At 41.9% G+C, this 118,242-nt stretch overlaps 2 protein-coding genes across 5 annotated transcripts in view; one reads left to right on the top strand and one right to left on the bottom strand.

The window, feature by feature from the left end:
- PTPRS (protein tyrosine phosphatase, receptor type S) overlaps window positions 1-1,928 on the top strand; it is a 100,664-nt gene extending 98,736 nt beyond the window's left edge. For both annotated transcript variants that reach the window (XM_009284045.2, XM_009284046.2), the window contains 2 exons: window positions 711-846; window positions 1,363-1,928. In XM_009284045.2, coding sequence (XP_009282320.1) covers window positions 711-846; window positions 1,363-1,431 — 205 coding nt within the window. In that variant the 3' untranslated portion in view covers window positions 1,432-1,928. The remainder of the gene's footprint in view (window positions 1-710; window positions 847-1,362) is intronic.
- Window positions 1,929-24,530: 22,602 nt separating this feature from the next.
- KDM4B (lysine demethylase 4B) lies at window positions 24,531-105,674 on the bottom strand. Of its 3 annotated transcripts, none has more exons than XM_009284048.2 (22): window positions 105,514-105,674; window positions 103,161-103,336; window positions 102,165-102,279; window positions 99,935-100,128; window positions 82,561-82,610; window positions 79,291-79,394; window positions 74,764-74,901; window positions 60,432-60,628; window positions 59,911-59,943; window positions 55,601-55,773; window positions 49,065-49,567; window positions 47,418-47,538; window positions 43,947-44,125; window positions 42,560-42,782; window positions 39,798-39,874; window positions 39,553-39,608; window positions 38,960-39,068; window positions 33,032-33,217; window positions 32,692-32,856; window positions 31,803-31,922; window positions 28,710-28,802; window positions 24,531-26,820 (listed from the first exon to the last, which is right to left on the bottom strand). In XM_009284048.2, the coding sequence occupies exons 1-22, from the start codon at window positions 105,652-105,654 to the stop codon at window positions 26,635-26,637; spliced, it is 3,339 nt and encodes a 1,112-aa protein (XP_009282323.1). In that variant the 5' UTR covers window positions 105,655-105,674; the 3' UTR covers window positions 24,531-26,634. The 3 variants fall into 3 exon arrangements, with proteins under 3 accessions (XP_009282323.1, XP_009282322.1, XP_019328879.1); XM_009284047.2 differs by having other exon boundaries at window positions 49,050-49,567; XM_019473334.1 differs by lacking the exons at window positions 24,531-26,820; window positions 28,710-28,802; window positions 31,803-31,922; ... (13 more) ...; window positions 79,291-79,394; window positions 82,561-82,610 and adding an exon at window positions 83,988-84,252.
- Window positions 105,675-118,242: the final 12,568 nt, after the last annotated feature.

Raw genomic sequence — 118,242 nt, forward strand, 5'->3', positions numbered from 1 at the left:
GTGTTATTGTGGTGGGGGGGGGGGGGGGGGGGGGGGGGGTGTCCCAAACACTGTTGCTTCTACCAACCAAACTCATCCCCCCTGGGCACTGCCCATAAAGCCTTTGACCCTTTATATCTACGGGAGAGCTGAGAGCTGCTGATACTCTGAAGGAAATGGGAACCACAGTGGTAATCAATATTTGACTTGCAGAATTAGCAGACCTGGGCACTGCCCATAAAGCCTTTGACCCTTTATATCTACGGGAGAGCTATGAAATGCTGATACTCTGAAGGAAATGGGAACCACAGTGGTAATCAATATTTGACTTGCAGAATTAGAAGTGGTTTTATACCAGTTCTGCACGTCTAACGCTGCTGGCTTGTGTCTGCTGAGAGCAAGAATTGTACCTTCCTACCCCTGGGCAGCAGAGGATAATGCAAGCCTAATGTTACATATTAGTAATAATTTTCACACTGAATGCTGTTTACCACTACCCAAAACTTTTGATTTTTTTTTTTTATGTCAGTCTCTCAAACATTTGCTTGGGTCACACGCTGGCACTTGTACCGTTTCCTGCCTACCGAGGACCGACTGAGGCTCTCCGGTTCTAACACGTTCATGTTCATAAGACAGGGCTGTTAGCTCAACCATACCATAACCTCAGCGTTTAGGAAAGCATTTGAAGGTTGTAACATGCAGTTTCCTTTTTTCCCCTCCCATTCCTGCAGTGCTGGCGTGGGCAGGACTGGAGTGTTTATCACATTGAGTATCGTCCTGGAAAGAATGCGTTATGAGGGTGTTGTAGATATTTTCCAGACAGTAAAGATGCTGCGAACACAACGACCTGCTATGGTGCAAACAGAGGTAAGGGCGGGTGGGGATCCCATCCTCTGTCACAGTTTAGAGGACTGAGTAGCAAAGCCCCACGGCTGCAGACCGATCCCTCGGGCTTTTTGCCTTTCTAACCGCTAGCAAAACCTTACCTGAAGAGTAAGCGAGCCCAGGCTGCACTGCTGATTTTACTTAACTAATTAAAAAAAAAATTCCTATTGTTCTAAGGTCTCTTAAAGATTTCATCCCAGTCTGCCAGCCCTGATTCTTACCTCATCCCTGCCTCTGAGGGTACAGGGGATTCACCTGCCTCTAGACACAGCCCACGCTGGCTGCAGAGCCAGAAGGGTTGGTGGTGGGATGATGGGCATCGATGAGATGCACGAACAATAAAGGGAAGGGGTTTCCTTTCCCAGTAGTTCGCAGCTCTTTGAGAATAAAAGATTCTGCGCGTGGTTCCTGCCCAAGTATGTGCTAGCTGGAAAGCAGGGCAGGGATCCTGAAGAGCTGTTTCAAACCTCTGAAGCCGTTTCTCTTTACTGTTTGCAGGATGAATACCAGTTCTGTTACCAGGCAGCTCTGGAGTATCTGGGAAGTTTTGATCACTATGCAACATAAAAAGCCATCCGTTGTGCAGACTCTACCAACCACTTAAGTCCTGGAAAGCCTCTTTTGACCCAGGAGGAGCGCTTGAACTTACAAAACTGAATCAGAAGAAGTACCTTTTCATCTGGACAATGCATTGGGGAGCAGGGGGAAGGATTGAAAGGAACACCCCTTCAGGAACTCCATGTTGTAACCTGGACCGTGAAGAGGCAGCTCAGGAGATTGCTGAAGGACTGCTTTAAGTGGTGAACTGCTCTTGTTACCTCAAGTGGTGTTCGCTGTGGAGGACGTATGGACATCATGAAACAGATCCAAAAGCTAAAACACACCTTGCGAAACGTTACCGCTGGAGAAGGGAAGGAAACCGACTTTGGTTACATCATTAGAGTTCAGTTTATTTACTAATATAGTTGGCAGTCTTTAAAGGAAGTCACTTGCAGAATCGAAGGTGTTCTGTAAAAGATAAGGAACTAAGTCTCAACACGTAGGCAAACTTAGGGTCAGGAGTTCTTCTAAAAGGAACTAAGTCTCAACATGTAGGCAAACTTAGGGTCAGGAGTTCTTCTAGCTGGAGTCTTAATAACCTCAGTATCAATATTGGGATGATTCTGGGCTTGCAGGCACCTTGCAAACAGCATTCACTGAATGCCCCTGCCACGCGAGAGGTTTTATAGCTCACATTTTGAATACTTGGAACATTCCTCATTTCTTCTAATTCCAAAATTTTATTTTTTAGGATATTTAAAATTATAGAGAAAGAGAGAGAGAGAGATATAAAACTCAGACCTGGCTGTGTGGTGTGGCCCCCTCCCCTTGCACACCGGTGGGACAGGCGGAGATGGCAGCTCCCCCGGGCTGGGTTCGCTGACTGCTGGTTCTGTTCCCCCTCGTCAGCACATCCAGCTAACACAAAGGCATTAATTTGAGCAGTGGTGGGACACCCCGTAAAGAAAGGCAGCCCCTTTCCCATTCTCTTTGCACATTCACACAACCCCACTTCTGCTGCAAGCAGCTGTGCCGCCCCTGCCAGTTCCTGCCGCAGAAGGCCAGGAGCAGCTCTCTGAAAGGAGCCCGAGAAGCACCCTTAAGAAATTTATATCCGACCGATAGCCAGCTGCTTCTTGCTGCCAACCCCTCACCTCTGAACACAGCGGCTCTCCGGGAGCCATGCAGAGATACTCTCAGGACTGTCCCGGTACCACGTCACACCAAGCCCACGGGCACAGCTACGAACATGCCCTAGCTGTATAAGTAACTGGGAAAGATCAAGTAAGATGCATTCAGTGGCATATACTGTGAGTGGCTTTCTTTAAAGTATCGATGTAACTGTAACAAGTGACATTACCTTTTTTTTAAATAGTGTATTTTTTTCCTTTTTTTTAAAAAAAAAAGAAGACAAAGAATATCAGTCAATGAATTTAAAAGAAAAATTTGCTTATTTGTTCATATTATGTTCAAAGACAGTCTATTTTTTCACTGTAGAAATGTTACGTGTAATGGCTGTGATATATAAAAATGCAGTGCAAATTGCTACTTCTACATATTGCTTTTCTACCATTTAAAAGGTTTAACTTGCTCATGTAAGAACAAAATGTCCTTTCTGGATTTTTTGGGGGGGTTCTTTTGTTTTAAATCGCAGACATATCACGTGTCTCTGGAAGGGTGTGAGATTAGCAGGCAGGCCTAGCCGCGGCAGCGGTACCAGCCCGCTCCCCTTCAGCCGTGGCCGTGTTGCCCGGACTTAACAGGGCCAGGGGTGAACTGGGAGATTAAACAATACCAGTGTCTTAACGATGGCTGAAGACAGAAAGACAGCGATTTCGGAGCCATGGCACACATCAGAGCGCACACAGGTTTTTGGTTTTGTTTTTTTTTTTTAACATCAAAGGTGTATTGTAGGTAACCGACCAAGTCTGTCCGTGCACTGGGTTGTAGATATAATGCTCTTGCAAGTGTACGTGACAAGGAGTTTTCTTGCAGAAGTGCACAGAGGACAGCGTGTCTTGGAAAAGACGCGCTGCCCTGAACGCTGCTTGCCTGTGACTTTTCCTTTTTTTATTTTTCTAGAGGGGGTAATCATGGCCATCAAGCGCTACCCAGAAGACCCCACAACAATCTATTTCCTGTCTTTAACTGAAAAAAAAAAACCCCAAACAAACCACAACCCAGAAACGAACGAAAGGCTTCTTCAAGATTTTACTTCTTATTTGTGTGAAAGTTGCCCAAATTTCTAAGTATGTTGCAGCAAAATCTTACTGGACGAGTTGGGGGGAGGGGGGAGGTTTTTTTCTTTGTATGAGAGCAAAGTGCTGTTGCTTTCACACTGTTATTTCAAACTGAAACAGTAAGTGGTTTTCATACCACTGTGTATGTAGATATATTGACTTTGTATTAAAGGAAGATTGTCTGAAAGGCCTGACTGCAAACCTGTTTGTTGGTAGGAGCGGGCAGTGAGTGAAGCAGTTGCTCTGTGTAACGCAGCGACTGCAAAAAACCTTTTCGCTGGCGCCCAGGGCCAGGTAGCAGCTTGCTCTCCCTCTGCTGTGCTTATGCTCCTTCTAAAAATAGGCCATCTTTACAAGCCAAACGTGGTTGCAAAGAAACAAGCTCTTTTGGAGAGCTTTTGGCCAAACAGCCGCAGTGACACAGGCAGATGCTTGCTGCTAGTTTAGGTAGAGCAGTGTGGACTTTGGCACGAGCGTACCCGGGACCGTGGCTCAACCGAGAAGCCACGGGTGCACGGGTTATGCCTACCTTGAGGTTTAAAGCCTTTGGTGATCTCCATTTCTGCTGACTTGTCTGCGTTTCCCTTACGTGGGACGGTGGCTTCAGAAGGAGCAGATCCCGTCCCCTTGCCTGCTCAGTCTGGAGTCCAGGTGGGAAGTGGTTGCCAACACCCCTCAGTTAGTCCAGGTGCCGTCCTGGCTACGGGGACGGCTCCGAGCCTGCAGGCAAGTAGTAAAAATCTCAGTGAAGAAACACACTTACCCAGAGCAGAAGGCAGCGAAAGCCAAAGGTCCCATCTGAAGCTCACGGCCACGGCAGACGGAGATCTCCCTTGTCGGCTGCTGGAGGTTCCCACGTCTGCGTTGAGGGGAACAGGCCGGGAAGAGAAAGCAGCTCACAGCTCCTCCGCTGCCTGGAAAAGCCCGCGCCTCACGCTGCCGTAACCTACAACGCAATGGGGCGGCAACGCTGAGCAGAAAGCTTAGCTGCCTTCTCAATGTCAACACGAGCTGCTTAAAAACCTTTGTCCAGCTGAGCCAGAGCCTAATAAGCTAAACCAGAGCCTTTAGTAGGGTGCGGTAACACTGGATGCTACTCACAGGTAGGCTCAGGCCGGACAGAGTCCCACTTCATCCACGTTAAGACAGAAAGGCGCTAAGCAGGGAAAGGCTGGTGAGGACACAGGCTTTCGGAAGCAGCGGCAGGAGGATGATGGGAATATTCTGTATCAGGTATTTTTCCCCTCCCCTTTGCAGATGGGCTGTGCCAGCACAAACCATCTCTCCTTCCACGAATGACACCACCACCAGCATTTTGGCTCAAGCTTAAAGGGGGAGAAAAAAAAAAAAAAAAAGAAAAAAATTAGCAAGTTTTAGCACAGAACAGTGATCAAACATCAGGCGAGCTGTGAACCCGGGGAATTACATCACCTTCAAAATGTTGTTACTCCACCTGATAGATGGAGCAGGCGGGGAGCCAAACAAACATCAAACAGCAACAACCCGATGGCACAGGAAAAAAGGAGAAAGAAAGAAAAGAAAAAAATCTCCTGGTTTATAATTATGTCTCGTGTGCGTGAGTACCTCCAGGCAGTTATATGAACAGTAATGATTTTTGACTCTTCATAATCTCCTGGATTCATAAAGACAGTTTGTAGTACTGAACTGTACAGATCAGCAGTACAACACAGGACAGACACCTTCCGTCAGCCTTGCACCAGTCAATGTGTTGATTTTGACGATCCCTTTATTTCATCGTTGAAGAACAGAAAGGAAAAACTGCTCTTTCTTCTAAGCTCTGTTCATCAGCCTCCCTTACCTCCATCCTCTGCCTACCTGGTCTCCTGCACTCTCAGCAATACTATTCCTGTCTCTCAGTGACGCTAATCGCTCTCATCACCGCTCCAGTCTCTTATTTTTGTTCTATCCTTTTTTGAGCTGGCGTGACCATCCCCCGTGTTGAGATGCAAAACCCTTACGGAACAGAAATAAATATCACATGGAGTACAGGAAGGTGAGTGACAAAGAGAATTGGAACAACAGCTGGGAACTAAGTAAATCTTTCAAAAAAAACCCCAACCAATACAGTAGGAAGCCAGTTAGAGAAGCAAATACAAAACGAAATCTTCTCGGTGCAAGAGTAAGGCTTACAAAAGCTGCGAAGACTTACAACGACACTGAGTCCGCCCTGACGCTAGAGCAGCGGTGATGGTCCTACAACAGCTCCCTTGGGAGGTCAGGAAACACAAGCATCGCTGCTAGGAAAATCCCATTACCATCTTTGCCTTCTGATTTCCATTGCATCACTCCATGCAAAACTTAAAATACACGAGAAGACATTAAAGCAGAGTCTGTAGCAACAAAAACAAACTCGGTTCCCTCCTGCTCCTCACGCCACCAGATCAGGAAGAGCACGTGGGAGGAAAGAGGCAGCAGAGCCCTCCGTCCTTAGCCAACGGACACACCGGGATGCTCCGGAGAACGATTCTGGCACAGAAAAAACCATCTGAGGTGTCCCAATTTGGCCAGAAAAAAAACAGAGAAACCCCCCAGTGGCAAGGAAGGGATCCGAGACGCCCCTCGCCAATAAATACCTCTGTGAGAACAGGCGGGGACATCTGGTTTGGATGTGCCACAGGTAAGAGAAACCCCCAATGACAAGGAAGGGATCCGAGATGCCCCTCGCCAATAAATACCTCTGTGAGGTACAGGCGGGGACATCTGGTTTGGATGTGCCACAGGTAACCAAAACAAAGTGCTCAGTGGTCTGGGGGGAAAAAAGGTCCCATCGCTCAGGGCCAGGCAGGGGCTGACTCGGACCATCAGAGCCGAACCGCGCTGGTCTTTGCGCTTTTAGATACCTAAAGATACCTGCTCACAGCAGACAAGCCAGAAGGACCGTAAGCAAAGAGCAGATACCACGTACAAGCTCCTAAGGGCAAAGAGGGACAACGGAGGACCTGCAGAGACCTGATCTCGGCTCCACAAAAAGCTCCTGGCTGGCACGCTTGCTACTTTGACTTAGGCTCAGTGTAATTCATACTGCAAAGCTTTTCACAGATTTGTTTTATCACAGAAGATACCCAGCAGGTTTTATGCTCCCTGTCTCTGCTTTAGACCAGGACATCCTCAGCCTGAGCAGAGGGACCACAAAGACACTGAAAAAATCTGCACGTAACAGTCCCACTGACGCAGCCTTTTACTGGTGCTCATAAGCTGCTGAAATCGCATTCTAACTTGTGGTTTCCGAACGCGATAGACCGATGTGCTCGTGGTGTGATTAAGCATAAATGATTCCGGGCTCCAGGATGCGCGTGGTACACCCTGGCTGCACCGTGGCACTGGTCCTCGCCGCAAAGAAATCGGAGCAAATGAAAGAGCAAATGAAACCAGAGTGCTTGCTACAAGCTCAGTCTTTCAGGGCCTGCTCTGCCAGACAGCACCAGCCTGAAACCTGGCAGAGAGCTGACTTGCCTTTTATTTTAATTAAACACTAAGTGACAGCCCATTAATGCCCATTTTCAGCAGGGCAGTAGGGAGGACTCTTGCTTCTTATTGATCCAAGAGTCTTTTTTTAATCTCTCCGTCTCACTCTTAATATGAGCTCCAACAGACAGCTTTGACAGCAAGTTTATTAGCGATGCTAGCACACGGTGGAAGGAGTAAATCATTGCAGGTAATATTTTTACGGAAAAGGACCGTCGCCAGGGCTCTAGATCAACACTGATACGATTCCTTACGGAGGATCAGGGTTGAAGCGCAGACAGCGGTTTTACAAGGGAATCTCAGCTGCAGAGCCCTCTTTTATTAAAGGTGAGAGAGACATCGAGAACGGAGCCCAATCCATCCCTCCAGAACAGCCTACAGCGCAGGTTTTCTTTATGGAGAGAGCATCCAGGGCATATTTCAGCGTTTGCTCCGAGGAGCAGTATCCCACAGCAGTGGATTCACCCAGCAGCAGCCCCGGCAGGATTCAGAGCTGACCCCGGCCCTGGCCAACGCTGGTCCCATCGCCAGGGACCCCCAGGGTGAGCACCCGCGCTGCCTTAGACAGTGCTCACTCCCCCCGGCCCCTCGCTGCAGCCTTGCAGCCAGCGCCCGCCCCTGCACAGCCCTCTCCCGCAGCAGGGGGATCTCAAGGCATTTTTGACATCATTTATATGCAAATCCTGAACCGATTCTTTTCACAGTTTAATAAATGTCTCTAAGCCCTCCTTCTCACCCCTCCCTTTAACATAACTCTCTATTTATGCTACGTCCAAAGGTCAATTCTGAATTACTCTTTCTCTGCTCGAGCACAGCTGCTGGAAGGCCACCGAGCCCCCCTTGCCAGGGCCACCCGCAGACCCCAGACCAAGTCCTGGCACGTTGGCAACCCCAACCCACCCAGTCCAGCCCGACCACCTCATCCCCAGCCCCAGGCAGCAGAGACGCTGCATGTCCATCGCTCCGTCTGCCGTGGGACGTCCTGCCAGGGCCGTGAGGGCAGAGGGGGCACCGGGACACCCACAGCCAACCTGGTGCTGCCGCACAAAGCTGCAGCTCCCCGCAGCGATGGGCCAGGGGGGTCAGCTCAGAGCAGCAGAGAGGGCGTTCGGCTGAAGAGAGCCCTTCTCGGGGCTTGGAGGGAGGCAGGCTTGTCCCAGTTCTCATTTACACCACGCTGGGCAAAACCAGCTTGTGCATCAGACAATTTGCAACAGCCGGGATGCCAAATCACCAAGGGATTGATTTGCAAAAGCCCCTACGCCTCTGCACAAACCTAAACCAAGAGCCCCTTCAGTCCCCTGCAGCAGAACAGACTTTAAAGTAGATGTAACTATAATTTACATTCCAGAGGAAAAGGAAAAACCTTTCTTGGTTTACAGAATTACCCAAGTGGCAAACCAGTTCCCAGGCCAGAAGAAATTCTTCATGTTGCAATACGCTTTAATTATACCACAAGAAGCAGTAACAGAATGAGAAATCAATTCCTTCTCCTAAATAAGATAGTTGCAAATTCCAAGTCAGTAACTGAACAGATGTAGAACTGAAATGGAAAAAGTAAATACCCTCGCAGGCGCTGAGAAAATTGTCTTACTATCTCCACAAGTTCATCCGTTGGGAAAGGGATACGGGAGACTGCTCCCAAACTTCCTAAGAAGGAAACCAGAACAAGTTCAATCACTTTTCTGCAGTAGCACAACAGGCACCTGAACAGACACGCCACCGCCCCTTCTCTGCGCCCAAGGCTGCGCAGAAACCCTCTCTCCCCTTTCAGGAGCAAACCCCGTGCTGGAGCATGACGGAAGCTGCAGCCCAAGAACCGTCACAGCTTTCCCTCTTCGCATCCGAGCTTCGATCACTTCTGCAGGGTCTGAAGGAAAAGCCCACCCCTGGCCACCACTTTCTTGCCACCAGCTGCTCACATCCCTCCCGCTCTTGGCACCACCTTCAGCTCATCCAACACCAACTCCCGGCACAACCGGAGCCATCCCAGATCCATGTGGCAGCTGTTGCTCTTCCTATAAAGCCAAACACCCTGTCAGCCTGGAGAGGAGCCTTCCTCACCAGTGAAGCCCTACTTACATTGGTATGCTGAAAGCATGACCCCAACACCTTTGACTCCAAGGACGGTCCTCGGACCCTGGCTTGCCACCCCAAGCGTGCAGAAGTGAGATGCCCTGGACGTTCCCCTCGGGCTGCCAGGCACCGATGGTGCTGTGCTGGCTGCATCGGGCTGGGTTCAGTAGGGATGGAATCCACTGCACGTCCCCATGTCCCGATCACCAAATCCATCTATACCAGGGAAGCGGAGACGATAACATTTGGCTCGCTCTGCACACACTGACCTCTCAGCTAACAGCAGGATTGGGACTCAGCTCTGCCAGCGGTGGAGATCCAAAAGACAAATCTAAGTTTGAATCCCAAGTGTTGCTTTTGCTTGACCTGTAATTTCTTGTTAGAGATGATACAGGAGGTATTAAACAGCCTTGGAAAGGAGACAGCTTCACCTCCCGGTCAGCACGTGAGGAAGGCCAGGGAGGAGGGGTAAGGCGCAGCCCCTCTGCTTTTACTGTTGTTTAAAACATCTCTGGAGTGGAAGATGGGGCATACAGTTTAACGTCACATTTAGGATACAGCAGAAAAAGAATACAGAATTATGAAGAAGTTGAAGAAAAGTCCTGGTGACTAACCAGGGCATAACCGTGCAGCCACGAGGAGTTACAACAAGAAAGCGATTGCTTTAAACTTCACCCATGCATACAGCTGCGTCTGCCGCTTGCACTATTCACAATAAAATCGAGTTACTAGATTTTTTCAAACCTAGGAAGATGGCTGAAGCCTGAACAGCAGCGCTACATTTCTGTTTATTAACAGTGCGCCCTCTCCAGCCATTTACCGTATCCATCCCAGTCCATCTTTAATCTGCCTATTCTTCCATTGTCTACTTATCTATCCATCCATCTATACGCTAGAGCGGTAACTCTAGACTCCTTTGCAATTTGTACAGAGATCAAACACCGCTGTTGCTATCTCATCGCGCCTTTATCTCTCAAAAGACCGACACGCACAATTCCCTTCCAGTCATTAAAGAGAGATTCCTGATTAAGAGAGTTTGGGGCTCCATCCATCTGTGTATGTATATGGCGATGCATACGTACAAGCACGCACACGCATGCAGATGGCAATCCCAGATTAATAGGTTACACAAGGGTTTTATCCCAGGCTTACTGAGGATAACAAACCCCTCTAAAAAAAAAAAAATTGTGTCCAAATGATTAAAAAAAACCCCCAAAACTCTTTTCTTTAAATACATAACATTCTGCCTGAGCTGCACGTAAGGTGTTGTTCAGGAAATTGCTAAACGTTACTAATTCAGGTCCCCCTGCCACTGGACCCTCCTCCCATCTCTCTCTGGCTGGGAAAGCCAAGCACTTCCCAGCAGAATAACCAACGCCCCACGGCACGGACGGGGAGGGCGCACCGATATTTCTGTGAACAAAGAACACCAACACCCACGGCACGGATGGGGACGGTGCACCGATATTTCTGTGAACAAAGAACGAGCCAGACTCATTCAATATATATATTATTTTCTTTCAGGGCAATAAACGCCCTCTTTAAGGCTCAGGAGGTGTCTATCTGTGTGTTAAGCCTCAGGAGAAGGAAGGTGGGGTGGTTCTGGTGCCTTCCTGTGGGCCGTGGAGATGGCAGCTGCGAGGGCACGAACGCTGACGGCTCCCAGTCGCACGGCCCGGGGACCGCAGAGCCCCCAGGCTCCACTTGAGTTCCTGCATTTCCAGGATTCACCATTAAAATAAGTGGATGTCCCGCTTTTAAAAGACAGGGGGTGGGTAAAGGGGAGGTGCGAGACCTTTACTGTGCAGTTTATTTAACCTATCCCAAATGCTTCGGATCTGGTTTTGCTATCGAGCTCCTGGTTTGGATTCAGCTGTTCCTCACCCTCACGGCAACACCAGGACTAGACCAGAGCAATCTCCTTCACTTCCCTTGGCCAAACCTAGACAACAACAAGGGACGGACAAAGCAATCCGGTGGAAACGTGCGTTTGTGGTTCCTATTTTTAATTCAGTCCCTTACAGCAACCCAATTCATTTCTGCCAGACACTGAAGGGACTTTTCTTAATAAAACTCGACCACGGCTTTCTAACACGACTCATCGTGGCACAATCGTATCAAGACACCTCAACAAGGCCAGATTTTTTTGAAGGCATCTCCGCTACGTTCCAAACCCCACCAAGCTGTTATTCCGAACGGGACGGCACTGGCACCTCCAGCGTTACCATCAACGTCTGGGGAAGCAGAAACACAAGCGAGTGCTTGCCAGTGACCTGCAGCCACGAGTCTTCCAAAAGGACGCAGTGACACCAAGTTAAACAGCAGCAGAGACCTTCTGCTTGGTTTGTTAATCCATACAATCCCTTTCAAAATAGATAAAACTGAAATAACACTTTCCATGCTGCTACATTTAACAGACAGAAGAGGACACAGCAGAGATTTATACATATTCTCCTAAAACGTGGGGGAGGAAGAGATGGTGAAATTTCAGTATAATATGCATCCATCCCCACTTCCTCCAAAACACTACAACGAAATGAAGCTCGCGGAGCATTTGCCTTGGGGGTGAGGTGCAAATCCTTCCTACAGACTGGCCTGGAGATGACAGTCGAGGCATACGGCACCTCGCTGAATCACACAGCCATAAATACAATGCAAATGACAAAAAAATGCAAATTATTAAAAAAGATGCCCTGGGCCCTGCAGATATTACCCACGGGATATTTTTAGGGGTTGGGGAGGAGATGCTGAAGAGCTACCTGCAGAGAAGCGATGCCAGCTTTCAGCGAGGCGCAAGAAGCAGGCAGGGCAAGCGGTGCCGTGCCTCTCCTTCTCCTGGCAGCTCCATCTGACTTGAGTTTGACATGGGAGGTGCTGGGGGGGCCTCCCTGGATTCCATGTGGTCACCACCACCTCCAGGACAGAGCTGGATCTACACGAGCTTTTCCACACCACCACCAAAACCCCCTTACAGCCTCCTGCAGCAGCTGGTGCCCAGGCACTTCATACCAGCAAACAACATTGATTTGGGGGGGGAAGACACAGACATTTCGATCCCCAGCCCTCCCGCGCCAGTGGGACAAACAGCGGGAAGGCAAAAATGTCTTGGGAGAAGATGGAGGAGGAACAAGGGACTAACAGCAAAGCAGACCAAGTTGGGAGGACTACTGCTAAAGAAACCGATAGTACCTGTAGCTGCGGATCCATCACACGTTGCCACACAAACACGACTAACCTTCACCCGTACCAGCTAACCTCCATCCACGGGGAAAGCGAAGCCTCTCGGAGACGCTGAGCCCCTGCCCACGGACCTGCCTGGCCGCCCCTGACCCAGCAAGTGCAGGATGAAGCAGGGAGCTGGAGCGAAGCAGGACCTGAAAGTGGCATCAGGTGTGTGATTTGGGCAGCAAAGCAGCTGGGTGGCACTAACGGCCCCTTCCTGGCCACAAACAAAAGAATTAGCATGCTCCTCTGCCGCTTTATCTGAAAGAGATGCAAAGAGAAAATCTGCTACAGCTGTCACACGAAGGAAAGGGTCTTAAAAATGTTTAGGAATACAATTCCCAGAAAACTGCACTTCCAAAACTGAAAGAAAACTGGTTGTTGACCCTCACGTTCCCAGCTTTGGAGGCTGTTATATTCAGAAGATGCTGCCGAGACTCCCAGATACTTTAACAACACTTACAAAACTGTTTGTCTGGCAGGTGGAGATGTTCTGCTGTTTATGAGGAAAGGAGGGACGTCCCTTCTGCCCCTGTTCCCCCTGAAGAACAGGACTCAAAGGTGACCAGGCGATTACTGCAAACAGTATTCATAGCCAAGCTAAGAAAGCGCCAGAAGCGACCGAAGAAATCCCACGGCTGCGGCACGGCAGTGAATAAGGTGCTGGGAAGAGGGAGGGGAGATCTCTGTGTCGGCACGGTCTGGCCAGCCAGGTTAAGCTGGAAAGGGCACGATATAAACCATTTGTGCCACTGCCAAGGAGAGTGGGATGTGGGACCTCGTGACTCATCAGATGATGCAATATATGAGAAACTCCTTCTTTAAAATAGTCTTATACCAGCAACAGGCCTTTGACCAAATCCCACTCTCTTCGCTTCCACGATGAACACCTCTGCCCCGATCCTTGTCCTTTCAAGCTAAATCTCTAAGAAGCCGTGCAAAGCATAGTGTCTGGAGATTTGGGCTTAGTTATTTTATTTTGTTTTTACTAAGGCCAATTTAGCATTGCTCCGATGAAGCAGCAAGATCTAGAAATCATGTTCCTCTGACCTGGACATTTGTTCCACAGGTGAGACCTCAAGCTCTTCTCACTGTTTTCCACGCAGATTCTCCCTTCAGGCACCAATCTGATCTTAAACCACCGTGCCCTTTTTTCCTGTGCCAGCGAGATGGTTTTTCCACCTTGGTTGGTATGCACGGCCTATACCGCAGCGAAATGGGATTAGGTGAATTTGGGACAAAAAGATGAGCTCCGGGGCAATGCTTGGCCGAGAGAGCAGAGCTTCAAAAGCAAACTCAAGCAGGCGTTTAAACAAAGAAATCGTAAACAACTTGCTCACCTTTGGCACGCTCTCCTGCAGAGCAGAATGCCAGTTAATGTACAGCTATAGGCATGGTTTTAATATTCACGTAGCTCCACTGAGGTAGATGTGTTCAAACTCCCCGGCGATGATTTGCAAAAGCTCACCGAGGGCTCGCTCCGTCTCTTCACAGAAGACGAGAGAGGCAGAAACAAACCGTCTACGGATCCAATTAGTACGGCAGATCGGCATCAGAGGGGGAAGCGTTCCACAGGTGCCACCTGGAAACACAAATTCCACCTTTTTACGCAGGAAGAAATGCTTTCACGTCATCTTGGCCTCAGACATCTCACTCCCCATCTCACGCTGCCATCCCATCGCATCCAGCAACCCGCCTCCCTCTCCTCAGGGCTCTCAGACACGCAGGGTGGGGGGGGTCTTGTATTTTAGAATATCACCTCTTAGCTATGGAGGAATTTTTTAGGTTGAAACCTAAAGATAAATCAAAACAAATTACTATTCCACCAGGAAAAGCAGATTCAAATTGCTGCGCAATTTTTTATCTAGATAATGTTTAAATTTTAAAAAGGGGGGGAAAAAAACTAATTACATCTTTGTGTGGAAGATCATAAATCCCATAATTACAATGGGAACCTCTGCATCTTTCCAACAGACTAAAAGCAGACTACACCTAGATAATGTTTTTAAATTTTAAAGGGGGGGAAAAAAACTAATTACATCTTTGTGTGGAAGATCATAAATCCCATAATTAGAGAGGGAACCTCTCTCATCTTTGTGTGGAAGATCATAAATCCCATAATTAGAATGGGAACCTCTGCATCTTTCCAACAGACTAAAAGCAGACTACACAAGTTCTTATCTCATTACTGTTTAATTAAGAATTATGTTTGAGCATCTTCCTTTTAATTATCACGGAGCCCCGATGACTTCTAATCTCTTTTTTACCCAAAATGAGGGAGGGTGCGGTCCAAAATGGGCACTAATGAATTTACAATTTGCACTTTGGGGAACTTTAATAAAATTACTCCACATGGAAGATTAACACTGATAAAGTGAACTTCCAAAGAGAGCATTTGGTTCCTCTCAATTAGCATCACACAACTGTCAGGAGCTTCTAAGGGGGATGTTACTTTTGGGGGCAGGGATGGGAGTTTCGAGGTAGGAGAGAACGTGGTGCGCAGCTCGTCTGTGGCTGTACCTACACCTCAAAACACAGCCCCACACGGGACAGCAGCGACGGAGGGGAAACGGCGGGCGGCAGAAACCAACACCCGTGCCTGCAAACGGTCCCAGCCCTTGTAAGACTTAAAAGACTTGCAAACGGCTTCTCGGCCATCAGATGAAAAAAAGATCAGATCCTAACACAACGCTTCATCCCGCACCGACCGCAAAAATCTTAATCAACATCCGAAGAGAAAATCTCAGGACAGCTGTAGTTTATTTTTTTGCTGTCTCTGGATAAAATCCATTTATTAAGGCCGCAGGTGCTTTGTGTCCATCTACACCAGAACAGTTACTCAGCAACAACCGAGTTAGAGGCAGCGGGATTCCTCCGGCTCCCGAGATGCTCCGGTTCACTCCTCTTAACATCAGGGGAAGGTTTTCCCCATCAAAACATTTCGCCACCGAGAGCCTCTGTACTCTGTGCCACGCCAAGCCCTGCTGACGAACGTCACCCGAGGTAACTAGTTGCAAAGAGCACGCATCTATATTTTTAAACCGAGCACCCAGCAAACACCTTTTAATTCAATTGCTTGAGTCGACACAGAGAGATTATTAGTTTTCAGTAAGATTTGATTCAATTAATTAGCCTGAAAATATCAGCACAGCCAGGCAAGCAAAGAAAAACAGAGATAAATCCCTGCCATAGCACTGCTTCATCTTTTAAAGGCAATTAACTCTTAGTTATTAGCTTTTAATTAGGGAATAATAATGACACCATTAATACAGTTTATTATACTTGTCAGTAGACAGCTGTTCCAAACAGATTTTATTATCAGATCCTGGCGGCTTTTGTCTGCTCCCGTGTTTACAGGGGGAAGGCAGGGACTCCCCCAGGCCCTGGCTGGGGGGTCCGCGGGTGAAGCTCCCAGGCGCACGGCTCCTGCCACGCAGAAATCGCCGAGGACACTGCTGCGGGTCTGGGGCCTCGTCCTCTCGCTGCCGTCGGCGGGAGCTGGCTCTCACCCATGGCCCCTTTCCAAGGAGGGGTGCAGAATGAATGTCAGCTTCCTCCAAGACTTCAAAGCAGCCTTACATAATTCGCAGGGATTTTACTTTTTACTTTTTTTTTTTTTTAAAACCATCTAAAATAGTTTCTCTCTCGGAGAATTCTAGTGGCAGCAGGATCCAGGCTTGACTGTGCATTTGGTGTCTCTCTCACGGGTAATTCTCATGCCTTTCCTAGGGGGGGGATGCTGGATATGCGCCAAAGCTGGTTTTACACCTCGGCTCATAACATCTGAGACGGCATCCGACTTGCGAAACATTTAAGATGCCAAAAAAATTCACTGTTGTATTTTGTTTTCTTCTGAGCTTATGCACCTCTTTGGAAGCGCAGCTACGTTCAGAGCACAGCAGAGATGATTTGGAAACAAATAATCACGGTAAAGAAATTAAGCATTCCCAATAACTTTATCCATTCGTAATCTCATTCCGCGCTACTGCTGGGTCCACGTCACTACGAGAAGGCAGCTGCAAAGGGTGGCAGAAATACCATGTAATACTCTTTCTTCTTGCCCCAAATTTACCCTGAAACTGTAAACTTCAAATCCTTCTGTAAGAGTAACCGCTACCACATTAGCAGTGGCAAACTGCCTCAAGTTTTCATTGATGCTTTATTATTTCTTTGTCTACTGTGTCACTAAAATAAAATATCCAGAAGGCTCGTGATTACACACTCTGTCGTACGTACAGCAAACCACGTGTTCCCATTATTTTCACTGTCATCCTTTTTCCCTCTGTCCTAGACAGAGTTGTGGTATCTCCCCAACAGAGACTGCAAACCGTTTCCAGGGCACAAGCCTGCCTTAACTGTGTTTTATTATTCCTGTATCATACAGTCTTAATCCCAATCGTGTATGCAGGATGCTACTGTAATACAAAAATGCAACGCAATAAGTTTCCCTGATTTACTCTGGAGTCAATAAATCACGAAAAAACTGAAATAAAAAACAAGTGTAAATTATTGTGCTGGGTTCCACTACCTTGATTTTAACATTTTTTTCCTTGCTCTGGACCGGAGGAAGCCCTAAGGGAAATACCAGGAGCTTGGAGGAGCTCCTCAGCACCGAAAGCCTGCTCCTGGCAGGCATCTTCCTCCTCCTCACCCAACACGGTACAGTCGAATCCCAAGGAAAGAAATTAACCTGGTGTAGGAATAAAGCAGCTGGAAGAACCTATTTGCAATTTTCTACAGGAAAGCAGAGAGTTGTTAAATTGAAAGCAAGGCTGTTCAAAAGAAGAAACTTCCCCTACTGAGAACCGACATAAAAATAAGAAGGAAAAGGATGGCAGGATTATAACCATCACCATACAGATTTAGGAACTGAGGCACAGAAGAGCGAGATGCTGTACCTAAGGCAGAAGGCAACGGCAGGATGAACACCGGCATCAGGAAACTACATCGGGACACGGCAGCTCTCGGGGCAGACAGCCCAGCTTGCTCCGGAGCTCGTCTGGGCCTCCCAGGAGCTAATTTTATTCTCGTTTTCACCCCTGCGCTGACAGGGTCTTCGGGTCCCAGGTGCGATGCTGGAGGCGTTTTGCGCATTTGTGTCGGCACGCAGCTCCCAAACCGTAGAAGTTCGCTATTCCTTCACACTGGTGACTAAGCCTGAATATTTTAGGAGAAACTGATTTAGAGATCTTGGTGCAACTATAAAAACTTCTCAGCCGAGGGGTTTTTTGTGCTCAGCTGTATCCAGGCAGAAGTTGGGAGAGGAAAACCAACAGACAAATTGATTTTTCATCAAACTTTGTCTCCAAAATACATCTGATGCCCGAGATCGCGAGACACTTCAATGCTACTTTCCTCGTGTAGCAATAAACAGCTTGAAAAGAGGGTTGTAAGGGAACTACAGTTACTGTTCTGGTAGCACTAGCACTACTGAGAGCTTGTGGCAATTCGCCTTTCATTTAAGCGCCATCATTTGAGGTTGTACAGCCGTGCTGGGAGGGAAGAGCCTCAGCCCAAGCCCCTGGAGGACGGGTTCCTCCCGTTCTTCAGCGAGGAATGTCCATCAGACGCGACCAAAAGGGATCCCCCAAGAGCTCGGTGGCAGGGGAGAATTAACTTACCTGCGACCGGAGCCGTGCAAGCCCGTGTTCTCTGTGGGTCCAACTCACCTTCCCGGCGGTCCCAGGCTCAGCCTAGAAGTCGTCCCTGCCCTGCGCAGAGCCGGGGGGTCCACGCACACGTGGGTGTCCCCCACGGGAACACAACACATCCAAGGTGGGCAAATCTGCAGAGAGGAGTAAACGACGGAACTGTTAACGCTTTGCCTTTCTCAATTCAAACAGGGGATAAGGAAAGAAAACTTGCCTGCAGCCCGGGGACTTCAGGGAACGGCCGTGGCTCCACAGACCCCAGCTGAAGGTGAGGGGAGCGCAGCCCCCGCCCGCAGCCATCGGTGCCGACCCCCCGATCCCCGTGTCAGTCTTGCGCCAGGGGATTAATTTCCAATTTCACTGCTGCTCTTTATCAGAGAGACAGCTCTGAAAGGCACAAATATTCTCCCCCATGATGGACCTGTCACAATGACAATTATACTTAATAGCGGCAGTTCAGCCTTGCCTTTCGGGGGTGCCGATTACAGCAGTAAATAGAAGCACATTAGAGAGGTGACAAGACACTGACAGGCTGTATTCACATTACACTGGGGGACTGCCAAGGCCCAAGCACGCCGTGGTCTTGGCAAAAGAAACCCAAGGGATGTTCCCTTTTATTGGGCTTTTGGTGAGGGGGAGAGGTAGAAGCGTGAGGTTAAAAATACTCTGGTCTAGGACCAGGAGCAGCCAAGAGAGCCCTGGCTGCAATGGAAACCGCGTAAGGAAAAACCCAGTGTGCCAAGGAAATAGGTTAGCGTTTTGTTTCCCCTCTTTGGAGTCAACCACCTGCTGAGAGTGAAATATTGATTCGAGCAGTGCTATAACTAGACATGAAGTTTGGTCTTAGTGCTTCGAGAGTGAATCTTTTAAAAACATAAAATGATGTCCAAAGTCAAGGGAAGCACCCACAAGCGTAAACGGCGGCGGGGTTGGGAGGCTCGATGTCGGGGTTCCCTTCCCAGCTTTATCACACGGTTGTTGGGAAATCCCTGGGCAATTTCCAAAAAAGGGAGGTTCAGCGTGGCCACTGCAGTAAGTCAGTGCGCTGCTGCTCACCGCAGAGCTCCGCGAAGACCGTGTCATCGGCAGGTACTTAGCCACTCAGGTCTGAGCATGAACATCTCAATCCCAGCTAGAAAAAAACCCGAGGACGTCTCTTACTACTGAGAAAAACTGCAGAGAAATTAATTTGGACAAAAAGGACCAGGTCCTTGATTTGAGAACATCACAGAAGTGAGAGAAATCACAGCGTTTAATAAGCAGCCAATTGTCTATGCTCTGAAGTAGTAAAAAATGTTATGATAAATTGTTCCTGTAAAACAGAAACATCCCTAAGCAGTGGGATCTCACAGAAACAGTTGCAATCGGGCATTTTTTTCACTATATGCTGACAAAAATCTCAGGCTAATCACCCAACGCAGGACACAGAGCTACTGGATTGCAGTGTTAATTCCATGTTCTATCTGAATCCCAGATTAATCAAATGCACCGCTTCTTCAGTCTAGATATTCTCTAGTGGCTCCAAGCTATTAAGCTAACAAAAAGGAGATAAACCTCAGCTCTAAGTGGAGACACAAGGAAATCGGACTTGCCCTTCTCCCCATCTCATTGCTTCTCCACATAGAAAATTGTGCAGTGACCCTTCCGTACCTACAATCAACTCAGAGCTGATCTTTTTAGTCAGGCAGATGAATCCCTGCTATTCTAAATGGCAGCAGCATCTTGGCTCGTATCATGGGTAACTGACCATTCATTCCTAATCAAAGAAAATTTGCTCTGTTTTCGAGAGATGGCTCCGTTAAATGAAGCAGATGAGCAGTGGATCTGTCCATTTATTTATTTTTAAACCACGATCTGGGGCACAGGGGAGGGTATCGCTCCTGTTTCAGAGGCAGCTTGGCTACGAGCTCATTTGCTGGGGGATATTAGCAGCTGGCATCTGAAATGGCAAGGGTAGGGTATAGAGGTAAGCCAAAGTCAACTGTGCTGAAACACAGCCAAATTCTTATTTATTCCACAGGAAAAGTGGCTAAGCTGTGGTCGCTATGTAATTCCAAACAATATTTGCACAGTGACCTTTACGTTTCCCCTCTTGGAAACAAAAAATTTTATTGTTTTGCTCCTCTAATGCCAAATAAATAACTCCCAGTAATTTTCTATTGGTGTGCAAGCAAACCAAGTAGTTATCTTTTTCTGCTATCAAAGCTGCCAAGTAATTCTAGCCCAACATCTCCAACTCATTCGAGTCTTGGTATTTTGCCAAAGTTGATTTGCCTTTTTTCTTTTTCCCCGTGTGTGCCAGTGCAGTCGTTCATGGGACCAGAAGCAAGAGAGATGGCGTGAACGTGGGGCTGGAAATCAGGAACCCAGAGGAACTCGTTCGGAGTGTTTCTGCTGGGACCTCAAGCAATTTCTTCAACCTTTATTCCTGTTGGCAAGCTCAAGGAGCACTGGCAGGTATCACCTGTATTAGGTACTCTGAAGCAGACAGTGTTTGAATTTCACAGGGTTAAACTCATTTGCAGGGTCCCTCATTAACCTGTAATGAGATAAAGGGACGAATTGTCCTTCTAACCCAGGAAACATGAAACTAATGTCAGGGGAAATAACAAGGGTCACGAGAGGTACTTGTCACGTGGCTCCTCCACGCATCCCGCAGACAGTCACGCAGGCGAGCGCCCCGGGAAGCAGCAGCAACGTGTCAGACAACGGCAGAGTGTGGAAATAGCTGTACGTAGCTGTTATCACACCTACCTGGTGAGAGGGACAGCTCTGGCACTTGGCAGGTTCCATGCAGACAGCGTTGCTCCTTGCTGTAATCCGTCAAAGTACAATCGCATGCCTGAAAAAGCTCTTCTACAAACCTACACTCTTTCCAACTTGGCCTATTTGCAGGTCAGGACTTCGCAATCATTTAATTATTTCAAAGAGGGTGTAAAAAGTTTATTAGACCACATTTAGATATACACAGGGCAGGGAAAAGAAGCCCAAACAAGAAAACTAACAAGGACTTGCCTACTGCAGCACTAGCAAAGGAACCTACTGCAGGAAAGGCTTCACCTTATGCTGTGAAGAAATTCAAGCCAGAGAAAGAATTGACATAAGCAAGGTGCTGATCTATCACCGTCTTCCTCTGAGCCCTCAGGTGAATGATGCCCGCCACCACAGAAGACATGCCCTCCTGAGAAATTCCACTAGTTCAACTCAAACTGCTATTAAACTAAAATAGCACGCCCAGATTCAAAGCAAAGTTTAGTTTAAAACGGCTCCTGATTACCTTAAGCTAAAACTCCCTGAGTAAACCACTCCAAGCAAAACAAGGGCATTCTTCCAGAAGGGAATTGCACCTGTTTAACGAGTAGTTTTATTAAACTGGTGCAATTTGTTCAAGCTGAAGGAGAACTACTGATGAAGAACTAATACAAACAGCGAGGGAAGAGGAACAGAGAAAAATCCCCACAGAATAACCTCAAAAAGTAGAAGTTCTGCAAAACTGGCCAAAGCACAGAAGTCTACAGCACGTGACAAGGTTTTTTTCCATCATCTGCTCTTTCCCTAAACTGAACAGTCACAAAAGTAAAGCAAAAAAGGAAAGGAGCAGGTACACCATAGAGGGAATGCCTGAAAGCCCATGATGTCCTCCCATGTACAAGCAGCGAAGCTGGAAGCCAGAAGGAGAGGCCGTGAACGGGAAAGCCACAAAATACCGTGTGGGAACATGCTCACATAGGTCTGCACGCTGGAGATTTGCACCAACGCATTTGCAAGAAGAATTGTTTCAGTAGGACTAGAAGTGACCACAAGAAGTCGTCCAGAGTGAGAGAACCATGACACAGCAAAGGACAAAGTGGTAGACATCTAATCAAGCTTTATAGAAGCTGGGGCTGTCCATTCAGTCCCAGCACTAAATAGCCTCATCCCAATAAACACTGCAATTTTTAGTTTTCTAAATAATCCTGTCCTTTAGAAAGGAAAAAAAAAAAAAAAAGGAATTATCTCCTCTAGTTCTCTCTAAGCTAAAGATCCTTCTCCAACCAGACAAGTAGTTAATGAAGCTCCATCCACTGTTCCACTCTCCAGGCATATGGCAAAAATCTCTGCTGGCCTCAGAGTAGGAATAAGCAGCCTGTTGATCCCCATCTTCTCATGGCTGCCAGCAATTATCACGAAATGACTTTATTGTGCGTGTGACAGTTGGTGACACTAACTCAGGGAGTTTTATCAGCTTCTATGCTACAGGTTTCAAAACATCTGCTTGTGTGAAGGCACCCTGCTGTTCCGCCAGCCCAAGTGAGCTGGACTTTGGCGAAGCAGTAAGAAGAAACCGCAGTCCTTTACGCAAGACAAAGCATCACATATGGGCGTCTCATCCCTACCTTGGCAACCCAGGCCCGTTAAGGGCTAAGTCCTAAGAAAAGCACTCTGCGGGGCAGGACCAGAGGCAAGCGCCAGGCAGGAGGGAGCTGCACAGCAGGTACCGGTGCAGGAACACGCTGTCCGGGGCTGGAGGAGGGCAAACCGGCAGGACCGCCAGAGGACGGAGCTGGCACAAACGGAGAACGTGGAAAAGCAAAAGGAGGAAACTGAAACATGCTTTAGTTAGAGGTGCAGCTCAGCTGCACAGGTTTAAAAGATATACACAAATACACTTTCTCTAGGGATAAGAAAGATGTAGAGGTTAGAAGAGGCGGCTAATGAGCTGTGCTCATCTACGGTCTTTCATCCAGCCCCAAACGGTGCTTAGAGGAAAGCGTAGGAAGCAAAGCTCTTCACTGCAGTAGTTGTTATAGTACTCCCATCGTCTCCCTGAGGACTCGCTGGGCACAGTGTAATTTCCTACAACCCTACGTCATCTAGATTTTAGTGTAGCAATCTCAGTGAGTAAAGTGACTTAGGGGGGTTTGTGTGGAAATGTCTATTCCACCCCGCGAGGCTCTGACAGAATGACGGAAAGGTTTGATCCTTGCCTTTTGACCACTGATCCAGACAGTTACTTGGAAGTATGTACTGCTTCTTAAGACATCTTTAAAACTATGTTAGCTCTTATTACAGCAATATAGCAGACCTTAAATTCAAAAGTAAGCTTTGCGTGGGTGTAAATTCCAACAGACTTTGTATCAGCAGCTTCTTCCCACTGGTATGATTCCTCAGATTATCTCAAGAAAAACTGTTAAGCTGCAAAAGACTGCAAAGTTGGAGATTTCTTTTCTTTCACATAATCTACAGCATTAGCCTCGTACCGCAACAATTGGAGAGGAATTTGTAGAAAAGCATCAGGGCTCAGGATAGGAAATGGTGTTTAAATGAAGGTTCAGGAAGATGCTATTTTAAGAGGTTCAACGTCAGCACGACCTCCAAGGGCTAGAAAGAAAGGCTACTGGAAGGCTATGAAGCAGACTCCCAAGCGGAAGTAGCAAACTGGCGATTTAAAAGATAAAGGATTTTAGAACCACCTCTGGCTATTTAGCAACCACGGTTCTCATGAACGAGCCAGCTAGAGCAAATCCTGGACCTTGGACAAAAATGCATTGCAAGCTTGGTTCTTAATTTTGGGAAGAGGTGCAACGACACACCTCTTCTCCTGCGCGCTTAACAGAGAGGAAGGAAAAGGCCACGTTCTTCTTCATCAGTCTCAGCTCCTCTTGGCTCAGTTTTATCAGCTTTAACCAACCAGATCTGGGAGCCACCTTCTGCAGTACAAAAGACTTTAAACTTAGAAATGAAGAGACTTCAACCCCCCAAAAAGCGTAATTCTGAAGTGCTCAACAGCCTTTAATTCATTATGAACCTAGAGGCAGAGAAAAAAATATGCAAAAAATACATCACATCCTTAATCTAGGGGGAGGAAAAAAAAAAAATCATTAATTTTATAGCACATAGTCAGACACTTACAAATATATTTCACTGGAGGAAGGGGAGGGGAGGAATGTGCATTTCCTATTTCCTTTTCAATAGTCTGATGCACAGAGGCCGTCAATATGGTCATTATAATCTGCACAAGTCATTCCTAAACCAAAAAGAGGGATCTAAAAATAAACAAAAAGGGAGAACCCCTGCAACAAGGAAGGGCATTCTACAGTTCCAGGTTCACGTTTAAACATAACTCATCATCTGAATATGGGGTGAGGAAACACACTTTGTTTTTACAATATAAATAGTATTTTAAAAAGGTACTACATATGAATACAGTAATGGTGCTATTTCAGTCAGGACTTTAACATGCAGAGGAAATTCCCATTGCTCACAACCACTCATCCCACCCCACCCTTCCCCTCCCACCTCCAAAAAAAATCCTCTGCTGTTTAAATTCTCTTTCAATTGCTTTAAATATTTCTCTTGTGGCCTGGCAACATTCTTATTCTTTTATACAAGCAAGTTTCTACTAGATTGTGTCTTAACCGACAGGAGACAGCTATGTAGGAGTAACAACCGAGGCTTTTAAGAACCTTGCCAATTTTTAAAACTTTTATTAGTCTGTTTTTATTCTTGGAGACATCTATTGAAAACATCAAAAACTCAGAAATAAAAAAAAAAAACGGTTTCAAACGTCTTACAAACACGCACGCGTGCACACGCGCACAGACACACACACAGAAAGAAAATAACCCGTAGCAGAGGCAGTAAGAAACAAAGGGAACTCCAGTTCTCCCAAGGGAGAACAAAAATCAAAATTAAAAAAAAAAAAAAAAATTGCTTTATTCTATCTCCACTCTTTCACTAGGACAGTTTAATACCCATCGAGTCTCTTAAGATGCTAATCTACCATCTGCTAGCCCACAAATCCTTCCCACTTATTCCCTTAAAGATCCAGCTATAGCGTTGCTTAAAAACCTCTCCACAGAACAAAGACCACCTTGCAAAGGGGCTTAAAAAAAAAAAAAAGAATATTTTCTCTTTCTGTCCAGTAATTTCAGGGAATTAAGTGGCAAAGATTGCTGTGCAGCGTTCTGGATAGCTCTGCTATCTCACAGTGGCTTCTGTCAGGCCAAGGCATTGAGGTGAGTGGTACGATGCGCCCTTGCCCCCCTTCACCCAGACATCGTGGAAGCCACGTCCCCTTCCCAACTCTGTACTAGGGCTGCCTTTTTCTTTCCCTCTGAATTGATAGAGGTCCTCCAAAGAGAGTGGAAGACTTTCCAGTGACTTCAGCAGGGTTTGGGATCAGGCTTTTTTACAAAACACTGCTCCACAACAGCTCTTCGACCGGAGGTGATTTTCAAGTGTTCAAGTGGGAGCTGCCCACTCAATACTTTAGGATTTGTTTTTGCCTTTAATGCTCGTTCAATTCTCAGTGAACTGAGTCCAATCAAATGAAGGGTTTGCATTCCTCTTCCCCAGGAGTATCTCAAAGGCTCAGTCTTAAGTAAAGGATGTCACAACAATCAGAGATGTTTGGGGAATTTCTTCTTTAATAGGATAAAAGAAAAACATACAAACACCTCCCAGGCTTCTGTCATGGAATGATTCTCACAACTGTAAGGAGCACAACTCAAAAAAAAAAAAAAAAAAAAAAAAAAGGAGGAAAGAAAAGAAAAAGGTTCCTATGGGAACATGCCTACCAGAGAGCTAGAGCAATCCCCGATGCTCTAGTCTGCAGTGGGGAAGGGGGATGGCTCATAAAGGAACTAACACAAGAAGCAGCAACAGAACGCTTGCCAAAACGGAGTGGCATACTGGAACTGAAAGCCATGCTGATTTTTAACTAGAAAGCAACTGTGATGGCAAAGATGGGGAAGGAAGATGACAAGAATGACCAAAACCTGGCCATTTCTTCCCTAAGTCCCTTCCTGGTGACATGGCAGAACTGCACATATCTATCACATGTCTTTAAGAGAACTACTGGTAAGAAACATCCCAGCTATGAAACATTTCTTTCCCCATCTTCCCCAGCTTACAAAGAAGATAGTGTTTCTTTACAAAAAAAGAACCCAGAACTTTCCAGGACATCTGCTCTTGCTCTCTCTCTCCCCGCTGTAGTATTAGTCACATTTCATTTGGGGGTGAGGGGGGAGGATCTTGTTTATTTTCTGTTTTAAAGCCATAATCTAGAAAAATGTTTTGTGGAAACTTTTGTTTTCCTATTTTTGTTTGCTTTTTTTTTTTAATAATGCTCATTTATAGAAAACTTCACAAAGGTGACGTCTATGTACAGAAAACACAATTCCAAAGGCTGCTTCAGTAGTCAATGTAATAGCACCTTTAAAGACAAAAGAGTTTGACATATTTTAAAAAGTCATTTTGTCAAATTTTAACCCTTTCCAAGCCTCATAAAAAGGAGCCAGTCACAAAGATCCGTTAGTACAAACTCTTCCAAAGTCTCCGTGCAAAATGCTGTCTGAAGGTTTTTCAAGCTCCCTACTCTATTGGTCAGCAACGTCTGGCAAAGTAGAGGTAGCGTGCAGCCAGACAGGATTTTCTTGCCGTCCAAACCAAGAGCAGAAGAAAGGAATTCACAGCAGGCTATTGCACAAGGATGATCTTCTAATTCCAGAGTTTCCTGGTTATTTTTCCACAGGCTTGAAAAGGGTTAATTTAATATTTTTAATTAATCCTGGTTAAAACATGTTGCTCTGAGTTCCAGGCTGGTACTGTGTCTGCAACAGGCTCTCCATAAAGGCCAAGTAATCTGGGTTTTGTCCATATTCTTCGGGATTTCTTGAATTCCCCAGCCGGGGGCGCTTGGCTGCTCTCACTTCATCTCCCGAAAATACATCTTCCTGAGGGGCCCCAGTGCTGAGGGACTGCAGGAGACACGAAAGTACAATCATTAGAGGCACAGCAGGAAAACAGGGAGAGACACGGGTGCAAACCGTGGAGCACACCTGCGTAACAAGACAGCAGGGATAGCAAGTGAACAACTTGGCTCAGAGTATTTCTGTAGAAAAAATGAACTCCGAAACATGCAAAGCACACGGCTGAAATTAAAAATTCTGGGCTTCTGAAACCAAACTGGAAGGAGAAACCCTCGAGTTGCTTTCCTTCTGTTTCAGAATATCTTTCACTTCAGCTCCTGCCTTGCCAATTCTCTGGTTACTCCTATCCTCCCCTGCCTCTTCAGGATATTCATTCCTAGTAGAACGCACAGAGGAAACTGGGGCTTCCCTAATGTCTTTAAAACACAAAAGACCCAAAGAAAGCATTTGGGGATCACTGTACAAACAATTGCTCCTGTTCGTCCTGCTCTTACGCTCTCAAATGAGATGCATTTCTTGGTAGAAATTATCATCTCCTATCGCTTTGTTCCTTTGTTCTGCGTTAAAGCACTGTGAGCATCACTTCCGCAGAGCATAGTCTAACACCTCTGGCAGCAGAAAGTGCATGAGAAAAGCCTGAGCTTTCAGCCAGACTCGAAACTTTCTATTCACTTTCCAGCTTGCATTCCTTTCTCTGGAACTGTTACAAAGCCTGACGTCTCCACTGCAGAGAATATGTTTCTTTCCAAATCCTGTACTTCAGGGCTCCAATATATTGTCTTTATTATTAGACAAGCTTAAATAAACTGGAATGTTGTGCACATCCTAGAAATTAATTCTAGGGTGCTTCTTTGCCACCAAAAGTCTTTCAAGGATAACAAAGTAAATTATTATTCACTTCTAAAATTTATGCCATCAGGTCTTATTAAGATAAACAACCTCAAACAAGATGGAGAAGCCATCCAGAGCTACGTTTCAGAAAGCATTTTACAAGTGTTTTTTGGGTAAAACCCTTGAAGATTTCACGCATAAGCAAACAAAAGTTTCCTCCAAATCGCCGTCAGTTCTTCCACAGAACTGCCTGTCACCAGGCCATTTTTGAGGATGTGCATCTCACACTTCTGCTAGGGGCCACAGATTCACAGGGTCAGCGAATCACTGGTTTAACTTGGCACAGCAATTCATGTGTTCTTAAGGGAAGGTTTTTGTCTTGTAAAAGAGACAGAAGCCCACAACCTTATCGCAGGTTAACTTTGTGGATCCGTCCCTGTCCTGCTGACGTAACAAACATTTAGAATGATGAAGAAAACTGTGTATTCTCCATTTGCATAGAAACCAGTCTCATCATTTGTTTAAATGAGATGGCTTTAAAGGTTAAAGCACCAGGTTTGAAAACGCCCAGCAAGTCCAGAACCAAAAAAGCTATGAAATAAATCCCTCATATTTTCTAGGCTCAATAATTCCATTGTATGCAGTTAAAGACAGCCTGATCTTTTAGATTAAGAACTTTATAGGTAAGAGCTATGTTCTAAATCTCCTATTTGGTGAGAAACGGGGGTTTGGTCCCATGTCGCTAATCAGTTCTCCAGAAACCACTTAGCTGTAGACCAGTTCACCTCCCTTCTGATGAAAGGCAGCATTCAGACAGAATGGCAGTCCATATAACTAAATTCATATTGTGTAAAATGATATGAACATAATCTTTTAACCAGAGAAAACAAAAATCAGATCTGAACATGTGAAAGGGAAAATCATTCAAATTCTTCTCAAGCGTTTGCATCAAGGATTTCTTCTACATATTTTGTGAATGACAAGTGGTCTTACAGCCACAGAAATTGGAGGCTGCATTCACCTATGTCTAAACAATACGCTAAGAAAATGTGAGTGAGTACTGCAAGTCACAGCCATACTACTGTTTCTGTTACTTTGATACCCACCAGGCGAGACTTCACTCTCTTGGGAAGCTCTTCCTCCAAGGTATAAATATCACCACGCTTTACCATTAGTTGGGAACCATCTTCAAACTCGACCTGTAGAGTAGGCAGAAGATGAAATAAGAACTTGGCTTCTACATTTACAGTACCTCAACAGTCCACTGCCAGACTATGCTGCATGTGGTCCCTTCATGGGAATACCAAAGAAGCATCAGGGGCCAGCTCCCATGGATGATCCCCTGTTCTTGGCACTGCATGTCTCTAGGATTGCTGTAGAATGAGCAGCCCTAAGCTGTGTTAAGGATGCTGAACCTCGAAAAGTGCTGGTTTCAGTGCTGCTCAGGCACCCCTGTCTTATCTGGCCCAAGTAGCTTCATTCAGTGCTCCTGTGGATCCTAAAATGTCTATGCTACAGCTGGACCAGCACCTCTGCTCCCTCCTCCCAGTCAGAGCATTAGAAATTTCCACTGATTTTTGATTCAAATCCTGGAAAAAAGAAATTTTTCACTTACAATAAAAGGCAGCCCTGTATTCAGGCAATATGGTAATAAGAACTTCTTTCATCTTAAACAAAGCATTTTTACACATCATAAGGAAACAACTCCAGCTACTAAAATACATTTGTATTTAACAAGCAGAAATAGTCAGCCAGGTACGAAAAAACAGTGGTAACTCCTCACGTGAAACCCTTTTTGCTAAGCACTGATTATAGCATGAATTATGCATCAGATGTTACAGGAGTGTTTATTCATGGCAACATGCATATAAAAATGTTAAAACTATTAAAACTTCTTAAGAGATTCTCATTTCCTTTGCTCAAGACTTATTACGCTTTCCTGGATAATGCAGAAGGACATACACCACACCTTAATACGGGATGTCAGGTTCAGACTGGACAAATTCAGAAGGAAGAAAGCATCTGCGCTCTGACCTCCTCCTCCTGCGCTGCCCAGGTCTTGCAGCTCATCGGTTATGCAGGCTCAGCGATGCCTGCTGAGGTCCCTTAACCGAGCAGCATACATCAGCTGGAATAACTATGCAGGTGGGAGAAGAGGCTTTGAAAGATGAGCCCTGCTGAGGTGGTTTAAGATGCTACTGGTCCCATTTACTCTCTGGTTTTACAGAGCACCACTACCATAACAGAGTCAGAAGGGAACACGAATTAACGAGGTTTAACAGCCAAGGCACAAGCAGATTGCTGTCTGCCATTTCCACTACACGAGCTCAACTTCTAGTAGAAAGGCAGGATTTGCAACTGAGGGCAGTGCCATCTTACGCTATCACAGAGTGGTTGGACCTTGTTTATTTAAGTTCCAAATTACTGATATGGGTTAGACCCCTGTTGTGAACACACATTACAGCAAGTTACGAGACAGTCATTTGGGCTCAATTTTTTAAAAAAATATACACATCTAATCTTAGCACACAAAATACAGACTTAGAGATGTGAACTGGGAAGCTACTGCAAAATAAGACAAGTTTAAAATGCAAAAGCATTTTAGGGTGCTTCTTTGCCACCAAAAGTCCTTCAAGTAAATTATTATTCCCTTCTAAAATTTATGCCATCAGGTCTTATTAAGATAAACAACCTCAAACAAGATGGAGAAGCCATCCAGAGCTACGTTTCAGAAAGCATGCTGTCTTCCTATGAATGCACTTCATAACAAAACTGTTTCTGTGCTTTTAAATATAATCCTATTCCAAAACAGATGAAAGAGATGCACCCTAAGTACTGAAAAAGTACCTACATAGGCAACCAATGTGGAAAGCTATCCAGGCTATTTTCCCCACGGAGAACAGCTTTACTTATAGGTAACTGCATGATTTGAAAACCACAGACTCCTCATGCATATTTTTCTGTCATCTGGCACTATCAGTGGAACAGCCTATTTCAAATTATTGTACCTTCGAGAAATCAATGACAATTTCCGATACTGTGATTAAACTGGAAAGCATGCGTAACAGTAGATCTTTATGGAACTATATATTGTACTTATTCATAACCAGGGTCACCTCAGATCACATCTTCTCTGAAGCAGTTAACATCCATTATACACACCAAAAAGACTGTTTTAACTGACAAGGTGGATTATCGTGCTCTTCGCACGCAGATACGAAACACTCTGTGTAGAAAGGATAGAAACCAGAGCCCCATTTCAAACAAATACAAGATACGGGACTTCCTTTGCCTTTTGTCCAGAGGCATTAATCTCTTAAAAATAACAATTATTTGCAAATTTCAGCATATATTTTTCAAAAGGATGTGCACAAAGTATACTTTCCAAATCACTATAATTTTCAACTTCTTGGTACCGTTTAAAAAGGATTTAATCAAATAAATGTACTGCATTTTATAAAACGAATGTACTGCATTTTATAAAACCTTCTGTGCTGAAATACTAACACTGTGTACCAGGTTAAATCTTCCTTTACTGACTATTACAGCCTTCCACAAACAAGAATCCCATTTGTGGAACAGACTCAAAGGAAAAAAAGAAAAACCCTGGCTGCTATTTTTCTCACCTTAAAAACAGAGATGGTGAGAGTGTATGAGACTACAGATTGAAGGTTTCTAATTCCTCACGCAAAAGCGGCAGGACATTATTCCCACACGCTGCTGCTGCTCCACGAAGTACCTTCCCATGACCAGAGGATTATTCCCCCCCTTGAAGTAGTCTCCTGACCCATCGTTTCCCCTACTTCCTCTCAAAGAGTCGAGGAAAGTTGTAATTATGTAGATATTGACTCATAGGGAACTACAGACGACGAGCTCAGCACCAGCCGTAGGATAGCCATCACTGTAGTTCGAGTAGGTCACTTTTGACCTGAGCTATAAGGAAAAGGGCAAATTTATATTTTAAAAGCAGATACAGTCTAGACATATGTCTATCCATACATCCACATTCTGCCACAGAATACCTTTACCCTGACTCTATTTTAATACTAAATTTCTCTTTAGACTACCAGCAGTATTAATTTCAGAAGGCAAATTCTCCCTTCGTGACCAGAGCAAGCATTCAACACTAGTGAGCTATACAATCTCAGCAACAATCAGACACGTTGACATGAAGTACGTGAGTACTCTTCCACACTCACCTGGTAAATCTGACTGATCTGGGCTGCAATGAACTTGGCCTTATAGATGATTCCATCTGTCCACTGCAGTTGAACCAACTCACCCTCTGGAGGGGGTCCCATTTGGATGCAGTCTCTGCTCTGAAGACATAGAGTGAAAGACGTCAGCCAGCCAACACAGACAAAGCTCAAGAACTAGGTAAAGAGGTGTATTAAAAATCACTGCTCAAGGAAGTTACTACACAACACTATAATTAAGTATAAGAAAGTTTCTGCACTTGTGATTAATTTCAGTCATCTCAAACAAAACCATTAACCAGTGCGAGACCAGAAATAAACACTTGCACCTCCTTCTGGTGACAGTACTCAGTTCTAGGAAATTCCTCATTACAAATCCCAAAACATCAGATCTCCTGTATCAACAAAAACAAGCCGGGTGACCTGCTCTATTTCACATGGTGAATCAACGGCACAATCAGGAAGAGAATGCATGAGTTGACAAGTCAGCCTCTTCTAGACATTCCTTCTATTAAGTGAGTTCCCTGTTTTGAACCAGAAGTGCTTACAGACAATCTGCTTCCCCCATGAATCAAACTTGTCAGTTGAAAAATAAGAGATTATTCAACCACAAAACAAATAGGATGCAGCTTATGCTTTCTGTTAAGTCATCTGCATATAGCAAAATCACATCTTTGTAAAGGAACAAAAAAAATGAAATGAGATGTCATAAACAAGAAGAACAGTAATGAAGAGCAGTATGAGTTTTTCTATGCAAGCAGCAACTTTACTTTTTAATTTTTTTTTTAAGTTTTACTTCGTTGTTCCACCCCAAAGCACATAGAAGAGGAACACACGCATTACACTTTGTACTCATCTGTAACAGTAATAGTCTCCACAGAGAGCTGCTTACAATAATGCTTTCTGGGTAAACGTTGTCACTGTATGAACCATCGTCAAAGTTTACTTCGTAGAAAGTCTGTGTGGTCATGCCAATCACTTTACATCTGTAGTAGAGTCCATTCCGGTTCTTTGTGATCACAGTCTGTCCAAGGGTCACCTCCCTTCGAAACTGAATCTGTGTTACAGAGAAAAGGGAATAATTTGCAATCATAAAAGCTGCATCAAAAATATAGGCGCAGCGAAACTGTTGTACAAAAAAAAACCCCAAAAACCCCAAACAAACCCTACCAAAAGAAAACCCACCAAACCAAACCAAACAACCCACCCAAACCAAAACCAGAAAAACATACATTCTGGTTAGCTGCTTTGTGTTTGAAGCAAGTGATGGACACAACATAGGGCCAGTCATCTGGCTCCATGGGCACGCCAGCCGCGTGGGCACAGGTCACGTGGAAGGATGTGGAGCAGTGCTCATACGAGCACTGGATGCAGGCACCAGACACTTTCTTCATCCGTTTCCGACAGTACACACATTTCTGAAAAGAAACACAGGTCAGCGTTATGCAGGCAGTCAACAGCAGCTTTAACGCGACCTGAGGCACCCTGTTACCTGACATGGTGGAAAAGCCTGGACCATTAGTGTCTAGGGCCCAGAAGCCACAGCCAAAAATGGTGATGTTTGCTGCTGAGAGGTCAAGTCCAATGCTTCCAGAATTGCCTATACACACTCGCCTAGAATCACTCGTAAGCCAAGAAACTACAGCAGATACTAACTTATCATTCCCCCGAACATGACGACATCTACCAGTAACTCAGTCCTTCAGACCCATGCCGGACAGTGAAGCAGACTTAAATCCAATTTGAGACTATGCTCACTGGAGGGCTGAGAGAAAGGGAGGGCGTAACGGGCAAACACACATCAGTGTTATTAGAGAACTGCCACAACTCAATACTCATCCTCCTTAGCTATATGAAACGTCCCCATGTTAATTCAAACAGCAGCTGGATCTTCACAGATACACTGCTAGAAAATATTTTTTTCATATTTTGAAAGAACAGAACACAGAATAACCGTGTAATAATTTGTTCTATTATATTTAATGGAACATTATACCTAATAGATCTAATAGAATACAATTTTATATAATGGAACAAAAATATTGCATATTTATTTTACACACATAAACATATCAACTGTAGGTATTTTATTTGTATCTATGTCAGATTAGCTATTGTAGATAATTCATTCACTGGTTTGCAAACAGAAGATATAAAAACATTGTAGCAAACACCAGAATTACAGGGAGGAAAAAGGTATGAAATCTTTTAGTATTTTTTTAAACTCATTTTCTGCAAATCAGATCCAGTTATTAGGCTAATCTAATTAGACAGCACTTGTGGGGGGGACAGGTAGTCAACTTAAGATGTGTGACTACTTTAAAAAGAAATCTAAATTTTTTCAGAGCTAAAATTCCTAAGCCTTATGGCACTGTAGACTTGGCAGCAAGCATTAGGTGTCAGTGGGAAACGAGATACATTTCCTCATTCCCTAACAGTACCAAATTCTTGTTTCCAGCCCCTCAGAAATACAAAAGACCAGATTTTGGGAATCCCAATCTACAGAAAGTTAAGTTGGACACTTGCGTAACATTTCCAGGGAACTACTTGGAAACACCATTCTTAGCTTTCAACATTTTAAGTCTAGGGAATCTGTCACTGATTGATGGCAGCTTCTCTACCTTATCTGAGGCTTGGACAAGGCAAATCAGGGGAAAATTAATATCACACACGTGAGACGAACATGCATTTTACTTGTTAGAATGAACGGCTCATATAAATAAAATCCTGAGAGATATTATATGCCCATGAATCTGACCATACAGCTGTGTAATTTATTTATTACAAAGAAATAATTTCCACATATAAGGAGGAACAGAGGAAAGCAGTCATTTTTAGTGCCCGTTTCCAGATGACTGTCTCCAAAGCACACCACACTGGTTGCTCCAACCACTGCCCCCCAGGTTTGACCCCTTGCCTCCCTCCCCCCAGTCCATCCACTCATCTAAACATAAATGTCCTGTAAACATACTATGACACCATGAATGACAGATTCTTTTTCTCTCTGCAGCATCTGATATTAAACAGAGCCTTTCTTCCCCTCTTTCACTCTTCGTGGCCTCTCGTTTACCTCAGTCCCATTAAAACAGTGCTCAAAGTATGCAACGTTAGAGAACACATGACCTAAATTTTAAGATCCATATGAATTACTACATCCCATGGGATTAGAAATGTAACATAAGCTGCCCGAGGATCACACGATAAGCCAATACAACCCTCAGAAGTACAAATTCACTCTGCTTCTAGATCTGAGCTATCTTAAACGTGTACCCTCAAAAATATGAAGAGTGGTATCATCTTATAAACTATCCAGTAAATGCAAAATAAGAATTGTCAAATTTCAATGTTATATTTTATTTGTGTTATCATAGCTAAGAGCCAGGGTCCCACCGCGCTAGCTACAACACATTGCCAAGACAAATAAAAGACCATTCCTTCTCCAAAGAGTATTTCTCTCTTCCTTGAAAGCAAAACATGCAGAAGAAAGGGAGATGCATTCTTCCCTATTTCTGTGCAACGTCACCCCTCCCCGACTGGGGTCTGCCCCACATGTATATGAAACAAGTCAAATTCACTTCCTGTGAATTAACTGAAGTCAGTGTGTTTACACCAAAGATTAATTTGGCCTTTTTACTTAAACTAACAAAAGCCAGGAAATTCAAAGCCAGAGCCTTCGTGTTGGCAGAATGTGTTTTTTAGTATTTAATAAGCTATGCCTTTATCGCTCTGTAAACCATGTTCAAAAGCTAGATAAGCGCCACAGCAAAGTGCACAGCAGGAACACGGCACTGAAAGCAAGTCAATAGCAATGAGATCTCATTATTAAACTGTCAATACCTAATTCTCCCGCCAGCAGGGACAACTGCTGATATACAGTGTGCTCAATACCACCTCTCAAGGGAGCATTAACCCTCCCTTATCAGGAATCTGCCTTTATTGATGTGAACAGGGTTCTTCCAAGCCAGAAGGATTAGCATGCACCTAATGACAGCCCAGTGGCAAGACAAACTCCTCGTGACAGGCAAAAGAGCCACACCAATGGAATATTCCGAGCAAATATGATCAAAGGATAAAGAAAAATGTGAGCTACAGTGAGACTGAAATGTAGAAGATGGTGGAAGGAGTGAAAATGTAGAAGATCTGGAAGTGTGGGAGATGGGATGGACAGAAGCACCGGCGCCAAGTGCTGTTGTAAAGCAGCACATGTAGATTTAAAGACATTTTCTGTGGGAGGGGAGGTAGCAGGAAGAGAGAAGGTCTAAAGCACGGGAGAAAAATCTTCGGAATAAATGCACACCAGAGAGTCAGGTCATAGCCGAGAGTAAGAAATGGGCTGTCTCCTGCATGATGAACACTGCAATTCATTTACTCCACTGAGGAATGACAGCTAATTATTCCAAATTTCCATGTCATAAATAATTTACGCACACAGGCCCGTAATACACCATTAATCAGGAAGCATGCAAACTGCATTCTTTAAAATGATGCAATACCCACAAATGGACTGAAAAGTCTATGCTTGAAAGGGGAGGCCTGGTGCATGCTAAAAGAACAGGAAATACTCTTTAAACAGATCACTGCAACTGCTTGTTACCTCAGCCCTCTCACAGTAACTTAAAACAATACAAACATAGTAAAAAAAAAAAAAAAAAAAAAAAAAAAAAAAAAAAAAAAAAAAACCAAAAACACACAGATAACCCCTTCCCCCCCTTTCCTTTCCTTCATTACCTTCATCCATTCACTTCAACTGTCCTCAACCTTCACATCATTCCTTCTCTCCTTTTCCATCTTTTTCAGCAACAAAGGCCATCTCTCCAATTTTATCTAGTACTGCATCAACTCCATCATTGCCAAAGTCATCAGATCCAACACCACCACCTTTTAGTCACCTTCACTTTACTTTCCTAAATGCAGCTGCACACCTCCAAAAAACAGACACCCCCCCAACTCCTCCACTGACTCCTCATGTGCTCCATGACTTACCTGCAAATTCCTATGAAGAATCCTAAAACTCTCCACGATGGCTCATAAGTGTTTCTCCAAACAATCTTATCCAATTTAAATTTCCTTTGTACGTCTTCACAGACTACACCAATGCTGCTGCTATAAGCAGCACTGCCTTTACATTCTGCCATCCAAATTAATTTTTTTTTAAATCTTTACCTAGTTCATAACTCTAAAACCCATTTCAATTTTAGCTCAAGATAATTTATTTGCTTTCTTTCCTGTGCAAACGACACTCATAAAGCCACAAGGTATGTGGTGGCAACACCAACTAACTGTTTTCAATCGATGACATCGATGGTGCATGCATACATACTGTAAAGGCGTTCACAAGTATACCAACAGAGCAGAAAGATTTTTATAATCAGTCTAAATACAACAATACTTACCTGATGACATTCTTGAACACAGAGTAATTAGGCTGAAAGTCTACTTCTTACATCCTAACAGCTGGGCTAGCTCTATAGGGGCACCAGACATCTTAGAGGAATCACCCTGGCACGCTGACAGAAACTCAAGACTAAGACCTAAACCTGTGTCCAAAGCTACCTGGACTAGCCAACATGCCCTGCTGGTGGAGTCATGACAGACTGCGGCGGAAATAAAACAGCATTACACCTCTAGAAAAGTTACTCTGATTATGATGAAGCAGTGTGCAGCACCATCCATGCTAACACTTTCCAAGTGAAGTGCTTAAAGCCAGGCTTTGACAAGAACTGAGCTACAAGCCAGGCTCTTGCTAACTTCAACATAAGAAATAGGTGTCTGTAAACCACATCATTAGACTGTGTAAGTCAAGGTACTTCGTATAAAAATTCTCTACCTTTCCTGAGACATGAAGAAAACACGAGGTGTGAATGGAATACAACGCTGAAGTAATCAACAAAACTACGAAGCTTTAATTCAGGAACGAAACAGGAAGATGTGTAGTAGGTCTGTGCTGAGGCTTTGGATGGCATAGCCAACGCTTCGGAGAAGAATGAAGCAACAGAGTTTTGCGTACGTTAATACTGCCCTGGCTCTATAGGATTGTAAGGTAGCCACAGAAGAGTTAAAGAATTAAGTCATGTTTCCTCGTGAGGCTCCATTAAGCAATAAAAGCGAGTCTTGTGTAAAAGGATTTTTAGTTCATCGTTACAAGTGCTGGTAATGAAGAGGATGCATGCTGGAAATGTCAGATGATCCATAAAGAACCGCCGCTGCAAGATTTATCACTCTCACATCACACTGCTCCATCACTCCACCTGAATAATGAATGCTTTTTACATTCACATTTGTGTACAAAACCCATTTGCACAACAGAGAAATAACTCTGGAAGCAGAGATTCTTCCTAATCTCTCATCCAGGCCCTGGCTGGGCTGCCTGCACTAAATAGCTGCACAGTTAACAAACACATCAATGCTAACCAATGTATCACTGCTACATCACCTTCCCCCGTACCACACTCCCAACTGTCGCCCAGCTGACTTCTGTATGAAAAAAGCAGCAAAAGCACAATTTATTTTGCAATAACACGCTATAGTGATGGGGCATTAACTAACATTAAGATTAATTGCTCTGAGCTAATGAATCATCCGTTACTAATCCCTCAGATGAGGCTACGCAACTAAATAACAAGTTGTAGCTGGACTTTTATTAAAATCTTTGCAGAGTCTCGCCTTGCAGTCATGGTCACAAAGAAATGTTTATTAATTTCTACAAGAGATTTCTTGACAGAAAAAGAGAAATATTGTAAAGAAAGACAAATCAAATTACAGATGAACAAGTCAGCAATATGTCAGCTTCTTTTTAGTTACCACGTTCCTTCACACTCCCACTACGCAGTACTTTCAGTAAATGAAGCTTTCAGGTAGTTTAGACCTGACTTAGGTAGGTAAGCGTCCCAGGCTCTGCCCAGGGTAAGAGCACACACCTAGAGAGTAAAGGCAGATCTGGTAATCACAACTTGCTCGTGTGTCAAAGCACTGAGACTGTACCTCAGAAGACATCCAAATGATACAGCTTCCTGGCGCGTTTGTTGGAAATGAGAGCGAGAACATCACCTCCAATCTCAGCTACTTTATGATCCCACACAATGTTTTTCTGTCTAGTTAAAGCCTTTTTCTTTTTTTTGGCTCTTGTTCACAAACACTCTCTACAGGTAAAAGACACCTACCAGTTTCCATCTCTGCTCTGGAATAGCACTGATATCCACAGGATGACGCTCTATTACATTGAGAAAACGGGCCTCGGGGACAGCAATAGCACAGATTATATGGATCCACCTGGAAAAAATAATGAAGAGACAAATCAGAGTCTACCATTCTTTGAATTAAATACTCAAGAGGGCAGTTAACATTTCTCTGACTCCGTCAGTATCAAGGCATATTTATTGTGGTTGGCAGCCTTGGCAACATTACCAACTGATTGTTAATCACGGTCGCACAAGGTAAATGTCTCTGGAACAACAGGGATCAACCTTCTTATGCATCTGATCTTGCATGATACTAAACATTCTCTGAAAAGACTTTTCTCTGAGAAATAACCAAATTCACCAAGTGTTCAGAGCCACATTACCTCTGCTATTGAGAAGCCTGGTGCAGAGTGTAAGACAGCACAGTTACTCAAGCTCATCCTGCCAAGTCAGCGAGTAGCAGTTACCTCCATAATGCCAAAACTAGCTGCTACACTGAGCATCAAGACCGAATTCACAACACTAGACAATTAGATGCAGTATGGAAGGAAAAAATATTAAAAAACATCACTTACCGCCCATCAGTGGTCATCTGAAGAGCTCCTCCCCTGAGATTACACAGGCAACATTCCTGTAGGAACAAAACTCCTTCAGAACTGGACCAAAAAGCTCTGCCAGACTGCCTACCTTTCCCAAAAAATGACTACACCACAACTGGGATGCAAAGGCAAACTGTACCCTCCCACCACCCATCTCTGTTAAAGTATTAATTAATTCCCACAGTAAGTTTTCTTTTGTTTCCAGAAGAGTAGACGCTTACCGCTGCCCATGCGTTGGCTGAGCACCGTGAGCAAGACCAACTTTCATTCACCAAGTCTGGACGTATTCCGTAACAGCCTGAAAGAAACGAAGTTATATCCTTCAGAGTTTTACTAACATATCTGTAGTATTGACTTGCTGACTTTTCAATTCAGAAGCATCTTTGAAATCAGGTGTCACATTTGAATAACTATATTCAATAGTCTAGGCTCAGACAAAAGTCATAAGGAAAGTAATCTTTGGGAAGGGGGGCAGAATTTGGGACCAGCAGGTCTAAAAATGAACAAACAAAAAAACCACACACAGGTAACCCGCGACATTTTTTTTTCTCTTTTGCAAGGACTACAATAGCAGTACTTTGATCCTTCAGGTAAGAACTGGACTCAAAAGTGATGCTACTACTGCTGGAATGCACTCACACATCGAAACAGTTAAGACCACTGAATTGTAGCATGACTGAAGCAGTCATCTTTGCTAAGTGGTATTATGAGGAAGGACAAACCCAGTAATATTGCAAGGAAATTAAACACATGCATTTCACATATTTAACTGTATTTAAACTAATACTAATTTCTGGTTATATGAAGTGTCAGAAACATCTGACTTTATAGAGTGTCAATGACTGTAATATGCAAGCACCAAATCCTCCTACATACTTCTCTGCAGCACCAAAAGCCTAAAGTGGTATTATACTCATTATAAAGACAGGGAAATAAGACCAAAAAAGCCCTTAAAATTCTGTAAAAGGCACTGAGGTTTGCCACTGAAGACAATAAGGACAAGACATACAAATACTTTTGAAAAATTGGCTCTATGTGATTCCCGCAAGCTTGCAAAGAAAGCCTGTAGCAGAAAATTAAACATACCACAAATTGCTGGCCAGCATCCTAGCTAACACAAAGTTCATCTCATGGCCTTTACCTACCCTAACAAAACTGAACATAAAAATTCAGCTGGAGAGTCTCCAATTACTGAATTAAACTGAAAAGAAGTTATTCAGAAAGCACTGAGATTGCCACAATAATCTGATTTATAAAAATTATCCACTTAACCAGATAAACATTATGTGAAAAAAAGTCAATAATATAGATCCACAGCTGTCTTCCACATCTGAAGTCTCTTTTCATCATATGGCAAATCAAGAAAGTAGCTTCAACCGAGCCCTAGAAAATGAGCAGGGGTGTTGAGTCTAAAAAACTGATCTGGAAACTGAGCTGAAAGAGAAACACCCTTAACCGAAATACTGCTGGAGCTCAAAACGGTGTGGAACAGGCTGAAATTTCAGCATTGATTTCTTGCTTTAGGGCCACAGGTAGCTGGACTACGGAATCCGAGGGGAGAAGCAGTCACACTTCTGAACACCAGATTGTCCCATAACGATGATCCTAATGGAACAAGAAAAGTATGCTCTTTTTATGGATTTTGTCAACACCTTAGAAGCCCAGAAACCTTCACAAAAGCTTTCTTCTCTGTACGTCCTTGCTGTTGTCATAACCTGGCGCAGCTGGGTGAGGGCACTTCTCAATAACAAGTAGACTGCCAACTGGGTTTACAGCATGCTGCCAGATTAACCAAAATACACCTCAACACTGCAATCTGATAATAAAAGCAAATGGATTCTCTGCAGCAAAGTCAAAGGCATATCACAGTCTAGAAGCACAAACAGTGACAAGGAGACAACAAGACACTGGAGACCACATCAGACTAGATTTAACTTCTGTCCCATCCTCAAGGGTAGAGCATAGCCAAAAGAGAAAGCTGAATTGCCCTACACCCTGTCTGAGACTGCAGATTAACGTCACTTTGCCCACATCCCTCTGTCCCTAAATAGAATTTGGCCACTGAAACCATTTTGACAGACTAGTCTATTGAAGACATATGGTTGTGCAAGATGCAGCATCTCTGTTCTGATCACTAAAGAGACCACAATTTGTGAAGTAAGAAAGCAGTCTTCATCCTCACGCTCGCTCTGCATCATGTGCTCTTATCAGCCAGAAGTGACCATAATCATGGATGCAGTACAGAAATAGAAGTTGCATTCTAGTTCTCCACAAGAGACAGTCATGCTGAGCTGCACGGTGACCCGCGGACTACAAAATTGGAACAACAAAAGTAATTCCAGCTGATGCAAGTCAAATAAGTTTTCCCATCTGTCAAGATCAAACAGCTGAACAGTAATTCGTCACATCTCCTAGTACGAGTGCAAATGTTAACTGGATGTCGTACAGTCTGCAGTGAAGGTACACTCTACCAGGATTAATCAGATCTTCTTTTAGACATAACTATCAGGGAAACAAACAGACATATGTTTCTTTTTGTAATCAAGTGCCATTCCTACAAACAGTAACACAGACACTAATAAAATATATCTCAGAAGCTACTCCATAATCTCTGATGCACACGAGAACAATACAACCTCACCCAGCAGACCAATATTTGAACAAGCAAAAAGAGTGCGATCAGCTTTGCGATTTCTGCTTTATTACAAAAAAAAAAAAGATAACAAAAGAAGAATCTTTTCCATGAGACAGAGAAGAATCAGCCAACAGAACAAACAATAAAAAGAATATTTGTATGTCTTTTTAAGATCAGTTTTTGCCAAGACGGACTTGAATATACACACATACTATACCAGAAAAGGAAAAAGTGGGAGTGACAGGTACAGCAAGCATGCCAAAAAGGAATTCAAATATAGGCAACACACAAAGAAACTTGTGAGTTTCTCAATACCCAAAACGCTTTGGTGAAGAAGGAAACACTCACTAGCATGAACCTGCAGGCAGCATTTGGCACAGGATATCAAGGGACTGGTTCCATCCTCCCCAATATACGAATTTGAAGGAAGGGGCTCTGTGTTTTCTCCACTTGAGGTAAAGCACATCTCCGGGATCAGAGGCTTGGTCTTTTGTCCGCACTTAGAAAGGTGGATGAAAGAGGTGGTCTCCCCTACAGAGACTGGGACAGCTTCTTTATCCATCTGTAAGGACTTAAAGAGAAAATACCATCATATGGAATCGCCTCTTCCCTGGTCAAAATTTTAACCTTCAAGTCAGAGCACTCCCCTCGCAAAAAAAGTCATCCAACACCTGACACCATGCAGCACAAATCACGAACTTCAAATCCTGTCTTCTCATGCACACCCCCACCCCTGCCTTTTGCTCCTCTCTCTCTTCCTTAGGCCTGTACTGGGATCTGTAATTTATTCTGAAAGCTCAAAGCAGCATTAGAACAATGAGAAGTTTTCCCTGTTTTTATTCTGTAAAACTCTGAATTCCTAAATTGCAGCTGAAAACACCAAGGAAAAACAAAAGGAAAATATTAATAAAAGCAAGACCTTCCCTCCCCCCTCTCCCATCCTTTTGGCATCCTTCCCTACTCTTTCTGCACAAATTTCTCCACAAGGACATTTCAAGGTTTCTGCTAGCAGACCAGAGTTAAAAACAATGGATTAAAACAGCCCAGCTGTACCCGGTCTTCCTTACAACCATTATACAACAACATCCCAGCAATCAGAACAGATATTTTATTTTCAGTCTGTATAATAAATCAAGAGATTTTATTGAAGGGGGAGGTGGGTTCTGCTTTTCTCAGAAAAAGCTTCCAACACATATATATGCATCTAAGGCACGTATTCCTAGTGGACACACAAAGCCAGATTTGGCTCTATAAGCATGCAAGAACAAATCAATACACAACTGGGCAAATAACTAATTCATCTGATAAATTTTGCCTTTCTGCTCATAACATATCCCAAAGCATAGTGGTAGTTTCCAAAAAATGATGTATGTGCTTACTCAGTAAATTTTTATTTTGCTGCTTGTTTGCATATATTCAGAAGTCCGGGCCCATATCTAAACAAGAGCGATCACATGCCCGACATGGCACTGTTTCTCTGCAGGAAATAGTGTTTGCAGTGCAAAGCTCTTTATGTGCAATTTAAAAAACGAAAGCTGAGAAAGCCAGAGAAGCCAGGAAAGAGAACAAAAAAGGCTTCATCCACTGCCTCTGCCAAATCCAAACACACTTCTTTGGTGTGCAAATTTGTATGAGTCTTCTTCCTTTATTGTAAAGGTCTGCATCATAACTTACACCGTAGCCACCACTCAGTACCCACCACTGACACATCCATCTGAGCAGTATCAGGAATTACCTGGTTATACGGGTAAAAGAGGGTACAGACAGCACAGTATGGCTCACTCAGGGCAGCAGCTGCATTGAATTTTCTTTCAGCTGGGAAATTATGTGCTTTATTCTTCCACTGGAGGGAAAGTAAAGATTTCAAAGCCTCTGGGTCACTCATATCTTCCTCCCCAGAAAATGGAAATATTTCTAGAAAGAAAAAAATCCCAAAACAACGGACAGTCAGCAGAGGCAAAACGCAGCAAGGTAGGGTTAAACAGCTAATGTTTCGACAACACAAGAAGTTCAATAAATAAGAACATTCAACTCGTCCATGGTTCCTCATATGTGTATGCCTCAAATACTTCCTTAAATGGATATAATCTCCACTTTATGGGTAGGATAGACAAGATAGAGACACCGATGACCTAATGGAACTGGCCACGAGGAAGAAGAAGGAAGAGACTTATTGCCTTCATAACTCTCTCCACTTTCTAGCTGTGGAAACCCACAACATCCTTCCAATGAAGCCAAGTTCAAAATGCGTGATGCAAGTGCAAGGAAATCCCCCTTTCCTTTCTCCAACTGGCAGCTGCATTCTCTGGAAGACGCGCATGCACTTCGTGCTGGTTTGGATAGGCCAGCTCCCAATTCCCACCAGTCAAGCAGCAAGTCTGTTTTAAGCTTCCCAAAATGCATCCCGTACCTGTTTCTGCAAACACAAATCTTGGCCATAAGGTACCCTGGGTTCAAGTCTTCATTTTACTTTTCTGCAGCTGCTTCACAGCTACTTCCATCAAGCGCACGCCACTAAGCCTTCAATTTGCATTCACCACCACCTCTTCTTCTGCCAGAGCTCTGATAGGTACTGCTTGTGCTAATTAGTTTGCTAATTCTTTGTTTTTACAAAACCTTTTAAAGGCCCTTGGTATTTTATGATTAAACCACCGCAGAATCCATTTGTGTCAGTTTGGGGGTCCAAACTGTCCAGTTTCTTACCATTCCTTATTAAGGAATTTTGAGTCACTGTAACTGTTAAAGAAATTTTCCACGCAAGACTAAGTGTAAATCACTCATTGCATTGTCAATCTGCAAAGCTTCCAAAACAACAGCTTTGGCCAGGGGAACTCAAAAACATCTTAGTGCAACATTATCCCCAGAGCTCAGCACATTAAACCAAATTGTTCACTGCTTCACTGTTAATTACTGGAAATACGCAGTTAATGTTCTGCTCTCAGCAAGTCTAAGCCCCCTCCCCATTTCTACCTCCCTTTTAAGGGTTTCAGACTTTTAGGTTACCAGAAAAAAGGAACTTGTAGTAAAACACTAATGGCTAAGTTTACATCTCAGATTTTAAATGTTCCCCCCAGCTAATCTGATATATATTTGCCAGACAACGTGGGAAATTTTATTGTGTTTAATTAATCAATCCTTTTTTTGAGACGACAAACACTGTCTGTGTATCTCTGTCATGCTTCAAATGAGGGTTACTTCCTAAAAACTGTCTTTGCTTTCTTACTATATTTTTATTTTTATCTTGGACTAAAACTGGTATCCATAGGCTAATAATAATTGCTAATACCATCGCCTTTTCCACAACACTGCATAAGATTCTGCTGGAAAGGGAGACAAATAGGAACAGCCTTGCCAGCGGGCGAGTTAGGCTTTCCTTCCTAGAGGAAGATGCTGCTCATGCCAGGAGCCGACTGCCAGTTCAGCGTGTATCAGACCAGAGCTGACCCTCGTAACAAAACAGATTTACAAGGACGTGTTCTACAGTCTTAACTTCAGCTCAACGTGCTTACGTGTCCACACCTCATGTAAGGCACAGACAAAATTTAAAAAGACCATTGACTTTGAGTATGCAGATTGATACTTTCAAGATGTCTTAACTTCCAAAGCCGAGCTCACCACTCACCTTTTGAAGAAATCAAGCACCTTTAATGACATTTTAAGGCATGAGCCAAAAACCAAACCACATGTTTCTCCAAATTTTAGTCAAAGCACATCAGAAGACGGGCAAGGATTTATGATACCAGTGAAATCAATGAAACCAGCATCATAATCCAGTGACAGACTGAGAGAAAAAAGGAAATGACTGTTGTATGTTACCATCACCTTCACTCATTCCAGGATGGATTCTAGGTGAGACACAGCCTTCAGGATGGCTCCTACGTTTCAAGCAAGTTATATGCAAGTAGAAAAGGCTAACAATTTTGTCTCAACTGAATCTTAGTGTAGCATATGCATTCTTTTAATTTACATGCTCACTCTTCCTCACTGCAGCCTCCAGATCGTCCTTACACATTAGCCCTGAAAAAGCAAGGAGTGCAAAAGAGCTGCTTCTATTCCCTGGCAGGGAAGAGAAGAATCTGTTTGATCAGATCTTGCCCAACAGTGCTGTAAATCAGTCCCCAAGAAATGCCAGCTTTCACAGAAAGTTGCTCCTGAGTCAGCCAGCAAAGTCCCCGTACACCACCCAAAAAGTGAAAACAGCAAAAAGAATCTGTCTAATGAGGATCCTTCAGCACCAAGTTTGTTGCAAGGTCTCACACCAAAACAAGGTAACTAATCTCAACCGCCTTTCAACGCTTCACTCCACGTTACACATATGCAAGACATCAAATGCATCATCCTTGGTAAGGAAATGGAGCTACGTATGTACAAAAGATCCCCTTCCTACACAAAGTTTCTCTAAAATCAGTGGATATACTCTCTGAAGGAAAGTGAACAGGAAAGATGTTGTCCTTTTGAATATAAAGTTGTAGGTACCTTGAAAGCAGGGACTGCCAACTACACCTTCACGTACCTGCCCCAGCATGCAAAAGCTTATTACTGTGGACTTTTCTATATTCTGAGTACTTTATAATGTGGGCAAGACCCAGAAGTGGTAAATTACACCACACAACAGAAGTGAGAGGCAAGAGCCTTTCCCCTCCCCTCCCTTGGCCCAGACTGTTATGCCGTTCACAGTGACTGGAATGTGGGAAAAGAAAAATCAGTGACGTACAGTTAAGGACTGAGAGACTTTCTAATTCTCATTTCTGGATCTGCCAAGAAAAGTTGGATCCCAACATTCACATGAACTAAAAAGCCAACCAAAAAGTTAGAATTAACTTTCCCCATACCCATAACAGCAGACCTGACCTCCACCACCCTCCGAGGTGAACAGATCTCATTTTAATGCAGTATCTAAGAAGGAGCTTTTGCTTTAAGATGTTATTTTCTGTGAACTATTTTTTTTTCCCTTTGCCCAAAATGCTGCCTCATTCTGCAGCCAGCAAAATATTTTTCTTGACAGAAAACAGGGTGGGAGGTGAGAAGGGACACCTCCCACGGATGAATTTTGTTTCCAGCTGGGTTATCAAAATGGGAACATGCTGCATTTTCTATCAGTTAAGTGTAACATAAAAAGTTTCAGGCCATCCAGTTACATTAACGGCTTCAGCAATTTTTCAGATCAGACAAGACATACGAGCATTCTTAATGCTAGTGCACTCACCCTCATCACTTGAGGTCTCCTGTTTAACCACTGACAATGGGGAGCGGGTTGGTGGTTTGCCCAGTGGATGACGACGGCTCTTTTTTATCTCCATCTTCATTTTTGAAAAAGCAGAAGCAGTCTGTAACAAATCAGAACAAGCTAGGTGGGAACCCCAAAATATACAGGTAAGCAAAGGAGAGTACAGGACAACAGAGGCAGAATCCTTGTCATAGAGTTATTGAATTTACACAGCAAACTTTTCACCGCCTTTTGGCTGCAATCAATTAAGCCTCCCAAGCCAGTTACTGTAGTAGATAAAGCCAATGCTATCTCTTAAGAAGTTGGGTAAACTACAGTGTTTTCTTAAAATGAGAACAGCCTCAGAACAGCTTCAAGTCTGCCAATTCCAATAGCTTATGAAAAGTCTGGTCGATCACATAAACAGCTAGGAACTCTAGCACGAAAATTATGTAGAGAGCATGTAGGACCAGAAACATTTTACCAGAACATTACAGTGCATTTTATGACACGTATATTTATATTGTACTGTACCCACTGCCCTCTGTACCATCCAACATTGTACATACTGCATGCATCCCAATCACAGGGGCTCACAGTCCTCTTTGGTGATGGGCACTGAACACATTACAGGCGAGTTACTGTGCACTAGAAATCAACAGTACCACGTGCTTTGGTTCACAAACACGAAGACAAGCAGCAGTGCTACAGCATTAAGAATGAAATCCAAGTACATTCCATGTTACACAGGAGTGAGCAGAGATGAAGGTACTTAGCAGCAGCCCATCATAGCATAGCCTTCTTTAACACTCTAGTCTGCAGTCATTATCTTAGAAAAAATTACATGAAAGGTATGCTAATTGTGCCACGCCGGTATGGCAATGCACGTTTCCCCCCTGTCCCCACAACTTCTAATAGTGCTTTGCCATTCCCTTGGCTCTTTCAGCAGCTTCATGCAGGAAAACAGAGCTATATAACATTGCTCTGACTTGTTTTCCTCCTTCCTCTTTTGGATCAGGAAAGCACTTGCCAAGGAGAAGAGATGCCTGTGACAGGTTACATGCCATGGACTGTATTGTCCATGAAAAAGTTTTATGCCAACTTTTCCAATTCTAAATCTAATGATGAAAAAGATCCCTAGGCAACGCTATATAGCAGGCCAACACCTGGAAGCAAAAAGCTCATGATACCAGCTGGAGAAGTCAGAAACAAGGGGAAAGAATTATCGAAATGTGGGTGTGATCAAAGTTCCCCTTGGGATTGTTTGGTTTCACCACTCTCAGAGTAGTTGCTCTGCAAAGGCCATTTGCTTGTGCGGGGTCTTCCTGCCTAGTGCTTGGGATGATCGTTTCAGTATTATCTGCACTATTAGTAGCAGGAAAAGAGATTCTCTATTTTATCTTTTGAAGACAATAACAAGTTTGATTAATCAGCTAGCATCAATGCAATGATGGACTGAACTGTGAGAAAATGATCAATCTCTTCCTGTAAAAGCACTCTGTGGCTCTCCAACATGGCACTATTCCACTGGAGGCTCAGGCACAATTCAGGACTCCTCTCATTCCAAGTTTAGTCCTCAACTTGTTGCTTACAACTAGCAAATCTTATAGTCACCTCCTTGGTCATGCATACCTGTAAATCACTGACCTCTGTAGTGACCTCTGTATTTTCTGCTTCTGCATTCTCCTCCTCCTTCACAGGGATTTCCATAGGGACCGTCTGTTCCCGCCAACCTGGACTCTTTTGCGTGGCAAACTGCTCAAACGCCTGCTGGCAGGACATGCGCTCCTTGTCAAACACCACCTTTTTGGTCCGTGGAACCACATAAAGCATGGGAATGATCGGCCGAGGCTTAAAGTCATCTTCCTCAACTGGTGCCTCCGAGGGCTGGATAATGTTCAGGGGAGCTGGGGGCGAGCTCTTTCCTGCTGTGGACGATGTGGGTACTGCTGGGGGTACTGGTGGCCGTGCTGCTGGCACCTCATCCCCTGCCAGCTGCTGCTGCGGTGCAGGTGGTGGTGGCAGCGGTGGCTGCTGCTGCTGCAGAGGAGGCTGAGGTGCTTGCAGATGGTGCTGGGGTTGATGGAAAAGATGCTTCTTCTTCCTCTCACCTTTTACTTTTGGAGGACGGGCCTTTACTTTGCAGTCACCTGTTTCAAGATAATAGGCAACATTTAGCTTCATATGCCAAGATCTCTGGGCATTTAATATTTTTCTCCTTTTATCAAAAAGCTCCAATGCTGGGCTACCATATTACATTATGGTATTATTCTTCCTTTCAAACAGGCAGACTGAAAGCTGTAGACATATTCAGCTGTACTTCCCCACTGACTTAGAGAAGCCCACTTTAGAAAGTGACTTGTGTCATTTCTATGGACTATTTAATTCTTGACTGGAACAGAAAATCTGCCAAAACGAATGCTGCCTGGAGGGAAAATATCTAAACCTCTAAGAAACTGGACAGTGTGCCAAAAAACATGTAATATATTACATTAGCCTTGACTCTGTATTTCAAGTTTTCTGTATCAGTAAGTCTCCAAAGTGGGGTGTGCAAAACCATCCAGGGGGTGCAGGAAGAAAATATTTTTGTACCATTAATAAAATACATCTTTAAAATAGTATTTTATCTTTATTTCACCCTTTTAAAATTTCTGGTTTTGTGTATGTTTTATAATGTACGTAATATTTTAGCACAGTAAAACATGTATAGATTTTATAAATAAATATACATATATTGGGACGTGTGCTCAAATTTTTTTTGCTGATAAGGGGGCACAATCAAAGAAGTTTGGAGACCACCGCTGTATATCACTAGTTTGTCCTAACCTCTGGATCACCCCCATTTACTGCTCCCTCTATTCGCAAGCATAGCTCTTGTCTGAGTATTACTGTGTGTCCGTGCATTCAACAGCCCTAGGAAATGAAGAATTGAACGAAGATACCTCAATCATTATTACCAAAAGATTTCTACTGTAAGGGCTTTTAAAAAGATGCCTTTAAAGCATAAATCAAGTACAGCATTGAACTAAGTCTATTACAGACACCATGCCAGCACTGGTTACTGAGACATCCTCTCCTAACACTTGCTCCATTTGTCCTTGTTTCTCCTAGCTTACTGTCATTCGTCATGGTGTTGCAGGTCTCTTAACATGGCTGTGACAACAAAAACACGTCTTGAACAGCTAGACATCTCACTATTTTTACCAGAGGCAGTAACAACCCATAAAAGTCTTCCCCACCTATCTTCCCAATTTAACTCTGTTAAAGGATCCACACAGTCCAATTTTACAGCAGTAATTAAAATTCCTCCTACTGGCCATTCAGCAAGCATCTCTAGGTTAGGACAGGAGATGCCTTCACATCTTGCCTTATTCCATCTAAAATGATATATGTTCCCTTTGCCCAACTCTTCCCCCACTTCATGAACGAAGTTATCCGTTCACTCAAAGGAAAGTAAATAATAGATGCTCCACAGACAGATGCCAGTGCTCAATTTATTTCGTAAGAGGTTGTTTTCCACCTGCAGATGCTATGACTAGATGACTGCTGCAAAAGGTCATTTTCCCACTAACAGGATGGGGAGGAGGGCTGATAACGAAAAGACAGAGAAAGACTATTCACCCTAATAATGACGCTTCACCAATCCCAACCTACTCAGACTCCTTCATTAAGGACTAAATGAAAGCTGACCAGCCAAACCTCATAAACAGAAAGTCAGATAAACCATCACACAATAACAAGGTATCTGCAGGAGGAAGGGTTTGAAAAGACAAGGTGAATAATCCCACAATAAGATAAAGCGCTAAAATTCCTGCTGAAATCTTCTAGGGGATACCTCAACCTCAACATTTCCCAGAAGTCTGGTCTGATAACTTTATTTACACTAATTTATAAAAATGGTAACAAGTCCAGCCCAAATAGTTATTGTTGTACTTGTGTAGGCAGTCCCTCAGATAAACTGGTTTGTTCTATCACAGAGAAAGGAATATTGAATTTCCTTCGAGAAACAAACATATTGAATGAAAGGCAAAATGGATTTTTCCCCAGTTGCACAAAGCCAGATCGTATTTACTCTCTATACACTCGGAGAATTCCCTACCCAACAACAAAACAAATGCCATTCACCAGCTTTATTGACTTCTAAATGGGTAATTTGACAGCAGCTGGCATGTAGAACTTTGTTTAAAGTTTTTGCATTAAGATGAACAAACTAGTTTGCAAGTGAATCTATAAAATCAGAAGCCAGGAGAAAGTGAGGTAAAATTCAAAGGCCCTATCTGGCTATCCTGAATACTTCTGGAAAAGAAAGGGATCTTTATATGCAAGTCAATATGTCAGGTTAACAGAGGAATGTCTATCAGCTGTCCTTCCACTGAAGAAGAAAGGCACAAGTAGCAGAGCTAGTACACACGGAAAACAGCAGCACAACAATGGGTTTTCATGGTGGGAAGACTTGCTTGTCTAGAGATAATTTGAAATACTATACTGAGTTCACTGAAGTTGCAGGTATAAAATACCTTTGAGGGGAAGGGGTGTTGGTGGGAAAATCAAACCACTTACACAGGACCATACAGCATAGCTTTGGGCAATAAAAAGCTGCTACAAGAGTATGGACTTCATCTCCTAGAGCAGTATCTCCTGGTATTGGGCCAAGACAATTAGAAATGGACTTCAGCATCAGTAATTTAGCCACAACTTTAGTTAAATAATTTGTACCATCAACAGCTCAAAAAGCAACTGTAAATTAGACTTATTAATCTAGCAGAAGCACAAGCACAGAGATAAGATGAAACTAAACACGGGAGAAAGCAGGAGAATTCTGCCAGTACATCCCTCTAATAGGGCACTGCATCCTTCAAGATGTCTGTGTTTGTGTAATAGTTGCACTCAAGGGTTTTTCTTCAATCCACGTGGGAAACTGTGCGGTAGATGAAGTAATCACAAAGACTATATCCTGAAGTTCCTCCTAAACACCGAGTTCACGTTTTCACCTAAACAGCATTACTTACTTCTAGGAAGAGAGTATTACCTTAAAGCAATCCCTACACGCTCGGTGTTTATATCCTGTACATCACCTATGCTAACAAAATATGCGAACATGACTGATACAAGAGCAGAAAGCAAAAGTGGTAGGAAAACACCTACTTGCTTCTAGGGGTTGTGTCTGCTCGGTTGTTATCAGAACTTCACACGGCACATACTACAAATATGTAGGTGGCCACAGCGACTGCTAGCAGATTTCTGAAAAGGCTCTATTTTCTCTACATGATGCTAGAAAAGTCCAGAATGTCTCCAGGACAAACTCTTGTGCTATGACATTGTTTCATGATAATCCTTCCATCACATTAAACAGTCTCATCTCTTAATGACTTTACATTGCCAGCTTAAGCAACACTGGAGGAAAATCAGCGAGAGACGAGCCACCTGGCTAATGGCCAATTCTTGAGATCTTGCCCAAAGTAAAATCCTCACGTAGCAAATGGTCATCTAAAAATCAGTTATGCACCAATTTGCTATTCATTTGCTACAGCTAACAGCAGAAAAGTTTTCAGTTCTGGTTTACTGGCATCTTGATCACAGTATTACTTCATGTAATTACATACTTAGTTTACAACTGCAACACTCAAGAGGATATGTGGGAATGCCATTTAATGAAATGTGGTAGAAAATACCACACAACTATTTCACAGTTAGGCATCTCATTGCTTCTTCTCACATTATTAAAAAAAAAAAAAAAAAAAAAAAAAAAAAAAAAAAAAAAAAAAAAAAAAAAAAAAAAAAAAAAAAAAAAAAAAAAAAAAAAAAAAAAAAAAAAAAAAAAAAAAAAATCCTCCTGCAAGATGCATGATTTGTAGCCCAAGTCTGCAGGACTCCTAACAGGCACAGCATCGGAGATAACACCTGCTGACTCACAGGATGTATTTATGCTGCTTAGCACACCCAGAGAAGAGCAGAGCTTAAAGACTCTCCTTTTTCATTTCAAGTCCCAAGACAACCTGCTAAGAATTCTAAACGCATTAATAGCAACATAATAAATTATGAATATAAAGCTGAGTCATAAAAACCAAAAGAAAACACCTTAAGGTATCTGGGTCAGAAATCCTGAAAACCTCAAGTTATTAATACTCGGCTAGTCCAAATAACCAACATGAAGCATAAGACCTACTTTGAAAGTACCAGTGATTACTCTGAAATCTCATTCTTCCTCCTTCTCAAGGTCACCATTTCTGGTGTAAGCAGGAAATCAAGCCAAATTAAAACCAGAGGAAAAGAAAAAGTGAAGGTGGGGGAGGAAGCTAAATTGCCATAAGCAAGGCCATCCAAACAGATGCTATTTTCTTTTCAAAGATGAAACTGTAAGACACTTGTGAGAGGTAATGCAGACAGTAGGATGTAGAAAACCAGAGAATTCAGTGGTATTTAATCGCTATACTGCATTAAGAAACCTGTATATTTGCTAACAGCCACATTGAGCACTAGACCCCTAAGAAACTGCAAAGCAAATAGTCTAGTTCTAGTGACGCTTTCTGCAATGGTGCTGAAAATAAGTTTTTTCCTCCTCTGCTAACAGTTAAAGAGCTTTTAACATGCAGTCTAAGTGTATGATTTGGAACCTATTCGGCCAGAACAGAGTCTTTATTATTCCTCTGCCATTCTAAGGATCTCGGATCTGTCCTTGTCACTTATCTCGTCTCCAAAGGGATATCAGCATTTTCGGGCCATTTATTACAAGCATCAACTGTTAAACTTGTACAAGAGCTAAGAGCATACAATTTAACACACTGCTGACACTTTCAAGCTTAGAGCAATGGGAATTAACTATCTGCACTGTGCTACTCCTGCTCCGTACAACAATGATTTTCAAACTCCTTACTTCCCATGAAAAGAGAAAATACACTGTCTAGCTAAGAAACTCTGCAACTGAACAAAGACCTCAATTCTTTTCCCAGAGCTTCCACAGATTTCCTTTAAGATCATTATCAAGGTTCTCTAAACAGTTTGCAGCATCAGTTTTCTCCAAATGCTAAACAAATAATGGATATATACAATATATGAAAATGAATTCACTAGTGTTTATGAAATGCTCGAGAGCGCATCATAGACATATCAACTCCTTAACCACGCACATTAGGGGGAAAAAAAAGCAGCTTACTCCCAGCAAGAATTGCAACCTTTCCTACGCAGCCAAGAAAAAAAAAAAGTATCACAAAAAAAGCCTCCAGCAAGATGGCTGAGGTCAGGCCTTTGGACTAACCATATGTATTAGGAATATGTCCCACAAAAAACACAAACCAAGACATTCTCTATTTTTGCAGCAGGCCTTCAGTTATATTTTGCCTTAAGTCATGGTGTATTCCAACAAACAGCTTCAAAGAATTTTACAGACACTGTTTCTTACAGGAGGACCATAGTATTAAAAAAAGATTATGGCCACTGTACAGATGCGTCAATGAGCAGAGAAAGGTTAAGTGACATATCACAGGTTGCACATAAATTTAGCCACAGCTTTGTGGAAAACAGCTCTGTTGTTTTATCAGCTCCTATTCCTCTTTGCCTTCTCCTGAACAGTTTGGAACCTGCTTTTATGCAGAAGAAATCATAAAGGACTGGGTGTTGTCATGGACTGGTATTAACTTCAGCCATGCAAAGAAAGCTGAAAAGCTTCCCTCCTACAGCTAGTCTTGAAGAAAACCAAACCTGCAACTTGCATTCACACAGCAGCTGTGGATCCCACACAACCTAAGGCTGACTTTATTCACAGTCTCTGTAAGAAATGGGGAGGAAGGGAGGGAAAGGGGAAAAGATTAATCGCACAAGGGAGTGCACAAATCATTCCTTTTCAGAGTAGTACACAAAATACATTTATTTGTTTCTCTATGAAATATTTAAAAATATTCTTCCCTTAATATATATTTTTACAAACCTGTAATAGTTTTGGCAGAAGTTTCAAGCCCTGCCAAGAAAGCTATTTGGAACGAATCCTTAAAGAGAGGGAAAAATCAATTGCTGCTGTAAATGATGGTGTATTTCAGTGAGCATAGATTTAATATTGGGAAAGACTCCGCTGATATTTCAACAGAAATAAACAGCAGCAGACAAGTGATTTACAAATGTGTTTTAGAGAGATAGCTTGCCCCAGTTCTTCACTGAAGTGATCTGCCATCAGTGAGCAGGGCCCTCACCTTCTCCTCCCTCAATCACTTTGCTTCTCTCCTCTTCCTCTAGATCTGGCCCTCTTTTCAGCTCCTCTTTTACTTTCACATCTTCCAAGGCAGTTTCAATAGCCATGACATCCCCAAGAGACTTCTGATCCTCCGTTTTATGTCTTCTGGGCTGACTTCTTTTTCTGTGAGACCTAGAAGTACAGAAGTGTGATTTGACATAAAAGAACAGCCTTCAATATATAAAACGATCACTGACTTAAAAAGCTGAATACAAAACAAAAGAATCTTCTTTGGAGGGAAAACACAAGGTAGCTAACAATAGCTACAGGGCAAAACAGATATCTGAAAGGAAACAGATGAACCTTGCATAACACAACATTTAAGATCCATTCACAGCAGCCATTAATTGTCCGGGTTTCTTGAGAGCTTTTTCCCACCATTACTAATGTAAGCTCATGAGCTGCAGTGAAAATTCTTTTAATTGTCTTTTAAATCTATTTTGCTTGTATTTCAAAATATAGATGAAAACTTGTTATAACTCTTCTTTTCATCCTCTGCCTCCATTCCATCGTTTCATTCTGTATATGCTTCCCTTTGGCAAACTGCTGGAAGTCTGCAAAGCAACATCTTCCAGCTCTGAAACATTACCCAGCACTGCCAGATTCTAAAAACACAGTATAATGAATGCTTATAGCATAATCAATAGGCAGTCTATGATTTTTCAGTAGTATAATTCACAGGGTCCAAGGCTTATGAAGAAATCTAACTAAAAAAAGTGCATATTAGTATGATCAGACTAATACTAACAAGCCAACAGCAATGCTGTTCTTTCTAAAGAGTCAATGCCACTAAGAGAAAGAGATTAGAGTAGCCACAATGCAAAGACAAATGCAAAGACAAATGCAAATTCAGAAGTCAGGATAACGTACTTTGGTTAGGAAACGTATTAGGAGCCAAGCACCCACACAGCCACTCGCTCACTCCCCACCTCCCCAGTGGGACGGGGAGGGAAAACAGGAAGAACAAGAGCCAAAGAACTTGTAGGTCAAGACAAAGACAGTTTAATAGGTGAAGGAAAGAGGAAAGAATAAAAATAGAAAGAAATAAGCAAAGGAAATCCACTCACCATCTCCCACAGGCAAACGAATGCCCAGCCAGCCTCCAAACAACGGCCGCCTTGGAAGCCAACCCCCCCTTCTTCTTTCTCTACCCCAGTTTTTATTGCTCAGCGTGACGTTACACGATATGGAGTATCCCTTTGGCCACTTCGGGTCAGCTGTCCCAGCGTGTCCCCTCCCAATCTCTCGCCCACCCCCAGCCTAGTCACTGGGCAGGGGGCAGAGCGGGAAAAAGATAAAAGCCTTGACACTGTGCAAGCACCATTCAGCAATAGCCAAAACATCGGTGCCTTATCAGCACTGTTGTAGCCACAAATGCCAAACACAGCCCCGTGGGCTGCTATGAAGAAAGTTAACTCCATCCCAGCCAGACCCAGTACAATTTTTTTTTTTTTTTTTTAACAGGCTCTATCAAATAGCTGCTTGAATGTTGGGTTTAAGTCTAACGAGCTGTCTTTTGAAAAAGAGACTGATTCAGAGACCTGCAATTTTTACACCAATTTTAGCATGTAGAGATTATTTTTGAAAGCAGCATCTTCCATATGGCCTCCCTGTTCCAGGCCCTTGCATCTACCACCATGTAACAACCTGTGAAACGCAATCACACTGCATTCATCGGCCCAAAACTCCAGAAAAGCTGAAATTCAGCTTCCCATCCTCAGAGCCCAGAAACTCAGCTGCTAATTAGATTTGGAGTACAATGAAGTTAAGAGCCCTTAACGATGTAACCAACAAAGGAGGAAGAAAAAAATTCAACACGAGATGAATGATTAATAGAAAAGAAAGTTGATCTATAGCCACAGTAATTTATAATTGCTAGACTCTAACCATATGGTAGTCCTCCAAGTATAGATGTTAACTTCGCACCTGCAAGACATTCATTAGCAGGAACACACAGCTGAACCCAGAAGGATCAACTTTTCTCTTCACCCATATTGTAAGTACACACCACCTTCTCTGTGGGGGAAAAGCAAGGTGGGAGGAGGAGATAAACCTGTAAGACTTTTCCGTTGCAGCTGGAACTTTCCATAGTTGGTGAAGAAAGCACTGGAGTAGGATCAAGTGTTACAAGCTATTTTTAGTGAAGTGTGTGTTTTATTCTCGTGGTGTAGAAATGCCAGGCAACAATTAAATCACAACGCTTTATACTCACAGTAGATAAAAAAAGATCTTTTTGCAGTGCCCTTCTTACTCTGAAGTTGTAGAAAAATGAAGAGACACAGAAAGCACCTCATTTAAAGAAACTGTGCTTCCAGAACTACAGGCTGAAGGCTGTACATTTCCAGAAGTGAAGATGTTCTGTGTCTGACATAATTCACATACCAGAAATGGGCTTTTTGTGCACTAGACTAAAACAGTCTCTCACTGAAGCCATAAAGTAAACAAAGTTGAGTTTTTCAAGGTAACTAAGTATGAATGACCTTAGAGAAGAAATAACACATCTCCCTGCAGAGTTTAAAAGCTACATTTTCCAAGAGAGCTGGCAAAAAAAGCAGCGTTTGTACTCTTTGAAGAACAGACCACAAAGTGACTTAAATTAAGTAGATACAACTGTGAAGAGGTTTGGGCAGAGGTGAATCCCATTCTTCCAGTAAAGTCTATCCTGCTGAGAAAAGTCAGTCCTCAAGTAAAACTATGTCTTACCAAGACATAAGCATAGGAGAGAGACTACTGCTAAGCAGTATTCAACAGCTTCAAAACTGCTTCAGGATAATACTGAAATAATCTAGGAAATAATGAATAGATAAGGGGAAAAAAAAGTACCTGGTTCTTTTGCAATAGCTCAGGTTAAGAGAGAGGCTTCTCTTCTAAGCAATAGGCTCAAAGAGGGAAAATAACCCTTGGTGTTCATATAGTACCTTACAGTATGCAAACATTACAAATACCTAAGTAACCCTTAATAGCCACAGGCAGTAAAGAGATTCCCAATTTCCAGATGTGGAAGAAAAAGATCCAGGGACCCACTGGAGTTCAGACAGTCATTGCCCATAGAGCATAAACCGCAACTTCTGACCCTCAGACTACACTGCTTTTCCTGAAGCTCACTCTAGAAGGAATAGCTGAAAACATTTTAGGAATATAACCTCTGGAGTGGAGCAACAGTGCAGAGGTCAGTTATCTGCCAAAATACGCTATTTATTATGTCTTTTGGAGCATGGATTTAATGGGGAACACACTATCCCATTTCAGCATTTGTAAAATAACGGACTAATCATTTCACGTAGAAAAGGCAAGACACAGGACCACCAGTCCAAAGCAACACCAGGTGACTGCAAGCTCCTAGAAGACAATAAAGACCAGTGCTAGAGAGAGAGACACTCTTACTAGTATGTTATCTTTTTCTTTGCTAGAATGCCTAAATCAATCAGCTATCATCAAATTATTAGGTCAATAGTTTTTAAACTGTTACTCAAAGTCCCTATCAAAGATGGCCCCAGAAACCTAAAGTCTATTTAAAGCTTTTTTCCTGGATTTCAAAGAAGTGATATTGGAACTGAAATTACAAGCAGAGTATTAGATCTGGATGAAGCGGTACAATTTCCAGATACTGCCAACACTCACACCAGAAATCTGACAAATACTAGATGAGAGCAGAAAGAAGCTTTGTGCGCTACACTGCAAGCACTTTGAGTAACAGGCAGAGCAGGAATGAGAATGATGTAAAAAAGAAGGGTAAGGGAGCATATGGAAGGGCACACGCTTTACATCTGAGTACATTAAAGCCCTATGATAATTCGATTTCCTATAATATAGAGTCTCATTCTTCAAGCAAGCTTGATGAGGAAGGAAAGTTCTCCCATCAGCAGCCCATGTCTAAAACACTTGAACTAGTTCAAGTCCACTTTCTGGGACAGCAGCAGCTTTTTATTAGCTATCTGCTTTGGTGACCAGTTAGCTTTATCCACAACCAGTTATCATTACACATCACTACTAATTCAGTAGATTAACTGCACACTCAAGAATGGAAAACCAAAACAGGCATGAGATAGCTGAGCTTCTCTAATGACGCAAGAGGAGATCTCAGAAAACTACACAAAACCAAGATGAAGTCTGAGAAACCTTGATGCCCAAGGATTTTCTGTGCCCTTTCAAGGAAGCAGACATGAAAAAACCTAACTGAAAAAGGAAAACACTTTCAGAGTTACTATTTTAAGAAACTTGACAGGAAAAAGAATGAAGTCATTTAAGTTGATGAGGGAAGTCACATACCGGTGTTTGTTGTCCTCTTCCTCATCTCCTATCCTATAAAGCAAGATGCCAACAGTAAAAGGTTAGCATGCCAAATTTTCAAGTCAAGCATGCTGTAACACACAAAACCCACAAACTTGTAGAAAATTAATACAGAGATCAAAGGAAGCACAGAAAGGCATGCATAAAATCCCTTTTGCAACTGATAGGTTTTTTTCCCTCCTGCTTTCTGATAAGTGAAGCTATAAATGTTTACTATAGATTTTTTGTCTTCCAGGATAAGAGATGAGATGTGAGGGGGCACACAGCGTCCTACTTTCAGAAAACATGTGCTTTTGTAACATTTAAAGGAAACAGAACAATGAGGGAGCACATTACCCAAGAAAAATTACAAGAAGAAGTGGTTAAAAAAAAATAAAAAACAAAGGAAAAAAGAAGAGTTCGAACTATCCCAAAATAAGAATTATAGTGTTTAAAATCTTAGCAATTAAAATCAAACACAGTGCTCAGGCAAAACTTTTTTCTTTTTTTTTCCTCTTTACCTGCGAAGCAATTTAGCCTTCAACTCTGCCTTCGTCTCATTCCAGGCATCTAGTTCTGGGCTAGTCAGAGCTGTGGGTTTCATATGGTCCAGGACAGCAATGTCTTTTCCTTGTTTCCATAAATCGTAACGTTCTGGTTGCAGAACCCTCACAAAGACATCCATGGAAATCTTCACCATGTCTTTGCGGCAAGTACACTGCAAGAGAGATCCAGACACCAACACCACATCAGATCAGAGGAACGTTTGCTTTTCTTGTCAGCTGAGTTTGCCTTTCTCCGGAGGCAAACTAACACTCTACCCATTTTGTCTGCAAGGTCTATGGGGGGTTACTAGAGTGGGTCAATGCTAGCAATCGCATTGACACATACGTGGGTATTTCAGCTTAATGGAAAGCATTGACTCTACCTGCCCTTGGCAAAACCAGAGACAGCACAAGCTGCCACGCTCTCTGAGGGTAGTTGAAGACTCTGTTCCCAAGAATTTTCTTCTCCCTCTAAGCCCACCAACCAAGCTAAAACTTTCTGGTAATTGATACCCAATATACTACTCATCTACTGTCTTACAGTCATTAGACAGTAATAACTTTGGCCGATGCAGACCAGGTCTGAGTCTGATCTCAAGCCTACGTTCCCCCCATTAGCCAGTCTCTTGTTGAGTTTCTCAGGCTGAAAAGAGATTATTAATATCACTTCATAACTGAAAAAAGCCTTAAAGGAACAAAAGACTAACCTAGTGAACAAGGCAGTTAAACTTCATAATTATACATCATGATGTTGCACTTAAGTCCTTCACAAGACTGTAGAGAAATGAAAAAGGCTACAACAATAACTACACTCTGCGTCTAAACCACATATGCCTAAGCCAAAAAAAATGCGCATTATTCATTTAAACTAGCATATGCTTATTAAAATTAACCTCTGGAATTACACCCTTGCCATTGTACATGCCTACGCAAAGACTACTTACCGGCATTTTTACTTGGATATCCATTTGCTCTGATGAAGCACAGAATTAACAGACCTAGCCTAGCAAGGGGATTCTCACCCAGGACACAGATACAGACTGAATGAGCATGTAGTCTTTATCAACTTTTAACTCAAAAGAAGGTAAGGGATTGAAAAGGACACAGCAACACACCAATACCCACTTGCCTCATGGGGGCTGCAACTACAGCTTTGCTGTTGTGTGTGAAAAGTTGAGCCCCCTTTTTAGTTCTGCTTTACGGTGCAAAGCATTGCTTGGTATGCACTCGCACTAAATTGCTTTTCAACTTCAAATTGAGGATGAGGTAATCACAGTCACTTTGCAGGACTTGTTTTTCACCCTCCCTCCACACCTTTTCAAAACTATTCTATCCTTTCTCTTAGCAGAAATGCATGAAATTACTGCTTCTCCCCTTTCTTCTTTCATTTTTCACTACCGTTATTAAAAGATTTACGGCCATAGTTAAGAGAGAGAGAGAAAAGAGTCTTTCCGTACAGTTCTCGGCTATCCCACTTCCCTCCCAGCTCCTGTCTTTCATTTTGCAAAGACCGCTGGCTACCTTCTGCTCTGACTGGGAGAGCAGTAATAACCTGAGTGTGCTGAGTGGGAAGGAATATTTATGGACAGGCATTTTCAGGAAAACTCAATTCATTTAATGAAAAATAGTGTGGGACAGAAAGGCTGGAAATGCAATTTGGCCAAAGAACGGCAGGAACACAGGTGGTACCCACGCTTCAAATTCCTGGCCAGGCAGAAGCTTCTCACCGGCACCTCCATCAATACTGGCTTAAGGGATTTGTATTGAGCAGACTTTCAATCACTTCTCCTAAAGAAATTTTAAAAGCACCTGCGCGCTGCTATGAAGAGGAATACAGAAGAGCACCCCACAGCACATATCATCAATGAGCTACGGAGATTGACCTCCTTTGCCTTTACAAAGTATGAAAAATGGCTTAAAAGGGGAACAGTCCACTTTCTGATCCTAACCTGGAACAAACACGCTGCAGCACACAGATGTCAATTCCTTCAAGTCAAGCGGAGCAAATCCTGAGTCAGATGGATCTAAAGGTCTCAAGTATGGTCTCCAACCACCATCAGCTTGAGTGTCGCACAAAAATGTAAAGTATACACAGATTATCGAGAATCCACATGCTGAGCTATCTGGATGCTATTCAGACTGCTATTCAGAGAAATGACACTGTGGGCTGCAATCTCCAGCGTACTGCAACACCAGAAGCCCACAGTAGCCAAGTTCCTTTCTTTACACAAATCTAACATGATGTACGTTTATATTTCAATTTTAATTTAATTTTATTGCTTTCACACTAGCAAGCATGAATAATTTACAAAGCCTCTTTCCTTTGGGGCTTCTTCCAGACCATACAGTTATATTTCCTCAGCTGCTGCAGTTGTGTCACATTCACGTTCCCGTAACAGCCAGGGTATTTTTCCATACCCTTCCCTCAGACCCAGCAGCAAGATCCTGCTTAATACAGCAGATGCTTCCAATAGAACTGCAAAAGGGATTGTGCATGTGTGTGTGAGAGGTGGGAGAGGGAGGAAAATGGAGGAGATCAAAGGAGACTGCGGGTAGAGAAGGGCAAGAAATTTCCTTTGCAATTAATTACCTGCTCTATTCCGTTAGAGCAGGACAAAAATAGCAAGCTTGTGTTTCCCTGTCAATGATACCCATTTCCATGTATTGCCCCCCTTCCATATACACAGAGTCGTATTTCTTTCGAAGTATTTAACTGTGGTCATAAACACATGTATTTCCTTAGAGATATTATGCCTACACCCCCCACCTCTGTCTCTCCCTATCCTAATTTCTGCAGAACATATCCTTCCATATTCCATTCCCCCCCCCCACTTTCATATTCCATTATTATTAAACTTTATAGAAACAAAAAAAATAAAATGAACATGTCTACACTTAAACACCACAACTAAGGAGAGATACGAAACCTCGTTTCCTTTACGTGAGCCAAAACTGAACCACAAAGCCCCAATTCAGGTATTCGCAGAACTCCTACATACCAGTAGACCTGTGAAAGATTTAAGAGTGATATGGTCACCCAAAGCACCGACCATGACTAAATGCCAACATGAAGTATATGCCTGTCTTGTCAAAATGACAGGTGAGAAATTTAAGGAACTCTGAGATCGAATCAAATATCTTCCAGTCTCTCCTCTGTCGTTCCCCATTTGGTAGCCAGACTGCCACACCAAACTGCTCGGGAACAGCAAGGCTGTCAGAGCGACAGATCAAACAACAGAATATTCATAACTTGGACCTCCGAGGACCGACTGCAAGTCCTGAAAATGGGGGTGGAAAAAAAACAAAACAAAAATCGTAACAGTTGTAGGGTTAGCTCTTAGCCTTCGGTTACAGGGGATCTGAGACCCAGAACAGCAACAAGACAAGAGGAGCTTCCATATTCACCAAATCTGCAGGCACTTCATTTGTTCCATCTTCTGAAGGCCTTTCCTAGCCTCACCTCTGCTTTTTCATAAGCTAACAGCTTTGCTACCCATACAGGATAAGAACATGCAAAGGCAACTTGCGATCTAAGCACATGCAAAAATACTATAAGGAAATGCACAGTGAAGCACTTTTCAAACACAGAAAACCAACATTCTTCCTCTACTTATTATTTTATTATCTGCTACTCAAAGTTGGAGACGGTGGTAAAATATCTGACCACACCAGGAACCCTGTCTCATCAATTATAACTCAAAGACTGATAGCGGGAAATCTGTGGCTACTGAATGCGTAACCATTATCTTATTTGCTAGATTTTTAAAAACAAAAACACTAATAAGTCTATATAAAATAACAGTCAAATAAAAAGACTGTCTCCTTGCAGCAATAAAATGAAATGATATATGGAAAAATGCAGCCTCAGTCAACCTCAACCTTCAGCATCGTTTTTGTAAGGATATTTCCCTCACTCCCCAGCTATTAACACTAAACTGAACCCCACCTGCTCCATAACATACAAAAAGTTAATGTAAAATAATGTAAAATAACCCTTCCCCTGTAGACACCGTCACACAAATGATATATTTAAATTGGCACCTCTGGTTCTCATGGAAACCCCCCTCGCATTTAGATGAAATCAGGGCCCACTGCACAGTTGTCTAAGACTCAGCTAGCCTACCACTTTGCCTTAATGGAAATTTAAATATAAGAAAACCCAACACACTCAAAGTTGAAGTTCTTTCAGCTATTATGTCACCATTAAATGCCAGACAAAAATTTTTGCTTAAAGCTTTTGTATCTGCTTTTTCATAACAATGAAGCTTAAAAGCAAGTTACTGGGAAAGAAAGACGGTTACGTTCAAAAGGCAGCTGAGAAATTCTTGCAGTATATTATAGGAACACATATTGCTAATACAGACAACACTCCTAAACTTCTCTCCATAAATTTCCAGGACAAGGTATAAAGTTTCGGCTTTTGGGAGAAACACAAAGTCCTCCCAGTATAATACTCTTAAACAGCTATCCAATTTATTATCGGATTACAGACATCTTACCTGAGATCTAGTTAATACTCATCCAATATGACAGAATAAACCAGTTTGGGCTCCAGTTTCATTTTCCTTCCACTCAGCCCAGAGCTACATTTCCACTCAGACCCTGTACAGCAATGCTCTCACAGACAGCCAAGGTTTCAAAAGTGACAAAGGCACGTAAATTGCCAGCACGTGCCTGAAAGATGAGTGGCAAGTATTCTGCAAGTAAATGAGGAGTTAAACTTTGAGAAGAGAAAAACCTAAAATGCATAGTTTGTGTGTTTAATGGTTGATAGTTGAAAGCTTGTGGGAAAGAAGATGAGTCTTGACCCCCTGTTTCTAGTGTAATTACCAGCATTGCCATTAGTCTCGACAACAAACCAGTTCATTAGGAAACCCACTGGAAATCCTCTACAGAGTTTCATAAACAAAACAATTAGGCAAAGATTTCCAAGGACTCTCCCTGGTCCCTGGCTGCGGGGCACGCTCTCTCCTTGTGTGCTTCCTTAACTTGCTTCAGTAATGTTCCATGTGGATTTTAGCGGGTAGAAGAGTTGGGTAAGTGGCAAGTGGTGTTAGCTGGGGAGTCAGATTTACCCCGCTCCGCTCCATTTGTAGTAAGAGGATTCTGGTTCAAGATATAATATAAAATGCTATGTGACATGCTTCATTTTAGGCAAATAAAATAATAACCCATCCCAACCAGCATCAGGCTTCTGCTGAGATGTCAGAAAAGAGCTTTTTTTTTTTTTTGGCAAAGCTATTTTGCAACCTCTGCCAGAATTCTTTTTTATCTTTTACTGTTCTGTAGACTACACCTGTAAGGATGCCGACTACTCCTGAATCTATCTCAAATACATGCAATTCTCATTCCTGCAAGATGAACAAAACCACAGCTAAAGGTCAGTCGGGGGGAGGATCATCTCAGTGGGGTCCTCAGTTACATGTCTCAGATAAGGCTGAAAGGACAGATAAGGAAATTCAGTGCTCTCAGCAGCACTACAAGAAGGGGATTCAATGAAGTACCAGTTCCTTTCTGTTTTGACAGACCCATTCCAATACAAGGGATAAACAAAGTAAGACTTTTATCCAGCAGTTATGATGTAGTCTATAGTGAACACCATTCTGAGGTTCTCTCAAGGTATTATTTCTTCTGCACCATAAGACTTGCAGTTGGTGAAAGCAGCCTACCACCAACCACTGTCGTTCGCAGAAAACATGTCATTTCAGCAGGGCAGCACCCTGTGTTCATGCATTAAGCAAGCAGCGAGCACGAACTGACGTGGCTTGGCGAAGATCTACATCTCTGAAGTGACAGACCAGACAATTCTTGCTAAGTGAGTAAAGTTATCCTTTTATCCTGCTGTTCGATCATCTGCTTTTTATTCATTTCTTTTAAAAAGAAAGCCGAATGCTGTGCTGTATTACACACCTGTAAACCAACAGATGAAGTCGTAAAAGCCACCATTTCGTATCCCATGTACGACAACCAAGATCTACAGGCAGTTTGTAGAAATGTGAATAATTATGTTTGGTGGAACATGAAGTGTCAGTATCTAAAGTGACAACCCAAGATTTGCTTCTAGCAGACTATGAAATTCTTTCCCTTGGTAATAATGAGTATCCTTCAGTAACATTTTTCAAAAGGATACAAGGCTAAAAATAGATTTTTTGCAACTCCAAATGCTACAGCTTAGAATCAAGGGAGGGTTGATGTATAAATAAAGGAGGCAAGACGTTGCATATCAATCCTAAAGGAAACAGCAATCAAGACCCCTCTGAAAACCGCACACCAAATGAAGTGCTTCTGTCTCCTTCCTGTAATAATCTAGACCCACTTGCACGTATTTTCGAAGCAGTTAGAGAGTCGGGTGAGTACAGAGCAGAAGCAAGATCTGAATCCCGATGACTGAGATTAGGAAGCGCCCAGCTGTGAGTCACCCCACAAAAACCCTGAAACCGCTAACTGCCACTAGGGAACCAAGCTGAAAGAAAATCAGAAGCACGGCTACCAGGAAAGACAAATAATAGAGCAAAATGGAGTTAAAATTAAAAGAGGCTGTTCATAAGCAATCTAGAAGCACGGCTATCAGGAAAGACAAATAATATAGCAAAATGGAGTTAAAAAAATTAAAAGAGGCTGTTCATAAGCAATCTACTCTCACCGCACTATAATAAAAGTGGGCTTTATTTTTAAAGTGTTTTTCATGCACAAAGCGAAGAGGCAGAAGGGTAAAAAATGTTGCCTCTCAGTATACTGAAGGAATTTCTGTGGAGGACATCAAAAAGGAAAGGTACCTGATGAGAAAGCATAAGATCAATTCACAGCTACTTCACACTTTCACACTGCCTTTCAGAGTTCCAACATCACCATTTCTGCAATTCTTGAACAGAATGCACTATTCAGTTATTTATTCTTAGGTGGAATGTAAGACTGCTATTCTTTCTTCATATCTATGCCCCCATGTGTCTCCCCTGAAGCAATTCCAATGGAGCAACACCAGCTGCACAGGGAAGCACAATGCTAAGACAACTTTTAAAAGGGGTTTTTGATGGTCTTGCCATACTAGCATCCCCAAAGCCAGACGACCCTTAAGCCTCCACTCTGACACATGAATGATTGGCGCTGGTAGACTTTATCAGGGACTCCTGTGTGACAGAGAAGCTGAACGAATAAGCTGCAGGAAGCACATTCTTCACAGCGCTATTTACTGCAGCCACAAAGCACACCACAATCTCCACACTATAAATCACAGGGTTAGTGAGGCAGAGAGAGAGAATGGAAGACTGTGTCAACCCAGCAACATCAGGACTCCCCGGGTTCAGGGCAGCTTTCCATCCCAGAGACCCAGCAGTCTCCGTTGCAGGCTCTTGAGAGTCACCCTGAGCTGGCAAAGTCATTACTAAGCAGCATTCAAAAAGTCAAGGACAGCATACTTTACACCTTGCAGTAATTAAGCTAAAGTAAATTAGGCTGAGTAGCATAAATAGGCCTAGTCTGTTTAAAAAAAAATCTGTTTAAAAAACCCAGATCCTCCCCAGTTTAGCGCTCTAAGGGTTACACCAAACACTGAGCAGAGAGGGAGGCCAGCTGCCTGAAGTCACTGCTGCCCCCGGCTGCTTGCCCCAAGGTAGAAATGTCCCATTTGCTGTATGAATCAAGTCCTGAACAGTTTATAATTACATTCTGGATTTAAAATTAGTTTCTCAGATGCCCCTTCTCAAGGGCAGGACATCCAGAAGCGGCAGGCCAGGTACCTACTTAGCACCCATCCATCCGCATGGACGTCAGTCGTTGGGTCCAGCAGCAGCCAGGCATCCTGAGGACTGAAATCCTGGAAACCTCCAAGGTGTATTTATTTCTGCTGACAGAAGCGTAATATTCTTCCTTCATTAACAAAAATGATGACAAGCAACCTCCCAATCAGCACTTCAGAAGGGGATCTCAGAAGAGAGCTTATAAAATGAAGCTCCAAGATAGTTTCAGAAAAATAACTGTCTCCTTTCCACCTTAGCATGAAAAACACTGTAAAAATTCCTCTTCATTGCACAGAAATCAGTGCTTTGTAGGTATTAGGGATGTTTACAAATAACACCAAAAAAAAAGCACAAAAAAGGCAGAAGATTTTGTACAAGAGCAATTTTTGAATCTGTCTTACAAAATTAAACTATGGAAATTATTTTCCTTACTAGATTTTTTTCAAAATATTCTAAGCTTAAAAAGTCTAATTAAAGTCAGTCAAGGCATACATACAAAGTACTGCAAAAATACAATTCTGTTTTCCCTCATTTCAGAAACCAACTTTACAGTATTACCAAGCAGTTTCTGCAAAAACCTCATAAATTTTATTTTCTTGGAAAATAGGGACATGTTTTAAGAGAAAACCTAACATCTGAATAGTAAGATGTAAGCTTCAATTTTACAACAAAAATTATATGCTAGACAACTTTAAATCACAAATACTCCAAATATAAATTTGAGATCGGTTATTTCAATATCATACAAAAAACCAAAACCACAGCAGGAGAGGGTTCAGAAGCAATAAGCTACATAAAAGACCACAGTCTGAGATCCAAAAGGCACCTCTCTTCAAGATGCCTTTATATGTCAGTAAAATCCAAACAGAAGAGTCTTACTTGTCTTCCCCTTCTCCCCAGGGAAATGACTAAGCAACAGAGCAGGACTGAACTGCACCAGAGCAGAGGTCTGTATGGGAATACCGTGCAGGATGAGACGAAGGCTACTTATTTCAGAACATAAAATGTAGGATTTGGGAAGGAAGGGCAACTTGACCCCATTTTATATTGAGATAGATAACTCCAGCACTATCTCTGGAGTAAACAGGAGAGAAAGTGAAGGTATGATAATGTCAACCGCTGTAAGACAGACGTTATAATCCAGGAGCGTCTGCTATTAATATAAAGGGAAGCGCAAGAAATTGTTCCCCTCCCATCCACTTATTTCCAGTCCAGTTTGCAAAAGAAATAGAAAAGCTGACCTGTGAGGTACACTTGAATTTCTTATTAAATTGTACACTCTGAAAGTACCTTTTTGAATACCAGGAGATTTACAGGCCACCTCGCCTTCAGGAAGGACACTTTACTAAAACACTTGGCTTTAAGAGGGTTGTTTAGTCAAATACACGGCTAGTAAGACCCTCTGTCTGTGGATGGCTGCATCCAAGAGTTCTCAGAAAGAAAGCGAATCAAAACAGTAATGCAGAAAGGAACTGCAGGCTCATGCAGCAAAACAAAAAGAAAAAGAAAACCTGATGGTAAGGAGTGAAAATTGTCATTCACTGCCTTTCACGCACCAGGCCTTCTTCAAAAACCAAACAGAAAAAGGAACATGACAAAGAGTTAATGGAAGACAAAGGACCGAAGAACTCCAACTATGGAGTACAAAGGAAAATATTTCTCCCTGATTTTCTAGGCTCTGCCTATGCGGGTAAACATTAACTACAGTATATACAAATAAAACCATCCCTGCTCAACTGTATTATTTAACCAGTAATGTTAAGGTCTAAAGCAGAGTATTCAGATTACAGCTGACTCCTGAGATATTGTGCCAGTATCTCCCAACACTATGAAAAACCTTTTTACCTCATTTCTTCTGGATCCCTTTTTACTTTGCACACTGTGACAGACTGATACTCATGTTAGTCAAATAGGACTGCGTCTTAAAAAAAAAATTCCCTGCCAGAATTTGATCTCCCCATACAGCATAGCAAAGAATGCTGAAATGAATTCCCATCACGTATTTGGAAAGACCTAGTGACAGCACACCAGGATTATCTGTGGGAGCCCCAAGATTAACTGAAGGTCTCTCTCCCACCCCTGGACAAGTAACTGACAGATGTGCTGTGCAACCACTGCTGTTCACACAGATTAGGTGGAATAGGCAAGCTGTGGTTGGCCTCAAAGTCACCTTGACTGGAAAGAAGTCAGCTGCAACACAAGGTTCCTCGAGGACAGGTGGAGACATTTACGTTGACAATAAATGGAGTAACAGTTAAAGAACTGTTAATTCTTAAACTTCTGCGCACAGTGTCCAGCTGTAGGCAAAACATCTATTTCCCAGTGGTATACCACCATATAATTAAAGACATGAAGTAAAGGAGAATGTTATACCCTTCCTCTGAATCTAAGGAGAATGACATTTGCTAAGAACAGAGAGCAATCAGTCCTGAGGATTTATACACGTCATGAGAGATGACATGAATTTTGGCTGTCACATACCAGCACTCAGCATTGAGGCTAGAGAAGCAATTGGTAGAAGGATCAGCAAATCAGACTGAAGAGGCAAGCACCTGCTATAACTACAAAGCTGAAACAAGACCAGGGAAAACCTAAAGAAAGCAAGCAGAGGGTTCTGCTGAACATTTGTGGTAAGCCATGTGCCAAAAGCCATCAGCTCTCAAATTGCCCACCTGAGCCTGGGACACGCTAAACACGCCAAACGATACCGGAGACATCTGATACAGATGAAGACACAAATTTATCTCTGTGTATTGGCCCTACGTTTAGTTAATAAAGATGTTTTGGTCAGTATGTTCCTATGGTAAGAAGCTACTTGTCAGCAGTGGTTACAACTTCCACCTAAAGACATGAAACCCAGCATCACACCCTAGCTCCCATTATACATACACCCTTCCAGTTCCTTCACATCAACTTCTCCTACGCAGTTCTGAAGGAGACTCCAAAACCTCTCACTAGGTTCTCAAAAAGCTTTGAACCGATAGGACAGCTAGTTTATTCACTTGGGCATTCACCAAACCAATTTCTGCTTGAATTTTTAAGCATCTGTTCATCCAGGTTACAAGTTTACACAGATATGAGCATATTTACCCACTATTAATTTCCTACACAACTCTGCAGCCATTGCTTTTTTTTTTTTGCTAATGCTGATGCTTGTTCTACAATTAGAGCAGAACCAGTGTCTAAGAAGCTGATCTTTAAACTTCAGTCTGGTTATTATGTATTTCTTACAGCCTAGGCAGGTTCTGCTGTGGTTAGCAGAACATTTCATCCATCTGGCAGGCAATTAGCACAGCTCTGTCTATGTTTCTCCGAGGTGAGCCATTACCTTCCTATGTGAGTTCTCTCTTACGCTATGCCATTGACATATATTGCTCTCAGTAGAGCAGAATCCAAATTTCATCCCCAGGATAATGTCCAGGAGAACATTACAACTGGCTAATTTTGAACCTTACCTTGTCACCAATCTCATGAGTACTGGTAGGACAAGATAGCCGTATTGCTAACCTGGGGAAAGGAGAGGAATCACCATCCAGCCAGCTGGTTTCAGTGCAGTAAGAGTATGTACCTGCAAAGTGCCGCCCAGTCGAGCGTTTCCAAGATTTTTATAAATAAGTTTGTGACAAGGAAGAAAAAAAAAAAAAACCAACCCGCTCGGATGTGGGCAAGGATAATCTAATTGTGCCTGAGAGCACAGAAATCAATATAGCCGGTTTTTAAATTTAGTAAACCTGCAGTAGTTAACCAAAAATCACACACTCCAGGATGTCTCTCCCCATGAATTCTCTCTCCACAAATGTGCAGACAGCTCGAGTGTACACAGTCAGCTGATATTTCATTAAGTCCCTGTTTAACTTAAAATGAGATTTAAACAAACCTTTTGCCCTCAGAGTGTAACAGCATTCATACTTCATCTGGAACCTGATAGTAAGGTATCAAAGGGTTAATTAACATGTATGCAGTGCGTGGTTTAGGCAATATTAAATGGAAATCTCTGAACAGACAAGTGTCACTGAGTGCAATGGAAATAAATTGGGCGTCTCCTTCCACACTTCAACTTTCTCTCCCTAGATTTGCTCAGAGCTCTCTATGCTGCTTGTTCGGTAATTTCACGCTACGCTGCTTAACAATGTAAGCATGGAAGCTCAATCTAAAACTGCACTTCCCAAATGTCATTTGTTTGTGAACACATGGCTGAACCCAAAACTGCTTTTAATATTAGAGCGGTGCCTGCTGGCACTGCTGTAGTTAAGGGTCTGTCAGAATTTCCATGATAAACTCCGTTTTCTGGGGTGTAATACCATGACCATTTGCTACAGATAAACCTGGCATACAAGGTCACAGCAGACAAACACGATTTTTTAAATTTTCAAACCAAGTTTGCTTGGCTATTTTTGAGTTTAAGACACTTAACACTGATTTGAGGCCTCTTACAGTTTTGGGTTTTTCTTACCATCCCTCCCCATCCAGAACAAATTCAAATGTACGGCTCCCAGCCCAGCCTCCCCCTGGCCCTGGAGCCTCGATTACTGCCACAGGGTCACCATCCCTCAGAACAAATTCAAATGTACGGCTCCCAGCCCAGCCTCCCCCCTCCCCATCAAATTCAAATGTACAGCTCCCAGTCCAGCCTCCCCCTGGCCCTGGGCGCCTCGATCCCTGCCACAGGGTCCGGTCTACAGCCTTGATGGGATATGAAGAGATTACAAACACCAACGTAGGGTTCACTACTTGAACATCGGTGGGGGCCAGAGAGGACAAATACGTAACTTTTCAGCATGAGAATTCTTCCGTTATGAGAATCATTTCAGTTGCCATTACTAGCAATTTAGAGGTGTTACCCCACTGGCACAGCGAGTTAATGTATTTTATATTTCACGGCACTGCCACTAACATGCCTAGCAGAAGATGCTTTTACACCACTGTCGTCTCAGAAGTGAAATAATAAAATCTATGTATTTATTTTAGAAAAGGAGAGAGCTCAGATCCCAAACTTGATGCCTACTGGCAGACTCCTTGAAACTATGGGATGGATATTACTGAAAAAAATAAACAAGACAGACACTTCACCTTTCAGGAACCTAAAGGGCTGAGCTTGCTTTCTGTGAGATGAACTTCTCAGACATCGAGTGTGGTGCCATTGGATAACCAAAGACTGCCTGCAGTTGCTGAGGGAGGATATAGAATACCAAAGAGGGGGAAAAAGCAGGAAAAAAGCTCCTGTAGGGTGACAACCATCTTCCTTTTCTAGTTGGGTTAATGATGTTCACTTATTAAAAAGGAAAAATAGAAAGAAACAGCATGGGTTTTTTTTATGATTCTACAAGATCCCTTGAGGCCCACAGTGCCAGAAACAGCACTAGCCTCCAGAAGCAAAAAAGAGTGACTCACATAAGTCACAAAGCAGCCACTCAGGCTGATTAACACACAACATTGATCACTACCAAATATAATTCTGTGCAGAAAGTTTCAGCTTGGCTCAAAAATGGCCAAAGGCATTACAGCAAGAAGGTGGAGGGTTAAAAAGGGAGCAGTCAAGGACCCCAGGATCCCAATGCTGAGATGAGAATGACGCCATTCAGTAAGCATCTACCTTTTGCTACTCTCAGAATGTAAACCTTTGTAAAGGAAAAATGGACATCACTACATTGTTCCACAAATTGAGACACAGGTGTACTTGCAGTCCATTTTGAACAGAGTTGGTTTTGCCCAGAAGAAAGCATTAGGATGCATTACAAAAGTTACAGAGTCGAGCTGAGTTGATAGAAGAAAAGTAAGTGAAGGCGATGTTATAAATGCTATTCTAGAGCAAAAACTAAGTCTGCCTTTCTGGAAAGGAACATCTGAGGCAATTTTAAACTGCTACCCCATTGTAATAATTTCTCCTTTCCCCAAAGACTTGTGTGGAACTGAACCCTAATTTAAAAATTCACAGATCCTATTGCATCAGTTAAGCTGATCAGTTATACTTCACACTTCAAAACAAGAGAATGCAGCATGCGTGATGCCATGAAAACCGTCACTGACTTCAGAACTGTCAAAAGTAACAAAATATACAAGAAATTTGCCCTAATGAGAAATAGCCGCACAAAGCCATTCCAGCACGACTCTCCTCTTCAGACTTAACTGAGAGCTTTTGTACAGAGCATAGAGAAATTCAGATATTTTCAGAAGGTTATTACCATAGTCTTATTAAAGCTTAAAAGTATTTCCAGCTTATTCCTTCCCCTTCAATGTGCACCTAATGAATTGTATTCAGTTATATCAGGCATCGTATTCACTGTGAAATGCAGTTTTAGATGCATCAGAAAACTAATCCTAACTTACTAGTCTCAAAACCACCTCTTCACAAGGCGTACGTAACATCTGGCATGTGAGAAAATCATTACTACGCCCTCAAAATGACACAAATTATCAACAAGCATAAAACAGCAACATGGCACGATGAAAGAGCACATTGTCAAAACAATGGCACTTTCCATTTTGTTCTTAAGATTAGTCTCCCACTCTCATTCCTTTGTATTTCATGAGCTAGTGGTTTTAAGTAACCCTTCATCCAAATAGACACCTACTTGGGTTGCCATTTTTCCATAGTCAATCCATCGCAAAGTGGCAAAGTTGGTAGACTCAGCACAGTTGAAGCCATGATTGAAGCCAGCATGGTAACCATAAGGAAATGTAATCATAAACTCTCCAGCTTCCTGGGTGATCTGAAAAACAAAAATAAAAGGAAGAGATACCCCACAGATCAGTTGACACAGCAGCTTGAGAACAGAGACCTATAAAAAAATTCACTGGTTATATCTCACTCTCTCTCAACTGGAGGGTAGGCAGAACAGTCATTGCCAACTCTTGGCTAAACCTAGAACAATTTCTTGTTAACTGCAGAAATACTGAAGTATTTCTATTAAGGAAAAAAGACAGTACAGTGGATGGAAGGGGTCACAAGATCTAAACTTTTTAGACTCTCAGGCTCCAGTTACAAAAAAGGCCTCAGGCTGCAGCATTCCAAAATATCAATAAATCTTTAGATTGTGATCACTTTAGCTCACGGTAAGTCCAAATCTACACTCCCACTACCATGCTAGTGGAGCCAAGGAAACCGGATTTCCCTCCTAACACGCACTCTGCATTGCAGGGTCCTACTGAAGTACATACTACCTTCACCGTACTTATTTCCCTACTCACATTACTCCTATTTGTTCACCCATAAGTCAAACAACCTAAAAATTACAGCCCACCATTTGTCTACTTAAGTAAAATTAAAACAACAATAAGCATTATGGAGATTATTAATATAAGGTTTAACAACTCTGCAGATTACAGCTGCAATCAGAGGCCAATCAATTTGCGATGCTTCTAGAAAATCCTCTTTTTAAATCTTATGCAGGGAAGATACTGGGGAAGATCATAAGGGCAACTGGCAGTGATATAGGGGAAGACACTGGGGAAAAAAGCAATTTAATTCTTAGAGTATGGCACAGATCATAAGGGCAACTGGCAGTGATATAGCGCACTTGGAGCAATCCTTCCAGTCCAGCTTTCTAGCTTAGCAAGCATGTGACAGCACCTCCCTTCTACGGATTAGGAAAGAGGCAAAATTTGACCTTCCCTGTCTTTCCAACCCAGAAGTGCTGACAGACCTTTCATAGCAGTCACATGCCAAGCAACTCCATTTGGATTCCTTCCCACCAGCAGTAACTCACAACACAGCAGCTCAGAGCCCACAGAGATTTCAAAGAACTTACACTTACAAACACAAGGATGGGTCCAAATAGAAGATGTAAGCAGACAGAAATTAAAACATTTACCCACTTGGCTGGACTAACACCTAAACTTGCCGATGTTATTAACATTAGCAGAAGAATTAAAAAAAAGAGGGAGAATCAAAGCTGATATGATAATACAAGAAGCTTCTGCAGTATTTCTGGATGAGAGGAGCTGTACCCAGCTTCACGGAGCATCCTCCCATCCAGCCCCCTCCATAAATCAGAGTGGTAGATTGCTAACTTCAGAAGACAGAAAGATTATGTTTCTGTCAGGAAATCTACATCCTGGTGTCTTCATTTCAAGCCCACAGTGTATGTCCTCCATGTCACTGCTGTCAACATTATCCCTACAATAAATTAGAAAGCACTCAAGATGATGGATAGGCCATGCAGAAAAGTAATAACTATTGAAGGAAAGCCAGCACAAACTGCCACTCACGGAGAAAGCCTAAATTTACTGACTTCTGCAAGCTCTTGAAGAATAAATGGAGAAATCAATAGGAGATTACAGAAATACACATTTTTAATTATTAAAAAGCTCTAGTATTGATCTGTTTCTTTTTTTGCAGAAGTAAATACCATTATAGAGATTTATAAATGCGTGACTATTCGCTTCATTGAAACCTGCCAAGAATTTAGATGAAGGGATCCTATCTCTGTTTCTAAAGAAAAATGGCACATGTTCACTGTTTCTGAATAACAGTGATCCTCCTTCAAAAGCTGCTATTTCAGGACAGGAGGTATTCAGATATAGGCTGCTCAGACTAAAGACATCTCCTCCTCCTTCTTACATTTAAAAACATCTTTCCAGTGAGTGCCATAGGGAAGAGAGAAGCTATCATAAAAAACACTTCCCTCCCACATTCTGTAAACCAGGATTAGGAATTATATTTAAGTAACATGTTAATAATCCCTCTTGCTTTAAAAAAGAAAGTTTGTTTTTGACAGTAATATTGTCCTCTATGTGTATGCTGGTCTCTCCTATTTTTTTGTAAAAAATAGGGAGACAAAGCCAGATTCTTAGCATTAAGATTTCTACATATACTCAGTATGAAGGAGACACCAGACATCAATCTGCAAAAAACCTTTATGTCACAAATCAAGAAATTCATAGTGGGAAGCCTAGCTAAGCAGGTAAAGACTTTTTACCAAGCAATAAATTAGAAACTCCGATATTTAAACCACTTTGTATCCCATCCCTATCACCATACAGCTCAGTGAAGCTGACTTGGGATAAGCTTGGAAGAAAAGTTTTCCTCTACCGCCTTTTTACAAACTTTTGCTTGGTTATTGATCAGAAATCAGTATATAATTACTAGTCAACGCCACTTTCCTCAGATGGAAAAGCAAACACACAGCGACGTTACTATTCTGGAGAAAAATATGCCCACCTACAACATTCAAACATTTGAAGTCCTGCAAGAATTTCCTTCACTTTCTGACCTCTGTCAGACCCAAGAGCCTAAACATGCTGCTTGAATGAAATGGCCGAAATTAATTCATTTTTCTTATTCTCCTCCATCCTGCAGGAGGACTGGATGTCACCGGAGGATCGCATGGCAAACTTTGCTTAGAATTGCTAGTGCGCACAAACAGGAACTTTTAAAATTACTATTTTCGGCTTCTTCTTTAGATAAGCAGTGAACACTTTTCAGGCTCTGTTCAGCCAATTATTGCACTACTTATGGCTTCCGGTTAAAACAGCTTCATAAGGAAAACACCGCAAGAAGTAGCAAGACACAGCATTCAACTGATACTGAAGCAGAAAGAAGCATAAGAAGAAATCCTTAAACTTCACAGTTTAGGCCAATAAATAAAGATAAGGTCAGACAGATTTTTCAGGAGCTTGCAGTGGCTACAGGTTTTGTACTCTTTCCTGAATACGGTCGGGATAGAGAACGTCTTTTATCCTCTATCAAAAGTCATTTCTCAGAGGGGCACCTATGCATTAAACTGAGATGCCTCCCATATTCCAATCCACATATCCACTTTCCTGAAATTGGTAAAGTGAAAATCATTACCAAAAAATTCAGATCCCACAATTAGGTATTTGCATTATTATTTTCAACCATGTGTAGCAGGTAACCGTGTTTTCACACTTGGGAATTAGGTTCCACAGATAGAATTACAAGAAAAATGGTTTGTTGCTCTCTATGAACAATTTAATATCAACCATCATGTGCAAACTAGGCCAAGTCTAGCCACTGATGTTGAACCACATTGCTTCGTGCAAGTCTCCCCTGCACTGATGGCAAGTTCATCTGACAAGCCAGATGATCACACTTCAAATTTCATTCATCACAGCCTTCCACTAGGAAAAAATGAAACAGTCTCTGGAGCAGTAAATTGAATGAATTCATAGGTTTTATGCTATAAAAGAGCCAAGATCTTTTACTTCCATCTCAAAGAATCACCAGGCTCATCGAATAGGTGCTATACTTTGTCTCAGGTAGACTAACTCTAACAAAACCATGCTTTAAAAAAAAAAAAAAAAAATATCAGAACTCGAGAGTTCTTACTTAGAAAGATGGCCATAGCATCTACAGATGATGATGCAAAGGGGATGGGAAAGGATGAAATCAGTTTGAATCAGGCATTCTTTGACACTTCCCACTGGAGTTAAGAGCCCCGGTACCTCTAACTCAATTCCTTTTCCCACATCCAAAGGCAGGACATGCTGGCAGGACAGGCTCTGTGTGCCAGTAACACACAGCAGCAGTAGCTGTTTGATTCTGCACAGATACTAAATCCGTGGTAAGCATGCTTGGCTGAGGAGATTTACTTCTTGCCAGAAGACTAAGAATAAGCATATTAAAACAATCATACCAAATAAACACGACCCTTTCATTTCAAATAAGAGGACTTAAGAGATTCATGGATCCTTACTGGCTTAGCGTAGAAAGAACACTTACACAACAGAGAACCAGCACGTCTAACTCCAGTTTTTGGTTCATACCGGATCCAGGGGAAAAAAGTCTGCGTTCAAGAATTACCAATGAGTTATGCTGCCTATTGATAAGCCACAGCATCTGTATTACAGTTTGCCCCTCTCTACCTGGAGAGACTCCCTAATTGACAAAGTTAGTTCTAGCAAAAGCTTTTATGAAGAGAAGCTCTTCACAGAAAGCATCTTAGGCAAACCACAAATCCTCATATACAGGCAGCCACCTGGTTTAAACCGATAGGGTACATTTAGCATAATAATGCATTTAGAAATTAAGCAAATTGCTCCCCAGCAGCTTGCAATGAATTGTTTCCTTAAAAGAGGGGTGCTGTGCTTTGTGCACCTCAACAACTTGCCAGTGTCTTCAATGCATCCTTTGTACATACCCGGTCAAAAGGAATGCCATACTTCTTCAAGATTGACGGCGAAATGAGGGTCATCTTGTGACGGAGGAAAGCATCACATCCCTGAGAGCTTCCTGGAAAAAATCCTGTAGAGACATTAAAAAGAGGAGTATCACTACAGGGATATTATATCTAATCCTTATTTAAGCAGAGACAAGCTGACAAAATGAAAACCTGCCCAAATACTTTATATAGATCAAAACAATAGGCATACAACTGAAGATGTCCCTAATTAGCACATCCTCATTGTTTAAAATATCAGATAAATTTTGTGATGAAAACTTGCATGTGGAGCATCTAAGTCTTCTATGTCTGGGAATAAGCAACTTGGCTAAAATCTCAGTAAAACCCTAGCAAATTAAGAAACAGAACCTGTCTGTCTCAAGTTTTGGCTAGTATCCTAAACCCTGAGCCATCCTTTTGCTGAATATGGACAAGGAAAAAGCGACAAGCATGCACCATCCACTCCAAACACTGCTATGTCCTTTTTATACCTTCTCTGATGGGCAGCTATATTGTTCCTGGGAAAGTAATACAACTCATAAGATTCCAGACCAATCTGCCCTACATACCACCCCCTAAAGGGAAAAAATAAGCACGTAGATGTTTATATTCAGTCAAAGGAAAGAAAGGAAACAAAACATATCCATCACAAGGCAGTGGAAGGAGGGACACTCGTTCACTGGCCACAGTGGTCACTAACAAGTCTGGCAGAGACAGTATGATCTGACCCAGGCAACACCTCAGCACTATGAAGTGTTAAGTTCTACCATAGCTACAAGATCCACGCTGAACTAGTAAAACAAATCACAAATAATTAAAAATACTAAAATTGTAGTAAAAACCAAACAAACCCCTTGATGTCGGCACTTCGCTCCCAGAAATGTCAGCTCAACCAACGTAACACCATTTTCTTCAAGACCACGTGTTCCACTCCAAGTGGGTGATTCAATAACAAATTGTGTTTATAGGCATTAAAAAACACCGCCATTTAGGAGAATAAATCACTCAAGCTCTGGAAACAAAACTAATTGATGAGACATAATGGAAGGGGTTTCAGAAAGTGAAGGGGATTACTGGATTCCAGGTTTTCTCACATTTTTGTACTAAAAGCATTTCAATTAAAATTATGACTGTCTGCTACCCAGTCTGTCGTCCCTCTCTGCAGTTCCTCTTTTTAATGCACAGTTTAAGTGGCTCTCATTAAAGCTACTAATAAAGAAGCACATTTTAAGTGATTAGCACCAATAACATGGCAACACATTAACATTCTCTCCATGGGCTCCATAGCTCTCCCAGTGAGCCCATTTACAGCTCAGCTATTCATTTTCCATATTAATTGCGCACTCATTTCTCCATAGTAAACTTCTTCATAGTATAGACCAGTGATGCATAGGACAGGGAGAATGCCCAAGCAGCAATACTGCTTCATTGTAGTTTCAAAACATTACCCATCCCAACTTCCAAAAGATACTAAGCAACAGAAAACTAAAATAAAGACGAGATCATTGATGATTCGTTTCTGGTTTAAACATTGCCTATCATCAATGTGTCTCAAAAATTGATCATCAGTAAAAATAAGTTACAAACAGCAAGAGACTTAGTATTACTTATGTCAGACTTTGGTGTGGTATTTCAGATTCTATAGAACACAGGTCATCTGGTTTTATTGACTTTTTAATAGATGAAAAAGTAACTTTTATAAAACCTGGCAAATGACTAAACTGAACTGTAACTTTGAAATGCAACATTGCTGAGCAGCAATTTTCAATATTACTTGTATTTAGGGATCATGGCTCTCAGTGCACAGGAAAACAATACTACCATGCCCTAGGACATTTATACCCATTTAGTCTACATTTATCCTACACAACCAGTTGCTCCCTTCAACACCCTCCCCTTTTTTATTCAAGTATGAAACAGTCAATAGAACGTTAGACTATCGGCAAGAAATGCCATTACTATGAATTTGCCTACTTTCTGGAAAAACAGTATCAGAACGTTTTTTTATTTTGCCTCAGAATAGAGTCTTCCAGATTTTCCTGCCTGCTTCTGCTGCACTAACTTCAACAACAGATTTAAATTGTCAAAGTATGCCTCACTGAAGATGAAACATGTGGATTTTGAGTTAATTATTCTGGGACAGGAGCTTTTTTTAGCTGGGCAGTGTTTAGAACATTTGCAAGTGAACGAAAATAGCAACAAAAACCAAACACAATATCAACAAATTAAAAAATATATACTGCAGTCAGACATCTTCCCTGAAGCTTCCAGCATTACCAACTGGAAATCAGCAGAAATGCCAAGGACAGGACGCTGAAGTCTGCACTTGCTGCTCGTGGTGGGGGCGGGCGGCTGCTTACTGGACGACCTTGGCAGGTAGTCAGGCAAGAACTCATACCCAAGGTTTTCAGCAGCTGAGGCTGGTGCTTTGTAAGGCCAAAAATTTACAGACAGCCTGGCACGAGGTAGAAGTTTATCACAGCTCGAGCTAGCCCTGCTCTTTATTTTCCCCACCCCCTTTTTCTTTTTTTAAAGATGGCCTCTATTGTACTGAAAAGATAAAGGAGGATGAGGCTAGAATAAAAAGAAAGCGACCAAATACAGTGTGTATCATTATAGACTGAACTGAGAACCCCACTAGCTATTCTCCATGAATGCTGTTGCTGAATTTGTAAGCGCTTTCCTACTTGACTGAAAGTAATCAATACTAATACTGTATATGTAACATTGATAGTGTAGGAAGAAAGAATAGTTCCTACCACCCTTTTTCCCTGCAGGACGTGTGTATGGGGGTATCAGAAGTCCCCCCAGTCTGCACTCCACACAACTGGAGCAACAGTTCTCACCTCACTGTGACAAACCTCATATTACACGCAGGGATGAATGATGGGTCTCTTATTAGACCCGTTTCCCAGACATGGAAGCATTTGGTCTCAATGCCTCAAAATTCAAGGTTTTTTCCTATCAATTTTAGTTAGGGTCACGGTGTGTCAGAAGACCGAGGCTTTGAGAAAACAGTTGCACTAGTAGGAAAATTCACTGACAAGTTTTCTGACTCTGAAGCTATTATACCAATGCAGCAGGTTCAACAAGCAGCTCTTGCAAGAATAAACTGTAACAGCCAGTTCAATGTCAATTCTTTATCAATCCGTTTAAAAATCAAGGGTAGGATTCTCCCCTGGGATGTTTCAGTTTTCACTGAGAACACACCCATGTGTTTTTCCAAACACAGAAGGAAGCAAAGCTTACCTTTCGCCAGGCGTTCCAATCTCTTGCCATGTTCTGGAGGTATGGCATACCTAGGAGAAAGTTAACACAAAAGAAAAAAAATTAAAATCACACTATAACCCGAAAACAGTGAAAGAAAAAGGCTAGAAACAAATGTGGTCATAACTTTTAGCATACCACGCCTACAATTAATGTCTGGAAATAAAATCAAAATTTTAGAAGTCTGGAAGGTATCAGTAACACATAATTATAATACATGGAAGAAAGCCAGTATTTTAATAAAAGCCCTTAGACATGTTATATGATGTGTGCTATTTTCCTGCTTTTTTTTTTAAACAGCATCACAGGACTTCACAAGGTAGAAGGAGAACGAAGAAGGCAAAGTGATGATACAGCACTGGAAAAAACAGAAATAAATCAGCACAGGGAACAGCAGGTACGTTTTCCACTGGAAAGATATCTGCAAAATAAAACCATGAGGCTGTGCTAAAGATTAACACGCAAGAAATTTTGGATGGGCTGAGAAGGTGTGAAGGAGGGTCTGTGTACATTGGCATATCTACAGCAAATGAAGATAAATTTTTCCAAAGAAAACTCCGTGCAAACCTTTTTTGTTTTATTCAAAGGGTATACGGAACAACTCCTACACTTTTTAAAGACAGTTTTGTATGATTAGGGGTAAAAAGAGTGCAAAAGAATTTGACTGAAATGGGTTTTTCTTCCACAAGTGCAAAGTATTGGACATAGTTCTGGAAAAACAATCAACTGCCTAAAGTCACACACAAGCCTAATTGCGATATTCTGCTGTGATCATTGGAAAACAGCAACAGTCCTACTTCTAAACCAGTTTTGCCACGTGAAGAGATAATACGCTAGGTTATAGAAAAAACGAAGACCGTTCATTTCTACCATTCAGAAGCCTTCCACTGAGCTCATTTGTGTGTGCAACCACTGATGACTGCTGCATACGTGCTCAGTCCGCTTCAGAAAGTTAAGAACAAGAAATTTCTGGTTTTTTACAGGCAATTTGGACACTTCAGTGTGCTTTAATGCAATGCAGTCATTAGAAACAACTTGGAAAAAATTGCAAAAAAGCTACTAATAGTTGCAGAAACAGTGCTGTGTGTGATGTTTATTTTAAAAAAATCAGGAAAGTTTCAAATGGTTGGTTTTCTTCCCCAAAAGTTGTTAGTTACCTTACTGCTTTGAAGCCATACTACCTCAGTATTCACAGAAGCAAAAAATCAGGCAACAAAGATATTATGGGTTCGGGTTATAACGAGGTAACTAAATACCATGATACACTTAGACATGTTTAACATGATGACACACATAATAATGCCAATGGAATTTTGTAAATTATTGTTTACATACTGCACCAAATTAAATGTGGCTCTCATACCATTTTTTGTAAAAGAGACTTCTGAAAATTTACATTTGTGAGAATGACATTTATTACCAGCTATAAGTTTTGTTCAATGTGAGTAATAAAAAATGCATTATTTTTGTTATTTCCAATAAAGATGTCAAAACCATCATGTCTCATTATAACAAGCTGAAAACAGGATATTGTAGCAGGCAACTGCACGATCTCAACAACAGGTAAACAGTATTGCTCTACTTATGATAGGATCTCTCAAAATACACCTGATTTTAGAGGACTTTCAGCCAGTCCCCTTGCTCAGCTTCTCAATTTTCAAGTCTAAAGTTTATCTACAATGTAAGGAGAAACAGACAGAAGTCATATCCCGTATTGCTTTTGTACCAAACCAAAATTTACCTGTTGTGGTCTGGCAGGTTAGAAAGGATAACAAAGGACAGAAATCATACACAGGATGCTTCAAGATTTAGACATTAAGCCGATTTAAACTGATGGCTTAAAAAAAAAATCTAAGGGAAAACACTATGTAGCACCTAATCTTGTAAAATAATAAATATAGCAATAGGCTCCAAACACCCTCTGACCAAAGTTTGACAGTGCCTTAAATTGCATAATTATCAAACAATTCATTTGTCTGGGACAAAGCTAGTAGCTTTCATTTTACAAAGACCATTCATCACTTACATAAATGTGATAAAACTAATCCCGATCCAAAGCTCCTTTGTGGGATTAATGTCCCTTAAAACAGGGAAATGAGACATTCCATTCCTTCTGGGAAAAATGCTGAAGGATTGGGAAAGAACTAATTTATGGTTACAAGGCTGCCCATGATTAATGTAATATCCCCAGTCTACAATGCAACCTTCACTTAATTAGTGCCTGTAATTGGGAGTTGTAAAGATAAGATTAATTGAATCTTGAGGATGTTAAAAGTTTAATACATTGGAACATGGTTATTGTGTTATCGGAAACTGCAGACTGCAAAAAGCCAAGCTGAGCTTTAGAGAACAGTCCATGGAGAGACAAAGAAAAAGGACTTGCTTGGATAGAAACCAGCAAGAGAGGAGGAATTTCCAGCTTATAAAAAAGAACTATATGTAACAATATACAAATCAGAATACCCTACCACAGAACAGCCTCTTGGTAATAGCCAACTCCAATTTTAGAAATTAACTTTTTTGTTCGGGCCAGTCTTTTAGGAAGCAGAACTTATACATCCTTATACATTTATTCTTAGGAATTCACAAAATTAACCGCAGAAGAGAATTAAAAGCAGGTCAAATTCTGCTTTAAGTTACACTCCCAAATCTGACTGATTTACACAAAGATAGGCAATAAAGAAAGAATTTGGGCTGTTATTTAAAACCAGTAACAGAAACAGAAGGCTTCTGCAAGTATTGCACAGATTGAGCTAGCTAGCTCAATCTAGACATAAAATGATTGATTACAAGGTAGAATAACAATGGAGGCGACATGGGAAGATTAGAAATTGCTGCAATCAAAGGAGTACTGTTATTGAGCATATAAACATCCACGAAGGGCTGGCTTTTGTGTACGACCTTATGGTACCATCCTCCTGCTTTCACTATGAAATATGGCCAGGGACTTGTTGGGGACAAAAATCCTTGACTGAGGGACCTGACAAAATACTGTCATTCAGTACGATTTGTTACCATCCCTCTTGCACCCACAGGCTGGGGCTCAGATTGACAGCAAAATATCTTTAATTCCAGAGACAACTGACAAGATTATGTATGGTAAAGCGTACCCAATAATTTCCTTTCCTATATGCATCACTATGAATACTTCTTTCATCAAACAGCACGGTTCTTTTTCCTTTAGTACCCCAGCCCAAATACTCAATGTAGTAGGTTTCCTCTGGAAAAATACCAAAACCAAAACCCACCCTACCAAAATCTTAAAAAATGGAGAAGAAAAAAAAAAAAAAAAAAAAAAAGGAATGGAAAGCGCGGGGCTCAGATTGACAGCAAAATATCTTTAATTCCAGAGACAACTGACAAGATTATGTATGGTAAAGCGTACCCAATAATTTCCTTTCCTATATGCATCACTATGAATACTTCTTTCATCAAACAGCACGGTTCTTTTTCCTTTAGTACCCCAGCCCAAATACTCAATGTAGTAGGTTTCCTCTGGAAAAATACCAAAACCAAAACCCACCCTACCAAAATCTTAAAAAATGGAGAAGAAAAAAAAAAAAAAAATCAAAATGCATGTAAAGCTGCTTCCCTTCTCTGTCCCATTCAGATCATAGCACAAATGCATTCCACAAAGACAAGGGAAGAGAAGAAAAAACCTCAGAACAAGCAAAACACCACTTTGATATCAATTGGCGAAAATGGACTACGGTATCCATGAAAGATTTTGAATTGGGCTGTGTCAAGACTATCAGACTGAGAACTGTCTGATGCTTCACCCCTGTTGACAGAAGCAGTTTCATGACATCCCTCTGCCTGGTGAAAACTGAATTAGGAGTAGAGCAGGACTAACTTTGATCCAGCCTTGAGCAGACACTTCCTTTTAACCACAGCAAAGATGGCGCAAGGATTTTCCATTGCCCCAAACAACCTAAACTAAAGGGAAGTGGTGGTGGCAACATAAATATTTTAACAGCCCTGCTTAAGAACTGTCCTTTTATAGACTACTTCTGCTTCAGAGAAAACATCTGCAACAGCCGACAGAAAACACAACAGCGCCAAAAAAGCTGACCTTGAGCCACTGCTTCAAGTGCAGAATCTGTACCTTCTGGTTCAACCTGGTTCCCCAATAAAAGCGAAGTTACATAAATAGTGCTAAACCAGCAACTGTTTTAAGACATATCAAACTTCCAAGAAACTGGGCTTGAAAACAAACAGAGGGACGAATGCCTTCAGTCTGTACTTCCAAGGGTCAGCCTTGCAGTGGTTGACCAAGACAAAGGGCCAAGCTTAACTTGAAAACCTGACACTCAGCAATTTGTAGGATTACAGCATGAATAATGTCTTGCTGCTTTGCCAGGGAACACAAGATTTACAGAACAAGGAAAAAAAAAACTTGAGATAAAAAAAGTTATAGCTGTATGACTCAAATGTCATCTTACTCCGAAGTCAACAATCTGAAAGTAATATACTGATCCTTTTAAATTACCTTTTTCTACTCTTTCTACCAAAACAAAAGCAGGTCCCTGAAATGGATTAAGTATCACTTCTACAAATAGGGAACTTATTGTTCTACCCGAAAGACTTTCAGCTTCCAAACTTTTTTCACGAAACCTAATTCCAGCATTTCTGATCTCTACTTCCATGTAATTTTCTGAGTTCTTGAGTATCCTTCAAAACTGATTCTGACTGTAATTACCAGACATCAGGGTCACGGGTCCAGAAGGCATTTGCCCCAAAGCAACAGATGTGTTAGATAATCATTTCCCTACAGTGGTAGTTTCCTTTTGTTACCATAAGTTTAACTGGACAGTCCCCTTTTTATCCTTAACACAAAAGAAAGATCCTTCCTACTTGCCAAAAAGGATGTCATTAATAGTGTAATTTTCTTGGTGTTTTGTTTATTCCCCTGGAATGGCTTGATGGATGCGGATAATTATCAGACTATAAAAGCCAGCAAATGTGCTATTTTCTATCGCTCTAAATCATCAAACAAATAAAGTGTGAAACAGCATTTTTGAATACAATTTTCCCCTCTAATGGTTTAGAATTATTACCAGAAACAATGAAAATAAATAAGCAAATGTCTTGTGAGTTAAGAATTAAATGAGTGTGTCAGTAAAAAAGAGCAGACAGACCATCCTGGGATACAAGGACCAGTTTAGAAGCCATTAAGAGATGACATAACGGGGAATTCACTACAGCAGCAACAGTTTCCAGCATCAGGTGCTCTTCAGGGACTTTCCAGTCTAGCTCAGATTCTGTTCTCACCGCTGCTTCTTCAAAGGGCATGCAATTCAATTTTGTCTTCTCCTTGGCCACTGAAAGCTATTAAAAACTTTAACTATAACAAAGGCAATCCTCCACTGGTTTCTCTCCGTTTAAGAAGAACTGTTCTCACCTGAAGCTACCACTAGCTTTGGCAGAGGACCAGACCATCCTGTCCCTTAGTTCAAACTCCCCCCAAAGCTTCCAAGACCTTTTCTTTCTACAGTTGTCACACATACACAAGAGTTTTTGATAGTTACACCACCTTGCCTCCCCACCTCATTACATGTCAGCCTCTCCTTGCACCAACACAGAGCAATTAGGCAGCGATTAGATTACTAAATCTCATGCACCCACTCTCTACTAGAGATTGGGCACCATGGGCAGGAGGAGGTTCAACCACAAGGCTTTGGAAATGTCACTTCAGTCCGATTCACGTGAGAAGGTAAGAAAGTTAATTTCACAGTGTCTGCACAAGGTCTGGCCAAACAGGCCCCACACAGTTTAACACACTATAATTACTGAAATAAGGAACAGAAACAAAAAGGGAACAGCACATTTAAAATGCCTAGGACCATGTGTCAAGCTGGGGGTTAGTTATCTGTCTTCAAAGCAGATTTAGTTGTGCCAAGAATACTGACCCTTTGAAGATTCAAATGCCAACCTACTCTCAGTCATGACAGGCAGAATAAAAAGCTATTATTTCAATCTCTATAAGACAAAGTGTGTCCATAAATGCATAATCTGAACCCTGACCTTCAACATCTTTAACTCCCATGACAGCAGCAATGCCTCCAAAGAAAACCCCTTAGTCTATCAAGAATATTTATCACCCAATAGAAGCCATTAAGAACCACCACTACCTACAGGGTAGTCCCTCGTTTGCAAAGTTCATATCCTGCTTCGAAGGCCTAATTTTTCCTCAAGGTAAAGTATTTATAATACTACATCTCCTAGCAGTGTCAAAGTAAAGTTCAGAGCAACTGAACTTTTTCCACACTATTTTTAAACTGTTCTGCAGCCTGCATGAAAAAAAAGGCATTTCAACAAGAAGAATGGATTGTTCCTTCGTCGATAGCGCTGTCATCTCCCTCCTTTTCATTGTCACCTTTACTTTCCTCCATGTTTAATCTCCCCCCCAGTCTGTTAAAAGACAGAAATCAACTCCCTTTCTCCTTCTCCTCACCAATACCTGAGGTTACCCCACAGTGAATTTGCTCTAAGTATCCAGTTTCCCTTCTCAAGATCACCGTGTGGAAAGGAAAACCTCCGGCCTCCCTCATCTGTCCCCTTCTTTTGTGGCTCCTTTACATCAAGAATGCAAACACGTGCTCTGGAGATAAGATCACACACAGATCACAGAGCTCCTTGTTCCTAGGAAAAAACCTTTATCGAATGTCTGCAGTTTTATCTTTAATGGATCATTTTACAGGACAATAGATGATGGAATTCAGTATCTTTAACCAGCAGTGTCAATGATTTCAAATAATGACATTTTCATTGAAATACACATAGGGAAAAAGATAAACACAGAGGCTGGGGAGTATCTGCTCAAAGAGCCATAATAAGGAGTAAATAGGTAATGACAGAACAAGATTACAACCACACAAACACACCAAATCAACCTGTCTTCTAAAGCTCGGAGAAAAATGAGCTCTGCAGACAGCTGCTCAAATACAGTCCTTTGGGAACCAGCACAGGAAGAAAATCAGGACAAAACCTGCTCAGAAAGGGCCTGGGTAACAGTAAGCATTCTCAGCACTTACACCACAGGGCCAATGTCACTCGATAAGATCTCTTTTCCAAGCTCCTAGCTGCCTAATTATCAACCCCATTGCCAAGCACAATATGAAGAAATGGCAAGCAATTTTGCTGCTAACAGAATAGTAAGCATGATGAGAAACTTCCTCCTTCCCTTAAGAAACTCAAGTTTGTGCAATTGCAAACTGTCCATTTGTTTTCCAATAAGGATGGGCAGAATATCTCGGGTCACTCTGGAGCTGGGATCAAATCCTTATGGGTTGACCACTGGAAGATGAGAGTCAAATCTAACTTGTGCCAATCACATACTGCTAAAAGACTCTTTAACCCTTAAAGTTGCCATGAGCTAGAAATAGTGTTAAAGAGACATTAGTTTCAAGAAGTGACATTAGACAGCAGCTTTTGAAAATTCTGATTTTAAAGCAATATGAATTTTCAAGGGGTACACCCGAACTTGTAACTACAACATTTGCACAAACAACTGAGCAACTGGCTACTTTCACAGTGTTTCACAAACCCAAAACTCAATGAATACAAAAAGGAGAATTTTCCAGAACTCAAATGCAATTTTTAAATACTATTTTAAAACAGAGAGTTTAATATGAACAACCATCTGCTCTTGGAAAGACTATCAATGTACCAGTCCAGTTAGCTTCATAGCAACAAACGCCAGGCACAAAGCACAAAATTACAAATCACATTGGAACAACTCTCCTTCCACACATACCAAATAAACCCATAGTCTGCTTCTGCATGCAGTGAATGAGCAGTATGAAGGGGGTATTTTACTAAGAAAAGGTGTTTTGGGAAAAACATTATGAAATCATTTATTCATTCAGTTTGGCCAAGAAGATAATTAGTATACAATTCAACAGAGATGAATGACTACAATGTTCATCCCCTTGCCATTCTCCGTTATTTGTTTTGAAAAACCTGTTCAACTCAGATTTATTTCCCAAACCTGGCAATCAGATTATTAATTACTGGTTGCTTTTTGTAGTGGATACTGTACATAAAAAAAAGTGATGATTAATTACTGTTGCTTTTTGTAGTGGATACTGTACAAATATAAAAAAAAGTGATGATTATGCTTCAAAGATCTTATATTCTAAAAAAATACCTCATTGCAAAGGTAACCAGGGGAGATCACAGATGTTCCTATCTTGTACCAACTGGCCTGTGAGAGCTGCCTCCTTTACTGGGCACAGGCACACGTACGCTCCTGCTCACTGCTTTTGGAAAAAAAATACGGATAATTGCCTACAGCAGAACAAAAGAAATCTGCTCACTAGTAATGAAAGGTATTTTTGGATTAGGAAACCTCTTGTGCTAGAGGTGCAGTGCCTCTACGCACACACACTTTTCTTTTTTGAGGAAAAAAAACTATTCCAAAGGTTTAATGCTTCTCATCCATCACGCTGCATTGTTTCAAACTACAGTTACTACTTTGAAGTTAGCGCCTATGCTCTTGTCAGCATCAAAGCTAGAAGTGTTAATAGCCAAGATTTGATAAAGATCAGTAACACAGTTTGTAAAGTTTCCTTTATTTCTTCTACTTGATCCCCTTTGTCATGTTGATTGGCCAGTTACAAATGAAGTGGATAGAAACCCAGCATATATATTACTTAGAACATTAACTAGTTAACAATTGCACAGCACTCAGACGAGGCAGAGTGCTATTTAAGTATTGTCATTACTATAGGCTTCTGTTATTTTAAACTACACTTGTATTGCACTTGGCATCACCCAACGTCAATTTTCTCTGCTGAGTAAAGAAAAAATCCCCGCTGATTTCTGCCAATGCGTTAACAAAATGTGAATAAAGACAAAGCTCTGCAGTACCACCGTTGGTTCCTTCTGGTCTTTCCAACCCCTGCTTTCAGCACCATGCCAAGCCAGAATTTGCAAGCTCATTCTCCCACAGGGCCCAAGTCAGATCAGACTGAAAGAGTTATATGAAGCATGGAAGCACATCTCCCTCCCATGTTGTCTCAGTGGCAGAGTGCACTGTTCAAAAGCCTCAGTTATTATAACCGATCTGTGATCCTGTCAGACTTCCATAGATCTTCATTTCAAATCAGGCCTGAGCTTTGAGCAGACACTTTCAAAACGCAAGAATGAGTTGCAGCAAGAGCCTTCTTGGATCAAAGACACGCTTCTCTCAATCCAGACTGGGACTACTGAGCTGTGATGAATTATTAGTGCTGGCAGCAGTACACGCATTAAACACTGTGTCAGTGGAGTAGGAGCCCACTTGAAGACACCGCTGTAAAAATGAGGATGTGATCACAGATCAGCATTACCATCTTCCAAGATCATTCTGGAAAGGTGCAGAGACGAACCATAGATCGGAAGGATCTCCACTTTGCTAGGTTAGGTACAACTACTCACAGATGAACCCCAACCTCTAAGAGTTTATAATTTCAACAAACTAACTAAACAGGCCCAGTAAAGATGGACATAAAATGCACAGACTGAAAACTAAAATGGCAGCAAAGTATGTACTAATCCCATGTCTTCTGCAGTGGATTTAGACAAGAATAAGAAACAGAAAGAGAAGAGGACTTTGGAGGGGGAAATACACATACAGAACAGAGCTGAGTGAAAGGAGGAAGGAGACTGAATGGGTATGGGCAGCCAGCTGGCTGGCTGGGTTCATTTCATCTGTTCTCTTACAGAGCAACAGTCCCTCCTCGGACAAGTTCTGTAGTTGATCCCATCAGTCCAAGAGTCTGGCTTGATCTTCATGGCATTTTCTCTCGAAGTTAGATGAGGGTGAATGAAGAAAGGCAACACGTGAGTCCTACCTCCCCAGAATATCGTGCCTCCTCTGCATTGCAAAAATTATCTTTTAATAATCTCTCTACAACGGCATAATAAAACACAACAAAAATCTAAGTCTATTAAAAAGAAAAATCTCCACTATTCCAGTTGCAGGCACCTGATTGGGAAGATAATCCACATAACACAAGTCAGAGCTCATAACTCTCCATATAGTTTGGTTTGATGACTTAACCACATTAAAACCACTCCAGTTGCCCAAGACACAGTCTCTATACAATATGTCGATCCCTTGGATTTTTAAAGCAGACTATCAGCTAGCATCATTCCCTTTCTCATGAGATTTACATCATCCTTCACCCACAGCACCACCTCCAGGACAAACAGTACCCCTCAGACCTGAGGGGAGCCTGGAGGAAGGCTTGTTTGCATATTAGTAGTACAGGGTGGTTTGTATTGATTAACTAATGACTGCGGTATATGAAGCTTGAAAGGCTGTATTAATAACTCACTGCTGCACTGCTCTCATTTATCAGTGAATTACAGGGGGATGCAACTCTGCATCTCAATATATCACTCCTTTCATGAATCTCGGAGCAAATCAACATGCACACAGATTCTCAATGCAGAAAGCCTGTTCCAAAGCAGCTTTCACCTAACAGTTTTGGAAGAGGTAGGAGAGTGAAAAGCTGTTCTGCCTGGCCATACTTTATCTCACTTTCCTTTTATTTCTTTTAATGAATATCACTGTTCCTTCCTCTGTCCCTTTTATCAACAGAAAAGGGTCTTGCTTTGCCAAATCTGCCTGAGAGCAAATGGTGTTGCAGTTAATCTATAAATCAACCATCACCATAAATTCTACTCTTTCTCCATCCAAAACTGCAGAGCTGTAAAACAGATTACATGGGATAGCAGAGGCAGGAAGGAAATTTGTGAGCTGCAAGGAGCCCATCACGGCCAAATGGCCTTCCCCTGCCCCTCCTTTCTCCCCCCGCTCCACCCCAACAAGCCTATAAATCTCTACTGTCAGGAGTGGAACACACAAACTGCAAATGTGTGCACACATTTAAGAGCAAGGCAACCCCACACACTTCGCATGGAAGGCTGATGCAGACCTTGGGGATCAAGGGAGCAAAGGCTGCAGAATCTTCTTCTGAATTCCCTAACACCAAGAAATAGGAAAAGTAAAACTCAGGGAAAAAATATTCTCTGTATGGAGCAAAATAGGAAGCCATAGTGTAACAAATTCAGAGTCCTCAGTTCCCTCAAGGGCAAAATGCATATGAGATTCCAGCTAACCTGGCTTTAAGAAACCCACAGGATCTCCAGGGTGCAAGGGTTACCGAGATCCCAATAATCAAGACTTATAATCACATCTGATCAATTCAGCAATTCAACCGCCTTGTGCAATGGCCCCCTAAGGGAACGTAATAGTTAGAAGGCAATAAATGATGCAAGGGACAAGTGCCCTTCCCCCCTGCTGCCATACAACTCAGTATCAAACATTAAACCCAGCTGCTTTAAATGAGATTACATCAAGCTTGCAACAAACTGCAACATATGTGAGAGCGTGTTAAAGTAGAGGGATGGTGCAGAATACCACACGGGGAAATGGGGATAAGGACCCAGCATCCTGCACTGAAAACGATGAAGGAGAGAAGCTGGAAGAGTTCAGCTCCATGACCGTATTAGGTCATTTTCTTTCCCCATGATAGTTTTCCAGGGATTAACATTTTCTGTCGTGGGGGGAGAACAGGACAGCAGTTCTGACTAAGACAGCTGCAATACCCCCTAAGACAACAATGAAAAATAAAATCAGCAGTGAGATCCTCAGCACTTCGTATCTGCAGCTGCTTTAGTATATGCTTTTAGCTGAGAATAAAGAGGGCTCCTTTCACAAACCTCTCCCAGGGGAACAATCATGTCTTGCTTTAAATCTCCCCATCATATCACTGTTAGAAAATGTAAGGTTTCCCTATTGATGGTGGCATCAGTTACAGATACTGCAAATGTATTAAACTGTAGATGTTACAAGCAAGTCCTCCCATGGACTTTTTTCTCTCAATTCCTACAGACAGACTTACCCTACACAGGGAACCTCGCTAGACACCCAGAGGAAAGAAAGCAGAAATTCTAAAATACTTTAACCAACAAAGTTTTCAGGTAACTCTACTTTCAAGTAAGCAATCTTAATACTTTTACAAGACAGAATTCCAGAAGTGTTTTTTAAAATGTAATTGTATCTGTGACCAGTGCTTTCAATGACTCATATTATTTTAAAGTTCCTTTGGTAATTTGTCCTTAATTCCACATAAACTGCTGTTCTGGCATAAAGTGTACTCTGTGATATCAAAGTCAAACAGATTAGGCATGATCCACTTTCAGCAAGGGAATGTTTTGGAGAGGAGACCATATAACTTAAAAGCTAAAGCTGGCTCCCTATTTTAATTAAAGGGGATTAAACATCCAACATGATAAGGAAACAGGGACATTTTATAAAAATCAATTACCATCCTCAGTGTCACTCTGGTTCAACACCTGCAGTTTCTGAGAGAAAGAATACAGTGTAACATCCCATTAGTACTTACAGAAGGTATATTAAATATTGTTACTATACAGCAAGATAAGTCACAAAATATCTGAGAAAAATAACCTTATTACCCAGTCAGGTGCTACAGTGTTGACAAAACAAGATAGAGACATTACACCTCCAAAGCGTATCCATCAAATTCACATTATTGAGATTTAAAGTTTCCTTCGGCACTTCCGTACCACAGGAAGCCCTCAAGGTGGGTCTTGCACATTTTTAGAGAGAAGAAACAAAGCGATGGTGGAGTATCGCAGTGTTTAAAAATACGCTTTTGAAATTGCAAGGGCTGAGATGCATACGTTCCTCAATAAAATGCCATAATAACCATGAAGTATGAGGCTTGGCATTCAGTTTTGTTGCTTCTGTCATTATAAAAATCAGTCTTCTGTTAGCATCGTTTGACAATATGCTCTATTTTAGATCTCAGCATATGAATGTATAAGGTAATTATACATAATATGTATAATTGATACAGTAAAAACTCCTACCACAAGAGGTTTAATATAGGGCTGCAAATGAAATACATTCAAACTTTTGAAAAAAACTGAAGACAGACTATGAAAAGGTTGTAATTAAACTACTAATGGGAAAGGGACATTTTATTGTAATTTGAGAAACAAGCAAGCAAGAGACTCAATCTGGCAGCTCCCTGCCTGAGAAGCTTAACGTGAAGTTACACAACAGCTCCCAATTCCTGATATGTTTGATGGAAAGTGCCCACACCTTCCATGCTACCTCTTCAGCCTGTCAGACTGATTTTCCAGTTAAAAACAACAACAGTGTGACTACAATGTAGACCAGATGCATACGCCTGAGAAACAGCGCATCAGAAAAGATTATCATCTTCGATACGAGGCAAGTATAACCCGAAAGGGGCAATACGGGTATCTTTGCAGCAGCAACCATTATGGCTAAAGACATGTAACAGTGCTCATTCTTCTTGGTACAACAAAACAGAATTTAAGAAATAAATGCATTGCAATCTACAGGCATGGATAAATCTAACGAGACTGGAAGCAGAAAAAAAGCTGTCTTCCATTACCCCCTTTCCTCTCCCTCATCACTGGATGACCCTTTACTGCTCAAGTACTTCACTTAGCGCTGAACAGTTTTTTAACCTGCATCCCCAGCGACACAACTCTGTGTAGACAACTCACATTGCTGCAGCCTGTTCTACTCTGCTTGTGGAAACAGTACCAGAACGTGCTGGCAGCAGGACTTCTCTGCAGTGACAGAGACACACATTAATCAAGGAGTTGTATGACCAAGCAGATGCTCATTAGGTTGCACAAAGAAGCCATCTTCAGTTGTTGAGCCACAGACATTTATTTTAACTGTAATTCCAACGGTCCCCAAAGCACCTGTTTTGTAAGAGGTATAACCCAAAATTCCAAAGACAGAAATGAAAGACACGTACGAAATCATACTTCAGTAACTATCCTCCCTGACCCATGAGACAGATTCTCAGCTTATCTTTGTCTACTGAGGTGGCTTCTCATGGTCTGAACATATCATCCAGACTTCCCTGAGAAGGTGCTTCACCCCTTCCACAGCAAATAAACAGAGATGTCTTATAGAACCCACTTGAATGAGGTCTGGGAGGCAACCTCAATCGGCCCGATTCCTTTCACACCTTGCCGTCACAAGGAAACAGAGCTGGTGGCTTCTCACCACTCCTACGCGCTACCCTGCAAAGCAGGGCTTTCGTTGCACAGCCTGGATTAAAGTAGCCTAAGATAATTTATGAGAGACATGAAGAAAGAGTTACGGTTTTTAACAGACAATTTTGAAGCAGAATACTACCAATATACAGAGTCCTTGGTTTCACTATATAAATATCTCTGACAGCCAAACAATAACTCTGCCTCTTATTTTAGAGCTCAACCCCAAACTGGTAGACTTCGTAACTCTCCACACTCCTGCTATTCCCCGAGGTGCTTCTAAGATGATCACTGTCAGAGTCAAAGAGTCTATAAAAAGGATGAAGGAAGCTGGGAAATTTCCACAGAGGTGGTGCCAGAAAAACAGAACTAACATTTTAGCCATCTTTGAGCAAAGCCAGGCTGCACCACTGGAATTTCATCACTGAAGCCCAAGAGCTCCCCCAACTGAGCTCTGGGATGACTGCAATCACAACCAGAAAATGGGCGATTGCTCAGGTACCTGGAAAATTCCAGGTCTGCTCAAAGGGTTATTCGGATTTACTCCTCAGAAGCCAATGCTTGTTCACAGAAGGGCTTGAGAACTCATTAACAGAAGCTGTCATAGTGAAGAACAAGGAAGAAATTACTTGGGCAAGTGGCAGACTCTTGCCTTATGCTTAAGGGAACAGCAGAGAGGCCTGCCAAACCAGCAGTGGCATCCTGTCACAACACATCGAGTTTTGTGTTACACACTGTCATCTATATAAGAAAACTCAGTTGAATGGGAAAACGTTTTGCCCAAAACATGGTCTCTGTCCTCAAAATTCTCATTTTCCTCCAGCCATGTAAGGTTTATAGAACTAGTTACTATAAAAGAACTATACAAACACAGAATGGCTGGATAAAAATCTTCCCCTCCTCTTTAAGTGGGGTAAAAGTACCTTTAAAAAAAAAAAAAAAGAAAAACCACTGAAAACTCATGAGGTGCAGTGCATGTTCCTGCTTTGATTTTTACCCAGCAACACCTAAGCTCCTTTACAAGAAGATTTTAGGATTTCTCTTCTCTATTCCAATTATAAGCAGTAGCGACTGAACTCTTCAACAACTGAAATCCCTCTTAAGGGAATATGAGGTGTTCCCCAGCATCTCCCCAAAATCCTCAGAAGATCAGACAGAAATAAAAGCTACCAAGAACTTTTAAGATCCGGTATTTGCCAGATACAGTTTTCCATCTACAATTTCCACTTCTTTCTGATTCTTAACCTCTCCACACAAACATGCGACACAAATGTGTTTCGGGTTTTACTGTTTGGAGGTTTGTTTTGTTTGTTTCTCTACTATACAATCCGTATTTGCCACAGAAACAACAGCAAACATAAGGACATAAGGAAAACCCACTGTTTAGTAAAGATGAGGCAAGAGCTTCATGCAATGAGTTTATCATCCTTATGATATACACCATATGTGGATATCCACGTACTCTATCTACAATACTCAAAAAAAAAAAACCAAACTAAAAAAAAACCCCAACCAAAAAAAAAAAAAAGACAACCAAACAACAGCATAAAGCTCCTAAGATGCATGCAAGAACAAAAACAGTTTAGGCTGGGCTACAAATACTTCGTGTATACTTCATTTCACATTTGTTCTCTACCTTTTGCTCACAATGTGAGAGTTTGTGGAACAGCCATTATTGTCACACTGTAACCAGCTTCTCTTTTCAAGGTAATCTGTTCTTATTTCTACTTTTTGAAGTAGATAACCCTCTATTCTGGGCTCGGAACAAAAAGCAAGCAGAAGACACATGAGGCAGAACTGATTAACACACAGGCAGGAAAGGAGCAGTCAGAGACAGCCATGATCGCATGACCCTAACGCAAACCTCAGGTCAGTTGCTCGTACAACTCTTAGAGCAGCCAACTCTTGCGTGCTGACATGCTGAAACCGCCACGCCAGAGAAGACACCGGCTTTGCTGGCGGTCACCGCGCCGTATGGGCAAAGGAGAGCGCGTGCTTCTCGTGTGCTGGTGGCACCACCTACTGGAGATGGGGACCGAATAAAACCGGTTTTGATGAACTGCTGCTGAAGATGAAGGAAAAAAATCAACAGCATCTAAAATGAGAGCGTGTCACATTTCATTCCTAATCCAGAGATATGTTTCTTGAGATCAGGCTTGTTTAACAGAGGTATCATAAGAGATTCTGTGAAATCCTTGTGCATCTGCCTGAAAGAGGGAGACTAAGAATCAGGTATGCTGGGGAAACAGATTTTCTGACACGTTGGAAAGATTTTTAAAATTTACATTAAGACTATAGCTGAACGTTACAGATTCAGCCCCTCCTTCCACTCCTTTTCAAGACTGTAAACGAACACTGCATCCATTCATTACAGCCTCTTTGCTGTTGGTAGCTTTTATATGCCCACAGGCACTAACAGCCTGGAGATACTTGGTGTCACTGGGGACTCATATTGCAGAGACATGGGAGGATCCTGTCTGCCACTGCCAGGGCAAAATGACACCAGCTTCACAGTGACATTTAGGCTCTAATTTGCACGCAAATGTCAATATTTATTAGTCACATCAAGATCTTCAGTAAAGCTCTTCTGGGTTGCTAAGTCTCTCTGGTTATACTTTTAAATAGGAGGCTTGAGAAAAAAAGAAGACAGACTAGTTCTTGGTAACATATTCCAGATTTCCTAGCTTCTTAATTTCATCCTTATCTATTGATTATTTTTGTGGAAAGTTATTTCCAACCAGTCTATGCAATCAACAGTGTTGAAAAATGCGTATCGTTATTCTAAGAATTGACGATGAAAAAGTAACCCTTTGACCTACCTTGTCCCTAGAGTCATAAGCATATTTACACATTTAAATAATGGAAATCTTAAAGTAACAGATGTTCCCTGCCTACAGCACAATGCAAGAACAACAGTCTGTCACTATTAAAGTGCATCTGAAGCATCCACACATTCCCATCACCATTTGCTCTCCCACATTAGTGGGAGTGCTCTCCTGTGCATTAGTTTCCAAAAAGCCCCAAGTGCTGAAATCTGTTTTTACTTGTGACGTCAACAAGTCTCCCTAATTCTGCTACTTTTCTAGAAAGTCAGGAATTGGGCCTCTGAACAAGACAGCATGAAAAAAAGTAAAACTGGCTTTCAAATGTAGGGTAGGAGAGGGGGAAAAAAGGGGAAGTGAGAGACTAAGTAGGCCTGATGGAATTAGGTAGATCTGCAGAAAAGGGTATTGCAGCAGTCTCTAAGTGAGGGCAAAGGTACGCAGCCACTACCTGTTCGTACTCTATCACTTACCAGGATTTTGGCTCCCCAAAATGCAAGTAGTTGATACTGTAGAGATCCATGTCCTCTGTATGCCAAGCAAATGTTGTCTTCCACATCCCAAAGTAGAGGTAGGGAGTGTTTACACCTTCTATGATAATGCCACACTCATGTTCCACCATGTCTAAGAGGGTGTTCAGATTGCCAATATTCCATTCTTCCACATCCTGTAATTCAAAAGAAATGTTTTGTACTGGAACATATCAGGACTTGCTAAGCAGAATAATAGTGCACAGCTTCCCTTCAATGCCTTAAAATGTGGATATCCTAGTGTTACCTGCATTAATTGAATTCCACCTGCTTCCAGGAAGCTTACTTTTAGTGTTCATCAATAACCGTGAAAAGGATGCATTACCACTGCTTTGTGGCAAAGGGACTGATGACTAGCTTCTCACTAAATGTGTTCTCTGAAGAGGCACTTGTACTACATGATACTCTACCGTTAAGTAACTGTTCTACTAATAAACATAAGATAAACTAAGGGTAAAATGCACTTCTCTCAATGACATATTCCATCCAGACGTTCTTCACCTGATGAACATGTATCAGCTGATGAGAAACACTAGACTTCAATGTAGCCAAAGTGGCGGAAGCCTCTACATCAGCTCAGTGCTTCAGATAAAGAATAGGGAAGACAGTTTTGTTATTATCAATATTTAAACAGAAAGAGCAATAAAAGGAAGTTGTAAATCTGATAGTTGGTTTTCTCTACTTCAATGTGAAACAGAGAAAGTCACATAAACTGGTACAAATTTTTAACCTTGAGATTGCCTGAAGAGTAATACAATCTCCAAAAGGAAACAAACGGTTTCCTTCACACCCCTTTTCCCCAGTGTACTTAATATGCATGCAAGTAACTGACAGGTATGCGAGCAATCCCAGCTTCGTGCTGCTCGCTGGAGTAACTGCAAGACAGTGAAACTCAAGCTGCTCAGTCTTGAAACTTTCTAAATCAACCTGAAAAAAAAAACCACAGGGGGGCAGGGAGGAAAGGGCTGAAGAAAGGAAGCAGCTGAAAAGCGAGATGAAAAGGAGGGCAGGAGGAGAATTTTTTTCATGACTCTGACACCTCAGTGCTTGCAGCAATGTCAGTAACTGGACAGTAGGAAACGTTCTTTAGGTGTGACTGGTAATTCAATTATTTCATTTCTGCTTACAGGAACTTGAAAGAAACACAATGTATATTCAGTACATTGCAGAAGCTACTTCTCCTAAAGCCTGTATTTGTGCCTGGTTATGTCACCTTCCCTGATCGTACCACGGACAAGAATGCGATACTCTCATCAAAGCACCAAATACTATGGATAACTTCGATGTCCATGGCTGTGAAGGCCTCAGATATTTATGTTTATTCCAATTAATTCCATATTAAACCATACTGAAATAAAAAGACACTTTAATACGCAGTTTATACTGCAGACAATCAGACGACACTCAAAAAAAAGGCCACTTTCCACTCAAAAGAAAACTACAGAGGAAGGGCACTGCTTTAAATTAGCTGCCTAAACAGAGTAAGAAGATTAGCAACCTTTATCATTTACAGCAGAAGAAACCACAACAGAACTACTTTAAGCATAGGATGCAATTTCACCAAGGAAAAGCTTAAACAATTTGAATTGTAAAATAATTTAGCACACAGGTGCGTTGTTTCCTAATATAGCTGCCTACAGAGAAAAAATCCACATGCAAATATTTTAGTTGTGTTAAGCATCAAAAAAAGTATTTTTGATGAAGCACCCAATTCCTTGAAATGCTGCTTTTTTCTGGCTCTCTAAGGTGCTTCAGCAGAAATGTCTACCCCTAGCACGATAAGAGATCAGGATCAGTAGCTTACTTTTAATTTACCTGCATACCATCAAATATATCTGGGCATATCATTATGATACCAGTCCGGTTTTCTTTAACAACCTTTTCTGCAAGCTATATACAATTTTTGGCCAAACACTTTGTAAGAACTCGTTTAAATCACTTTTTTTCTAGTAAAACTAAGCTTTTCACAGCTTCCATTGACTCTCTTATCTTGAGCCTCTGGGGAAGGTGGGAAGTTTAGTCACACTTTTGTAATGAGGGAAAAATAAAGATATTATTTGCTTCTTTTAAGGTTGCTAAATCAAATAAATTCTGAATTACTGTTTCTTAATGAGAAAAGAGCAATATGAAAGTCAGTCCATATTTAAAATAAATAAAAGAGCATTTCACTTACTGCATCATATAGTGAGCCACTGATATCAGCCCCATAAATTGGTGAGACGAATGTGAGGTTCTTCCAGTACTTGCGCTCCAAATCTTCAAAATCTTGATGGCGTGGAGTACAATACCTGATAAGAACATGGAAAAGATAAGGAGGCAAGAAGTCCTAAGGAACACTCATCACAGACAGATAAACGACTGGAAAGAAGCGTGCATTTCAAAGTAGGCACACTCAGGAGTTTACTGAAGGTGCATTCCATTTTTAATTCTACTCAGATTCATATAATTTACTGCCTTTTAAACCTTTCTACAAAACCTCTTAGTGCAGGCTGACAAACAGGATGCGCACTCCTGTGAAGCACCAGATCCCCATCCTAAGGATGTATGAGATGAAGTTATTACACAGGGAGCTGAAGGCAGGTAAAGCACTCATGTATATGCTGTATTAGCAATATTTCAAAGTTGATTGCATGATGTCAGTAATGCTTGAGTTAAAACCCAAGGTACTCCAGAGCTCTGGGAAAGTGACTCTGGAAAAAGGATGCAACTGCAGCTTGAATCAGTCGGCTTGTCGCAGCTAACTGAAGTGCTCTGCAAAGTTCCCAGTCACTTCCAAAGACACTCACGTTATTAATATTAGCTCAGGCACTCCAAGATACTTGTACTTCTACCTCAGCAATGGAACACATTTTCCAGAACAACCATTAATACACCGAGAGCTCTTCTTTGAAGCCCAAGCCATCCTTTTCAGGCAGATTCTTAGCCAAATACTGACTTTGAAGATCCTTCTATACCAACTCCCAGAAAAAGATTTAAGATACACCAAAAGCCACCAAGTTACAAACTTGTTTGAGATTCTGGATGTAAGCTTTCAAGAAAAAGCTGTTTCCTCAGAAATGCTTCCTATTTAACAAGGCTGCATTTTCTTTTCAGCTTGTTTCTAGAAAGAAAAGCCTTCTGCACAACTCCCCCATTCACAATGTAAGCGCATCACTTAACACGAACATACTTCTCGCTATTAGCCAGACGCCGGTATTCTCCCACAGTCATAGGTTTCTTCTGTATATTATACTGGGTGAATAACCCCGACTGTCCAGTAACCACCTGCTGAATAGGAGCTGGGATAACCATGTCATCTATGTCATCATAGGTTTTTCGGGGCTTCCATTCCTTGGGAGGAATCACCTGGAGTTGGAAAAACAAACAAAAAAATGAACAAAAAAACAAACAAAACCAAAAAAAAAACCCTTCATGTTCACAACAGGCAAACACAACCTCTACTGAAGAAAAAACTGTTGAAGTGGAAGATATTTCATCCTGCTGCTGCAGGTTATCAGATAACAGCAGCATCTCAAATAACCAGCACATATGACAAGACACCTGTTCTGCATCTGCTGAAGTGCAGGACTAGCTGACATGGTTAGAGGGCTGATAGCCTGCTGCTAGCAGCCCCATCAGTACAGTGTCACAGAAGATGGGCAGTGATGATAAAAAGATATATAGTTATACCAAGGAAATACGCTGCGTGCCAGAAGGACTGCACATGCCTTCCCTCCAGAACGGCATTCCTCTCTCACCTACCATTCCACAAAGCTGCATGAAGATTCCAGCAGCTTTATCAGTATGCTGCATCTCTACAAGTCCGTAACCTTTTACAGTAGTCTGAACAACTATTCCATCCCGAAGATCACTTACATTAGGGTTTTCTTGAGGGGGTGGGGGGTTTTTTGTTTTGTTTGTTTGGGGTTTTTTAACTAGGAAGGCTCAAAATCCTGTTGCATTATTGCTGTTAACGTTTCTGTATTTGTAGGTGACACATCGGGGACCAACTCCTTAAATGAAAAGGGGTAAGGGGTAGAGAAGAACAAAAGAAAACCGCAGGGAACGTTTCCAGAACTCTCTCCTGACTCTTGGAGGCTGTGCAAAAAAACTGCTGCAAAGCAGTGCTGAATCTGGAAGAAAAAGCTGTAATTTCAAACAGAAGAGCTGCCAGCAATTCTAGGCTCAAGATCAGAGATCAGTAGGACATTCAGCGGGCATGTGGAATGAAAAAATAAAATATCTGCAATCTAATTTGGTGTAAGGATTAACCAAAAAAAGTTACGGGAACTGGAGGACAAGTTATTGATTTTCGTGGGCATGGTTCCTCCAGGATATGATGAGCTCTACTTCCATTACAAGGCTCTGAACTGCAGTTGCAACAGAGACACATAAAAATTAACTTGGAATGCTCAGATTTAGTCCTACAAGTAGAGTAATTTCTTTACAACATCTGGAATCCACCAACAATCTTTATTAAAATAATCTACCCTAGCGGACTCATGGAATGTAATTGCTAGTACACTTGAGTGGACAAGGAAACATTTCACAGAGAGCTTTTTATCAACACCCAGCTCTATTTAGAACTGTAATAAAAACAGTAATTGACCTGTGTTTTAGAAGAAATAAGAGTTATTTCATGCCTAACAGCTTTATTTCTCTGCTGTGCTTTACTGTGTTCTGCTAAATACTGTATGTAACAACTACCTTGTCAGATCAAATGATCTCTCTCAGCCTATGGTGCAACATGACACAGCCACAGAAATACTCCTTCTAATCAGTTAGTCCTGATTTTTTCCAGTCAGTTGTATGTCAACTACTGGAATTTAGAAGCTTCACTTGAAGAGTCCTCATATTGTTTCATCACTTTCGGTGTAAAGATGTGGACGGGAAGGAAGCAGAAAGACGTTTTAGAGCTGGCTGGAGAACTGCTTCCTGAAAGTCAACAAGGCTTTCAGGTATTTTGGGAATCGCACACGCATACAGGACACATTTACAGGTCTAGATTCAAGTCAGCATAAGGTGGTAGCCCAGAACAGTAAAAAGGTAAGAGTAAAAAGTCTGCACCCATTCATACAGATACAATTTAGGCCCTCTTCCCCATCCAAACCTAAGCAGACTTCAAAAGCTTGATCCTTTACGCTACATTCTGAGGGAGCTGAAAACCTCACGCCTCCAGCCCTTGAGGACCATGGCTGCCACTGTCTATACCCTCAGCAACAGAATCAGGACATGGACATACCCTTAACCCATCTTTGCAAGGGCTGAGAATGTCCTTGTTTTCCATTTAGGGATCAAGAGAAGACATCCTGCAAATAAACACTTCTTTTGCTCTTATGAAAGGCCTGTAACTCCTCTGCCTTTCCTCTCTCGGTAAACCGAAACAGAGATTGCAAGTACAATTTTCAAAAACATGCTCTGCTTGACTACATGAAAGCAAACTGCTTCTGAGTGATATAACTTCATAGACACCTTACATAAAGCAGAGCCTCGGGAAGGCAGCCTTCAGGAAGCTTTCAACTACCTAAGCTAGGGCAACTCACCTTGGCAAGCCCTGCTCGGTGAGCTCCTTGCGATTCAATGTAAGCAATGTATTTCCCAAAGTCCCGAAACTCCTCAAGGGTGGGACGGAAGGTCATGATCTTACAGCCAGGGTTCTGCGGACTTGGGTTTTCCGACCCCATATTTCTAGTACGGCGGCAGTGCCTGAAGAGGGGAAACAAAAAGGGAGAAAGAAAGAAGAGAGGCAGAAAAAAAAATACTCGTTAAAACCCTTTGTTTTCTTTCTACGTGCTTTAATGAATTTTACAAAAAGGCATGGATATATTTTTCATCTCTCCTCCCTATTTTCCCAAGAAAGTATTCGTAAGTACTATCCTCTAACATGGATATGAAGAGCTTCTGACCAAAAATCCACTTAGTCTATTTGTTAGCAGGGCCCTAAGAAGGGTCAAGTATCAGGGAACTCCTGATACCAGTATCATCTGAGAGATCCAACAGGGCCTAAATATAGATCATAGACTTAACATCGCTCACTCCATTCATCATATGAAGTTGTGTCTCATCAGAATGGCAGTCACAAACAACAAACTTCTCACTACCTTCAGCACCTACCCAGTGCATGCATGAAACTAGCTGCCCCTCACAGTTTTCCACCAGAATGCTTGATCCTTTTCTATATTTAGTTACAAAACCAGCAGCTTTGGCCAATGCATTAGCTACTATTTCTTCTGTTTTTCCCATGTGCTAGGCTACATTAAAAATCATAAAATCAGTTTTTTAAAATGTAGCTTCGTTACCTTTTGATTGTATTTGCAATGTACACAGACAAAGTGTCAGACAATTCTTAAAAGAAATGTAGAGGCACAATTTCAAAACGTCTTTCAATGTGAAAAGCAAAATTCTTCAATTTACTTCAAAATTTGGGGGGGGGGGGATCTAAACCAATTCAGGATGAAATCAATTTTTAAAATGGACCTTTGCAAGGTTATGATGGAAACTTGTAAGGCAAACAAAATGTTTTAATGGCATTTCGGTTGCAAACACAATTACGAAAATATTCTCCATGTCAGAAAAGCAGCTACAGCACATACAATATGCTCAAGCTATCACGAGAGGGCAGTACGGGGCTTTTAAGGAATAAAAGGTGCAGCAACACTATGTCAAATGTGACTTCTAAATCACAAGCAAAGTATGTTTGGACTTAAATTGATTTCAAACTAGCCAAGAAGTATTCCAGATGCTACTAAAAGTACTCTTTGTGTTAGGAAAAACAAAACAAAACAGAGAAATACTGTCATATCAGTGTTTTAATCAGTGAGCATGGCACAAAACACACTTCTCCAAAGAGACAGCAGATACTCTCGCCTGCCTCCTGCAATTAAAAACAACATCACACACTAATTTGGACAGACTCAACACCCAGCTCGCCCAAAGCACCAAGGTTTCCTTTGCAATTTTAACTGGGTAAAACAGGTTTTTTTCTTTTCAAAGGCAAATGAACAGTTTTGATTTGAAATTTTAGAAAATAGAAAATTTTAGAAATTTTCAGAGTAGCTTTTATGGAAAATTTATTTCAAAACAGCGGTCTGCAAGTCTAAGCCCTTCCCCAACACAGTCTTTAAAGGAATTTCATGCATAAAATCACAGCTTCCCACGTGCTCATTCTATCTTCTAGCATCTGCCTGGTGCCTCCTCAACGACAGCGTTACTGCACCCCTAAACTAAAGGCGATGTCAGAAGAGCTCTTCCCAAGCCAGGAGCCAGAGATGCAAGGCACACTCCATAATAAAAATCAAACTATAGGCTCCAATATTGCACAATATCCCAGAGCAAAACCGACTGAGGAAGAAGATACCGTTTCACTCCCTTCATGCCGACAGATACTGCTAACAGCTGCATTTCCAACAGAAATTGTTGCAGTCTTAAAACAAAACGGCCCTTTAACCAACCCCTCCCATCTTCAGGGTGGCCCTGCCCGAAGAAATTTCCAACCTTGCCATACAGAAAAAAAATTGCTATGCTTCAGGGTCAACATTTTAAGATAAGAAGCATACTTGATCCATACCCGCAAGAACAATCTACTACACAAATGTTTTGCAGAAATACAAAAAGAGGAAACAGCATCTCCCATCCCCGAGATGAACCACGGGAGCTGATAAGCTCCGGGCATCCATCTGCCAGAGGTTTCCTCCAAACTACTGAAGAAAAACATTGTTCACCAGGAAAATATGGCTGATCCTGGTGAAGAGTTGAAAGAAAAAGAAAAGTGACTGTTGGAGAAGTGGGACGCAGACCGAAACCATCCCCAAACTTCTATTCCAACACAATCTTACTGAGAATACTTCTGCTATTTTTAAACTGGGTCTAGAAATGCCACGAAAGTTCAGCCGAGCGGGAAGCACCAAGTCACGCTCTACAGCAGCACTGTGCACCGGCTGATCGGGAGTATCTGGCTCCAGGAAAGGAACTTGAATTCCGTCCTGAGAATCCGTGCCAGCACCATCTGCTCCAGGGATGCCTTCCCAGTATTCGCAGCTTTACCAACAACCAGAGAAAAAAAAATAGTCAAAGCCAGGTTTTATCCCATCTTTTCCGCAAGATCATCTCCAGCAATTCCAGTTTTTATTCTATGAACTGGGAACGAAGAGTCAAAATGCATGCTCCAACAAGGGGGGGACGGGAATCAAAAACTACTTCATGCAAAGATTAATCAATTAATTAGAGGGTCTACCTGCCTCAATACAAGCAATGTTGCTTGGCACTCTGGAACTCTGTAGTGCAGAGACAGCAAAGCACAACAGATTTTTCCATGTTTAATCACATCTCTTTATTCTAAGGAACTTCTTAACACCTACCCTAGATAATGTTTGCTGCAATGTATGTTCATCTAACTAAACTAATTAAGCTATTACAAAAAAATAGCCACGGAGTACATGGGAAGGGAGAATCAGTTCAACCACTTCAGTCAGAGAAGCATCCAAAGCCCCTGTCTGTACGCGCTTCCCCCCCCAGCCCCAAGGAGCTCCAAACACCCAAGCCACGGAGAAGGCTTTAGGAGAAAAGAATTTATTTCTTCACTACTTTGCACAGAGCAGCATTAATGTATTTTGGATAAATAGTGGCAGTATTTACTGCTACCTCCTTCCTAGCTCCCAGTTATGACGGAAGACAAGAGGCCAAGGCAGCGGGACAAGCCCAGGGCTGCGACGGCAGCCCAGCCACGCTGCAGCTTCCTTAAGGGATTTTCAGGAGACAGCCTCAATAAAATGGTGCCGTAATAAGCTCACCAGCATCACTGAGGAAGATTTCACAGCAGAATCCAACCATTCTGAGAACACTGAAAGCATTTTTCATTCACGGCTCTGCCGTGCAGTGGGGTGGATGGTGACAATGTGAACAAACTCTTCTCTCTTCACTATTAATACTGAAAAGGATGATTTTGCAGAAAGGGTCTAAGCCCCCTATTAGTTCTTGAAAAGAAGTATTAAGGTATTTTTCTCAGCTGGGTGCATTCTGTTTCTTTGTAAGAGACAGTAACAACCTGAAATATTATGGAAACCTTCTAATTTGCAACCGTGGTAAGGAAACACTAAAACTTGTCTCCAGAGGGATGATCTCAGTGGACACAAAGAGCTGAGTTTTTAATTTCAATGACTTTTACATGAGACTTTTCTCTCTAAAACTGATGTGAACTAAGACACTTTTGTGACTGAAATCCTACACCTGTTGATTGAAACCTTTGTACGGCAGAGAAAAAGCCCAAGAAACCCAGCCGAGATCAATGACTCGTGCTTGCTAAAGGACTTACAGGACAGGGAATCCTTCCTCCAGGGAAAGGCTTGGGACTTTCAGGTAGTTCCCCGCTGCTCCTCCGCTATTGATCTCGGAGGAGTGGATAATGCCAACTCATTCTCCTCTGCTTTTGAGTCAGGGGGTAACTTTGACTGAAGGTAGTGACTATTAGTGGAAACGAACCTGCCTTTAGGCACCAGCGCTGGAGCTAAATACTGTACCTACATCCAGGGTGCACGCCTGAAAACGTAAAGCAAACCAGTCCTGCTGGTTTGCTATAAACCCTCTGTTATCAATCCGGATTTGAACCGCAAAAACACAGCAGAATTTATGACAGAGGACTCACTTTGTTTATACAGTAACACTGAAGGCCATCTTTAATCTTGCTAAACAAACTTAATATGCTCTCTGGGATTAGTTTCTTCGATAAACCAGAACGCGTGTACCTTCAGAGCCCTTTAAAGAAGGCACCAGGTCTAAAGGTAAACTTCTACCCAAGTGACGTATGCCTTACTACCACATACATTACACTGTATACAATTGGCAAACCCACTTTTGAACGACCTCCTGTCTCTCCAAAGGTGCAGTTTCCCACCATCAACCCCACAAAAACTCCTACTAGCTTTTTCCCAAAGGCCTTGAAGCCAGCCAACCAAAATTCAGAAAGATGAAGGAAAATGTGCTTTGGAACATATGCCTATAGCAAAAAAGGAGAAAGTAGGCGTTCAAAATCTGGTAGACAAAACCATTGCATGGAAGCCACCGGCAGCAAAAATAACTTTGTGAGAAGAGAATATATAGCATCCACAGCGACTCCACAAGATTTCACTTGGGTTGTGTTGGAAGGGGCTGAAAAGACATACGGAAATATCCTCCCAAGTGCCCCCTGCAACCTGCTGCCAACTGAGAGCGGAAAATACACACGTTAGCCTGCATGCACTGGTGGTGGGCACACACGCTGGCACTGGTATCACACCCTGCTGAAGGAACAAGAACCACAGCCATCAAAATTTCACAGAATAAACAAAGCGCTGGCCACAGTTTGAAGCAAGAGGAAATTTCGCAGCAGTACCAACTTGGATAGCTACTGAGCTCCCATCCACGGCCATTTGTTCTTCTCCTGTGCCAAATACGATGATTTGTGGTGCCACAGTGCAAAATGATCAGGGAGCCGACTCTGGTTACATGGCTGTGCTTTAAAACAAGCGTGTAGTTGCAGAGGTAGGACTTCTACGGCAATAGTGCAAAGCCACCATCTCAAACCACAGCCTCAGCATGAGACAAAGAGAGTTTCAAACATCTGAAACAGTTATACGAAAAGTCTTGGTGGATTAAACTTTTCTAGAAGGCACACTTACAACAAATTCTCCTCCTACAACATAGTCCCTCTTCCCCAAACAGGAGAGCTTGTTATCTCCTACATAAACTGGAGTTTGTACACGCCTAAAAATGGATTGAGGGTTACTGGCGCTCTTCAAACGAATTGCCCTTTTATTACAGAACACCGAACCTACTAACTCTTAATCTAATCAATGCAGACAACAAACATCACTGCACTTGTAACACCAGCAAAACTGCTGTTAGCAGTTAAGAAAATTAAGTTCCACAGCTCATTACACTATGTAAGGACAGTGAATTATACACCCTTGCAGGGGACCGTCTAAGGACAATGCACGCCAAACCAAGGCAGGAAAGTGTACTAAGTCCCAGATACTGAGGAGGAAAAAAAGAGCAGATATAATGAGAGGATCTAAATGAGGCACATCTAAATAGCTCAGATAATTGAAGACATAAAGAAGATGTATCCAGCACAAAGCACAAAAATCATTAATATATAACAAATTATTCGTTTCAATGCTGAAAACATAGCAGCTCACTCTTTGGGGAAGAAATTCTGAGTGCATTCTACTCCTGAGTGGAAGAAGCTGCTATCAGGCAAATAATTTACTGGTCTAATACTTTAGAAAGATAAAGAGAGATGCCGTATCTTAAGCAAGGTTTTTAAATCATAACAACAAAATCTTAAAACCTCCCTTGCCCTCCAATTTACTGGTAATACTTTAGAAAGATAAAGAGAGATGCCGTATCTTAAGCAAGGTTTTTAAATCATAACACAACGACTCAGTATCAATGGTAACAAATTCTCTAATAATGTTTCAACACCCGAATTGTTCAACCTTCTGTCTTCTTGCCTTACCTGGCAATTTCCCTTGAAAACAACAAAATCTTAAAACCTCCCTTGCCCTCCATTTTTCATTATAACCCCCTGGATGTGTCAGAGCACAGTCAAAGCCTGGCAGCACTGCGTAACACAACGGGAACTCAGTATCAATGGTAACAAATTCTCTAATCTTGTTTCAACACCCGAATTGTTCAACCTTCTGTCTTCTTGCCTTACCTGGCAATTTCCCTTGAAAACTCATGTCTATTGATCCAAATACATCTACTAAACCTCCCCTGCCCTTTCAATAATAACTAGAAAAAGAGAGGTTTGACTCATCCTAGGATTCCTCATCCTAGGGCAGGCTGGACAGCATCTTAAGAATTCCTCATTACCTGGACATGGTCCCCACCAGCCAACACGACGTGCCTTACTTCACCGTCATTGAGAAGCAAGCTACCATGCATTTACCACCGTACACTCCCTGGAAACTCCTGCAGAATGCTCATCGTGCTGGAAATCCATCCTTACCTCATTGCTTACCTCACAGTGCCCTGGCTCTGCAGCTGTACCCAGAGCTCCTCTTTCAAGAGAGACCACGCTGGTAGGACATCGTTGTTTTCCCCACAGGCATGGGCAAAACGTTAACACAACTACTTCTGTCAGTGCTTGGAAAACTGAAAAACTGAACAAAGGACTTAAACTTGGTCATTTATCTCACTGTCCTCAATTAAACTGTCAATCAGGTTGGTTTTATGCCCATTCTCAGGGAGATGAGGCCAAGCCGGGCACTGATGGAGTGTGGGAGCAGGCAGAGCAGCCTCCCTCGCCTGCAGTAGTGCACACTGTTCTCAGCAAAAACAAAAACACGTTGTACAGAATCAATCGGACAGCCAAGAAGCATCACAAGAAATCAGGATTCACAGCCCTGTTGCAAGTTTCTACCTCCCTCAGCTCTTTGCCAGAAGGGCTTCAGGAAATGCTTACAGGGGAACTTCTGCCTTAGGAACCACATCCCCAGGCTCGGACCTATAACTGGGCTTGGGCTGCAGGCTCCCTTCAGGATTAAAAAACAAGGAAAGCTTGCGGTCTGTGAACTTTGCCCAAGCCTACTTCAAGACCCTGGCAAACTTGAAATGAAAATAAGTTTAGTTTAAGGGAAAAAAAAATAAGCTGATCCTCAACTGAAAACACTGTAAAGTTACAAAATCCCAACAAAATACAGATTTCAAGTGTGCCTGAATTAACTTCTTGTTCTGACTCGCTTAGTATTTCTGAGGCATTTCACATACAATAAGGTAAGAACCCCGTTCATCAAAGAATTCTTTAAATTTACTTTTAACTCATTATTTGACTACAAAGTACCGAGGGCAAATATTAATGGAAACCTCATGTGTTTATTTGAAATGGCATTTTTTTTTGATGAATTAGGCTGGAACTTAGAGGGCAGATTCTTCTCTTTCCATCTACTTCCTTTCTCAGTAAGCCAACTAATTATACTCAAATTTACATCTAGATTCTCATGGACCAGGCACTATCAAAAGTTTCTTAGTAGAACAAAAACTTTTGCAAAAAAGTCAAGACTATATATATATATCTCTCTCACTAGTTTTAGAGAAGAGGTTTATGCGTTGCAAGCATAGCTGCGACAACTTTACTTTCTTCCCCTTTATTCCCGAGAATCAGATTACAGCATTTAGACAAAGAGAGTATAAATTTATAAGTTTGCAGTTCGTTGTGGTGTTGCTCAGCCCAGTTTTAAATGACTGTAAGATTACAGCAAGAATTTAGAACTAACACCTTTTCCAAAAAGTTATATGTTCAATTCATTACATTTTTAACCTCCAAATTGCTTTGAGCTTTGTATATCCTTAATAAGGCCTAAGTAAATATAAAAGAAGGTTTGAGAAAGAGGAGCAGAGAGACAGCATTCCCATACAGGCACGGCGAGTACCCACCAACTGAGCGGATGAAGATCTACAGTGCTTGGGATTTGACGAATTAGAGTGTATTCTATTAAATTTTACACTCCACAAGGCTTCCTCCAGAATTCCAGATTCTCCTGTACTTGAAATCAGGCAGCATATATAGCTTATTAAAGTAAAATAAAATTTTCCCTCAGAACATCCTCTTAGCTATGTAAGTGTACAGTTACTCATACATTTCTTCAAACTGGAGCAAAATTATTTAGTCACAAACAGCATTTAAAAGCAGAAAAAGCGTTTAGATTTAAGAGCAATAAATCTGTAAGAAATTAAAACAGTTCATTATTGCCTGAAGCAAAGCAGTCAACAGCCTTCTGTAATCTTTATTTCTGACTAAATTCAGACTCAGTACCCAACTGTCTCCCCCCCTCAAATTCAACGTTTTACTGAATATGCAAGACAAACTCATACTAAAACCACACAAATCAGCATACCACTACTGAGACAGAATCTATAACCAGGTATCTTACGAACCTTAGTTTACTGCATGACGCAATAGTTACTGTTGCTGTCTTTCATTATCTTCCCTATATTTACTGCAAGGCTATAGAAGGAGGACAAAAAAGTACCTCTTTTTTACGTATTCCTGTTCAGTCTGAACAAGAATTCGAAGTCTCAACCCACGGCACCTGAATCCAAGGCAGCAGTGGTGCAAACCTTAAAATATTGTAAAGTAACCCATAGTCTATTATTCTTATCAGAAAGCGTACGCATTTCAGAAAACTTGATTACTGCACCGCTTTGTATGAAAAGGTGATTCCTATCTCAGATTAATACCTTAATGAGGACTAATTCCCAACAATCTTGCTTCAGCGAACCTGCCAGAACTACAAGCCTGCAGCAATGTTCTCAGTAACTTGCTCAACTTCTTCTCTAGGTTGCTTCAGATTTTTGTACAACAGAATTTCAACAAATGTGATTGTTCTAAGTGCTTTTGACTATTTTGCCAATGTAAAATCAAAATCTTGGTTGCATTTTTTGCACAAGGTGCTTTAGGTCCCGACTAGAGTGGGTGTGACACACTGACCCAGATTCCAGGCTTAAGAGCAGCTGCATTGCCAGAAAATGATCTACTTGGGAAGAGACTGAGCAAGAGGCAAAGCCAGCAGGCGGAAGAACAGGACCAAGAAGCATACCATAGCTCATTCAGCTCCAGAAGTGCACTTCAGCAGGAATACCTATCCTCAGCTGCACCTGTAAATTACTTAAAATCCTCATCGTCACAGAGGGAAGCGGGGGGAGGACCCCACAGTCTTCTGCTAGGCATTTCATATCTCATTTCATATCCATTGCACACTTCTTAACCAGAACTGTAACTGAAAGAAGTGACAATTTAAAACCTAAATTAAAGCAAAACCTAGGAGAAAACCAAGCTAGTTTCACATCAGCTTCAAGGTAACATTAGACAATTTTAATCTCTCCCCGCTCAATTTTATCCAGTTGTTCTCTCTGGAAGCTACAGCTCCAAACCTTAACACATACACCACAGCCAAAGCTGCACTGCCCGTTTTGCCAACGTAGAACTGAGAACAAATATGGCAAACTTCATGTAAACTTATCTACAACAAAAAAAAAAGCGCCACAAAACACAGAGGCTCACCAAAATCCTCCCCACTACTCTGAATGCGTATCGGAAATTGTAAAGGAATATCAGAATACCTCAGGAAATCACCAACTTCCAACATTCCAACAATTAGGCCATATTCAAATACAGTATTCTTATCAAATAGGTTTAGGAAACAAAAGAACAATCCTGTATTTTCCAAGAAATTGGGAATTGTGGCTTGTTCATGAGCCTTCTGAAACAGCAAAGGGGAAAAAAAAAAAGAGTTAAGTTGCAGGTCATTTTTGCCATGACTGAGGCACACACAGACTAAGTAAGGATCTTACACTACACAAAAATATTACAAAAGAATACAAATGCATTCTCCCTTGTTAGCAGCCATCCAGTAAGAACATAATTGAGGAACTGCTTAATTTAGAAAAGAGAATAATTTGCTCCATGAAAATATAAATGAAAATAAGTACCTTAATTAAGCCATGGTAATAAGTGACTATATCCGTAAGTTGTGACAAGACAGAACATATTTGGTCCAAAACAAAGATAAAAAAAAAAAAATCTTAGCAAACAATGATCAGTTTACCGAAAAATACTGAAAATGGAAAAACACCCTTCTTATCCCACAATGATTTTATACCGAGAACGATAAAACAACATTAATATCACTAAACCTATGTACAATGACAAGATTTCTGCCAATATTTTGCAGTATTCAAGGATTTCAGTTTGCTAGTGCATCAAACGGACAAACCATCTTTTGATTCTTGAATAGACAGCAAATAATTACTTCAAACAGTGCCTTGCACAGCCACAGAGAATCCTGACGGCATCCAAATATATTAAGCACATCCCTTACTCGCAGTGACATATTTAGCTGTCATCCATCTTTGATATTAACAGATGCTATATCGCAAGTAATGCTGCGTATAGCACAAGCAGACAACGAACGGACAGACAGTAACAGGCGTTGCAAATCCCTTTCAACGGCACACGGTAAAACATTAAAAAGTGAGTCAGAAAGGGTGGAAAATTCACCAGTTCGCAGTTCTTCTATATTGCCTAGAATTAATTAAAAGGAAATAAAGTTTCTAAATCTTATGACTGCAAAGAGATTTTCATAACGTGTTAACTGATGCATGGTTGTCTCCGCCTGCAGCAAGACAGAGCTCTTATTTCTACTTACATGTGAACTTCCCTACTCATCGAAATGAGATGTAAACTTTGAAGGCTAATCACAGCTACCTGAATGCCAACACATTGTTTATTGTATTACAGCTGGACATCCTAGTAGAAAATAAGAATACGTAACTCCCGATAAATGTACAAAAAGCCCCATATAGCTAACGTGCTTATCCAGCACATCTGGACAAACTGGTTTTCCCAACTCATGTAAAATTTCTTGAGACCTCTTATACGGAAATAGTTCAAAGTTTTCACAAGTTGTCTGTATTTTTGATAATTTAAAACACCTAGTGCCTGCAGAGCTGTAAAACAACCACTCTACGTTATCTGTTAAATGACAGGAGTTGATGGTATCACTAGAAATAGTTTTCACTTCATTTTGCTCCAACAGTTCCGTTTAACAGGCCGGTTAAGTAGTTCTGAGTGCCACATTTGCCTCAGACCAATTACCAGCATTATCTAGAGGAAATAGGTGGGATTCTCCCTGGAAGTGCATTTCGCTATCAACTTCTCATCAAAAGCTGAGGAAACCTCCTACGTATGTAAGGTCTTATAAAAACCCATGGTCACCCTAAAGACAAACTTTGAGCCGTGTACTCCGTTCTTTCGCCCATGTGTTCCAACTTACTGAAAAAACTAACTTCTAATGTATGAGACCATATTTATTCTGGTCCCACTGGATCGGTTAAGTGAATTACCTCTTTTCAAGGAGCAAAAAAAAAAGGTGAAAGAATAATACGTTACTGAGTGTTAGACAGCATTTTTCTGTCAAAAGATGTTTCAGTGAGCGTCTCATAGGTGAACAGTAGCTCTGTAACAAGGAATCAAGTATATCCACCTACATATACTTTGCATAGGAGTAACTCCTACCACTAATGAGAAAGAAACAGCCGTCGATTCCTTTTGGCACTGGAGGAGTCAGTCTACCTGCCTCAACTTCTTTCACTTATTACAGGGGAACCTAAGAATTAGGAACTTACTGTCAAAAAACAGTTACCCCTACATACTCCAACAGTTATTTTACGTAATTGCTGATATGTAACTGTAAGTTTTAAATTCTAGTCTTTAGATTTCTAGTGATTATGTGAATTTTAACAAAACAGGAAAAGGAAACAGAACAGAAAAAAGAAAAAGTTCCTAAGAAAGAAGTGACTTATTGCATGTGAAAAAGCAAAAAAACCCCTGCTATTAGGTTTCTGATGAACAGAGTTCCATAAAATTGACTCCTTTTGGTTAAAGGAAACTTAACTTTGGAAGGGTCAAGCTTGATATAACACACTAATGTATTTACACTGCCCCAGCACAAAGACAACCGAGTCACACAGAACTCCAATGTTCTAGGCCTTAACAGCAACACAACAACAGTTTGTGCCCCTGAACAGCACCCACTCCCTACAGCAGCTTTAGAAGTTAAAGAACGTGTATAAAACTAAATCCAATTTGTGACTTTAACCCTTGAAAGCAAAGGGGTCCAAAACAGTCTTTCTGCAATATCCCTAGCTCCTAAGCAGTTATATATACCATCTTCAAGAACAAGAATCAAAGCCAGCTTTGAAGGAAAGCCAAGTGCCACCTTTAGATGAAGGGTTTCCTGAACAGTTTCCCCTTCCACCTCACACTACATCCCAGAAGAGCCTAATACATCTTCTATCTATTTCTTAAAAAAAGGGCAAACTGAGCAGCTAAAACCCAGGGCAAGTCACCAAAGCGTGACCGGACAAACAATTTCTGCAGACCACAACTGTTTCAGAGCCGGTCATCTCACTTCTTCACGCTGCAAGGTTTGTGCTCAAGGCTGCTCGGCAAGAGGAAGGACCTCTGCGTCTAACTACGGGTGTTTCTACTAACGTCAGGCTTATTACAAAACAAAAAAGAAAAAGAAGCCGAGTTTTGGCCCCAGACTTTGACAGTACCGTCAGGTATTACAAAACAAAAAAGAAAAAGAAGCCGAGTTTTGGCCCCAGACTTTGACAGTCTCGGGGGCGGGGGGGGGGGGGGGGGGGGGGTGGGGGGGCTGTACAAGTGATGAGTGGGTCCCAGCCGAGCTCCCATGCAGCAGCACAGCCCTGCTAAGGCGGCCCGCTTAACA

This window comes from Aptenodytes forsteri, unplaced genomic scaffold, assembly GCF_000699145.1.
Source record: "Aptenodytes forsteri isolate BGI_AS27 unplaced genomic scaffold, ASM69914v1 Scaffold471, whole genome shotgun sequence".
NCBI classification, from domain to species: domain Eukaryota; kingdom Metazoa; phylum Chordata; class Aves; order Sphenisciformes; family Spheniscidae; genus Aptenodytes; species Aptenodytes forsteri.

Bases quoted from the DNA above. Each gene is read 5' to 3' on its own strand.
- KDM4B (XM_009284047.2), bottom strand. From the start codon at position 105,654: ATGGGGTCGGAAAACCCAAGTCCGCAGAACCCTGGCTGTAAGATCATG. The intron at 102,280-103,160 runs GTATGTTCGTGT...TGTTCTTATCAG, and splicing joins CGTCTGGCTAATAGCGAGAA to GTATTGTACTCCACGCCATC. The intron at 82,611-99,934 runs GTAAGTGATAGA...ACTTTCTCCTAG, and splicing joins TTTGGGGAGCCAAAATCCTG to GTATGCCATACCTCCAGAAC.